The following is a 128,167-nucleotide window of genomic DNA, read 5'->3' on the forward strand; positions in this document are numbered from 1 at the left end:
TTATATGAGATATGGGGGACATGGTAGTTTGAAGTAGAGTAGGTAGAGGGTTTGTATGAGATATGGGGGACATGGTAGTTTGAAGTAGAGTAGGTAGAGGGTTTGTATGAGATATGGGGGACATGGTAGTTTAAAGTGGAGTAGGTAGAAGTTTTATATGAGATATGGGGGACATGGTAGTTTGAAGTAGAGTAGGTAGAGGTTTTATATGAGATATGGGGGACATGGTAGTTTGAAGTAGAGTAGGTAGAAGTTTTATATGAGATGTAGCGGACATGGTAGTTTAAAGTAGAGTAGGTAGAAGTTTTATATGAGATGTAGCGGACATGGTAGTTTGAAGTAGAGTAGGTAGAAGTTTTATATGAGATGTAGCGGACATGGTAGTTTGAAGTAGAGTAGGTAGAGGGTTTATATGAGATGTAGCGGACATGGTAGTTTGAAGTAGAGTAGGTAGAGGTTTTATATGAGATATGGGGGACATGGTAGTTTGAAGTGGAGTAGGTAGAAGTTTTATATGAGATGTAGCGGACATGGTAGTTTGAAGTAGAGTAGGTAGAAGTTTTATATGAGATGTAGCGGACATGGTAGTTTAAAGTAGAGAAGGTAGAAGTTTTATATGAGATGTAGCGGACATGGTAGTTTGAAGTAGAGTAGGTAGAAGTTTTATATGAGATGTAGCGGACATGGTAGTTTGAAGTAGGTGAGGTAGAAGTTTTATATGAGATGTAGCGGACATGGTGGTTTGAAGTAGAGTAGGTAGAGGGTTTATATGAGATGTAGCGGACATGGTAGTTTGAAGTAGAGTAGGTAGAGGGTTTATATGAGATGTAACGAACATGGAAATTTGAAGTAGGTAAGGTAGATTGATTATATGAGATATATCGGACATGGTAGTTTGAAGCAGGTGAGGCGTATAGGGAGGTGAGGTAGATGGTTTATATGAGATGTAGCGGACATGGTAGTTTCAAGGAAGTAAGATATGGGGTTTATATGAGATTAGTGGACATGGTAGTTTGAAGTTGGGAAGGTAGAGGGTTTACATGTGATGTAGCGGACATTGGAGTTTGAAGAAGGTAAGATCGGGTTTTTTATAAGATGTAGCGGGCATGGTAGTTTGAAGTAGGCCAGGGAAAGGGTTTATATGAGATGTAGCGGACATGGTAGTTTGAAGTAGGTAAGGGAGAGGATTTACATGAGATGTAGTGAAGAATGGAGTTTGAAGTAGATAAGGTAGAGGATTGATATGAGATGTAGCGAAGATTGGACTTTGAAGTAGGTAAGGAAGAGCAGCAGTTATTGAAGTATGTAACGTAGAGGATTAATAAGAGATGTACGAAGATTGGAGTTTGAAGTAGGTAGGGTAGAGGGTTTATATGAGATGTAGCGGACATGGTACTTTGAAGAAAGTGAGGTAGAGGGTTTATATGAGAGGGGGCATGTTTGTTTGAAGTAAAGAAGGTGGAGCCTCTCTCTATATGAGAATTAGTGGACATTCGAATTTGAAGTAGGTAAAGTAGAGGGTTTATATGAGATGTAGCGGACATGGTAGTTTGAAATAGATAAAGTAGAGGGTTCATGTGAGATGCAGCGGGCCTTGTAGTTTGAAGTAGGTAAGGAAAGGGGTTTATATGAGATGTAGCGAAGATTGGAGTTTGAAGTAGGTAAGGTAAGGGTTTTATATGAAATGAAGCGGACATGGTAGTTTGAAACAGGTGAGGAAAGGGGTTAATATGAGATGTTGCGGACATGGTAGTTTGAAATAGATAACGTAGAGGGTTTATGTGAGATGTAGCGGTCCTTGTAGTTTGAAGTAGGTAAGGAAAGGGGTTTATATGAGATGTAGCGAAGATTGGAGTTTGAAGAAGGTAAGGTAAGGGTTTTATATGAGATGTAGCGGACATGGTAAATTGAAGTATGTAAGGTAAGGGGTTTATATGAGATGTAGCGGACAGGGTAGTTTGGAGCAAGTGAGGTAGAGGGTTTGAAGTAGGTAAGGTAAGGTGTGTATATGAGATGTAGCGTACATGGTAGTTTGGAGCAAGTGAGGTAGAGGGTTAATATGAGATGTTGCGGACATGGTAGTTTGAAATAGATAACGTAGAGGGTTTATGTGAGATGTAGCGGTCCTTGTAGTTTGAAGTAGGTAAGGAAAGGGGTTTATATGAGATGTAGCGAAGATTGGAGTTTGAAGTAGGTAAGGTAAGGGTTTTATATGAGATGTAGCGGACATGGTAAATTGAAGTATGTAAGGTAAGGGGTTTATATGAGATGTAGCGGACAGGGTAGTTTAAAGTAGGTAAGGTAAGGTGTGTATATGAGGTGAAGCGAAGATTGGAGTTTGAAGTAGGTAAGGTAAGGGTTGTATATGAAATGTAGCGGACATGGTAGTTTGAAGCAGGTGAGGTAGAGGGTTCATATGAGATGTAGCGTACATGGTAGTTTGGAGCAAGTGAGGTAGAGGGTTTGAAGTAGGTAAGGTAAGGTGTGTATATGAGGTGTAGCGGACATGGTAGTTTGAAGTATGTAAGGTAAGGGGTTTATATGAGATGTAGCGGACAGGGTAGTTTGGAGCAAGTGAGGTAGAGGGTTTGAAGTAGGTAAGGTAAGGTGTGTATATGAGATGTAGCGTACATGGTCGTTTGGAGCAAGTGAGGTAGAGGGTTTGAAGTAGGTAAGGTAAGGTGTGTATATGAGGTGTAGCGGACATGGTAGTTTGGAGCAAGTGAGGTAGAGGGTTTGAAGTAGGTAAGGTAAGGTGTGTATATGAGGTGTAGCGGACATGGTAGTTTCAAGGAGGTACATCTCATAAAACCCTGTACTTTACCTTCTTCAAACTACCATGTTCGCTACATCTCACGTCAACCCCCTATCTTACCTACTTCAAACTTCAATGTCCGCTACATCATGTGAACCGCATCAAGGGTGATGTCATGTGTGATTGTAACCGTTGAAAGTGGCCCGAAACTGAACTGAGTGAGTGAGTCAGTGAGTCAGTGAGTGAGTAAGTATAGTTTAACGCCGCTTTTAGCAATATTCCTGCAATCTCACGGCGGGAACACCAGAAATGGGCTTCACACATTGTACCCATGTCGGGTATCGAACCAGGGTTTTGGGCGTGACGAACGAACGCTTTAACCACTAGGCTACCCGACCGTCCCTGGTCTTAAAGCCGCTCTGAGCAGTATTCCAGTTTTATCACGGCGTGTCAGCTTACTGTGGGAGGAAAGACCGAAGTGATGCAGGTCTCAGACGCTTACCACTTTGGTGAAACCCACGAGTACGGGTGTGGTGCTGACAAATCTTGATTCAAACCGGGTCAAACCGGGATTCGAACCAACGATCATAGGTTTCTGGTGTGGCCAAGGGATGCAACTGGGCACAGCGAATTGCGGCACATTAAATTTGTTTGGACAATCCAGTGACTGGGACTAGACAATCCAGTGACTGACATCATCTGAATCGATCCATGCAATTGGGATACGATGACATGCATTATTCAAGTCAGCGAGTCTTTTACTGCGAGCATGGGTTACTGAAGACCTATTTTCTACCCGGATCTTCAAGGGTCGCGGTGCCACCCGTGCACACATTTCTAAGGATAATGTTCACTGCATGAATCAATGTGTTGATCAGCTGTACTGTTGAAAAGGAAAGTATCAAGTAAGCTCCCCTGGTCACAGTCATAAACAAAACACATTTTCATCAACTATTTTCTCATATTTTATTACACATTTAGATCAAGATGTTGACATTTTCGGTGTTTTGATGGATACCATCATGGGTCAGAAGCAGTAAGGTCCCACTTGAGATCCACTTCATGGACCATCTGACTCTAGCAGATAGGGCGTCTGCCAGAGAGCGGAAGATCGGTGGTTCGATGCCCCGACAGCGTCATACCAAAAGACGTTACCCTGTCTGGCGCTTTTGTTTAGGGGATATAACTAGAACTTTTCGGCTCGGAGTATAATATGTGTGAGTGGGGCATCCATGTTAAATTGCGGCATAGTAACTCAGTAGCCCCAACCCAGCGTTAATCCGGACAAGTACAATCACACCACACACTCCCAGATGCATGCACGTCTCGACACAAGTGCAACAATCATTTCACCTCACTAACACATTAACCATTTCATTGCCACGGGCCGTCTCGTGAGAATAGGGTTGAACCCGTCTTCTATTCGGCTTGCTTCTCACAATAATATCCCCGGAGCGCCACGGTTGAGTTATTCGGGCAGTTCCGACAAGCCATATGCCGCCCGGACCAGTACTGTTCTTTTGGACAACAGGTGCTTGGCAATCGATTCCGCCCATGATACCGGAACTGATCCTGAAACTGCTGATCCCTCCTTGACGGTATGTACGCACAGGTTCGCACAGCCACCTTGACTGGTACTGGCGTTGTTGGTTTCGGGACAGGGAGATCCTCATACCCGTTTACACGTATTTTGAAACGGGAGAAAATAGATGGGTGCAGGACCCTATCTCCTCCATCCACAAAACAGGAGTATTCTGTTTTGGGGCATACATCAGGGATCTTGTTGGTGTGGCAGGTTGTGTAGGGATTGTCGTAGCTCCGGTGCTGTCGGCAGTTCACTCCATGCCCGACCTTGTACTCGAACACCATGGGTCGTGATGGGTTGATGGTATACCTTGTGCCCCCCGGGACCAGTTCATTCTCACCATCGACCTCAACATGGACCCGGATGTCCCGACGGTAGCGGACCTCAGATGGCAAGTATACTTCGAAACCAGAAACATAGATCACGGCTGTCAGATCAGCTTTGGTAATCCACCCAGCTTTATACAACCACCTGCTGTTAGGAATTCTGAAGCTAATCTCTTGGCCTGAATATAATTTGGAAATACTCATGAATGCAGTGTCTCCGCGCCTTGTTTTCCTTCCGGAAACGGTCTGGAACTCGAGGCCTCTTGAAGAGCAAGGTGGTTCTTTGTATGCCAACAGAGTTGAAATGTCCGTTCCCGCATCTTTACATACATGGGGCCTAACACCCCCTGCCTTGTACTGCAGCTCGTCACAATACATCCTTATGACTTGAAGGACCATGATTCTGTAGCACACGTACGACATCCCCGACACCTGGCGGAGACTCTCCAAAACATCTTCATCTTGCCCATTACTTCCCGCTATTGCATCGTAATCAGCCACTATGCCATCAGCAGCCTTCATGGCTACTTGAGACTGGACGTTTTGAGCTAACACTTCAACCAGCTCATACTGTTTGTCATAGATAGATTCAAGCGTAGATACTAACTTTTCAATTTTCACTGCGGTTGTCCAGCATAGGCCACTTGAACCTATGAATCCTTTGGGTACTGCAGCCAGAGAGGTAGAGGAACCCTCGATGATCTTACATGCTTCTTCAAGAACCTTCTTAAAGTAAACAGCCATTTCTGTAACATCTGGTTTAGTAACTGCAGGTACGTAATCATTATACTTTTTCAAAAACCTGTCCTTAGCAGCCTCGAAGTCGTCCGGCTTTTTGTCTAGAGTTATTGATTCCATTATAGTTTTCATATCGCCAATAAATTCTTTATTTTTCGCAAACCCATTTCTGACGCGATTGATGTGCCCCCTAAGGGCATGTATGGCGATAACTAGCCTTGTAGCTGATCCTAGCGTTGCTACGGCATTCGCCAACTCAGCCGTCGCATCCATGACATCAGACACAGAAGAATCGGTCGCTGCCTTCAAGGGATTGCAACTTTCAGCCATAACTACGGCGAAATTAATAGTTTTCTCAGTCACTTCTAAGGCAGCAGATGTCATCATGAAACCAATTACTATCGAAATGTCTGAGTCTATATCAGGTGCTAGAGTTCTTGCTGATTGTGTCAGGTTATTTAACTGATGGAAAACTATCAAATCGGCCTTAGCTTTTGCGGCACTAAAACTGTGAATCTTTTTGAAGTATGTTTTTAGCTCATAAAATCGCTGGTTGATGACCTTGCTGAATTCATTCTTTAAGTCGTCTGCAACTGCCACCAGATTATACTCCTGGTCGCCTAGGAACTGAAGAACCCTCTCCATCTGTTTCTGTCTGAGGAACTCTCGAAGGTCAAGGTCGGTGTTCAACAAACGCACTTTGACGCCTTTACATGTCGCTGGTTGGCGAGACTTGATGTAGACTCTGGTTTGGTCAACTACTCTCCAGAACAAGCACATCTTCCCACTGTTACATATCTTGTCTGTGTTGAAGTATGGAAACATCGACATCAGAATCTCCAACTTCTCGTCTGCGCCATCATCAATGTACATTGCCACTGCTCTGATGATCTGTGTGATGACTGCTTGTTGATCTGTTGTGTTGTGAGGTTGTATGGCATTGACTCGACCATGGTATTTCCACTTGAGAAGGATTGAACTAAATGTCAGAGCATTGAAATAATGATTAACGTCTTCATTATCCCATCTCCCTATCTTTTCTTGATGTGCAATAAACCCCTTTGCACGTTCTATTAATTGTAAAACGTCTCTCAATAGACAGTCGGGCCCCTCGTGATCCGGGCTACATGATTTATTAGCCTCTGACTTCAGAACATCAAACGTCAGATTTCCTGAGAAAATCTGCCCAAGTATGCGTTGATATTTGTTTTTATCATGTATTCTCTGAACATTTGGAAGATAGTCATAGAGGCCGTTGATAAAGTTGGTGTCGTCACAGAACCGATGAATCTCAGGATGTAGCGTCATAAGACGACGGTACGTGTACTGGATCAAGTTGTCGACGCCGTCATCGTCACCTCTACGAGAGTTGGTCACCGGAAGTGTCTTTATGTCTTCCTTCAGTTTCTCAAATAGCGCCAAGCGCCGCAAGTAGACACACACCCCGTGGTTAGAGTTGTCTGCGTTCTGGCACATTTTCTTTGCGAACTCCATGGACTTATATATGGGAATGTACCCTCGTGATTGTAACTGTTCGAAAACAAGTTGGAAGTTCTTCTCTGCTGATTTGAGAAAGGTTGATGCCCTCGATGACGTGATGTTCCGGCACAGCAGGGTGTAGAAACCAACCTCTGAAACGCAAATGAGGGTTAGCTGGTTATTTTGTTTGTATGTTTGTTTGTTGTTTAACGCTACGCTCAGCAATATTTCAGCTATTTAACAGCGGTCTGTAAATAATCGCGCATTGACCATACAATCCAGAGATTGGCATTATGAGCATCGATCTACTCATTTGGGATGCGATGACATGCATCAACCAAGTCAGCGAGCTTGACCACCCGATCCCGTTAGTCGCCTCTTACGACAAACATGGGTTGCTGAAGACCTATTCAAAGTCAAAGTCAAAATTAGTTTATTTTTGTGTAGGCCTTTGGCCCATATAAAACAAATGCAGTGCCAATAATACAATGTGAAGCACATTGCATAGATTTTACGACTTCATGTCTTTGTTTATACGCATAATATACATAATATTGCGGTTTTTTTAATAATTCCTCCTGAGTTGTACACAATATGTTTTTGAATTTATGCATAGTTGGAAACTTCCAATACAATTCTGGCAAATAGACTTTACCCAGCTAAGTATAATGTTTACAGATCAATACGAAATGATATTCATCTTCAACAGACATATTGCTAAACAGGACACATACGTAAACGTGATTCAATAGATTGCCATCTACCCTCGTTCTCTCGCAAAGGTAAAACGTTACATCTTAATTTAATAAAAACACTGCGTACATGTATGCCATTGTAAATGCTCAAATATCTTTCAGGTTCAAACAATGTTTCATATTCTTTAAACATCATATATGGGGTCCTACTGTTGAGTGTTGACATCCAGTTTTGACGAAATTCATCTACAAGACACGTTTTAAGCACCACGATGAAAGCTACATTGTCCCCAACAGACTGGTTTAATACAAATCCCAAACCAGACGAAAATAAAATTCTAACCCGGATCTTCACGGGTCCCATCCAAGAATGACAGTCATGACCATGACCACCTGTATACCCTACCTTCGCAGACAGGCGCCGGCTTGTCGTATCTGCCATCCCTCAAACACGTGAAGGAGTTGTCCGCTAGCACCTCGTAGCCGGAGTCGCACACCACGCTGCACTTCTCCCCGTACCGCGCTCCCTGGTTGCACGTGGTCCGGCCGTGCCGGATGTCACCAATACTCAGGCACTGCGCACCTGGCCAAATAGAGGTGATATTTTAAAGGGAGTATGTTCCACGCTCTGGTGATATGTCCGACATAGGTATAGACGCTTTGATTAGTGTGGGGAATGTATTCATCCATATAATTTCTATACAGATTTGGTAATTTACAAACTACTATGTTGATCCTTGACAGGGACAAACAAGGGTGCACAGGGACACACACAGAAGGATGCACAGAAACACACACAAGGGTACACTGGAACACACAGGGATGCACTGGAACACACACAAGGATGCACAGAAACCCACACAAGGGTACACAGGGACACACACACACAAGGATGTACAGAAACACACATGGGTACACAGGGACACACACACAAGGATGCACAGAAACACACAAGGGTACACAGGGACACACACACACACACACACACACACACACACAAGGATGCACAGAAACACACACAAGGGTACACAGGGACACACACACAAGGATGAACAGAAACACACACAAGGGTACACAGGGACACACACTCAAGGATGAACAGAAACACATACAAGGGTCCATAGGGACACACACACAAGGATGAACAGAAAAACACACAAGGGTACACAGGGACACACACACAAGGATGCACAGAAACACACAAGGGTACACAGGGACACACACACACAAGGATGCACAGAAACACACAAGGGTACACAGGGACACACACTCAAGGATGAACAGAAACACATACAAGGGTCCATAGGGACACACACACAAGGATGAACAGAAACACACACAAGGGTACATAGGGACACACACACAAGGATGAACAGAAACACACACAAGGGTACACAGGGACACACACACAAGGATGAACAGAAACACACACAAGGGTACATAGGGACACACACACAAGGATGAACAGAAACACACACAAGGGTACACAGGGACACACACACAAGGATGCACAGAAACCCACACAAGGGTACACAGGGACACACACACACAAGGATGTACAGAAACACACATGGGTACACAGGGACACACACACAAGGATGCACAGAAACACACAAGGGTACACAGGGACACACACACACACACACACACACACAAGGATGCACAGAAACACACACAAGGGTACACAGGGACACACACACAAGGATGAACAGAAACACACACAAGGGTACACAGGGACACACACTCAAGGATGAACAGAAACACATACAAGGGTCCATAGGGACACACACACAAGGATGAACAGAAACACACACAAGGGTACACAGGGACACACACACAAGGATGCACAGAAACACACAAGGGTACACAGGGACACACACACAAGGATGCACAGAAACACACAAGGGTACACAGGGACACACACTCAAGGATGAACAGAAACACATACAAGGGTCCATAGGGACACACACACAAGGATGAACAGAAACACACACAAGGGTACATAGGGACACACACACAAGGATGAACAGAAACACACACAAGGGTACACAGGGACACACACACAAGGATGAACAGAAACACACACAAGGGTACATAGGGACACACACACAAGGATGAACAGAAACACATACAAGGGTCCATAGGGACACACACACAAGGATGCACAGAAACACACACAAGGATGCACAGAAACACACACAAGGGTACACAGGGACACACACACAAGGATGAACAGAAACACATACAAGGGTCCATAGGGACACACACACAAGGATGCACAGAAACACACACAAGGATGCACAGAAACACACACAAGGGTACACAGGGACACACACACACAAGGATGCACAGAAACACACACACAAGGATGCACAGGGACACACACAAGGATGCACAGAAACACACACAAGGGTACACAGGGACACACACACACAAGGATGCACAGAAACACACACAAGGATTCCCACGAATACACACAAGGGTACACAGGGACACACAAGGATGCATAGAAACACACACAAGGATTCCCACGAATACATACAAGGGTACATAGGGACACACACACAAGGATGCACAGAAACACACACGAGGATGCACAGAAACACACACAAGGGTACACAGGGACACACACACACACAAGGATGTACAGAAACACACACAAGGATGCACAGGGACACACACACAAGGATGCACAGAAACATACACAAGGATGCACAGAAACACACACAAGGGTACACAGGGACACACACACAAGGATGCACAGAAACAGAAACAAGGGTACACAGGGACACACACTCAAGGATGCACAGAAACACACACAAGGGTACACAGGGACACACACAAAAGGATGCACAGAAACACGCACATGGGAACACAGGGACACACACAAGGATGCCCACGAATACACACAAGGGTACACAAGGACACACACACACAAGGATGCACAGAAACACACACACAAGGATGCACAGAAACACACACAAGTATTCCCACGAATACACACACGGGTACACAGAAACACAAACTGAGGGTACACAGGGATACACGCAAGGATGCACAGGGACACACAAAAAGGTGCACAGGGATACACACACAATAATGCACAGGGACACTAAAGGGTGGACACACACAAGGATGCACAGAAACAGACACAAGGATGCACAGGGAGACACAAGGGTGGACACACACACAAGGATGCACAGAAACACAAACAAGAGTACACAGGGACACACATGGATGCACAGAAACACACACAAGGGTACACAGGGATACACACAAGGATGCACAGGGACACACAAAAAGGTGCACAGGGATACACACACAATAATGCACTAAAGGGACACTAAAGGGTGGACACACACAAGGATGCACAGAAACAGACACAAGGATGCACAGGGAGACACAAGGGTGGACACACACACAAGGATGCACAGGGAGACACACAAAGAAGCACTCGAATAAACAAAGGTTTACAGGAATACACGAAGGGGTACACAGGAACACACACAAGGATGCACAGGGACACACAAGGGCGGACAGGTAGACACGAAGATGGACAAGGAGACACAAGGGTGGACAAGAACACACAAGGATGCACAAGGACATGGAGACACATAGGGATGCACAGGGAGACACACAAGGGACAGATGGGGCCTGTGCGGTACACCTTACCTTCCACTGTGATGGTGAATGTACAGTGGTCACTCCTGCCCTCCTTGTCGGTCGCAGTGTACTTGACGATGTGGGTACCTACAGTCAGCATGGAACCTGGGCTCGGCGAGAACTTGGTCAACTTCGGACTGAAACGTTCGTGATGTTTGTCAAAAGTGAGCACCTTGATTAAAACCATGAAAAGATTTGGAAAATACCTGTCGACGCCCAGTTGACGGTACACATGTTCTGCAAATCCTGCAATCGATCGATTGCACCGCAGTCGCCATTTTGTTTATCAACCGTATGGCGATTTTGTTACGAGATTTTGATAGACTCATTAGTCCAGCCAAAATGTAACTCTAATACCAGCCTAGTTCGGCAAGGTTGGATACTGGATTTTATAGTAGGCCTGGGACGAGTCCAAATTTACTACCCAGGTACCCACCACCTTATTACCCTACCCTACCCGGGTACCCGCTGTAGATATTTAGAGATAGGTACAAATTGTCCGATTTCGAAAAGTTTGATCGTAGCCCTGGCAAAATAATACACGTGTAAAATGATCCGGTCATGCATACACTGAAGTTTACTGCATGAAGTTACATCTTTATTCAAACATATACAAGTCAGAAGGAATGGATGCGTTTTCAGAAAGAAATGGGAACATTAGTGACTTATAGTGTAACCATAGAGTTCAGATATTTTTTGTCATTAAACAATATATCACGCGACAAACAACGGGTATGGGTAGTCCCGTGGGTACCCGGGTCCTACTCAGGATCCACCCGACCCAAGTACCCGAGGTACCCGTCACATCCCTATTTAATAGTCAGTTAACTCCCTCACCTCGGGAAGATGCACATACTGCAGAGTTGCGTCCCTTAGTCATTCATTTTATTTGACTTTAATCCAATTTGGTGTTTACATGAGGATATTTACATGACTTTCCCCTGTTCGGGGTCGCTGGCGGTCGGTACTTCCCAGGTGACAGCGGCTGACCTTTGACCCGGCTTCACCAACGTAGTAAGCGACTGCGGGCAGTCGATGGATGGAGGGAGGTTCCCCACTGCAACAGACGCAGAGCGATAACTAGCACATGTGTAGTAGGCTCAAATCAAGCCCTTAATAAATCAGTCTGGGTGAAGGATCAAGGACGACTCCGAGGTTATGGTCAAGGAAGTAAGACCGAGGCAAGAGGGTATCGGCAATGTCTTCGATTTTGGAACAGTGGACGCTTGAAACACTAAGTTCCATCTGCTACTGAACTCATCAGGAAAAAGTAAAACTTTATACCCAGTCTTACTAGCAAGAAGTAAAACATCATACCAGGTATTACTAGCAAGAAGTAAAACCCCATTCCAGGTCTTAATAGCAAGAAGTAAAACCTCATACCAGGTCTTACCAGTAAAAGGTAAAACCTGATACCAGGTCTTACTAGCAAGAAGTAAAACCTGATACCAGGTCTTACTAGTAAAAGGTAAAACCTGATACCAGGTCTTACTAGCAAGAAGTAAAACCTGATACCAGGTCTTACCAGTAAAAAATAAAACCTGATACCAGGTCTTACCAGTAAAAAGTAAAACCTCCTTCCAGGTCTTACTAGTAAAAGGTAAAACCTGATACCAGGTCTTACTAGTAACAAGTAAAACCTTATACCAGGTCTTTCCAGTAAAAAGTAAAACCTCCTTCCAGGTTTTACCTGTAAAAAGTCAAACCTGATACCAGGTCTTACTAGTAAAAAGTAAAACCTCCCAAGAGATTATACCGTGATAAAAAAATACCTACTCTACATGTTTGCAGTGTTTAACTTCTGTTATTTATTGGCATACAGTTCTAGAGCTTTCAGGTGTTCATATGACCTACGTCCTAGCTGTACAGGTAATAGGTGATTACCGACATACATCATTATTTTGTAGACGGTTTGCAGATTTCGAATTAACATGTGCAGTCCGTCACTCTCACAATTCTCAAAGGATGTATAATTTTAACGTAAAAAGGGTCAGATCTCTGAAAGCAGATGTCACTATAATTGAACATTGTATGCTCTTGACATAACATATGTGCATGTGTAAAACTGACCTACTTCTGCTAGTCTACCCATCACCTTGTACCTGTGTAAAACTGACCCACTTCTGCTAGTCTACCCATCACCTGGTACCTGTGTAAAACTGACCTACTTCTGCTAGTCTACCCATCACCTGGTACCTGTGTAAAACTGATCCACTTCTGCTAGTCTACCCATCACCTGGTACCTGTGTCACACTGACCTACTCCTGCTAGTCTACCCATCACCTGGTACCTGTGTAAAACTGACCCACTCCTGCTAGTCTACCCATCACCTGGTACCTGTGTAAAACTGACCCACTTCTGCTAGTCTACCCATCACCTGGTACCTGTGTAAAACTGACCCACTTCTGCTAGTCTACCCATCACCTGGTACCTGTGTAAAACTGACCTACTCCTGCTAGTCTACCCATCACCTGGTACCTGTGTAAAACTGACCCACTTCTGCTTGTCTAACCATCACCTGGTACCTGTGTAAAACTGACCCACTTCTGCTAGTCTACCCACCACCTGGTACCTGTGTAAAACTGACCCACTTCTGCTTGTCTAACCATCACCTGGTACCTGTGTAAAACTGACCCACTTCTGCTAGTCTACCCATCACCTGGTACCTGTGTAAAACTTACCCACTTCTGCTAGTCTACCCATCACCTGGTACCTGTGTAAAACTGACCCACTTCTGCTAGTCTACCCATCACCTGGTACCTGTGTAAAACTGACCCACTTCTGCTAGTCTACCCATCACCTGGTACCTGTGTAAAACTGACCCACTTCTGCTAGTCTACCCATCACCTGGTACCTGTGTCAAACTGACCCACTTCTGCTAGTCTACCCATCACCTGGTATCTGTGTAAAACTGACCCACTTCTGCTAGTCTACCCATCACCTGGTATCTGTGTAAAACTGACCCACTTCTGCTAGTCTAACCATCACCTGGTACCTGTGTAAAACTGACCCACTTCTGCTAGTCTACCCATCACCTGGTACCTGTGTAAAACTGACTCACTTCTGCTAGTCTACCCATCACCTGGTACCTGTGTAAAACTAACCACTTCTGCTAGTCTACCCATCACCTGGTACCTGTGTAAAACTGACCCACTTCTGCTAGTCTACCCATCACCTGGTACCTGTGTAAAACTGACCTACTTCTGCTAGTCTACCCATCACCTGGTACCTGTGTAAAACTGACCCACTTCTGCTAGTCTACCCATCACCTGGTACCTGTGTAAAACTGACCTACTTCTGCTAGTCTAACCATCACCTGGTACCTGTGTAAAACTGACCCACTTCTGCTAGTCTACCCATCACCTGGTACCTGTGTAAAACTGACCCACTTCTGCTAGTCTACCCATCACCTGGTACCTGTGTCACACTGACCCACTTCTGCTAGTCTACCCATCACCTGGTACCTGTGTAAAACTGACCCACTTCTGCTAGTCTAACCATCACCTGGTACCTGTGTAAAACTGACCCACTTCTGCTAGTCTACCCATCACCTGGTACCTGTGTAAAACTGACCCACTTCTGCTAGTCTACCCATCACCTGGTACCTGTGTAAAACTGACCCACTTCTGCTAGTCTACCCATCACCTGGTACCTGTGTCACACTGACCCACTTCTGCTAGTCTACCCATCACCTGGTACCTGTGTCACACTGACCCACTTCTGCTAGTCTACCCATCACCTGGTACCTGTGTCACACTGACCCACTTCTGCTAGTCTACCCATCACCTGGTACCTGTGTCACACTGACCCACTTCTGCTAGTCTACCCATCACCTGGTACCTGTGTCACACTGACCTACTCCTGCTAGTCTACCCATCACCTGGTACCTGTGTCACACTGACCCACTTCTGCTAGTCTACCCATCACCTGGTACCTGTGTCACACTGACCCACTTCTGCTAGTCTACCCATCACCTGGTACCTGTGTCACACTGACCCACTTCTGCTAGTCTACCCATCACCTGGTACCTGTGTAAAACTGACCCACTTCTGCTAGTCTACCCATCACCTGGTACCTGTGTCAAACTGACCTACTCCTGCTAGTCTACCCATCACCTGGTACCTGTGTCACACTGACCTACTCCTGCTAGTCTACCCATCACCTGGTACCTGTGTCACACTGACCCACTTCTGCTAGTCTACCCATCACCTGGTACCTGTGTCACACTGACCCACTTCTGCTAGTCTACCCATCACCTGGTACCTGTGTCACACTGACCCACTTCTGCTAGTCTACCCATCACCTGGTACCTGTGTAAAACTGACCCACTTCTGCTAGTCTACCCATCACCTGGTACCTGTGTCACACTGACCTACTCCTGCTAGTCTACCCATCACCTGGTACCTGTGTCACACTGACCCACTTCTGCTAGTCTACCAATCACCTGGTACCTGTGTCACACTGACCCACTTCTGCTAGTCTACCCATCACCTGGTACCTGTGTCACACTGACCCACTTCTGCTAGTCTACCCATCACCTGGTACCTGTGTCACACTGACCCACTTCTGCTAGTCTACCCATCACCTGGTACCTGTGTAAAACTGACCTACTTCTGCTAGTCTACCCATCACCTGGTACCTGTGTCACACTGACCCACTTCTGCTAGTCTACCCATCACCTGGTACCTGTGTCACACTGACCTACTTCTGCTAGTCTACCCATCACCTGGTACCTGTGTAGAACTGACTCACTTCTGCTAGTCTACCCATCACCTGGTACCTGTGTAAAACTGACCTACTTCTGCTAGTCTACCCATCACCTGGTACCTGTGTCACACTGACCTACTTCTGCTAGTCTACCCACCACCTGGTACCTGTGTCACACTGACCCACTTCTGCTAGTCTACCCATCACCTGGTACCTGTGTCACACTGACCTACTTCTGCTAGTCTACCCATCACCTGGTACCTGTGTCACACTGACCTACTTCTGCTAGTCTACCCATCACCTGGTACCTGTGTCACACTGACCCACTTCTGCTAGTCTACCCATCACCTGGTACCTGTGTCACACTGACCCACTTCTGCTAGTCTACCCATCACCTGGTACCTGTGTAAAACTGACCTACTTCTGCTAGTCTACCCATCACCTGGTACCTGTGTAACACAGACCCACTTCTGCTAGTCTACCCATCACCTGGTACCTGTGTCACACTGACCCACTTCTGCTAGTCTACCCATCACCTGGTACCTGTGTCACACTGACCCACTTCTGCTAGTCTACCCATCACCTGGTACCTGTGTCACACTGACCCACTTCTGCTAGTCTACCCATCACCTGGTACCTGTGTCACACTGACCCACTTCTGCTAGTCTACCCATCACCTGGTACCTGTGTCACACTGACCTACTTCTGCTAGTCTACCCATCACCTGGTACCTGTGTCACACTGACCCACTTCTGCTAGTCTACCCATCACCTGGTACCTGTGTCACACTGACCCACTTCTGCTAGTCTACCCATCACCTGGTACCTGTGTCACACTGACCCACTTCTGCTAGTCTACCCATCACCTGGTACCTGTGTCACACTGACCCACTTCTGCTAGTCTACCCATCACCTGGTACCTGTGTAAAACTGACCCACTTCTGCTAGTCTACCCATCACCTGGTACCTGTGTCACACTGACCTACTCCTGCTAGTCTACCCATCACCTGGTACCTGTGTCACACTGACCCACTTCTGCTAGTCTACCCATCACCTGGTACCTGTGTCACACTGACCCACTTCTGCTAGTCTACCCATCACCTGGTACCTGTGTCACACTGACCCACTTCTGCTAGTCTACCCATCACCTGGTACCTGTGTCACACTGACCCACTCCTGCTAGTCTACCCATCACCTGGTACCTGTGTAAAACTGACCTACTTCTGCTAGTCTACCCATCACCTGGTACCTGTGTCACACTGACCCACTTCTGCTAGTCTACCCATCACCTGGTACCTGTGTCACACTGACCTACTTCTGCTAGTCTACCCATCACCTGGTACCTGTGTAGAACTGACTCACTTCTGCTAGTCTACCCATCACCTGGTACCTGTGTAAAACTGACCTACTTCTGCTAGTCTACCCATCACCTGGTACCTGTGTCACACTGACCTACTTCTGCTAGTCTACCCATCACCTGGTACCTGTGTCACACTGACCCACTTCTGCTAGTCTACCCATCACCTGGTACCTGTGTCACACTGACCTACTTCTGCTAGTCTACCCATCACCTGGTACCTGTGTCACACTGACCTACTTCTGCTAGTCTACCCATCACCTGGTACCTGTGTCACACTGACCCACTTCTGCTAGTCTACCCATCACCTGGTACCTGTGTCACACTGACCCACTTCTGCTAGTCTACCCATCACCTGGTACCTGTGTCACACTGACCCACTTCTGCTAGTCTACCCATCACCTGGTACCTGTGTCACACTGACCCACTTCTGCTAGTCTACCCATCACCTGGTACCTGTGTCACACTGACCTACTTCTGCTAGTCTACCCATCACCTGGTACCTGTGTCACACTGACCCACTCCTGCTAGTCTACCCATCACCTGGTACCTGTGTAAAACTGACCTACTTCTGCTAGTCTACCCATCACCTGGTACCTGTGTCACACTGACCCACTTCTGCTAGTCTACCCATCACCTGGTACCTGTGTCACACTGACCCACTTCTGCTAGTCTACCCATCACCTGGTACCTGTGTCACACTGACCCACTTCTGCTAGTCTACCCATCACCTGGTACCTGTGTCACACTGACCCACTTCTGCTAGTCTACCCATCACCTGGTACCTGTGTCACACTGACCCACTTCTGCTAGTCTACCCATCACCTGGTACCTGTGTCACACTGACCCACTTCTGCTAGTCTACCCATCACCTCGGACCGTCTGTTGTTCCGATCTTCTGCTGACTCCCGTTTTACCTGCGCGTGTGTAAAAAATATGTATTGCAGTCACCTAAACAAGATCTTATATTGCATATTGTTTTTAAAAAAATACCCATCACCTGGTACCTATAGAAAAATAGAATGGAAGACTTTTTGTTCATCGTAAGCCAAACGTCGAATCATTTAAAAACATGTTTTAGTCCAAATTATAATTAAGAAGTCTTGTCCGTGAGGAGATGCTGACAACATAATTACTGATAAACAAATCGCCTATTGTACAATGTCAGTGTGATGGCCACTCAGTGTTCAAGCGTTGAATGAAGAAAACATTCCCTCGAATCCCCTCAACACATTCATCAAACATTAGACAAACAGTCATTTGTTACATTTAACCACTTTCTAAATGGTATTGTGTGTTCATAACTAAATGTTGAAACGAAGTTCGTTATCCAGCATCGCGTTCGGTTACCCATCAAAATAAGATGTATCTAGCCTGAATGGGACTACATCATATTTCAAAACAGACTAGGTGTATCGATCGCCTAATTCACATCCTGAATTACAACCTTGATTAAAGAATAGCTCACCTGACACTCCCTGAATTACACCTTGATTAAAGAATAGCTCACCTGACACGTGGAGGAGACAGGCCAGGACTGCAGCCAGCAGAACATCCATGATGGCATCTGCAAACCCAGGTCAGTCCGAGGCTATATACATACGTGTATCGTAGTCTATCACTGGATTAAGGAACTTGACAATACGTGTTTCTGTGGCCAGTGATAACAGACCTACAATACGGAAACACCAATTATGACGTTGACGTAAGCGTGTGTTTACTAACACCTCAACAGCAATATTGTTGACATAGACTATCGTAAGCTGACAAGCGATTCTAAGAAATCCTTTATCTCAATTAAAGTTGCCGGAACAATGGCCCTGGTCTCCCGCCCTGTGTGTTTTTGTATGTGTGTGTTGATAGGGGGGGGGGGGGGGGGAAGGATGGGTGTGAGTTTGTGTTGATGGGGTGGGGGGGGGGGGGGATTGGGTGTGTGTGCGCGCGATATGGAGAGAGACTATATGCAATATATGCTGGACTGGCTGCCTTTGGTAAATGGATAACAGATTGCCTGTGAAATATGCTGGACTGTTTGTAACTGATGTGTACATGTAGATCTGATTGTGAGATATCGTGAACTCATAGGGACATATGTCTGGACGTGTTGGAGGACTCTGCTTCATTCCCTTTCATTGGGAAACAGGATGTCGCTGTACGGAGCTTGGCTAAGAACCAGGTCGTCTGTAATCGGTATCCTACGCCAGTTTTCCCAGTAATTCCTTTGCGATGAAACCAATTGCAGAACGACCTTTCGCGAACTTTGACCGACCAATGAAATGACTAACAAGAAGTCACCATTCGCCAATAAGAAAGCAACTCTCGCAGGTTTACGGCACTGGCGATTTCCATTCCAGACTTCGCTTTGAAAAACACTTTCCTAGTTTTCGATTCAAAATTTGAAAACTGAAAAAAGAAAATTCTGGGATGTCTTATAGATGGCCAAAGGTGTATGACAGTGCTTCCCAGGGTCTGTGGAAAGTCTCATCCGTTTTAAATGTTTATTCCATTAAAGCGAGAGATAGACAATAATTTTGACGGAAAACGTACACGCCGTAACTGTCGTTCTGAATACGGAATAAGGAATAACCTCTTCGAGGTTATATGATAAAAAACATATTCCGACAGACACTTTTCAGATCTGGTAAGCGGCGCTCTGATTGGTCGGATGACAGACCGTTCTGACGTGACCCGTAATGGGATGTCCTCAATCTTTGTGTAGATGTAGCGAGAACCGAGATTTAATTTTAATGAGATTGAGGTGAAACCTAATGGTACATTGGTGGTGTGACAGTACTGTTATAGTGCAAACCATTTCAATAGGCTTCTTTAAAGATTCATTTTTCTAAAATACCTAATTGTTTCGATATGTTTCTAAGCGTACCGAAATTATATCTCCTTCTTTAAAATTATTCAGCAAACACTGGAGGTATCTCATCTAATCATAAGCCCCTCCGGACAGGCCCCTTAGTCTCTGGCGCTATCTATAAATGTCACCTTTCACATCGCCAGGTCTAACGAATGTACAGGTCCGAGGGTCGCTGACCTTGCCCCACATGAGATGTGACGGACATGGTAGTTTGAAGTAGAGTAGGTAGATGGTTTATATGAGATGTAGCGGACATGGTAGTTTGAAGTAGTTGAAGTAGAGGGTTTATATGAGATGTAGCGGACATGGTAGTTTGAAGTAGAGTGGGTAGATGGTTTACATGAGATGTAACGGACATGGTAGTTTGAAGTTGGTGAGGTAGAGGGTTTACATGAGATGTAGCGGACATGGTAGTTTGAAGTAGAGTGGGTAGATGGTTTACATGAGATGTAGCGGACATGGTAGTTTGAAGTTGGTGAGGTAGAGGGTTTACATGAGATGTAGCGGACATGGTAGTTTGAAGTAGAGTGGGTAGATGGTTTACATGAGATGTAACGGACATGGTAGTTTGAAGTTGGTGAGGTAGAGGGTTTACATGTGATGTAGCGGACATGGTAGTTTGAAGTAGAGTGGGTAGATGGTTTATATGAGATGTGACGGACATGGTAGTTTGAAGTTGGTGAGGTAAATGGTTTATATGAGATGTGACGGACATGGTAGTTTGAAGTTGGTGAGGTAGAGGGTTTACATGAGATGTAGCGGACATGGTAGTTTGAAGTTGGTGAGGTAGATGGTTTACATGAGAAGTAGCGGACATGGTAGTTTGAAGTTGGTGAGGTAGATGGTTTACATGAGATGTAGCGGACATGGTAGTTTGAAGTAGAGTTGGTAGATGGTTTATATGAGATGTGACGGACATGGTAGTTTGAAGTTGGTGAGGTAGATGGTTTATTATGAGATGTAGCGGACATGGTAGTTTGAAGTTGGTGAGGTAGAGGGTTTACATGAGGTGTAGCGGACATGGTAGTTTGAAGTTGGTGAGGTAGATGGTTTACATGAGAAGTAGCGGACATGGTAGTTTGAAGTTGGTGAGGTAGATGGTTTACATGAGATGTAGCGGACATGGTAGTTTGAAGTAGAGTTGGTAGATGGTTTATATGAGATGTGACGGACATGGTAGTTTGAAGTTGGTGAGGTAGATGGTTTACATGAGATGTGACGGACATGGTAGTTTGAAGTTGGTGAGGTAGAGGGTTTATATGAGATGTAGCCGACATGGTAGTTTGAAATAGGAAAGGTAGGGGATTTATATGAGATGTAGTTTCAAGGAGATAGATCTCATGTAAACCCTGTACCTTGCCTACTTCAAACTCCAATGTCCGCTACATAATGTGAACCGCATCAAAGGTGATGTCATGTGTGATTGTAACCGTTGAAAGTGGCCCCAAACTGAGCTCCGTTATTTGCATATGTGATGACCGCCACGGAAAACGTGGTGGTGGCACGTGATCCTGTGCACAGCGCGCATGTCACAAATCAGGCGAAGTTAAACAACGTCGGTCCTTGGATAGGTGATCGTTATCCGCAGCTTGACTCCGGAGACTTTCTACTGAGTGAGTGAGTGAGTGAGTGAGTGAGTGAGTATGGTTTAACGCCGCTTTTAGTATTATTCAAACAATATCCCGGCGGGTGACACCAGAAATGGGCTTGTACATTGTATTCATGTGGGGAATAGAACCCGGGTCTTCGGTGTGATGAGCGAACACTTGGCTCCCCCACCGCCTCGAAGGCGTCTGTCACACATGTAGCATATACCGCAAGTGACTTTGTTCGAAATATGCCTGTGTTTACCCAGCCGTGAAAGGGTACCCGGTAGGGTGAGATGTTGTATGACTCTTCTAACATCTCACAGGAAGGCTGAGGTTCTGAGAAAGAATATCAGTTGCATTGATAATAATATTGGCGCTATCATTTGAGCATGCGTCAACGGATGGACTAATGGGCATTACAAATATCCATTTATTAATTATTATGATATCGTTTTAATCTGTTGGCTTTATCATGCCGAGAAACCGTCCCATTACATGTTGAAATGAATGATCCTTTCGTGTACAAACGACTAAAGTGATAGAAGCGTCCTGTAAATATCCCGTTATGTCGCTCAAACATGGTGACGGCGTTCTTGATTTAGGCTATATGCATACCATAAATTCGAGTCAATCGCGTTCGATTAAAAATCAAATTCCATCAAATCTCATGGATAATAACATACCTCCAAATGCAACAAAGTACCATATTTACAATCTGATTTCAATTATTTTTATTTACTAAGTATTTGTAAGTATAATGTTAAATTTTTAAGATATAATTAAATTACCCCGGGCAGAAACTGTGTAAACGGACGCCTTGAAAGAATAAAACGTTCGAGGTTCTGGGCCCACTTGCACAAAGCGATCTAAGCGCTAAGACTATCGTAAGCCTATGTTAAAGTATGGAAGTTACGATCATCTTAGAGCTAAGATCGCTTTGTGCAATTGGGCCCAGGTCTATAACGCAGTTAGAAACAAAACATTCGTTTTACCTTCCAGGATATAAGGAAGTAAAGTTTTAAAAAAATAACATCGCTAGTTATGGTTCATATTCTGTGAGTTTTACATTATTTCATCCAATGTACACCGTAATAACATTATATCTCCTTGATAAATATTACGTCAGTTTCCACATTTTGCATAGTTTTTGCATAACTGTTACAATCTAAATGATATTTCATAGGGCAACCCAAACTCAAATGGTGTCAATGAATTTATTGATAAAGTTGCCAATTATGTTTGGTGTTAATATGTTTTGTTTGTTGTTTAACGCCGCACTCAACAACATTCCATCCATATGTCATCATTGAGTTTAGACCAGACAATCCAGTGATCCAAGCCGTCAGGGTAACCAGCAACCAAACCCATTCTAATCCGGAATCTCAATTGGGATGCTTTTAATGGCCAGTCAGTGAGTTGGTTTTAAAGCCGCTCTGAACAGTATTCCAGTTATATCACGGTGTGTCAGCTTAATGTGGGAGGAAAGCCCGAAGTAATGTAGGTCTCAGACGCTTACCACTTTGGTGAAACCCACGAGCACAGGTGTGTTGCTGACAGACCTGAAATCATGATCGTGGTAAACCGGGATTCGAACCCACGATCAGACGCTTCTGGCAGCTATGCACATCAAATTGCGGCACATTAGGTTTGTTTGTTGTTTAACGCCTCACTCAGCAACATTCCAGCTTTTTGACGGCGATCAGTAAATAATTGAGTCTGGTCCAGACAATCCAGTGACTGGGATGAGATTTGATCCATGCAATTCGGATACGACGACATGCACCAATAAAGCGAGCCTGTCCACTCGATCCCATTAGTCGCCTTTTACGGCAAGCATGGGTAACTGAAGACCTATTTTCTACCCGGATCTTCAAGGGTCGCGGTGCCACCCGTGCACACATTTCTAAGGATAATGTTCACTGCATGAATCAATGTGTTGATCAGCTGTACTGTTGAAAAGGAAAGTATCAAGTAAGCTCCCCTAGTCACAGTCATAAACAAAACACATTTTCATCAACTATTTTCTCATATTTTATTACACATTTAGATCAAGATGTTGACATTTTTGGTGTTTTTATGGATACCATCATGGGTCAGAAGCAGTAAGGTCCCACTTGAGATCCACTTCATGGACCATCTGACTCTAGCAGAGAGCGGAAGATCGGTGGTTCGATGCTCTGGCAGCGTCATACCAAAAGACGTTACCCTCTCTGGCGCTTTTGTTTAAGGAATATAACAAGAACTTCTCGTCTCGGAGTATAATATGTGTGAGTGGGGCATCCATGTTAAATTGCGGCATAGTAACTCAGTAGCCCCAACCCGGCATTAATCCGGACAAGTACAATCACCCCACACACTCCCAGATGCATGCACGGCGCTATACAAGTGCAATAATCCTAAGGGCGAGGCTAAACACAATTTCACCTCCCTAGCACAATAACCATTTCATTGCCACGGGCCGTCTCGTGAGAATAGGGTTGAACCCGTCTCCTAATCGGCTTGCTTCTCACAATAATATCCCCGGAGCGCCACAGTAGAGTTATTCGGGCAGTTCCGACAAGCCATGTGCCGCCCGGACCAGTACTGTTCTTTTGGACAACAGGTGCTTGGCAATCGATTCCGCCCCTGATACCGGAACTGATCCTGAAACTGCTGATCACTCCTTGACGGTATGTACGCACAGGTTCGCACAGCCACCTTGACTGGTACTGGCGTTGTTGGTTTCGGGACAGGGAGATCCTCATACCCGTTTACACGTATTTTGAAACGGGAGAAAATAGATGGGTGCAGGACCCTATCTCCTCCATCCACAAAACAGGAGTATTCTGTTTTGGGGCATACATCAGGGATCTTGTTGGTGTGGCAGGTTGTGTAGGGGTTGTCATAGCCCCGGTGCTGTCGGCAGTTCACTCCATGCCCGACCTTGTACTCAAACACCATGGGTCGCGATGGGTTGATGGTATACCTCGTGCCCCCCGGGACCAGTTCATTCTCACCATCGACCTCAACATGGACCCGGATGTCCCGACGGTAGCGGACCTCAGATGGCAAGTATACTTCGAAACCAGAAACATAGATCACGGCTGTCAGATCGGCTTTGGTAATCCACCCAGCTTTATACAACCACCTGCTGTTAGGAATTCTGAAGCTAATCTCTTGGCCTGAATATAATTTGGAAATACTCATGAATGCAGTGTCTCTGCGCCTTGTTTTCCTTCCGGAAACGGTCTGGAACTCGAGGCCTCTTGAAGAGCAAGGTGGTTCTTTGTATGCCAACAGAGTTGAAATGTCCGTTCCCGCATCTTTACATACATGAGGCCTAACACCCCCTGCCTTGTACTGCAGCTCGTCACAATACATCCTTATGACTTGAAGGACCATGATTCTGTAGCACACGTACGACATCCCCGACACCTGGCGGAGACTCTCCAAAACATCTTCATCTTGGCCATTACTTCCTGCTATGGCGTCGTAATCAGCCACTATGCCATCAGCAGCCTTCATGGCCACTTGTGACTGGACGTTTTGAGCTAACACTTCAACCAGCTCATACTGTTTGTCATAGATAGATTCAAGCGTAGATACTAACTTTTCAATTTTCACTGCGGTTGTCCAGCATAGGCCACTTGAACCTATGAATGCTTTGGGTACTGCAGCCAGAGAGGTAGAGGTACCCTCAATGATCTTACATGCTTCTTCAAGAACCTTATTAAAATAAACAGCCATTTCTGTAACATCTGGTTTAGTAACTGCAGGTACGTAATCATTATACTTTTTCAAAAATCTGTCCTTAGCAGCCTCAAAGTCGTCCGGCTTTTTGTCTTGAGTTATTGATTCCATTATAGTTTTCATATCGCCAATAAATTCTTTATTTTTCGCAAACCCATTTCTGACGTGATTGATGTGCCCCCTAAGGGCATGTATGGCGATAACTAGCCTTGTAGCTGATCCTAGCGTTGCTAAGGCGTTCACCAACTCAGCCGTCGCATCCATGATATCAGACACAGAAGAATCGGTCGCTGCCTTCAAGGGATTGCAACTTTCAGCCATAACTACGGCGAAATTAATAGTTTTCTCAGTCACTTCTAAGGCAGCAGATGTCATCATGAAACCAATTACTATCGAAATGTCTGAGTCTATCTCAGGTGCTAGAGTTCTTGCTGATTGTGTCAGGTTATTTAACTGATGGAAAACTATCAAATCGGCCTTAGCTTTCGCAGCACTAAAACTGTGAATCTTTTTGAAGTATGTTTTTAGCTCATAAAATCGCTGGTTGATGACCTTGCTGAATTCATTCTTTAAGTCGTCTGCAACTGCCACCAAGTTATACTCCTGATCGCCTAGGAACTGGAGAACCCTCTCCATTTGTTTCTGTCTGAGGAACTCTCGAAGGTCAAGGTCGGTGTTCAACAAGAGCACTTTGACACCTTTTCCTGTCGCCGGTTGGCGAGACTTGATGTAGACTCTGGTTTGGTCAACTACTCTCCAGAACAAGCACATCTTCCCACTGTTACATATCTTGTCTGTGTTGAAGTATGGAAACATCGACATCAGAATCTCCAACTTCTCGTCTGCGCCATCATCAATGTACATTGCCACTGCTCTGATGATCTGTGTGATGACTGCTTGTTGATCTGTTGTGTTGTGAGGTTGTATGGCATTGACTCGACCATGGTATTTCCACTTGAGAAGGATTGAACTAAATGTCAGAGCATTGAAATAATGATTAACGTCTTCATCATCCCATCTCCCTATCTTTTCTTGATGTGCAATAAACCTCTTTGCACGTTCTATTAATTGTAAAACGTCTCTCAATAGACAGTCGGGCCCCTCATGATCCGGGCTACATACTTTATTAGCCTCTGACTTCAGAACATCAAACGTCAGATTTCCTGAGAAAATCTGCCCAAGTATGCGTTGATATTTGTTTTTATCATGTATTCTCTGAACATTTGGAAAGTCGTTGTAGAGGTCGTTGATAAAGTTGGTGTCGTCACAGAACCGATGAATCTCAGGATGTAGTGTCATAAGACGACGGTACGTGTACTGGATCAAATTGTTGTCGGCGTCGTCGCCTCTGCGAGAGTTGGTCACCGGAAGTGTCTTTATGTCTTCCTTCAGTTTCTCAAATAGCGCCAAGCGCCGCAAGTAGACACACACCCCATGGTTGGAGTTGTCTGCGTTCTGGCACATTTTCTTTGCGTACTCCGTGGACTTATATATGGGAATGTACCCTCGCGATTGTAACTGTTCGAAAACAAGTTGAAAGTTCTTCTCTGCTGATTTGAGAAAGGTTGATGCCCTCGATGACGTGATGTTCCGGCACAGCAGGGTGTAGAAACCAACCTCTGAAACGCAAATGAGGGTTAGCTGGTTGGTTTTTTGTTTGTTTGTTTGTTTGTTTGGATGTTTGTTGTTTCACGCCACGCTCAGCAATATCCCAGCTATATGGCGGCGGTCTGTAAATTATCGAGCATGGACCAGACAATCCAGTGATTGGCATTATGGACATCGTTCTACGCATTTGGGATACGATGACATGCATCAACCAAGTCAGCGAGCCTGACCACCCGATCCCGTTAGTCTCCTCTTACAACAAGCATGTCTCCCCACGTCCGACAAGCAGGGTTGCTGAAGACCTATTCTAACCCGGATCTTCACGGGTCCCATCCAAGACAACAGTCATGGCCATGACCACCTGTATACCCTACCTTCGCAGACAGGCGCCGGCTTGTCGTATCTGCCATCCCTCAAACACGTGAAGGAGTTGTCCGCTAGCACCTCGTAGCCGGAGTCGCACACCACGCTGCACTTCTCCCCGTACCGCGCTCCCTGGTTGCACGTGGTCCGGCCGTGCAGGATGTCACCAATACTCAGGCACTGCGCACCTGGCCGAATAGAGGTGACATTTTAAAGGGAGTATGTTCCACGCTCTGGTGATATGTCCGACATAGGTATAGACGTTGTGATTAGTGTGGGGAATGTATTCGTCCATATAATTTCTATACAGTTTTGGTAATTTACAAACTGCACATCATAAACCATCAAATGTTAAACGACTCAAATTGAATCAAACTTGTACGTGGGTGCACAGGGACACACATAAGGATGCACATGAACACATAAGGATGCACGGGGACACACAAAGGGATGCACAGGGAGACACAGGGATGCACAGGTGGACAAAAGGGCACACAGGTACACAGAAGGGTGCACAGGGACACACAGAAGGGTGGGCAAGGAGACACACAAAGGTACACAGGGACAGTCAAGGATGGACAGGGACACACAGGGGTGGACAGGCAGACAGGGGTCCACAGGGACTCACAAGGGTCCACAGGGAGACACAAGGGTCCACAGGGAGGCACAAGGGTCCACAGGGAGACACAAGGGTCCACAGGGACACACAAGGGTCCACAGGGAGACACAAGGGTCCATAGGGACTCACAAGGGTCCACAGGGAGGCACAAGGGTCCACAGGGAGACACAAGGGTCCACAGGGAGACACAAGGGTCCACAGGGAGACACAAGGGTCCACAGGGAGTCACAAGGGTCCACAGGGAGACACAAGGGTCCACAGGGAGACAGAAGGGTCCACAGGGAGACACAAGGGTGCACAGGGACACACAGAAGGGTGGGCAGGGAGACACACAAGGCTATACCGGGACACACACAAGGGTGGTCAGGGAGACACACAAGGATATACCGGGACACACACAAGGATATACCGGGACACACAAGGATATACAGGGACACACACAAGGGTGAGCAGGGAGACACACGAGGATATACCGGGACACACAAGGATATACCGGGACACACACAAGGGTGAGCAGGGAGACACACGAGGATATACCGGGACACACACAAGGGTGGGCAGGGAGACACACAAGGATATACCGGGACACACACAGGGATACACAGGGAGACACACAAGGATATACCGGGACACACACAAGGGTGGTCAGGGAGACACACAAGGATATACCGGGACACACACAAGGGTGGTCAGGGAGACACACAAGGATATACCGGGACACACACAAGGGTGGGCAGGGAGACACACAAGGATATACCGGGACACACACAAGGGTGGGCAGGGAGACACACAAGGATATACCGGGACACACAAGGATATACAGGGACACACACAAGGGTGGGCAGGGAGACACACAAGGATATACCGGGACACACACAAGCATGGGCAGGGAGACACACAAGGATATACCGGGACACACACAGGGATACACAGGGAGACACACAAGGATATACCGGGACACACACAAGGGTGGGCAGGGGGAGACACACAAGGATATACCGGGACACACACAAGGGTGGGCAGGGGGAGACACACAAGGATATGCCGGGACACACACAGGGATACACAGGGAGACACACAAGGATATACCGGGACACACACAAGGGTGGGCAGGGAGACACACAAGGATATACAGGGACACACACAGGGATACACAGGGAGACACAGAAGGATATACCGGGACACACACAGGGGTACACAGGGAGACACACAAAAGTGGGCAGGGAGATGCACAAGGATATACCGGGACACACAAAGGTGCACAGGGAGACACACAAGGGACAGATGGGGCCTGTGCGGTACACCTTACCTTCCACTGTGATGGTGAATGTACAGTGGTCACTCCTGCCCTCCTTGTCGGTCGCAGAGTACTTGACGATGTGGGTACCTACAGTCAGCATGGAACCTGGGCTCGGCGAGAACTTGGTCAACTTCGGACTGAAACGTTCGTGATGTTTGTCAAAAGTGAGCACCTTGATTAAAACCATGAAAAGATTTGGAAAATACCTGTCGACGCCCAGTTGACGGTACACATGTTCTGCAAATCCTGCAATCGATCGATTGCACCGCAGTCGCCATTTTGTTTATCAACCGTATGGCGATTTCGTTACGAGATTTTGATAGACTCATTAGTCCAGCCAAAATGTAACTCTAATACCAGCCTAGTTCGGCAAGGTTGGATACTGGATTTTATAGTAGGCCTGGGACGAGTCCAAATTTACTACCCAGGTACCCACCACCTTATTACCCTACCCTACCCGGGTACCCGCTGTAGATATTTAGAGATAGGTACAAATTGTCCGATTTCGAAAAGTTTGATCGTAGCCCTGGCAAAATAATACACGTGTAAAATGATCCGGTCATGCATACACTGAAGTTTACTGCATGAAGTTACATCTTTATTCAAACATATACAAGTCAGAAGGAATGGATGCGTTTTCAGAAAGAAATGGGAACATTAGTGACTTATAGTGTAACCATAGAGTTCAGATATTTTTTGTCATTAAACAATATATCACGCGACAAACAACGGGTATGGGTAGTCCCGTGGGTACCCGGGTCCTACTCAGGATCCACCCGACCCAAGTACCCGAGGTACCCGTCACATCCCTATTTAATAGTCAGTTAACTCCCTCACCTCGGGAAGATGCACATACTGCAGAGTTGCGTCCCTTAGTCATTCATTTTATTTGACTTTAATCCAATTTGGTGTTTACATGAGGATATTTACATGACTTTCCCCTGTTCGGGGTCGCTGGCGGTCGGTACTTCCCAGGTGACAGCGGCTGACCTTTGACCCGGCTTCACCAACGTAGTAAGCGACTGCGGGCAGTCGATGGATGGAGGGAGGTTCCCCACTGCAACAGACGCAGAGCGATAACTAGCACATGTGTAGTAGGCTCAAATCAAGCCCTTAATAAATCAGTCTGGGTGAAGGATCAAGGACGACTCCGAGGTTATGGTCAAGGAAGTAAGACCGAGGCAAGAGGGTATCGGCAATGTCTTCGATTTTGGAACAGTGGACGCTTGAAACACTAAGTTCCATCTGCTACTGAACTCATCAGGAAAAAGTAAAACTTTATACCCAGTCTTACTAGCAAGAAGTAAAACATCATACCAGGTATTACTAGCAAGAAGTAAAACCCCATTCCAGGTCTTAATAGCAAGAAGTAAAACCTCATACCAGGTCTTACCAGTAAAAGGTAAAACCTGATACCAGGTCTTACTAGCAAGAAGTAAAACCTGATACCAGGTCTTACTAGTAAAAGGTAAAACCTGATACCAGGTCTTACTAGCAAGAAGTAAAACCTGATACCAGGTCTTACCAGTAAAAAATAAAACCTGATACCAGGTCCTACCAGTAAAAAGTAAAACCTCCTTCCAGGTCTTACTAGTAAAAGGTAAAACCTGATACCAGGTCTTACTAGTAACAAGTAAAACCTTATACCAGGTCTTTCCAGTAAAAAGTAAAACCTCCTTCCAGGTTTTACCTGTAAAAAGTCAAACCTGATACCAGGTCTTACTAGTAAAAAGTAAAACCTCCCAAGAGATTATACCGTGATAAAAAAATACCTACTCTACATGTTTGCAGTGTTTAACTTCTGTTATTTATTGGCATACAGTTCTAGAGCTTTCAGGTGTTCATATGACCTACGTCCTAGCTGTACAGGTAATAGGTGATTACCGACATACATCATTATTTTGTAGACGGTTTGCAGATTTCGAATTAACATGTGCAGTCCGTCACTCTCACAATTCTCAAAGGATGTATAATTTTAACGTAAAAAGGGTCAGATCTCTGAAAGCAGATGTCACTATAATTGAACATTGTATGCTCTTGACATAACATATGTGCATGTGTAAAACTGACCCACTTCTGCTAGTCTACCCATCACCTTGTACCTGTGTAAAACTGACCCACTTCTGCTAGTCTACCCATCACCTGGTACCTGTGTAAAACTGACCTACTTCTGCTAGTCTACCCATCACCTGGTACCTGTGTAAAACTGATCCACTTCTGCTAGTCTACCCATCACCTCATACCTGTGTCACACTGACCTACTCCTGCTAGTCTACCCATCACCTGGTACCTGTGTAAAACTGACCCACTTCTGCTAGTCTACCCATCACCTGGTACCTGTGTAAAACTGACCCACTTCTGCTAGTCTACCCATCACCTGGTACCTGTGTAAAACTGACCCACTTCTGCTAGTCTACCCATCACCTGGTACCTGTGTAAAACTGACCTACTCCTGCTAGTCTACCCATCACCTGGTACCTGTGTAAAACTGACCCACTTCTGCTTGTCTAACCATCACCTGGTACCTTTGTAAAACTGACCCACTTCTGTTAGTCTACCCACCACCTGGTACCTGTGTAAAACTGACCCACTTCTGCTTGTCTAACCATCACCTGGTACCTGTGTAAAACTGACCCACTTCTGCTAGTCTACCCATCACCTGGTACCTGTGTAAAACTGACCCACTTCTGCTAGTCTACCCATCACCTGGTACCTGTGTAAAACTGACCCACTTCTGCTAGTCTACCCATCACCTGGTACCTGTGTAAAACTGACCCACTTCTGCTAGTCTACCCATCACCTGGTACCTGTGTCAAACTGACCCACTTCTGCTAGTCTACCCATCACCTGGTACCTGTGTCAAACTGACCCACTTCTGCTAGTCTACCCATCACCTGGTATCTGTGTAAAACTGACCCACTTCTGCTAGTCTACCCATCACCTGCTATCTGTGTAAAACTGACCCACTTCTGCTAGTCTAACCATCACCTGGTACCTGTGTAAAACTGACCCACTTCTGCTAGTCTACCCATCACCTGGTACCTGTGTAAAACTGACTCACTTCTGCTAGTCTACCCATCACCTGGTACCTGTGTAAAACTGACCCACTTCTGCTAGTCTACCCATCACCTGGTACCTGTGTAAAACTGACCCACTTCTGCTAGTCTACCCATCACCTGGTACCTGTGTCACACTGACCCACTTCTGCTAGTCTACCCATCACCTGGTACCTGTGTAAAACTGACCCACTTCTGCTAGTCTACCCATCACCTGGTACCTGTGTAAAACTGACCCACTTCTGCTAGTCTACCCATCACCTGGTACCTGTGTAAAACTGACCCACTTCTGCTAGTCTACCCATCACCTGGTACCTGTGTAAAACTGACCCACTTCTGCTAGTCTACCCATCACCTGGTACCTGTGTCACACTGACCTACTTCTGCTAGTCTACCCATCACCTGGTACCTGTGTCACACTGACCCACTTCTGCTAGTCTACCCATCACCTGGTACCTGTGTCACACTGACCCACTTCTGCTAGTCTACCCATCACCTGGTACCTGTGTCACACTGACCCACTTCTGCTAGTCTACCCATCACCTGGTACCTGTGTCACACTGACCTACTCCTGCTAGTCTACCCATCACCTGGTACCTGTGTCACACTGACCCACTTCTGCTAGTCTACCCATCACCTGGTACCTGTGTCACACTGACCCACTTCTGCTAGTCTACCCATCACCTGGTACCTGTGTCACACTGACCCACTTCTGCTAGTCTACCCATCACCTTTTACCTGTGTAAAACTGACCCACTTCTGCTAGTCTACCCATCACCTGGTACCTGTGTCAAACTGACCTACTCCTGCTAGTCTACCCATCACCTGGTACCTGTGTAAAACTGACCCACTTCTGCTAGTCTACCCATCACCTGGTACCTGTGTCACACTGACCCACTTCTGCTAGTCTACCCATCACCTGGTACCTGTGTCACACTGACCCACTTCTGCTAGTCTACCCATCACCTGGTACCTGTGTCACACTGACCCACTTCTGCTAGTCTACCCATCACCTGGTACCTGTGTCAAACTGACCCACTTCTGCTAGTCTACCCATCACCTGGTACCTGTGTCACACTGACCCACTTCTGCTAGTCTACCCATCACCTGGTACCTGTGTCACACTGACCCACTTCTGCTAGTCTACCCATCACCTGGTACCTGTGTCACACTGTCCCACTTCTGCTAGTCTACCCATCAACTGGTAGCTGTGTCACACTGACCCACTTCTGCTAGTCTACCCATCACCTGGTACCTGTGTCACACTGACCCACTTCTGCTAGTCTACCCATCACCTGGTACCTGTGTCAAACTGACCCACTTCTGCTAGTCTACCCATCACCTGGTACCTGTTTCAAACTGACCTACTCCTGCTAGTCTACCCATCACCTGGTACCTGTGTCACACTGACCCACTTCTGCTAGTCTACCCATCACCTGGTACCTGTGTCACACTGACCCACTTCTGCTAGTCTACCCATCACCTGGTACCTGTGTCACACTGACCCACTTCTGCTAGTCTACCCATCACCTGGTACCTGTGTCACACTGACCCACTTCTGCTAGTCTACCCATCACCTGGTACCTGTGTCAAACTGACCCACTTCTGCTAGTCTACCCATCACCTGGTACCTGTGTCACACTGACCCACTTCTGCTAGTCTACCCATCACCTGGTACCTGTGTCACACTGACCCACTTCTGCTAGTCTACCCATCACCTGGTACCTGTGTCACACTGACCCACTTCTGCTAGTCTACCCATCACCTGGTACCTGTGTCACACTGACTCACTTCTGCTAGTCTACCCATCACCTGGTACCTGTGTCACACTGACCCACTTCTGCTAGTCTACCCATCACCTGGTACCTGTGTCACACTGACCCACTTCTGCTAGTCTACCCATCACCTGGTACCTGTGTCACACTGACCCACTTCTGCTAGTCTACCCATCACCTGGTACCTGTGTCACACTGACCCACTTCTGCTAGTCTACCCATCACCTGGTACCTGTGTCAAACTGACCCACTTCTGCTAGTCTACCCATCACCTGGTACCTGTGTCACACTGACCCACTTCTGCTAGTCTACCCATCACCTGGTACCTGTGTCACACTGACCCACTTCTGCTAGTCTACCCATCACCTGGTACCTGTGTCACACTGACCCACTTCTGCTAGTCTACCCATCACCTGGTACCTGTGTCACACTGACCTACTTCTGCTAGTCTACCCATCACCTGGTACCTGTGTCAAACTGACCCACTTCTGCTAGTCTACCCATCACCTGGTACCTGTGTCAAACTGACCTACTCCTGCTAGTCTACCCATCACCTGGTACCTGTGTCACACTGACCTACTCCTGCTAGTCTACCCATCACCTGGTACCTGTGTCACACTGACCTACTCCTGCTAGTCTACCCATCACCTGGTACCTGTGTCACACTGACCCACTTCTGCTAGTCTACCCATCACCTGGTACCTGTGTCACACTGACCCACTCCTATTAGTCTACCCATCACCTGGTACCTGTGTCACACTGACCCACTTCTGCTAGTCTACCCATCACCTGGTACCTGTGTCACACTGACCCACTTCTGCTAGTCTACCCATCACCTGGTACCTGTGTCACACTGACCCACTTCTGCTAGTCTACCCATCACCTGGTACCTGTGTCACACTGACCCACTTCTGCTAGTCTACCCATCACCTGGTACCTGTGTCACACTGACCCACTTCTGCTAGTCTACCCATCACCTGGTACCTGTGTCACACTGACCCACTTCTGCTAGTCTACCCATCACCTGGTACCTGTGTCACACTGACCCACTTCTGCTAGTCTACCCATCACCTGGTACCTGTGTCACACTGACCCACTCCTGCTAGTCTACCCATCACCTGGTACCTGTGTCACACTGACCCACTTCTGCTAGTCTACCCATCACCTGGTACCTGTGTCACACTGACCCACTTCTGCTAGTCTACCCATCACCTGGTACCTGTGTCACACTGACCCACTTCTGCTAGTCTACCCATCACCTGGTACCTGTGTCACACTGACCCACTTCTGCTAGTCTACCCATCACCTGGTACCTGTGTCACACTGACCCACTTCTGCTAGTCTACCCATCACCTGGTACCTGTGTCACACTGACCCACTTCTGCTAGTCTACCCATCACCTGGTACCTGTGTCACACTGACCCACTTCTGCTAGTCTACCCATCACCTGGTACCTGTTTCACACTGACCTACTTCTGCTAGTATACCCATCACCTGGTACCTGTGTCACACTGACCCACTTCTGCTAGTCTACCCATCAATGGTACCTGTGTCACACTGACCTACTTCTGCTAGTCTACCCATCACCTGGTACCTGTGTCACACTGACCCACTTCTGCTAGTCTACCCATCACCTGGTACCTGTGTCACACTGACCTACTTCTGCTAGTCTACCCATCACCTGGTACCTGTGTCACACTGACCCACTTCTGCTAGTCTACCCATCACCTGGTACCTGTGTAAAACTGACCCACTTCTGCTAGTCTACCCATCACCTGGTACCTGTGTCACACTGACCCACTTCTGCTAGTCTACCCATCACCTGGTACCTGTGTCACACTGACCCACTTCTCCTAGTCTACCCATTACCTGGTACCTGTGTCACACTGACCTACTTCTGCTAGTCTACCCATCACCTGGTACCTGTGTCACACTGACCCACTTCTGCTAGTCTACCCATCACCTGGTACCTGTGTCACACTGACCTACTTCTGCTAGTCTACCCATCACCTGGTACCTGTGTCACACTGACCCACTTCTGCTAGTCTACCCATCACCTGGTACCTGTGTAAAACTGACCCACTTCTGCTAGTCTACCCATCACCTGGTACCTGTGTCACACTGACCCACTTCTGCTAGTCTACCCATCACCTGGTACCTGTGTCACACTGACCTACTTCTGCTAGTCTACCCATCACCTGGTACCTGTGTCACACTGACCCACTTCTGCTAGTCTACCCATCACCTGGTACCTGTGTCACACTGACCTACTCCTGCTAGTCTACCCATCACCTGGTACCTGTGTCACACTGACCCACTTCTGCTAGTCTACCCATCACCTGGTACCTGTGTCACACTGACCCACTTCTGCTAGTCTACCCATCACCTGGTACCTGTGTCACACTGACCCACTTCTGCTAGTCTACCCATCACCTGGTACCTGTGTCACACTGACCCACTTCTGCTAGTCTACCCATCACCTGGTACCTGTGTCACACTGACCCACTTCTGCTAGTCTACCCATCACCTGGTACCTGTGTCACACTGACCTACTTCTGCTAGTCTACCCATCACCTGGTACCTGTGTCAAACTGACCCACTTCTGCTAGTCTACCCATCACCTGGTACCTGTGTCAAACTGACCTACTCCTGCTAGTCTACCCATCACCTGGTACCTGTGTCACACTGACCTACTCCTGCTAGTCTACCCATCACCTGGTACCTGTGTCACACTGACCTACTCCTGCTAGTCTACCCATCACCTGGTACCTGTGTCACACTGACCCACTTCTGCTAGTCTACCCATCACCTGGTACCTGTGTCACACTGACCCACTCCTGCTAGTCTACCCATCACCTGGTACCTGTGTCACACTGACCCACTTCTGCTAGTCTACCCATCACCTGGTACCTGTGTCACACTGACCCACTTCTGCTAGTCTACCCATCACCTGGTACCTGTGTCACACTGACCCACTTCTGCTAGTCTACCCATCACCTGGTACCTGTGTCACACTGACCCACTTCTGCTAGTCTACCCATCACCTGGTACCTGTGTCACACTGACCCACTTCTGCTAGTCTACCCATCACCTGGTACCTGTGTCACACTGACCCACTTCTGCTAGTCTACCCATCACCTGGTACCTGTGTCACACTGACCCACTTCTGCTAGTCTACCCATCACCTGGTACCTGTGTCACACTGACCCACTCCTGCTAGTCTACCCATCACCTGGTACCTGTGTCACACTGACCCACTTCTGCTAGTCTACCCATCACCTGGTACCTGTGTCACACTGACCCACTTCTGCTAGTCTACCCATCACCTGGTACCTGTGTCACACTGACCCACTTCTGCTAGTCTACCCATCACCTGGTACCTGTGTCACACTGACCCACTTCTGCTAGTCTACCCATCACCTGGTACCTGTGTCACACTGACCCACTTCTGCTAGTCTACCCATCACCTGGTACCTGTGTCACACTGACCCACTTCTGCTAGTCTACCCATCACCTGGTACCTGTGTCACACTGACCCACTTCTGCTAGTCTACCCATCACCTGGTACCTGTTTCACACTGACCTACTTCTGCTAGTCTACCCATCACCTGGTACCTGTGTCACACTGACCCACTTCTGCTAGTCTACCCATCAATGGTACCTGTGTCACACTGACCTACTTCTGCTAGTCTACCCATCACCTGGTACCTGTGTCACACTGACCCACTTCTGCTAGTCTACCCATCAATGGTACCTGTGTCACACTGACCTACTTCTGCTAGTCTACCCATCACCTGGTACCTGTGTCACACTGACTCACTTCTGCTAGTCTACCCATCACCTGGTACCTGTGTCACACTGACCCACTTCTGCTAGTCTACCCATCACCTGGTACCTGTGTCACACTGACCCACTTCTGCTAGTCTACCCATCACCTGGTACCTGTGTCACACTGACCCACTTCTGCTAGTCTACCCATTACCTGGTACCTGTGTCACACTGACCTACTTCTGCTAGTCTACCCATCACCTGGTACCTGTGTCACACTGACCCACTTCTGCTAGTCTACCCATCACCTGGTACCTGTGTCACACTGACCTACTTCTGCTAGTCTACCCATCACCTGGTACCTGTGTCACACTGACCCACTTCTGCTAGTCTACCCATCACCTGGTACCTGTGTAAAACTGACCCACTTCTGCTAGTCTACCCATCACCTGGTACCTGTGTCACACTGACCCACTTCTGCTAGTCTACCAATCACCTGGTACCTGTGTCACACTGACCTACTTCTGCTAGTCTACCCATCACCTGGTACCTGTGTCACACTGACCCACTTCTGCTAGTCTACCCATCACCTGGTACCTGTGTCACACTGACCTACTCCTGCTAGTCTACCCATCACCTGGTACCTGTGTCACACTGACCCACTTCTGCTAGTCTACCCATCACCTGGTACCTGTGTCACACTGACCCACTTCTGCTAGTCTACCCATCACCTGGTACCTGTGTCACACTGACCCACTTCTGCTAGTCTACCCATCACCTGGTACCTGTGTCACACTGACCTACTCCTGCTAGTCTACCCATCACCTGGTACCTGTGTCACACTGACCCACTTCTGCTAGTCTACCCATCACCTGGTACCTGTGTCACACTGACCCACTTCTGCTAGTCTACCCATCACCTGGTACCTGTGTCACACTGACCTACTTCTGCTAGTCTACCCATCACCTGGTACCTGTGTCACACTGACCTACTTCTGCTAGTCTACCCATCACCTGGTACCTGTGTCACACTGACAAACTTCTGCTAGTCTACCCATCACCTGGTACCTGTGTCACACTGACCCACTTCTGCTAGTCTACCCATCACCTGGTACCTGTGTCACACTGACCCACTTCTGCTAGTCTACCCATCACCTGGTACCTGTGTCACACTGACCTACTTCTGCTAGTCTACCCATCACCTGGTACCTGTGTCACACTGACCTACTTCTGCTAGTCTACCCATCACCTGGTACCTGTGTAAAACTGACCCACTTCTGCTAGTCTACCCATCACCTGGTACCTGTGTCACACTGACCTACTTCTGCTAGTCTACCCATCACCTGGTACCTGTGTAAAACTGACCTACTCCTGCTAGTCTACCCATCACCTGGTACCTGTGTCACACTGACCCACTTCTGCTAGTCTACCCATCACCTGGTACCTGTGTCACACTGACCTACTTCTGCTAGTCTACCCATCACCTGGTACCTGTGTCACACTGACCCACTTCTGCTAGTCTACCCATCACCTGGTACCTGTGTCACACTGACCCACTTCTGCTAGTCTACCCATCACCTGGTACCTGTGTCACACTGACCTACTTCTGCTAGTCTACCCATCACCTGGTACCTGTGTCACACTGACCTACTTCTGCTAGTCTACCCATCACCTGGTACCTGTGTCACACTGACCCACTTCTGCTAGTCTACCCATCACCTGGTACCTGTGTCACACTGACCTACTTCTGCTAGTCTACCCATCACCTGGTACCTGTGTCACACTGACCTACTTCTGCTAGTCTACCCATCACCTGGTACCTGTGTAAAACTGACCTACTTCTGCTAGTCTACCCATCACCTGGTACCTGTGTCACACTGACCTACTTCTGCTAGTCTACCCATCACCTGGTACCTGTGTCACACTGACCCACTTCTGCTAGTCTACCCATCACCTGGTACCTGTGTAAAACTGACCTACTTCTGCTAGTCTACCCATCACCTGGTACCTGTGTCACACTGACCTACTTCTGCTAGTCTACCCATCACCTGGTACCTGTGTCACACTGACCTACTTCTGCTAGTCTACCCATCACCTGGTACCTGTGTCACACTGACCTACTTCTGCTAGTCTACCCATCACCTGGTACCTGTGTCACACTGACCCACTTCTGCTAGTCTACCCATCACCTGGTACCTGTGTAAAACTGACCTACTTCTGCTAGTCTACCCATCACCTGGTACCTGTGTCACACTGACCTACTTCTGCTAGTCTACCCATCACCTGGTACCTGTGTCACACTGACCTACTTCTGCTAGTCTACCCATCACCTGGTACCTGTGTCACACTGACCTACTTCTGCTAGTCTACCCATCACCTGGTACCTGTGTCACACTGACCCACTTCTGCTAGTCTACCCATCACCTGGTACCTGTGTAAAACTGACCTACTTCTGCTAGTCTACCCATCACCTGGTACCTGTGTCACACTGACCTACTTCTGCTAGTCTACCCATCACCTGGTACCTGTGTCACACTGACCTACTTCTGCTAGTCTACCCATCACCTGGTACCTGTGTCACACTGACCCACTTCTGCTAGTCTACCCATCACCTGGTACCTGTGTAAAACTGACCTACTTCTGCTAGTCTACCCATCACCTGGTACCTGTGTCACACTGACCTACTTCTGCTAGTCTACCCATCACCTGGTACCTGTGTCACACTGACCTACTTCTGCTAGTCTACCCATCACCTGGTACCTGTGTCACACTGACCTACTTCTGCTAGTCTACCCATCACCTGGTACCTGTGTCACACTGACCTACTTCTGCTAGTCTACCCATCACCTGGTACCTGTGTCACACTGACCCACTCCTGCTAGTCTACCCATCACCTGGTACCTGTGTCACACTGACCTACTTCTGCTAGTCTACCCATCACCTGGTACCTGTGTCACACTGACCCACTTCTGCTAGTCTACCCATCACCTGGTACCTGTGTCACACTGACCCACTTCTGCTAGTCTACCCATCACCTGGTACCTGTGTCACACTGACCCACTTCTGCTAGTCTACCCATCACCTGGTACCTGTGTCACACTGACCCACTTCTGCTAGTCTACCCATCACCTCGGACCGTCTGTTGTTCCGATCTTCTGCTGACTCCCGTTTTACCTGCGCGTGTGTAAAAAATATGTATTGCAGTCACCTAAAGAAGATCTTATATTGCATATTGTTTTTAAAAAAATAAGAAAGAGAAAAATAGAATGGAAGACTTTTTGTTCATCGTAAGCCAAACGTCGAATCATTTAAAAACATGTTTTAGTCCAAATTATTATTAAGAAGTCTTGTCCGTGAGGAGATGCTGACAACATAATTACTGATAAACAAATCGCCTATTGTACAATGTCAGTGTGATGGCCACTCAGTGTTCAAGCGTTGAATGAAGAAAACATTCCCTCGAATCCCCTCAACACATTCATCAAACATTAGACAAACAGTCATTTGTTACATTTAACCACTTTCTAAATGGTATTGTGTGTTCATAACTAAATGTTGAAACGAAGTTCGTTATCCAGCATCGCGTTCGGTTACCCATCAAAATAAGATGTATCTAGCCTGAATGGGACTACATCATATTTCAAAACAGACTAGGTGTATCGATCGCCTGATTCACATCCTGAATTACAACCTTGATTAAAGAATAGCTCACCTGACACTCCCTGAATTACACCTTGATTAAAGAATAGCTCACCTGACACGTGGAGGAGACAGGCCAGGACTGCAGCCAGCAGAACATCCATGATGGCATCTGCAAACCCAGGTCAGTCCGAGGCTATATACATACGTGTATCGTAGTCTATCACTGGATTAAGGAACTTGACAATACGTGTTTCTGTGGCCAGTGATAACAGACCTACAATACGGAAACACCAATTATGACGTTGACGTAAGCGTGTGTTTACTAACACCTCAACAGCAATATTGTTGACATAGACTATCGTAAGCTGACAAGCGATTCTAAGAAATCCTTTATCTCAATTAAAGTTGCCGGAACAATGGCCCTGGTCTCCCGCCCTGTGTGTTTTTGTATGTGTGTGTTGATAGGGGGGGGGGGGGGAAGGATGGGTGTGAGTTTGTGTTGATGGGGGGGGGGGGGGGGGGGGGGGATTGGGTGTGTGTGCGCGCGATATGGAGAGAGACTATATGCAATATATGCTGGACTGGCTGCCTTTGGTAAATGGATAACAGATTGCCTGTGAAATATGCTGGACTGTTTGTAACTGATGTGTACATGTAGATCTGATTGTGAGATATCGTGAACTCATAGGGACATATGTCTGGACGTGTTGGAGGACTCTGCTTCATTCCCTTTCATTGGGAAACAGGATGTCGCTGTACGGAGCTTGGCTAAGAACCAGGTCGTCTGTAATCGGTATCCTACGCCAGTTTTCCCAGTAATTCCTTTGCGATGAAACCAATTTCAGAACGACCTTTCGCGAACTTTGACCGACCAATGAAATGACTAACAAGAAGTCACCATTCGCCAATAAGAAAGCAACTCTCGCAGGTTTACGGCACTGGCGATTTCCATTCCAGACTTCGCTTTGAAAAACACTTTCCTAGTTTTCGATTCAAAATTTGAAAACTGAAAAAAGAAAATTCTGGGATGTCTTATAGATGGCCAAAGGTGTATGACAGTGCTTCCCAGGGTCTGTGGAAAGTCTCATCCGTTTTAAATGTTTATTCCATTAAAGCGAGAGATAGACAATAATTTTGACGGAAAACGTACACGCCGTAACTGTCGTTCTGAATACGGAATAAGGAATAACCTCTTCGAGGTTATATGATAAAAAACATATTCCGACAGACACTTTTCAGATCTGGTAAGCGGCGCTCTGATTGGTCGGATGACAGACCGTTCTGACGTGACCCGTAATGGGATGTCCTCAATCTTTGTGTAGATGTAGCGAGAACCGAGATTTAATTTTAATGAGATTGAGGTGAAACCTAATGGTACATTGGTGGTGTGACAGTACTGTTATAGTGCAAACCATTTCAATACGCTTCTTTAAAGATTCATTTTTCTAAAATACCTAATTGTTTCGATATGTTTCTAAGCGTACCGAAATTATATCTCCTTCTTTAAAATTATTCAGCAAACACTGGAGGTATCTCATCTAATCATAAGCCCCTCCGGACAGGCCCCTTAGTCTCTGGCGCTATCTATAAATGTCACCTTTCACATCGCCAGGTCTAACGAATGTACAGGTCCGAGGGTCGCTGACCTTGCCCCACATGAGATGTGACGGACATGGTAGTTTGAAGTAGAGTAGGTAGATGGTTTATATGAGATGTAGCGGACATGGTAGTTTGAAGTAGTTGAAGTAGAGGGTTTATATGAGATGTAGCGGACATGGTAGTTTGAAGTAGAGTGGGTAGATGGTTTACATGAGATGTAACGGACATGGTAGTTTGAAGTAGAGTGGGTAGATGGTTTACATGAGATGTAGCGGACATGGTAGTTTGAAGTTGGTGAGGTAGAGGGTTTACATGAGATGTAGCGGACATGGTAGTTTGAAGTAGAGTGGGTAGATGGTTTACATGAGATGTAGCGGACATGGTAGTTTGAAGTTGGTGAGGTAGAGGGTTTATATGAGATGTAGCGGACATGGTAGTTTGAAGTAGAGTGGGTAGATGGTTTACATGAGATGTAGCGGACATGGTAGTTTGAAGTTGGTGAGGTAGAGGGTTTACATGAGATGTAGCGGACATGGTAGTTTGAAGTAGAGTGGGTAGATGGTTTACATGAGATGTAACGGACATGGTAGTTTGAAGTTGGTGAGGTAGAGGGTTTACATGTGATGTAGCGGACATGGTAGTTTGAAGTAGAGTAGGTAGAGGGTTTATATGAGATGTAGCGGACATGGTAGTTTGAAGTTGGTGAGGTAAATGGTTTATATGAGATGTAGCGGACATGGTAGTTTGAAGTTGGTGAGGTAGAGGGTTTACATGAGATGTAGCGGACATGGTAGTTTGAAGTAGAGTTGGTAGATGGTTTATATGAGATGTGACGGACATGGTAGTTTGAAGTTGGTGAGGTAGATGGTTTACATGAGATGTAACGGACATGGTAGTTTGAAGTTGGTGAGGTAGAGGGTTTACATGAGATGTAGCGGACATGGTAGTTTGAAGTAGAGTGGGTAGATGGTTTACATGAGATGTAACGGACATGGTAGTTTGAAGTTGGTGAGGTAGAGGGTTTACATGAGATGTAGCGGACATGGTAGTTTGAAGTTGGTGAGGTAGATGGTTTATATGAGATGTAGCGGACATGGTAGTTTGAAGTTGGTGAGGTAGAGGGTTTACATGAGGTGTAGCGGACATGGTAGTTTGAAGTTGGTGAGGTAGATGGTTTACATGAGAAGTAGCGGACATGGTAGTTTGAAGTTGGTGAGGTAGATGGTTTACATGAGATGTAGCGGACATGGTAGTTTGAAGTAGAGTTGGTAGATGGTTTATATGAGATGTGACGGACATGGTAGTTTGAAGTTGGTGAGGTAGAGGGTTTACATGAGATGTGACGGACATGGTAGTTTGAAGTTGGTGAGGTAGAGGGTTTATATGAGATGTAGCCGACATGGTAGTTTGAAATAGGAAAGGTAGGGGATTTATATGAGATGTAGTTTCAAGGAGATAGATCTCATGTAAACCCTGTACCTTGCCTACTTCAAACTCCAATGTCCGCTACATAATGTGAACCGCATCAAAGGTGATGTCATGTGTGATTGTAACCGTTGAAAGTGGCCCCAAACTGAGCTCCGTTATTTGCATATGTGATGACCGCCACGGAAAACGTGGTGGTGGCACGTGATCCTGTGCACAGCGCGCATGTCACAAATCAGGCGAAGTTAAACAACGTCGGTCCTTGGATAGGTGATCGTTATCCGCAGCTTGACTCCGGAGACTTTCTACTGAGTGAGTGAGTGAGTGAGTGAGTGAGTGAGTGAGTGAGTGAGTGAGTGAGTGAGTGAGTGAGTGAGTGAGTGAGTGAGTGAGTATGGTTTAACGCCGCTTTTAGTATTATTCAAACAATATCCCGGCGGGTGACACCAGAAATGGGCTTGTACATTGTATTCATGTGGGGAATAGAACCCGGGTCTTCGGTGTGATGAGCGAACACTTGGCTCCCCCACCGCCTCGAAGGCGTCTGTCACACATGTAGCATATACCGCAAGTGACTTTGTTCGAAATATGCCTGTGTTTACCCAGCCGTGAAAGGGTACCCGGTAGGGTGAGATGTTGTATGACTCTTCTAACATCTCACAGGAAGGCTGAGGTTCTGAGAAAGAATATCAGTTGCATTGATAATAATATTGGCGCTATCATTTGAGCATGCGTCAACGGATGGACTAATGGGCATTACAAATATCCATTTATTAATTATTATGATATCGTTTTAATCTGTTGGCTTTATCATGCCGAGAAACCGTCCCATTACATGTTGAAATGAATGATCCTTTCGTGTACAAACGACTAAAGTGATAGAAGCGTCCTGTAAATATCCCGTTATGTCGCTCAAACATGGTGACGGCGTTCTTGATTTAGGCTATAGGCATACCATAAATTCGAGTCAATCGCGTTCGATTAAAAATCAAATTCCATCAAATCTCATGGATAATAACATACCTCCAAATGCAACAAAGTACCATATTTACAATCTGATTTCAATTATTTTTATTTACTAAGTATTTGTAAGTATAATGCTAAATTTTTAAGATATAATTAAATTACCCCGGGCAGAAACTGTGTAAACGGACGCCTTGAAAGAATAAAACGTTCGAGGTTCTGGGCCCACTTGCACAAAGCGATCTAAGCGCTGAGACTATCGTAAGCCTATGTTAAAGTATGGAAGTTACGATCATCTTAGAGCTAAGATCGCTTTGTGCAATTGGGCCCAGGTCTATAACGCAGTTAGAAACAAAACATTCGTTTTACCTTCCAGGATATAAGGAAGTAAAGTTTTAAAAAAATAACATCGCTAGTTATGGTTCATATTCTGTGAGTTTTACATTATTTCATCCAATGTACACCGTAATAACATTATATCTCCTTGATAAATATTACGTCAGTTTCCACATTTTGCATAGTTTTTGCATAACTGTTACAATCTAAATGATATTTCATAGGGCAACCCAAACTCAAATGGTGTCAATGAATTTATTGATAAAGTTGCCAATTATGTTTGGTGTTAATATGTTTTGTTTGTTGTTTAACGCCGCACTCAACAACATTCCATCCATATGTCATCATTGAGTTTAGACCAGACAATCCAGTGATCCAAGCCGTCAGGGTAACCAGCAACCAAACCCATTCTAATCCGGAATCTCAATTGGGATGCTTTTAATGGCCAGTCAGTGAGTTGGTTTTAAAGCCGCTCTGAACAGTATTCCAGTTATATCACGGTGTGTCAGCTTAATGTGGGAGGAAAGCCCGAAGTAATGTAGGTCTCAGACGCTTACCACTTTGGTGAAACCCACGAGCACAGGTGTGGTGCTGACAGACCTGAAATCATGATCGTGGTAAACCGGGATTCGAACCCACGATCACACGCTTCTGGCAGCTATGCACATCAAATTGCGGCACATTAGGTTTGTTTGTTGTTTAACGCCTCACTCAGCAACATTCCAGCTTTTTGACGGCGATCAGTAAATAATCGAGTCTGGTCCAGACAATCCAGTGACTGGGATGAGATTTGATCCATGCAATTCGGATACGACGACATGCACCAATAAAGCGAGCCTGTCCACTCGATCCCATTAGTCGCCTTTTACGGCAAGCATGGGTAACTGAAGACCTATTTTCTACCCGGATCTTCAAGGGTCGCGGTGCCACCCGTGCACACATTTCTAAGGATAATGTTCACTGCATGAATCAATGTGTTGATCAGCTGTACTGTTGAAAAGGAAAGTATCAAGTAAGCTCCCCTGGTCACAGTCATAAACAAAACACATTTTCATCAACTATTTTCTCATATTTTATTACACATTTAGATCAAGATGTTGACATTTTCGGTGTTTTGATGGATACCATCATAGGTCAGAAGCAGTAAGGCCCCACTTGAGATCCACTTCATGGACCATCTGACTCTAGCAGAGAGCGGAAGATCGGTGGTTCGATGCCCTGGTACCGTCATACCAAAAGACGTTACCCTCTCTGGCGCTTTTGTTTAAGGAATATAACAAGAACTTCTCGTCTCGGAGTATAATATGTGTGAGTGGGGCATCCATGTTAAATTGCGGCATAGTAACTCAGTAGCCCCAACCCGGCATTAATCCGGACAAGTACAATCACCCCACACACTCCCAGATGCATGCACGGCGCTATACAAGTGCAATAATCCTAAGGGCGAGGCTAAACCCAATTTCACCTCCCTAGCACAATAACCATTTCATTGCCACGGGCCGTCTCGTGAGAATAGGGTTGAACCCGTCTCCTAATCGGCTTGCTTCTCACAATAATATCCCCGGAGCGCCACGGTTGAGTTATTCGGGCAGTTCCGACAAGCCATGTGCCGCCCGGACCAGTACTGTTCTTCTGGACAACAGGTGCTTGGCAATCGATTCCGCCCCTGATACCGGAACTGATCCTGAAACTGCTGATCACTCCTTGACGGTATGTACGCACAGGTTCGCACAGCCACCTTGACTGGTACTGGCGTTGTTGGGTTCGGGCCAGGGAGATCCTCATACCCGTTTACACGTATTTTGAAACGGGAGAAAATAGATGGGTGCAGGACCCTATCTCCTCCATCCACAAAACAGGAGTATTCTGTTTTGGGGCATACATCAGGGATCTTGTTGGTGTGGCAGGTTGTGTAGGGGTTGTCATAGCCCCGGTGCTGTCGGCAGTTCACGCCATGCCCGACCTTGTACTCAAACACCATGGGTCGCGATGGGTTGATGGTATACCTCGTGCCCCCCGGGACCAGTTCATTCTCACCATCGACCTCAACATGGACCCGGATGTCCCGACGGTAGCGGACCTCAGATGGCAAGTATACTTCGAAACCAGAAACATAGATCACGGCTGTCAGATCGGCTTTGGTAATCCACCCAGCTTTATACAACCACCTGCTGTTAGGAATTTTGAAGCTAATCTCTTGGCCTGAATATAATTTGGAAATACTCATGTATGCAGTGTCTCCGCGCCTTGTTTTCCTTCCGGAAACGGTCTGGAACTCGAGGCCTCTTGAAGAGCAAGGTGGTTCTTTGTATGCCAACAGAGTTGAAATGTCCGTTCCCGCATCTTTACATACATGAGGCCTAACACCCCCTGCCTTGTACTGCAGCTCGTCACAATACATCCTTATGACTTGAAGGACCATGATTCTGTAGCACACGTACGACATCCCCGACACCTGGCGGAGACTCTCCAAAACATCTTCATCTTGGCCATTACTTCCTGCTATTGCGTCGTAATCAGCCACTATGCCATCAGCAGCCTTCATGGCCACTTGTGACTGGACGTTTTGAGCTAACACTTCAACCAGCTCATACTGTTTGTCATAGATAGATTCAAGCGTAGATACTAACTTTTCAATTTTCACTGCGGTTGTCCAGCATAGGCCACTTGAACCTATGAATGCTTTGGGTACTGCAGCCAGAGAGGTAGAGGTACCCTCAATGATCTTACATGCTTCTTCAAGAACCTTATTAAAATAAACAGCCATTTCTGTAACATCTGGTTTAGAAACTGCAGGTACGTAATCATTATACTTTTTCAAAAATCTGTCCTTAGCAGCCTCAAAGTCGTCCGGCTTTTTGTCTTGAGTTATTGATTCCATTATAGTTTTCATATCGCCAATAAATTCTTTATTTTTCGCAAACCCATTTCTGACGTGATTGATGTGCCCCCTAAGGGCATGTATGGCGATAACTAGCCTTGTAGCTGATCCTAGCGTTGCTAAGGCGTTCACCAACTCAGCCGTCGCATCCATGATATCAGACACAGAAGAATCGGTCGCTGCCTTCAAGGGATTGCAACTTTCAGCCATAACTACGGCGAAATTAATAGTTTTCTCAGTCACTTCTAAGGCAGCAGATGTCATCATGAAACCAATTACTATCGAAATGTCTGAGTCTATCTCAGGTGCTAGAGTTCTTGCTGATTGTGTCAGGTTATTTAACTGATGGAAAACTATCAAATCGGCCTTAGCTTTCGCAGCACTAAAACTGTGAATCTTTTTGAAGTATGTTTTTAGCTCATAAAATCGCTGGTTGATGACCTTGCTGAATTCATTCTTTAAGTCGTCTGCAACTGCCACCAAGTTATACTCCTGATCGCCTAGGAACTGGAGAACCCTCTCCATTTGTTTCTGTCTGAGGAACTCTCGAAGGTCAAGGTCGGTGTTCAACAAGAGCACTTTGACACCTTTTCCTGTCGCCGGTTGGCGAGACTTGATGTAGACTCTGGTTTGGTCAACTACTCTCCAGAACAAGCACATCTTCCCACTGTTACATATCTTGTCTGTGTTGAAGTATGGAAACATCGACATCAGAATCTCCAACTTCTCGTCTGCGCCATCATCAATGTACATGGCCACTGCTCTGATGATCTGTGTGATGACTGCTTGTTGATCTGTTGTGTTGTGAGGTTGTATGGCATTGACTCGACCATGGTATTTCCACTTGAGAAGGATTGAACTAAATGTCAGAGCATTGAAATAATGATTAACGTCTTCATCATCCCATCTCCCTATCTTTTCTTGATGTGCAATAAACCTCTTTGCACGTTCTATTAATTGTAAAACGTCTCTCAATAGACAGTCGGGCCCCTCATGATCCGGGCTACATACTTTATTAGCCTCTGACTTCAGAACATCAAACGTCAGATTTCCTGAGAAAATCTGCCCAAGTATGCGTTGATATTTGTTTTTATCATGTATTCTCTGAACATTTGGAAAGTCGTTGTAGAGGTCGTTGATAAAGTTGGTGTCGTCACAGAACCGATGAATCTCAGGATGTAGTGTCATTAGACGACGGTACGTGTACTGGATCAAATTGTTGTCGGCGTCGTCGCCTCTGCGAGAGTTGGTCACCGGAAGTGTCTTTATGTCTTCCTTCAGTTTCTCAAATAGCGCCAAGCGCCGCAAGTAGACACACACCCCATGGTTGGAGTTGTCTGCGTTCTGGCACATTTTCTTTGCGTACTCCGTGGACTTATATATGGGAATGTACCCTCGCGATTGTAACTGTTCGAAAACAAGTTGAAAGTTCTTCTCTGCTGATTTGAGAAAGGTTGATGCCCTCGATGACGTGATGTTCCGGCACAGCAGGGTGTAGAAACCAACCTCTGAAACGCAAATGAGGGTTAGCTGGTTGGTTTTTTGTTTGTTTGTTTGTTTGTTTGGATGTTTGTTGTTTCACGCCACGCTCAGCAATATCCCAGCTATATGGCGGCGGTCTGTAAATTATCGAGCATGGACCAGACAATCCAGTGATTGGCATTATGGACATCGTTCTACGCATTTGGGATACGATGACATGCATCAACCAAGTCAGCGAGCCTGACCACCCGATCCCGTTAGTCTCCTCTTACAACAAGCATGTCTCCCCACGTCCGACAAGCAGGGTTGCTGAAGACCTATTCTAACCCGGATCTTCACGGGTCCCATCCAAGACAACAGTCATGGCCATGACCACCTGTATACCCTACCTTCGCAGACAGGCGCCGGCTTGTCGTATCTGCCATCCCTCAAACACGTGAAGGAGTTGTCCGCTAGCACCTCGTAGCCGGAGTCGCACACCACGCTGCACTTCTCCCCGTACCGCGCTCCCTGGTTGCACGTGGTCCGGCCGTGCAGGATGTCACCAATACTCAGGCACTGCGCACCTGGCCGAATAGAGGTGACATTTTAAAGGGAGTATGTTCCACGCTCTGGTGATATGTCCGACATAGGTATAGACGTTGTGATTAGTGTGGGGAATGTATTCGTCCATATAATTTCTATACAGTTTTGGTAATTTACAAACTGCACATCATAAACCATCAAATGTTAAACGACTCAAATTGAATCAAACTTGTACGTGGGTGCACAGGGACACACATAAGGATGCACATGAACACATAAGGATGCACGGGGACACACAAAGGGATGCACAGGGAGACACAGGGATGCACAGGTGGACAAAAGGGCACACAGGTACACAGAAGGGTGCACAGGGACACACAGAAGGGTGGGCAAGGAGACACACAAAGGTACACAGGGACAGTCAAGGATGGACAGGGACACACAGGGGTGGACAGGCAGACAGGGGTCCACAGGGACTCACAAGGGTCCACAGGGAGACACAAGGGTCCACAGGGAGGCACAAGGGTCCACAGGGAGACACAAGGGTCCACAGGGACACACAAGGGTCCACAGGGAGACACAAGGGTCCATAGGGACTCACAAGGGTCCACAGGGAGGCACAAGGGTCCACAGGGAGACACAAGGGTCCACAGGGAGACACAAGGGTCCACAGGGAGACACAAGGGTCCACAGGGAGTCACAAGGGTCCACAGGGAGACACAAGGGTCCACAGGGACACACAAGGGTCCACGGGGAGACACAAGGGTCCATAGGGACTCACAAGGGTCCACAGGGAGGCACAAGGGTCCACAGGGAGACACAAGGGTCCACAGGGAGACACAAGGGTCCACAGGGAGACACAAGGGTCCACAGGGAGTCACAAGGGTCCACAGGGAGACACAAGGGTCCACAGGGAGACACAAGGGTCCACAGGGAGACACAAGGGTGCACAGGGACACACAGAAGGGTGGGCAGGGAGACACACAAGGCTATACCGGGACACACACAAGGGTGGTCAGGGAGACACACAAGGATATACCGGGACACACACAAGGATATACCGGGACACACAAGGATATACAGGGACACACACAAGGGTGAGCAGGGAGACACACAAGGATATACCGGGACACACACAAGGGTGGTCAGGGAGACACACAAGGATATACCGGGACACACACAAGGGTGGTCAGGGAGACACACAAGGATATACCGGGACACACACAAGGGTGGTCAGGGAGACACACAAGGATATACCGGGACACACACAAGGGTGGGCAGGGAGACACACAAGGATATACCGGGACACACACAAGGGTGGGCAGGGAGACACACAAGGATATACCGGGACACACAAGGATATACAGGGACACACACAAGGGTGGGCAGGGAGACACACAAGGATATACCGGGACACACACAAGCATGGGCAGGGAGACACACAAGGATATATCGGGACACACACAAGGGTGGGCAGGGGGAGACACACAAGGATATACCGGGACACACACAAGGGTGGGCAGGGGGAGACACACAAGGATATACCGGGACACACACAAGGGTGGGCAGGGGGAGACACACAAGGATATACCGGGACACACACAGGGATACACAGGGAGACACACAAGGATATACCGGGACACACACAAGGGTGGGCAGGGAGACACACAAGGATATATCGGGACACACACAAGGGTGGGCAGGGAGACACACAAGGATATGCCGGGACACACACAGGGATACACAGGGAGACACACAAGGATATACCGGGACACACACAAGGGTGGGCAGGGAGACACACAAGGATATACAGGGACACACACAAGGGTGCACAGGGAGACACAGAAGGATATACCGGGACACACACAGGGGTGGTCAGGGGGAGACACACAAGGATATACCGGGACACACACAAGGGTGGGCAGGGGGAGACACACAAGGATATACCGGGACACACACAGGGGTACACAGGGAGACACAGAAGGATATACCGGGACACACACAGGGGTGGTCAGGGAGACACACAAGGATATACCGGGACACACACAGGGGTACACAGGGAGACACACAAAAGTGGGCAGGGAGATGCACAAGGATATACCGGGACACACAAAGGTGCACAGGGAGACACACAAGGGACAGATGGGGCCTGTGCGGTACACCTTACCTTCCACTGTGATGGTGAATGTACAGTGGTCACTCCTGCCCTCCTTGTCGGTCGCAGAGTACTTGACGATGTGGGTACCTACAGTCAGCATGGAACCTGGGCTCGGCGAGAACTTGGTCAACTTCGGACTGAAACGTTCGTGATGTTTGTCAAAAGTGAGCACCTTGATTAAAACAATGAAAAGATTTGGAAAATAATTGTCGACGCCCAGTTGACGGTACACACGTTCTGCAAATCCTGTAATCGATCGATTGCACCGCAGTCGCCATTTTGTTCATCAACCCGATGGCGATTTCGTTTCGCGATTTTGTTTGGACAATGCACAGACTCGATAGTCCAGCCAAAATGTAACTCCATAATTACAGCAAGTTCGGCAAGGGTGGAAACTGTACTTTAATAATCAGTTAACTCCTGAACCTCGGGACGATGCACCTGCTGCAGAGTTGCGTCCCTTAGTAATGCATTTTATTTGACTTTAAACCAATTTGGTGTTTACATGAGGATATTTACATGACTTTCCCCTGTTCGGGGTCGCTGGCGGTCGGTACATTCCAGGTGACAGCGGCTGACCTTTGACCCGGCTTCACCAACGTAGTAAACGACTGCGGGCAGTCGATGGATGGAGGGAGGTTCCCCACTGCAACAGACGCAGAGCAATAACTAGCAAAGGTGTAGTAGGCTCAAGTCTAGCCCATAATAAATCACTCTGGGTGAGCATGACTCCAAGATTAATTGTCAAGGAAATAAGACCGAGGCAGGAGGGTATCGGCAATGTAAGACCGAAGAACTCAGTGGGAAAATAGTGGGTTACAAATCTTTACACGGTATGTGAGGTTGCAGGTTCGATTCCCGACATCCAAAATAAAAAGGTTTCATCTCTTGTCTTCGATTTTAGAACAGTGGAGGTTTGAAACACTAAGTCCAAATTCCATCTGCTACTCAAATCATCAGGCCTTACTTGGAAAAATTAAAACATCATACCAGGTCTTATTTGGAAAAAAGTATAACTTCATACCAGGTCTTACTATTAAAAGTAAAACATCATACCAGGTTTTACAATTAAAAAGTAAAACCTCATACCAGGTCTTACTAGGAAAAGGGTAAATCTCATACCAGGTCTCACTTAAGATCATAGATACAAATATGAAAGTTTGGACCTTGAAAGTCACATGTTTTCGTTGTACAAAGGCACTAAAAACAGTTCATTGTCATGTCACATAAGGCCACAATGTTGCACTGAACTCAGTATCTCGTGTGACCGCCCCGGGCAGCAACCACGGCTCTGCATCTCCTCGGCACTGATTGGATAATTGTACGAATTCTGTCCTTCGGAATTCTGCGCCATTCTGCTTGTAACGCGTTGGCAAGTTGTGGGAGTGTCTGCGGCGTGTTCTGACGTTGGCGTACACGTCGATCGAGTTCATAACAGAGGTGTTCGAATGGGTTGAGATCTGCAGATCCCGACGGCCAGTGCAAGACGTTCATGTTGGCATTATGCGGGTAGTCTCCTGTGAGATGAGATGTGTGTGGTGAAGTGTTGTCCTGTTGAAACAATTCCCTCTGGCGGTCAATGATTGGAAGAAGGTGAGGTTGAAGAATTTGATTCATGTAGCGATTTACTGTCAAATTTCCATGAACCACAACCAAATCAGACCTCATGGTGTAGGTTTTGCCCCCAAACACCATGACACTACCGCCACCGAAATTGTCGAAAACGCTCATATCGACGACGATAAACACGTTGTCTTCCATCTCGCCGGTGAAGAAGAAATCGTGATTCATCGGTAAACCACACTCGTCTCCAGTTTCTCGAATTCCAAGAGATGGGCGATAACTGGTCTTCTTGATCGGATTCCAGCCTCGCGAAGATGGTTCCTGACAGTCTGGTCTGATCTCCTCAAACCAGAGATGCGTCCTGCAGTCTCTGTAGCTGTGGCATTGCGATGTCGAAGGTGGGTGGAACAGTCGAATGTAGTGATCCTATGCAGGGGTGGTAACTCTTGGTCGGCCGTTTCTCGGACGGTCTGCAGTGGAATTGAACAGTGGCATGAAACAGAAAACTGCGATTCCCCTCTTTGGATACGTCCTGTGGCGATGTTCCGATCAGCAGCGCTGTGTCTCGGCATTTTCGAACTTGAAACATGTTGACAATTGAATGACAAATTGTTGGCTTATGCGTGCCTTTTCATAGCCACTATCACGAGTTAACGAATGCCATAACTTGCACGTGCATTTTGCTGTACTGTTTTCCTCCATGACATTGTTGAACAAGTGTGAAGATGTTTTAGACAATCGTAATACCATGACAGTGTAATAAACAGATTTGGGCAGATATTGTTAGACATGTGTTATTCCATCTATGTATTGTTAACGACAGGGTATATGGTGACGCAGAAGGGCAATGTACATAGTGTGGTCACCAGGTCTGTACTGTGAATGATTACGTTATCTGTTCTCCGAATCTTTTTCAATACATTAACATGTTCATGATTGGAGATCTTATAAAGTCCGATCAATTACCATTAGAATTCACATGTAAATTCCCAAACATGAAAAACCAAAATGATAAGCCAACATCTGGTTGCTATAAAAGAAAGGATTGTTTGGAATGAATCTCTTTGTGAAACGTTTTTGAACAGCCTGCAGGAAAGGATGGTGTCTTGTAATCAACTACTTTTGAGTAAACTGGATTTTAACATAGATGGGGCTATAGATGATTTCGTCCATGTTATCTTAGATTCTGCAGATTGTATGAGGAAAAGAAGTAGACTTATGCACTATCAACATACCAAGGCCCCATGAAGTGACGAATGTAAGATTGCTAAACGGGATGCTCGAAAAGCATTGGGAACATTTAGACGTTGATGTACTGATTCTAATAGAAATATTTACTGCAAAAAGAGAACTATAAATCCTGATGCAGTAAAAGTATATCTGACTTGTGTATATTTAGGCTAAAGAAAATGAGTGATACTATCCATTCTCCCTCTAAGTTTTGGAAACAAATAAGTTCATTTAAAAAGCAGACAAATAAAATGTTAATATCTCAAAGGCTGAGTGCCTTATAAATTTTATGAAAGTTTTTTTCAAATGACACTGTTTTCAACACTGACAGTGATGTCTTTGACGATGTTATTGATGTTTCCTCTTCATGTTATATTGATGTTGACAAACTTATTCTGGAATCACCCATATCACAGGTTGAAATTCTGGACGTTATAGTACATCTAAATGTGGAAATGCTGCTGGTCCTGACCATATTGTGGTTGAAATGATAACATGTTCCAAATTTGAGATGATGCCTTTTCTTCAAAAATGTTTCAATAAAATGTTTGACAGTGGTATATTCCCCAGAAGCTGGTCTTGTTCGGTAATTATTCCAATACACAAGAAAGGAGAGTTTAACAACTCAGACAATTATAGGGGAATATCCTTAATGAGTATTCTTGGAAAGATTTTTACATCTTTCCAGGATTACGAATTGGGCTAACATGCGTGATAAGATTCCCGAAACTCAAGCTGGTTTCAGAAAAAAGTACTCAACGTCAGATCATATATTCACATTATATGCAATAATCCAAAATTGTCTATCATGTCGTAAACACAAAGTATATGTAGCGTTTGTGGATTTTTAAAAAAAGCTTTTGACTCCGTTGATCGTTATAAACCATGGTACTGTTTAAGAACTACTTGTCTTCAGGGGAAAATATACTCTATATTAAAAGCTATGTATTCAAATATCAAATCATGTGTACGATGTGGTGACGATGTAACCGAGTTCTTGGACTGTCCTGTTGGACAGGATGTATTTTGAGTCCGATATTGTTCTCATTTTTATCAGAGAATTATATTATGAAATTATGGCTGAGGGTGAACATAGAATTCAAATGTTCCCAAATGTAAAAGAAATGTTGATGCTTCTTTTTGCCGATGATGTCATTTTAGTATCAGATTCTGTTGTTGGACTACAAAAACAACTTAACATTTTACACCAAAGAGTGGAAACTATCAGTTAACTATGATAAAACAAATATTGTCATTTTCAGAAGAGGGGGTCAGGTGTCACTGAATGAAAGATGGTTTTTCGATGGTAAATGTGTTTATGTTCTGAGCCATCATACATATCTTTGTGTAATGTTTACCCATAAAGTGAACTTCAAGAAAAGTGTATCGGAGTTATAACATCACGTGCAAAGAAGGCCTTAATCAATGTAATGTCTGTTTCGCAGAAAGTAGGAGCTTTTACACCGAATATATTTTAAAAATTAATTGATGCCCAAATCCAACCAATCCTGTTATATGGACCAGAAGTATGGGGATTTCAGCGATACGATTGTCTCGAAAAGCGACATCTTTTAGCCTGTAAAAAGATCTTATCCGTTGGTTCATCAACACTCAATTGTATGGTCTATGGCGAGTGTGGCAGATACCAGTTATACATCAACTCCCAAATTAGATGCTTGAAATACTGGTTTAATATTCTTGGAATGCATGCACGCCGAATCCCCAAACTTGCTTATAATATGCTTGTACATTTAGACGACATGGGCAAAGTAACATGGGCATCACATATTAGAAACCTTTTGTTTTCTCATGGTTACGGCTTTGTATGGTTAAACCAATTTTATTTACACAAGGGAAAATTCCAATATATTTAAAATATACAATTTTGTATTCATGGTATATCCAAAATATACAATTTTGTATATTTGGTATATCCAAAATTATACAATTTTGTATATATGGATATATTTCACCACTGCTTCACTCAGTTTCAGACATGGATTATCACAATATGTGGTTGATATTGAAAATATTATTAATAATACCGTACAGTATTATTGCATGTGACAATAATACTTTGAAACTATGTTCATTATGACAACTATATTTGGAATGTCAAGAAATAAGTGGCATTTATTTATGTTGACAGCATTTTACATAATAAAAAAATAGAACATTTGAGCAGACTTTTGTAACAGTTAGATATATAATACGTACTCCTACTGTTTACAAATAAGATGATCTATACATACAAGCAGGTCAGAGTAGTTTTAAACAATGACGGTAAAATAAATAAATGAATATCAAGAATAGCGGCAAATATGAATATACACAATTTAATATAAATGTTTCTGTTATGGCATGGTATGGTGATTCTAAAGCTAAAATATTGCTTGATATTGTTTGACAAAGAGTTGAATGCACTGTCCATCGTGATACTTCTACTGAAGTACATAAAAAAGGATGTTCGTTTAGTCAATTGACATGCGTTCATTGAGCCTAGCATGTCGAGCCAACAAATTATTGTATATATTTTTCACCCTTAGAATTTCTGTTTACTTTGTTTGCTGCGGGGTCCAGACGATTCCCCAAATGGGCAATTCCAAATACCACTGCGTAAAATATTGATGCCAATGTGGAGAAAATTATCAAATGGATGAAAGTAAGTAAAATTTAATCCAAAGAAAACAGAAACCATTCATTGTCAAGTTAAAGTCTGCCTTAGTGCAAAACATAATCTTAAAATGAAAGGATTTTTTATTTATGACTTTGGAAATAATATTTCAGTCAAATTGTTTATGGCATTCTTATGATGTCGTTATAGTTAAAAAGGTAAGCCCTATGATTAATTGCCTTAGAAGTCTTAAATACCTTTCTGGTGTCCCCTGCCGTGATCCATACTCACTCAAGCTAAATACCTCCTTTCACATAAATCGTTAGAAGTTATGTATAATCATATATGGTTTAAACATATTTATTTTCACAAAAGTGTGAAAATGGATTGGTAAACAAGCAAAGCGCTTATGTTAATACCACTCCATTACACATAGGACATATTACAATGAATACATAAATGAAGGTTAGATGTAACAAATAAATTGTACATGCCAAGCTAGATGTGTATATATAATAAATCTATTTGCAGTTTATTTTAAACAATCATTTAACTGAAAATCTGCAAGTTTTTGATATAAAGTATTGAATAGAATCTAATATTAGCATCTTCTCTTCCTTACTCAAATCCGAATTTCCGCATAACACTGTTTGTAAAGAATAACCATGTTGGTAAAAATACATTTCATTTCGAAGAGCATAGTAATTTGTACACACAAAAAAGAAGTGTAGAACATCTTCGGTAGGATATCCACAGGAACAAGTTTTTGTATCAAAGATATATCTATTATAGTTGATCTGCGTTAAGATCGCTGTAGCCAAGCCTGAGGCGACTGTGAATGATTTGGCATAATCTGCTTCCACAATTTAAATCCCAGTGTATACCATTATCTCCCTTTACGTGAAGCAAATTCTTAAATTGTCCCCGTTAGGTTTTCTGGTAACATATTCCAAAGTTGTGTTGTAGCTGGTATAAATGAATCTGCATAAGCTTTTGTTTTACACTTCACTGTTTGAAGATTATTTTTATCCCTTAAGTCATAGTTTGTGTTTTCCGAAACTGTATTAGGAATAAGCCTACAAAGATATTCTGGGGATAAATGGTTATTCACTTTGTAAAACATTACCAGTTTTAAATTGTATCTTCTGTCTTTTAATGACCTACAATTTGTTTCATTGTCAATCTTCTGATGACTCGTACCCCGGACGGCGCAACATATGGTTCTAAGAACATCTAAGTGTATTTTTTCCAATACGTTAGCCTGTTCATTAGTACAGTTGTCCCAAATATGACAACAAAAATAAAAAATTGGTGAAATAAATGATTTGTACATAGTTTCTAAGGTAGTTCGGGATAGACGATATTTGTAACTCCTTAAACAGTTAACCAGAGGACAACATTTCCTGACAATATCATCAATGTGCATTTTTCATGTACAATTACTTTGTAAAGTCATACCAAGGGGCCTATGACTTTGTACATCTTTGATTTCTGTGCCATTCATATATAAGTTAGGTTTGTGACTAGGGTTTACTTTACGGGTAAATTGAATAGATTCAGTTTTTTCGGGACTAAATTTAACTTGCCATCTAGCAGTCCATTCTGAAATTCTGTCCAAGTCATTATTGAGATCACGAGCCGCTTTATCAGGATCTTCTATGCTCGCATACAAAGATGTGTCATCAGCAAAAATTCTGATATTACTATGTATTCCTTCAACAATGTCATTGATATAGATAATAAACAATAACGGTCCTAGGACCGAGCCCTGTGGCACTCCTGCCAAGACAGCTTTTGGATCTGAGCTATAGCCAGTTATAACTACCTTTTGTTATCGATTTTCTAAGTAACTATCAAACCATCTCAATAAATTTCCACAAATACCATAATGGTGTAGCTTATAAATTATTCCTTTGTGCCAACCTTTATCAAAAGCTTTCCTCACGTCACAAAATACAGCTCTAACTTCCTTACCTTCATCTAAAGCCTTTGCAATAAAGTCATATAAATATGTCAACTGATTAGAGGTGGAGTCTCCCTGCGTGAATCCAGATCGTAGGTTAGTAAGCACATTATTATTCCTTAAATAGTTGTACACGTGTTTAAATATACATTTTTCAAATATCTTTGCTAAACAACTTGTGAGCGCAACCTGTCTGTAATTTGAACATTCATTCACACTGTTCTTCTTATGAATAGGAATGAAAAGAGCTTGTTTCCATAGTGATGGAAATATTGTTCGTATAAGACAGAAAATGAATAGTTTAGAAAGGATTGGGGCTAAACTGTTAGCTGTGTTTTTAAGTACTTTACTTCCAATACCAACAGGGCCAGTTGCCTTTATGGTGTCCACGGACAGTAGTATATCCCTAACTTCATCTTCCATCAAAATCATACTTACTAATGGATTTTCAACTTCATCTAATTCATCGGGTGGAAGATGCATATCAGAATTACATATGCGAGATTGGTCCACAAAGAAGTTATTGAGAATATTAGCAAAATCCATGGAATTATCATACAACCTATCCCCAAATATATACAATTGGGAGAAAGTTGTGTTTTGCAGTTTTAAGTTTACGAAATTCCTTTACTAAACGCCACCAAGTCTTTGTACCATGAGAACTATTTATTACAGTATCAATTTTAGATGCATGTGCCTTCTTTGCCTCACGGACATTGTCGACTACTTTATTTCTTAACAGCCTAAAATTTGCCCAATCAACTGGAGTATTACGTCTTTTAGCTTTCTTATGTTGGCGATTTCGTTTCCTTATTAAGGAACGTATTACATTATTGATCCACTGTGGATCCTTTGATCGTATGGTAACAATTCTATTAGGAATATGTTCATCACAAACTTTTATAATTCGAGATGTAAGTTCGTCAGTAATTGTGTTCACATCCCCCGATGTGAATAATATATCAGTATCAATATTCAGCATGACAGTATTTAAGCCATCTAGGTCTGCTATAGAATAATAGTACACTTAACGTTTGAAGGAATGACATTTAGGGATTATTTCTTTAATGGTTACAAATATTGGACAGTGGTCACTGCAAACGCATATATTGCCCAGTCCCAAAAGGTTTACACTTACCGACTATTTGTGGGGCGAAAATGGGGAACTTTATAGAGAAATTAACACAGCAAAAAAACCAAATATTTTACGAGATAGAAAAGATCTCTTCTGTTAGTGATTACTTTTAAAGAAATAGAACCAATTTACAGGCTTCAAGTTGTAGAACAGAATGCTATGCCAAGTCATTCCTTCCTGATACCATTAATAATTGGAATAGTCACCTGATATAGAGGATTATTAAACTTGGGCAATGTTACTAATATTCAGTTAAACCATGATACCAGATTTTGTCACATAATCCTTTATCGCCCCGGACTCGGTTGTAGTGATTTAAACTTCCATCGGCTTGAAAGACACATCTCAGATAACGCATCATGCATGCTCTTGTGGCTATCCCATATACTGCATTTTCTTCACATGCTCTAACTGCAATATTTTTAGAAAAGATTCGTCTTTCTATTTCAGTTTTAATTGAGTGCTTTATGGGAAACCTTTATCGAAGTGGGATCGGTTGTAGTGATTTAAACTTTCATCGGCTTGAAAGACATAGGAAACGTTCTGGTGGATTTGCACTAATGTAATAACATAAGAAATAATTCATATCATAAGATATGTATTAAGTATTAAATAGTTAATTAACTTTTCTTAATAATTGAATACCTTTCTATCAACCGCACCAAACTGTTCGCCACCTGTTTTTGTTCTGTTTTAATGTATATATGTATTATGTTTTATAATATGTATGTATACATATATATTATCAACACATATCAATAATACTTGATGTATATAATTTTGTTTCTGGAGCAGTTTTTACCAATCCCGATTCATTTACTGAATAAAAATATGTTAAAAGCATGAACAATTTCCTATTCACAGTAGGACATCTCCCCATCCCACTTTTTTGTTGTTGTAAGAATCACGAAAGTTGGTGGGGGACTTTTGGGATATGAGAGATGAATACAGACAGCCATGTTGTCTGAGTAGATCTGTAGATCTTAACAATCACCGGGTGTGACCATGTACACAGGATATCATTCGTGTTTCTGATTTTGACAATTACTCCATGAGCATACTGAGTATTGGTGCTTGGGGATATAAGATGTAACAGTTTGTTTTTAGAGGAGATTGATAATGGACTTTTAGTACCAGGTAGATATGATATCTATAGGATTTATTATCCTTTCTTTCTCTTTGTCAAAGGATTGTGGGTATATGTGTGGGTAATCCTCTCACGCTGATGGCACTCAACCAGTTCATGTATTCTACGTCAAAGAAGATCAGAACCCGTGTATCCTCAGGATACCAATAACAACGAAATGTAGAAATTAACAAACATGACCAACATTATTATTTCATGTTAATCTTTGTGCCATGCATATATGCAGCTATAGCTATATAAACATATGTATACCTTTTTCAGTTTGTGCGAAGTTGTGCATAAATACAGTTGACTCTTTCTTTAATCATGTCTTTTTCAGGGTATTTTTTGTACTTTCATCCCAAAACAAAAGTTTCACTTTTATCCTTAAAAGCGCAATAATATTCATGTCATGACCTTTTTAAAGTCATTTTTTTATTTAATATGAATAACGTAACAATCATGTTACTTTGATTTTATAAAGTTGTTTCAGACCCATGGACTGACTAGGTTCATTAAATGTCATAAAATTGCCGGGACATAATGTGGTGGCAAAACATCTAATTAACACCTGTCACAAAGGAACGGGCCATTTGGGTTTGTTACGCAAAATGTGTATTCACGAAACAACATTCAACAAACTATGTACTTAGTCCTGTGATGTTGGTGTCCTTTGGCATTAACGAAAATGTAAGTAGATACAACGCGGGCGGATTGATGCATTCGTACTTGGTATAAATAAATGAATTACAATTCGTTCTTATCCGTGTGCGAAATACGCATAATGTCGGAAAGCGCAAGTTAAATCCCCAATTACTGTCTTCGTTCTTAAATATAAATAAATCACAACTCGCCATTTATACTTGTATCACTGTGTAGATTCTTTTATGTTTTAATGATGTAAATCTCGTCACTTTTATTGTAAAATACGTCACTCAACTAGTTCCCGTACTTACTATTATTTTCATAAAAGATCTAAGATTACAAACAGTCAAAAACTGTTATCAAGATATATTGTACATAGCTTAAGAAATACATAATCTTTACATGGAAACTGCCATCTTGATGTACTATTCTGTATTGTATTACATTAGATATATGCTCCAGTACCGCCGCTGGTGGTTTAATTTATAAGAAATATACATAATTTGGTTTGCACCGAACCATGGGCATGCTAAATTATACAGCACCAACGAAGCTTTTCAAAGGAGAAATTAAGCAAACCGAATATTTATCAAATTTCTTATTGCCAGAACATATGCATGAACAACAAGTACTATAATCGGAAATATATTACATGTTATATACGCTTACAATGCTTATATCAAATATTTGTGTTCCAGCGAGTGAATGCCAAATAGACAAGGACCAAACCAGCTCTACAGACACAGACACTCTCAAAGGCAGCAAGGGACATTATACAGTTAGATGAAAATTGGTCTGTATCGCATCCGACACTGCTCGACTTGATAAAAATGACGGATAACTATAACATACATAACATACACCAATTTTAAAGGTATCTCCTCTGTTCTGATTATGTTATTTGAAAAGACTTTATGAAGCGTATTCTATCAAGCTATAATATGTAAGTTGTGATGCGTCTGACTGACTGACTGATATAGAAGATTTAACGTGCGCTTTCCGACTACAGCGTATTTCGCACACGGGCCTGGCCGGACCATTTAGTGTATTCCGAGAAGGGTGAAAGTGGTGTGTGCAACCCAAGAGGGGGCTTTTAGGGGTTGCTTATATTGATTTTTTGAAATTTTGAAATTTGGAATAAATGCCGAGGTGGGTGGAGGAGGGAACTAAGGGAGCCGGTTGAGGTAGGTGTTTGTATGTTTATTGGATTTTGGATTGGTAGATTAATTAATTTTTAGATGCGCTTAATTAGGTCTGTTTTGATTAGGAATACGCCTAGGGCCTTGAAGTTTTCTAGTTTATTTTGAGGGTTTAGTATTTCATCTAGAGTAGGAACCTTATTTAGATTGAGGGTGGTTTGTAGTGTGGTTCTGTGTGTTTGATAGTGGGAGCAGTGAATGAGTGCGTGTTCTGTGGTTTCGGGTTGTTTGCAGTGGGGGCAGTTGCCTGTGGTGTGTCTTTTAAGTTGTTTTAGGTGGTTATTTAGGTTAGTGTGTCCTGTTTGGAGTTTTGTAATTAATCTGTCAATTTTTTTAGAGGGGTGTAGGATTTTAGGTTTGGCTAGTGGTTTTCTGAGCACTTTTTTGATTTGGCTATTTGAGTTTCGATATTGATTATGCCATTTTTTGGTTATTTTTTGTTTGTTTACACTTTTAATTTCTGATTTTGAGATGGGTAGGTTTAGGCTTATTTCTGTAATTTTGAGAGATAATTTAGCTGCTTTATCGGCGCTTTCGTTGCCGTAAATTCCTACGTGGGCGGGGATCCACAAGAAGGTTATTTGTTTGCCTGCTTTTGTTAGGTCGTTGGAGCTTTTAAGTATTTGGTTTATTAATTTAGGTCGTTTTTTGGTATTTTTGTTTTGGAGGGCTTGTAGTCCACTAAGGGAGTCAGTGAGAATTAGGATTTTTTTGTTGTTTTTAGATTGTTGGTTATGCAGGGCTGAGGCCATGCCCATAAGTTCGGCCGTGAATATAGATTGGTTGTTAGGGAGTCGGTAAGATTGTGTGGATATAACTGGTTGTGTGGTATGGACTCCGAAGCCTGTGTGGTTGGAGATCGGGTCTGAAGATCCGTCAGTGTATATGTGACACCAATTTGGCCAATTTTCGTGTATGTATGCAAGTGTGGTGGTTTTAGCTATGTTTGGGTCGGTTTGTTTATTTATTTGGTTAGCTAGCGTTGTGTCTATTTGGGGTATTTTGAGTTTAGGGGTGAAGATATTTGATTTTTTGCAGTTTTGTTTAAGATTTTGAGTTTGGTGTTCATTGAGGTAGTTAGTTATTCTTTGGGATATTGGGGTGAGTAAGGGGTGTTTGCGAGCTAGAGCTTGGTTTCTTGGGCTAATGTTTTGATTAATTAGGTTTTGGATGAGAGGGTTTGTTTGGGACGCGGCCCAGAAATTAAGGCTTAGATGTTCCCTGCGTAGATTTAGTGGCATTTCTCCTGTAAGGGCCTGAAGTGAGGTGTAGGAGGTGCCATGTTGGGTGCGTGTAATTAGTTTGAGAGCCTGATATTGTATTGAGTCAAGTTTTTTAGAAAGAGAGTTGTTTAGGGTATTGTATATGGCACAGCCGTAGTCTAGTTTTGATCTAATTAGTGTTGTATATAGTGAGAGGAGGGTATCTTTGGAGGCTCCCCAGTTAGAGCCGGTGAGACATCTTAATGTGTTAAGGTCTTTGCTGCATCTAGTTTTTAGGTTTTGGACGTGAGCCTCCCAGGTGAGGTGTTGATCGAAAATAAGTCCTAAGAATTTTGTTTGTTTTTGGAATTTGATTGTTTGGTTGTTTAGCTGGAGGATTGGGTAGGCAGGTTTCATGTTTTTATGTTTGAATACTACTCCTGTTGTTTTATCTGAGTTAAGGGAGAAGCCCCATTTGTCTGCCCATTGTTGTATTTTATTTAGAGATTTTTGGATTAAGTTTTCTGCCATTTTAATGCTTTTAGTGCGGATCCATAGGGCTCCGTCATCCGCGAATTTTGAAGTGTTTAGTTTAGGGGATAAGCCCTCGAATAGATCATTTATCATTATATTGAAGAGGGTTGGGCTGAGGATGCTGCCCTGGGGAGTGCCATTTTCTAGGGGACACTGGTCCGATAGTGTATGGTCTATACCCACGGTAATTTTGCGATTGTTTAGGAAATCTTGGATGAAGTTTATTATTTGACCTTTTAGTCCTATTTTTTTTAGTTTTTGTGTGATGCGTCTCAGGCGTGGCAGGCTATATAATGCAGGCACGGTCCGTTATGTATCATTCAATCTTTAGTAATCTTTCTCACTTTCTTATTAAAGGCATAATGATGGATAATCTATTGTGTTGCAGTGTGGAATGTTCATGTATTGTGACTAAGGCTTATCCCTTACTTCCAGTTATTAACTGACATGTCTCGCTCACCAACAACTCACAAGGGATCAATCCTTGTTTCAACGCGAAGGGATACAGTATACTGCAGGTTAAATAGACATTAACTAATTGAGGGTTAAATGACATTGTTTACTTAGTGCTGTTTTAATACACTATTCAAGCTATAATACTGACACGTTGCTTTAGGGTATACCTACTCACACTCATGAGTTCCAAAGCGCACGTTAAATCTCCAATATAAGTAAGTAAGTTCCAAAGTGGGACAGGCCAATCGCAATTGCTGAGGCAGAAGGCAACATCTTAAACACTTACAGAAACAACAACAAAGGATTATCGGAATAAACTTGAATTTGATTTTCTTCCTTTGCTCATGAGCATATACATATAGATAGATATACATGGATATGCGTACGTTAATACGGAAGTACAAGGAAGCATTGAAGAAAGCTCAGTTTATGTCCTCAGAGGAAAGCAACTTTGACAGAGACGGCATCAAGATTTTTACAGAACGGCCAAAGAAATTTGAGTCGAGGGAACTTCAAATGGCGAAGAGGCTAGTTAATGAGGTCAACGCAAATAAGCTGGACAGTGATGCAGCTTTCCTTAAGGCGTGTCTGTTGACCACCTTCAACAACACATTCCATAATATGAAAAAGGATGTCATGGGACAACAGAGAGTATGGAATGCTATAGACTTTGAGTGTGGATGTGGAGCTTATATGTATGTATGAATGTTCGGATTTCAAGAACTAAATTACCAGGTTTAGAAATGTAATGTAATATATGTTGGTGGGTTAGTGACGGTGAATGTGTATATTTACGTAAGTGTGTGTTCGTGGTACTTCTATGGGTGTACATACACATGTATATGTGATGGTGTGTGAATATGTATTTCGTTCATTTTGTGGTAGATACTGGTTTGTAAATTTGTTAGGCGTTCATATGCTATCAACTTTGCTTTTTATATAAAAGATCCTCTACATATTTTACCGTGTCTCGCAAGCCAAGAAGGTTGGGTGCTTCAATAGTGACACATAAATAAACTATTCCTCTTCTTCGTTTTTGTTCATTTTCAAGATGCTGTGTATAACTTCCGAAACTGCTAACATATGTAATTTGTGAATTCTGATGGAACGATAATTTAATTTAGTAAATTTAGTAAACATTAAATCAATTATCTTCCCTCATGCAGAAAAGCAAGCATGGAATTCTCCGTTCGTTTTCGATAATTGGGTTTGCATAGAAGGGGCGATTAATAAAATACGAAACGAACCTATGTGTAATACCATGTTTTATGAACTTAGCGAAACCAAACAGTTGATACCAAACTGTTCACTCGTTTCCTAGAAATGGTACGGCACGGGGGATCATTTAGTATCCTATGTATGAAATGAGCGATACTGTTGTTCTCTCATCTATTTTAATCATACACAATATAGCTCATTTAATATCTTGAAGCAAATTAAAATAATAATCATGCCCTGTACAATAATGCTATAGGTCAAGTTACGCCTCAAATAGCAATACTATCATAACTGCTTTAGTTATATCTGACTATCGGTACAACTTTTCATGCTCTTCTTGAGGCATATCATGTGTATGTATGTGTATGAATGTATGTATGTGTGTATATGAATGTATGTATGTATATATGTATACATATATGTATTGTATATGTGTGTATGTATATGTATGTGTCTCAGTTATGCATGCTGTATTTATACTACAAGAAATGTACATCCATGCATTGTATTTTCACAGCAATTGACTAAACCTACTGTGTAACCTCTAATCCTGATGTACAACCCTTTGAAAGGAATAAAATATGTTCCCAAAAAATAAATTATTGAGCAAATATAAGAGTTCATTTTGTATGAGTAAAAGTATGAAGTTATCATTTTTTAACTTCAAATACTACGATGTGCTCACTGATACCGTCATTATGTTGACGGCCTGATTGTCAATAACTGTGAGTTACGATATGTTATATGATTGCTTTGTATAACATCGGGTCATGCATGCTGTTCACTTTCGTTGGTACTTGATTCTTCTTTGCGCAATAACCAGAGTATCTAACTGATTTATTATTTGTTTTAAATTTATGCAAGTTTTGTGCCTTGTGGAACTGTAGATGAAGAAACACAACAACAACAAAAACAATTCGCATTTACATAAGTAAAGAAAATATCAATTAAACCTGAATACGTCAATGTGTCAATTTCTTGTTCTAAAAAGTACAGGTATTAGTATTCATATTCCACTTAATAATTTGTATTTGTAACATTTTTTTATTTCTTGCATCGGTTGTACAATACATTTACAGTCGTAGTTTGTTGACTTTGCAAACGACATTAGGCTAAACCCCCAGACATTTTTTAAACATTGCATTTTTAGCAATTTCGGGCCGTTTGGACAATATTCATACCAACAAATGTAATAAATCAATGGCAAAAGTAAATAAATCAATATTAACAAAGATGGCGAATGCAGTAAAATTTCTAAGTTAAATCAGAACTTTTAAAAAATTGGGAATAGCTTCAGCGCACCCGGCTACCGGCCAGGTCTGGGAGCAATACAGCTACAAATGTATAATGCCTGACCCTTTTCCCACGTTGAAGCATATTGAGAAAAGCTTACATTGTACTTACTTACCTTTTGAAACACATAAGACATTAATTAAACATATATCCCCATGTTATGAGTTTTCGGATGCTGAATAAACATTCATAGTTTTTACATGAACAACTGTAAAACATCTCATTAACTTATAAAAGACAACGTTATCATAAAAACAAGCCATCATCGGAGTATTTACAATTTCTGTGTGACGCCGCACCCCTCGTCATAGTGCAAGTATTCGTGATAGAAAACGTATGATGTCCGGAAACTTAAGATCAGACAATAATAATATTGTGTTATGAATAATAATAAAGGCATGTTTCATGCTGAAAGCTCTGATCGAAAACAGGAAACACGATATTTTTCGGAGTATTTTCTTTTAAAACGTCGATTATATTTTTACGTAGAAGATGATTTTTCCGAGGACTACAGTTTTAAGAAACGTGATTTTCGCTTTCCGCGGAGATTTCACATTATAACAATGTATACCGTACAATTAAACCGTACAAACCAAATTCAACACTTTTAAGTAATAATGATATAGCTTTCTTCCTCTCTGTGCAATCCAATCTGTTGGCTAATCTGCTGTGCGCACGAGAACATATGTTACGGATCACATCGCGGCATATCCCGTACAAACCAGTCCAAGCTCAGCACAAATAACACTTTCAACACTTTCAAGTGATTATAATAAAGAAGTCACCGCCAATGCAATCACCTCCGACTGCTTATCCGCTCTGTGAATTTGACCATAAAGTCTACACACATACCAAGCACCGCGCCAGGAAAAGTACCAGACGCCTCAATCGCTTACCCGTCAATATCATTGCAAGGAGAGTAAGGACTCCCGTTAACAGTGAGGAGTACTAATTAAACATTCCAATAATGTTACACACCCTTAAAACACGTGATATTGCACATATAGAATAATCATACACGAATACATAACAATTATCTCCCTTTACTAATATATACAAAGAAAACCAATTTTGGATACATCATAATACAAAATTGTATATTTTTGTATATGTCATCATACCAAACTTGCATATGCTTTGGATATATCATCTTTCCAAAGCATATACAATCTTTTATATATGGACTTTTTTGCAGTCAAACAGTTGGTGATGTTAAACTCTTTTTGAAACAGTTTCGTGAACAATCTATAAATATGTTTCATCAGGAATGGCATTCTACACTATCGGTTCAAGGTATGACTTGTATAGAACCTTATTCAACCAGAAAAATACGTATCTACATTAACATCAACATATCATATATGTTAAAAATGCAATTTCCCTCAGAAACAAATGGTTAAACATGAGCATATATCCAAATATGTAAAATTACTTATTTGTAACTTTTCTGTATATAGGCCGGAGGCCCTACATGCAATAAAATTGACATTGCAAATCGACAATGACTGCGTTTTGAATATCCGGCCACCAACATTTTCCAATAACATATATCCAATTTATATACCGGAGTTTTTGTATAGTCAGGTTCAATGAACTACATACTACCTGTGCGTTTTTTATGAGTGTATTACATATTGTTTTAAATGAAAAAAAGAAAGAAAAATAGAATGGAAGACCTTTTGTTTGTCGAATCATTTAAAAGCATGTCCAAATACAGAAATCAAGCGTTGAATGAGCATGCCCTCGAATTCAATCAACACATTCACCAAACATTCGAGACACAGTCGTTTGTTACATTTAACCACTTTCTTAATGGTATTGTGTGTTCATAGCTAAATTTTGAAACGAAGTTCGTTATCCACCATCGGCAAAACCATTTCGATTAAAGCGCTCGGTTACACATCAAAATAAGAGGTATCTAACCCGATTGGGACTTCATCAAATTTCCAAACAGAGTAGGTGTATCGATCGCCTAATTCACTCCCTGAATTACACCTTGATAAAAGAATAGCTCACCTGACACTCCCTGAATTACACCTTGATAAAATAATAGCTCACCTGACACGTGGAGGAGACAGGCCAGGACAGCAGCCAGCAGAACTTCCATGATGGCATCTGCAAACCCAGGTCAGTCCGAGGCTATATACATACGTGCATCCAGGATCTGTCACTGGAGTAGGGAACTTGACACTACATGTATCTGTGGCCAGTGATAACAGGCCTACAATACGTAAACACCAATTATGACGTTGACGTAAGCATGTGTTTACTATTACATTAACAGCAACAGTGTTGACTTTTGACATAGACTGTCGTACGCTTATAACCGATTCCAAGAACTTTCTTTATCTCAAGGTTGCCGGAATAATGGCCCTGGTCTCCGGCCGTGTGTGTGTATGTTGGGGGGTGGGGGTGCGATATGGAGAGTTAATATTTGCAAGATATGCTGAACTGGTTGCCTGTGATAGATTGATAACAGGTTGCCTGTGAAATATCCTGGACTGTTTATTTCTGATATTTGCTTGACTGATTGTCTGTGATATGTGCTGTTTTGACTGCCTCTACTATATGCTGTACTGTTGTCTGTTATATATATTGATCTGATTGGAATATATCTGAACAGGTTGTGACATAGGACGATCTGTCTGGAAAGGAAGGACTCCACTTCCTTTCCTTTCCTTGGGAAACAGGATGTCGCTGTACGGAGCTTGACTAAGAAGAAGTCGCCATTAGCCAATAAGAAAGCAACTATCCCGAGGGTTTACGGCACAGGCGATTCCATTCCAGACTACGCTTTGAAAAACACTTTCCTAGTTTTCGATTCAAAATTGAACTGAAAAAAGAAAATTCTGGGATGTCTTATAGATGGCCAAAGGTGTATGACAGTGCTTCCCAGGGTCTATGGAAATCATCATCCATTTTAAATGTTTATTCCATTGAAGCGAAAGATAGACAATAATTTTGACGAAATTAGTCGTACACGCCGTAATTGTCGCTCGGAATACGGAATACGGAATACGGAATAACCTCTTCGAGGTTACATGATAACAATACATTCCAACCGACACTCTTCAGATCTGGTAAGCGGCGTTCGGATTGGTCGGATGACAGACCGTTCTGACGTGACCCGTAATGGGATATCCTCAATCTTTGTGTAGATGTAGCGAGAACTGAGATTTGATTTTAATGAGATTGGGGTGAATGTAACGGTAAATTGGTGGTGTTACAGTACTGTTATAGTGCAAACCATTTCAATACGCTTCTTTCAAGCTTCATTTATCTAAAATACCTAATTGTTTCGATATGTTTCCAAGCGTACCAAAGTTTTATCTCCTTTTTTTAAATTATACAGCAAACATTCGGCGAATCTCATCTAATCATAAGCCCCCTCCGGGCAGGACCCGTAGTCTCTGGCGCTATCTATAAATGTCACCTCCTCACGTCGCCTGATCTAACATACGAGGGGCGTTCAACAAGTTTTGCAACTTCAATATTGCAACTTCAAGATCAAGTTGCAGAAACTCTCTTGCACTTTTATTTTTCAATATAATCTCCATTCACCTCAATACACTTGTTCCATTTGTCCTTCAAACTTTTTACACCACTTTTATAGAAATCCGCAGATTGTCCTTCTAACCACGCCTCTATGGCAGCCTTTATGTCCTCGTCATCCTGGAAGCGTCTTCCACGTAGGGCATATTTCATTTGCCGGAACAGGAAATAGTCACTGGGGGCTAAGTATAGTCTGTAGGTTGGGTGAGTTAACTGTTCGAATCCACATTTACATGGCGAGCTGTGCAATTCACGACTTGTGAACCGGAGCGTTGTCATGCAAAAGCAGAATTACACGTGTTAACATCCAACGGCGTTTCTGGCGAACAGATTTTCATAATTCTTTCATTACATTAGCATAATACTGTCCATTGATTGTAGTTTTTGGTGGCATGTAATCAGTCAGTAATACTCGTAAGTCGCACTCGCATCTTCATTAATTAAAACAAATTCTAACGGTAGAAAATAAAGTTTATTATGCAAATTGTAAACATTTATGGCACATTCAGACATGTTATCAGCTCATTCAAACACATACAGCAAACATATATAGATATATCAAATATTTCTAGTAACATGCAGTAAACAACAGCAATGGACCACGTGACACAAGTCTGGTGCCCATGAACACACGGGTGTCACCACCACACGAACACTCAGTCTCTGACATAAAAATAGTTCCTTTTATGAACTTGTCTTTTATTATAAAATGATCCCAGATAATATCTTAATTTTCAGACCTGAGACTGAGGAAATCTAGACTTGCTGATTGTAGACTTGCTTGGGATCTTTCAGACATTCTAACACAAATACTTAATTTGTTATGACCCCATCAAATATGTTTTTATACATGCAACCATGCGTCTTGAGGGCCGTGAACCGGTTTACATGCAACCATGTGCCTTCAGGGCCGTGAACCGGTACACATGCAACCATGCGTCTTGAGGGCCGTGAACCGGTTCACATGCAACCATGTGTCTTGAGGGCCGTGAACCGGTTTACATGCAACCATGTGTCTTGAGGGCCGTGAACCGGTACACATGCAACCATGTGCCTTGAGGGCCGTGAACCGGTTTACATGCAACCATGTGTCTTGAGGGCCGTGAACCGGTACACATGCAACCATGTGCCTTCAGGGCCGTGAACCGGTTCACATGCAACCATGCGTCTTGAGGGCCGTGAACCGGTTTACATGCAACCATGTGTCTTGAGGGCCGTGGACCGGTACACATGCAACCATGTGCCTTCAGGGCCGTGAACCGGTTCACATGCAACCATGCGTCTTGAGGGCCGTGAACCGGTTTACATGCAACCATGTGCCTTGAGGGCCGTGAACCGGTATACATGCAACCATGTGCCTTGAGGGTTGTGAACCGGTACACATGCAACCATGTGCCTTGAGGGCCGTGAACCGGTATCCATGCAACCATCTAATTATATCTCTAGTCTCCCGATAAAAAGATGTACATTCAATACATCTGTTTTGTATATTTTGATTTCTTCTACAAAATTACAAAACCTACATGCACAAGTCTACTTTGCTTTCTTACGCGGCTGTCAATGTTGAATCATTGTGTACTTTGTTGCAACGGTACTGTTGATCAAACTGGGACTGCAGAGTCACATTTCACGTGATTCGACAAGGGAGACAATCGAGTACCTATTCCGGTCACCGTCCGGGTTCCACATCTGCGTTCACTACAACACACAAAGCATCTCGACTGCTATGGAACAACGAAGTCCTGAAGATGACAAGAATAACTCTCAGGATGCGGACTCTTCCTCACATATGACAATCTGTCTCAGTATATTCGACCTCATGAATGATTAATCTCTTAATCCCTGAATTGCCAGAAAATTATGAAACTCGTATGAAAATGAATGATGAGAACTAATTGACTTTGGTGAATATTTGCTTTGTAGGTTTTAATGGCCTTAACGCATGCACTTCCGGGTCAAATTCCTTATATGGGGATTAGACAGAGCTTCGCGTTGTAGTTAGGAAAAACATGACGGGTTTGAGACCCAAAAACTAACAAAACGTCGGATGTCGTTTTCTAGAACCCATGATAATTTGAAGTCATCACACTTTCTCGTCACATGTCTACATCAAGGCTCTTCATTGGTCCCTCCTACTTCGGCAGAACAGTAGCCTGCTTGAAGTGCTATCCCTCGGCGTGGCTTGTGTGTGAGTCAGCAGGGTTGGGTTTTTACGGCGCTTGAGGTATAGCAAACACATAGAACTCAAACAACATGAGCAATAATTGAAACACTTTGTCTTGTTGTTGTTTCGTCAGTCTTTATCTGACGGAATAGAACTGATTCCAGTAGGTCACAAACATATTACCACGCGGTCACATATTACCACTCTGCCACAGCTACGCTGTCAATGAACACCTCATTCTGGGGAAAATATTTAGGTACAGTTTGTGGACGGCACTTTGATTAGGTTCACTCTCCGAAAGGGTACTTGGTTCCTGTTCCGCTGCTGTAATCGTCATCCGGGTAGCTGAATAGTCCGTGCGAGGGTGGACCCCTCTCAGGATAAAGAAACCGGAAGTGACAATCAAGGCCTTGCACTCAGTGTTCGCCCGTCTGTCTCAATGTGAAGCTGGAAATGGAACAGGCAGAAGTAAACGTTTGTTGTTTAACGCCGTACTCAACAATATTTCAGCGATGTGACTGCGATCTGTAAATAATCGAATCTGGACGGGACAATCTAGTGATTGACATAATGAGGATCGATCTACGAAATTCGGATACGATGACGTACATCAACTACGTCAACCCGCCTGACCGCTCGATCCATTTAGTCGCCTCTTACAATAAGAATGGATTGCTGAAGATAATTCTGACCCGGACACAGATTAATGAGGGTCACACACATGCGTATCGTTACGGACCCGCTCTTAACACGGTTGCTTAGAAACATAAATAGACGTAGAGGCACTGAGCTGGGTAACCTTTAAACTATATATATATATATATATATATATATATATATATATATATATATATATATATATATTGTGCAATTTGCATATTAACTAGGTATTCAACATTATGTTTACTGGCTCAAAGCACCATTATATAAGTATATGTACTTAAGGAATAACCACCGCCGTCATATAGCTGGAATATTGCTGAGTGCGGCGCTAAACAACAAACAGAATAACCAACGAGCTGTGACGAACTACGGATTACCAGTCCTGAAGGAACAACTGAAGTTTAGGCGAGCGCCTTACAGCACTCATGCACGAGGGACAGATGACACGTAATTCCGAGTTTTGTATAGGTAATTCTATATATTACTCGTTGACAGTTGAATAGAGAAAATAAAGAAAAAAAGGCATGAATGTCAACACTTCACTGTAAGTAGCCCATTGTTCAGATGACGTAATGTCATCAATTTATGACGCCAGGGACAATGGGTGACGTCATATCGTATGTTTTTCAACAATGAAGCACTGTGACATCATATGGCACCAACTGACCGATAATCATTGAGTATGGCCAAAATGCACATTTGCAATTATCGGAATTATTACACACGCTCATTCTACCCTTATGGGTGGTAATATATCAAACGCTATGGTGGTCAATGAGCACTCTGTTTTCTGTACAAGTCTGAACAATCACTGGACAGCTTCCTATCAAGGAAGAAACAAGGACAACTTACGCCAAACGTTTTGTTCTCAAATGCCGTTTCCCGCGCCTCCCGTTGTCTGCTGCGTCTCCACAAACAACACGTGATCAGCACGATGGCGACAGCGCAGACGACAACCACGGCAGAGACAACCAAAGGCACGAGTAGGTTCTCCGACTTGACTGTAACAGAGGAGACCAAAGAGCTGATGATCAACTCGTCTAAACAGAAAATGATCTGGTATTGAATAACTATTGGCAGTAAGACTTAAAGAGCTAGTGATATACAAAGGTAATTGACTCTTACCCCTTTGGTCAAACCAAGAATCCTGGTTGGAAACCACGATCATAGCATTCTGGCAACACTATGGGGAGCAAGTCGGCACAGACGTCCGGCGCCGTATGCGACTGAGCTTCTAGTCATTTGGGGAGTGATATTATAAGCTACAGCAGGATCACGAGGGGTACATGGGATTATATGTCCCGAGTTGTTTTTTTCCCCTGAGCCGGAGGCTCGAGTAGGAACACAAACTCCATGTACACCGACTGATCCTGCTGCAACGAATTTATCTTACTGACATGTTTTAATATGACATTGTAAAATACTTAAACAAATTCAAAATTGATAGAAAACTGCTGTTCGATTGAGCTGAGGTTAGCTTGGGCTTCGTCTCGTGACTTCCATTGACGCGCAAAAAGAGTGCGCTTTTCGCTTTGAAGGGGTATAAAGCGCTTAGTGGCACAAAACAAACCTCTCCCCGTCAGCATCCCCCCTCTCACTGAATCTGATACTCTTTAGCCATGACCTTATCAGTTGTTCCCATGTTCCAGTGAAGCAGGCAGGGGCAAGCTGGTCAGTGTTTGTTTAAATTAGGGCACCGATAGCATGGGTCAGCATGACCTCTAGGATTGAAACATAACACTCCAAGACAAAAGAGTGAAACTGCAGTGACCAAACCAACTTTTGAAAAAAAGGTTTGGAGGTAACAAGTAATAAAGCATCTATTCACTGGAAACTGTCATCCCTTAACCACTATTTGAATTATGTTTAGAACAGAACAGAGCTTTATTACGCCCAAGGCTACAAAAAGTAGCATGTTGAGGTTTAACAGGAGATGCGACGTATAATAGTGATGGCAACTTTAATAATTATTTAAATGTAGCCATTACTATTTTACAATATTTTGATAATTTTTATAAGAAGATATTATTTTTACAATGAAACATCTGTTGAAGTTTAAACATAGATGGATGTACAATAAGAGTCTTTGGTATGTATAATTGTCTTACTTCTTTAAAATATTCACATCTAAAAATATAATGATATTCATCCGCAATGTCTTGGCTTTTACAAACAGTACACTTTCTATCTAAAAAAGGGGTGTGATTCCATCTTCCACATTCAATCGGTAAATAATGGCAAGAAGTTCTGAAAAGTAGTAGTGATATGTACACTCGTTTTGGTAAATTGCACAGATATGTTTCTTTAATGACTTTATAAAATTTTCCTTTACTTGAATTTGTGACATCAGAATTCCACCATTCAATATGGTATATTTATATATAGCGGGTTTAAGCCCGATTAGGCAATTCATTAATAATGATGGTAAATTTGGGTTTGGCTCATACTTAGGTATATTAGTAGACTAACGCTTAGTCTATGAAAATATACAATTTTAATAGAAACCAATGACTCCAATAAATTATTTATTTGTTTGTTGTTTAACGCCACTCTCAGCAATATTCCAGCTATATGACGGCGGTCTGTTAATAATCGCGTCTAGACCAGACAATCCAGTGATTGACATCATGAGCATCGATCCACGTAATTGCGATCTAGCCTGACCACCTGATCCCGTTAGTCACTTCTTACCCAAATAAATTGAAAAAGAGCCACACTAAGAAGAGAGATTCAGCTCTTGGAAAATTTTAGACTTGCTCTAGTTAGGGCTACAGCATAACAGTAAGGGAAAGGCGGAAATAAAACTAATATGGTTCGGGTTCTCGGAGGCAGATAAGTGTTTTAGTAGTATTCTGTTTAACTTGCTCTTTCAGTGAAAAATTTAAAAAAAGGATTCATACCTGAAGCAATCTCATTAAAATAAGATCTTAGTTTTCGCTACCGCTTAACAAAGATCTGAGGACATCCCATTACACGTCACGTCAGAACGACCTTTCGCGAATTTTGACCGACCAATGAAATGACTGACAAGAAATCGACATTAGCCAATCAGAAGGCAGCTTTCTCGAGCTTTACGACACTAGTTTCAAACTCGCGACTACGCTTCGAAACATAATTTGACGTATTCTCGATTAAAATAATTAAAACTGATAAGAATAACATTCTGGAATGGCTTTTGGATGACCTAGATTGTATGGATATGATCATAAAACCCGTAACTGTCGTTCGGAATACCCCGTGTTAAATATTTCGTGGTTGCATGATTAGAAAACACATTCCGACTGTCACTTTCATCATCTGGTAAGCGACGGTCTGACTGGTTGGATGAAAGGTCGTTCTGACGTGACCCGTAATGGGATGTCCTCAGATCATTGTTTAGCATAGCGAGAACTAAGATCTGATTTTAATGAGATTGTACCTGAAGCAAATTTACAATATGTTCGCCACTACAAATAATGTTTAAAACTGTTTGACTGCCGCTTCAGATGATTAAATGGAGATATATGCCTCAATAATTTCCTCAAAATCCAGCGTTTAAATGTTAAATGGTACCTAAAACCTTTTTGAGAATAATATGATGGGTAAAATCAGATCTTAGTTCTCGCTATCGCTAAACAAAGTTTGTTTAGCGGCAGCGAGAAATCAGATCTGATTTTAATGAGATTGGTCAGAGTGGTACACGAAGCTTGTGAGTACCATTTGTCAAACTTCAATTTTTGTTGAAGCTTTGATGGATGAGTGGGTTAGATCGCTGATTTAGTGTGCTGGCGATTAGGTGCCTCACTCTGAGACCGTGGTTTCGAATCCCAGTTGGGAAAAAAAGTACTAGGATTTGCACCTTACAGAGAGAGATTTTTCCCAAATATGATATTTGTTACACTGTACTTATTTATGTTTGAAATACTCTTTACCATCAAAATTAGAAGAAATAGGGGGGACTATGGTATTTATATGTAAGGAAAACCAAGATGAAACTATTCCTATATAGTTTGTTTTAACTGAACTTCTCACATCTACATGAATGTCACCAGAAGACCATGTGCAAAAATTGTAGTACTGTGCAGTGACATGATGTCCATAGCACCTGCAGGTTTATAAACAGGCTTATAACTCTTTAAAGGTATTTCTTCTTATGTCAAATGTTGAATCCAGTTTTTTATGTATTGTTTCTGCTTCATGTAAAAATACGAATTTATAAGGTTCAGCTACAAGTTGACCATTATCTTTTTTTAATCTGCAGAACATTTAAATGTTTAGAAAGTAGTTTAAAATAACCAATATCAATATTTGAAAAGCAGAACATTATTTTCTGGACACACACACTCACGCACGCACGCGTGTTTTTGTTGTTGTTTGTTTGTTTTTTTGGGTTTTTTTTGTTTGTTTTTGTTTGGGTTTTGTTTTTGGGGGGGTGGGGGGGGGGGGGGGGGGGGGGGTTGTTGGAAAGCAGCTGTTCCTCACTTTGAGGATTTCAGAGACCCTTGTACCTCCTCTAAGTGAAAGGATTTATTCTGCATATCTGCCTATTCACGTTCAGCCTGACTTGCTCGTAGCGGGGTTTAAGAGATTTATTCCCCCGCTGAGAAATTTATTCCCCTCAAAGGCGGGATACACGGCTAATTACCCTACCTCCATGTCAGAATGATAAGGTCTGATTGGCCCACGTGATCTTGATACAGTACTTTATCCTACCTCCATGCCAGAATGATAACATCTGATTCGCCCACGTGATCTTGATAAAATACTTTATCATACCTCTATGTCAGAGTGATGAGATCTGATTGGCCCACGTGATCTTGATAAGAACTGTACATGCAATATGTATGTATATTTTGATGCATGAATAAAGCGTTTGGAAATAATGTTGTGACATTTGAAATAACTTTCAACGCGCAAATAACAGACTACCTTGTGCCATGGTGACGAAATGTATGGATGCCGTTTCCGCCAGAGTGTTGTTGTTGAAGAAGAGGATGATCTGGGCCATGTAGGCCGTTGACTGCGACAACTCCGATATAGTCACAGAGGTCTTGGAAGGGTTGAGACGCACCACCCTCATCCCCGACCCAACCCCTGGGTTTGCCAGGGCCGACCCCCCGCTCCGCATGTATCGCACCTCCATGGCTACCACGTTCTTCAAGATGGCGTCCGCCAACTTCACCCATCTGATGACTACGGTAGTCACACCAACGCCGACTTCTTGCAACTGTAGGTTGATTCTCATAGTGACGCCTGCATTAAACGTTACGATAAAAGTTGTAGATTCATTGAAAGAAGGAACACACAATAAACACGGCATAGTTACAGAGTTACACCTCTCACCAAACAATTTTTGCAATTCTCCTCTCTATTCTAGGGCACCAGTGAGTTAAATATCAATTCCAAAAACTTTTCAGTAGTGAGGTGAGGTGAAATTGTGTTTAACGTCGCGTCCAAGATTATTGCACTTATATAGCGACGTGCATGCACGTGTGTGTGTGTGTGTGTGTGTGGCTGCTTGTCCGGTCTGATGCCGATTTATAGTGCTAGCTCAGTGAGATACCATGCCGCAGTTTAACATGAATACCCCACTCAGACACAGTATACTGACTCCGAGCCGACCAGTCCTTGGTTTAGCCCCTTAATGTCGAACGCCAGACAGGGTAACAACAAGTACCATCTTATAACGTCTTTTGGTATGACGCGGCCGGGGATCGAACCCAGGACCTTCCGCTCTCCGGGCGGATGCTCTACCACTAGACCACGGAGGCGGCACTTGTAGTAGTAATAGTAGTCGTGGTAGTAGTAGTAGTAGTAGTGGTGGTGGTAATAGTAGTCGTGGTAGTGGTGGTGGTAGTAGTAGTAGTAGCTGTAGTAGTAGTATAAGTGGTAATAGTAGTCATGGTAATGGTAGTAGTAGTAGTAGTAGTAGTCGGAGTAGTAGTAGTATCAGCAGTGTAGTGTAGTGGTGGTGGTAGAAGCAGTGGTAATAGTAGTGGTGGTAGTGGTGTTGATAGTAGTCGTGGAAGTGGTAGTAGTAGAGTAGTAGTAGTAGTAGTAGTTGTGGTAGTAGTAGAGTAATAGTAGTAGTAGTACTAGTAGTAGTAGTAGTAGTAGTAGTAGTTGCAGTTGTAGTAGTGTAGTGTAGTGTAGTGTAGTGGTGGTGGTGGTTGTAGTAGTCGTATAAAAATAGTATAGTAGTGGTAGTTATAGTAGTAGTAGTAGTAGTAGTAGAAGTAGAAGTAGTTGTAGTATAATTTGTAGTAGTAGTAGTAGAAGTAGTTGTAGTATAATTAGTAGTAGTAGCAGTAGTAGTAGTAGTAGTAGTAGTAGTAGTAGTAGTAGTAGTTGTAGTATAATGAGTAGTAGTATTGGTAGAAGTGGTAGTGGTTGTGGTAGTAAAAGTAGTAGTAGTAGTAGTAGTAGTAGTAGTAGTTGCAGTTGTAGTAGTGTAGTGTAGTGGTGGTGGTGGTTGTAGTAGTCGTATAGTAATAGTATAGTAGTGGTAGTTATAGTAGTAGTAGTAGTAGTAGTAGAAGTAGTTGTAGTATAATTAGTAGTAGTAGCAGTAGTAGTAGTAGCAGTAGTAGTAGTAGTAGTAGTAGTAGAAGTAGTTGTAGTATAATTAGTAGTAGTAGCAGTAGTAGAAGTAGTAGTAGTGGTAGTAGTAGTAGTAGTAGCAGCAGTAGTAGTGGTTGTGGTAGTAAAAGTAGTAGTAGTAGTAGTAGTGGTAGTAGTAGTAGTAGTAGTGGTAGTAGTAGTAGTAACAGCAGCAGTGGTAGTGGTAGAAGTGGTAGTGGTTGTGGTAGTAAAAGTAGTAGTCATAGTAGTAGTAGTGGTAGTAGTAGTGGTAGTTGTAGTAGTAGTTGTAGTAGTAGTAGTAGTAGTAGTAGTAGTAGTTGTAGTAGTTGTAGTAGTAATAGTAGTAGTAGTAGTAGGAGTAGTAGTAGTGGTAGTAGTAGTAGTGGTATTAGTAGTAGTAGTAGTAGTTGTAGTAGTAGTGGTAGTAGTAGTAGTAGTAGTGGTAGTAGTAGTAGTAGTAGTAGCAGTGGTAGTTGTATGTGTGTTATGATGTCTAGATATAAGTGTTTACGTACTCTTAAATGGCTTTGTTTCAAATCTGATTGGAGTGAGTCGAACACGGTTGTTGTCCACGATGTTGGTGAGGATGACCAGCCTGGCCCTGTAGCCGCGGGCCGCTTGGAGCCTGGTCAGCTCGTGGCTCGTCACGCTGGGGTCAAGTGGGTCAGTTTGGTTCCAGAGTATCATGTCCTCCACCTCCTCCTCCCTGTATTCTATCTGCAGCCCAGTCACGTACGGCGTCCTCGACGTCCTCAAGCTCTTCCACGCCAACACCGCCGAGTTGGACGACGCTGACACGTTGAGAGGGACATCCAGAGTGGTTGGTGGTGTTGACGACGCTACGCCTTCCACTGAAACATGGATCTGACACTTTGAGGAACATGTTTTGTAACCAAGCAACAAAGGTGTGTTGGTTAAGGGAGATAACTCTGCAAGAGATGCGGTCTGTTCTTGAAGACAGTTATATGGCAATCGAAGCAACGGTGCTTAGAAACGACAGGGTGTATAAATCACATGACATTATAATATCGCCACTTTACATGTTTTTGCATTCGGAATTCCCCAATCATATTTTTTTTCAAAATAATCGTATCGGAGTTAAAGATGGGATTTTAATGAGATTGGTGATTATGTCATACGGAATTGACGAGACGAGTGAGTGAGTGAGTGAGTGAGTGAGTGAGTTTGGTTTTACGCCGCTTTTAGCAATATTCCAGCAATATCACGGCGGGGGACAACAGAAATGGGCTTCATACACTGTATCCATGTCGGGATTCGAACCCAGGTCTTCGGCGTGACGAGCGAACGCTTTAACCACTAGGCTACCCGACCGCCCCACGAGACAAGTGCCAGAGTCCTTGTGACACAAGGGGGTGGTCGGGTAGCCTAGTGGTTAAAGCGTTCGCTCGTCACGCCGAAGACCCGGGTTCGATTCCCGACATGGGTACAATGTGTGAAGCCCATTTCTGGTGTCCCCCGCCGTGATATTGCTGGAATATTGCTAAAAGCGGCGTAAAACCATACTCACTCACTCACTCACTCACTGTATCCATGTCGGGATTCGAACCCAGGTCTTCGGCGTGACGAGCGAACGCTTTAACCACTAGGCTACCCGACCGCCCCACGAGACAAGTGCCAGAGTCCTTGTGACACAAGGGGGTGGTCGGGTAGCCTAGTGGTTAAAGCGTTCGCTCGTCACGCCGAAGACCTGGGCTCGGTTCCCGACATGGGTTCAATGTGTGAAGCCCATTTCTGGTGTCTCCCGTTGTGATATTGCTGGAATATTGCTAAAAGAGGCGTAAAACCATACTCACTCACTCTATCGTGACAAAAGTGACATAAATTCGTAAGAAAGTTTCGTAAAATCTGTATGGTCTACACATGAGTGTGATGATAGGATGGAACGTCATCAAAACTGCCATGATGTCACACCAACAGTGACGTTTACGTTTCGTCAACAATGGTGTCTTCTTCGTCTGTACTGATAATAATTCCTTACCTCAAATCAAACTTATGCGTTATTCTCCAAATAGTAGAAGAAGAAAAAATATTGTGCGATAAAATTGCATAAAAAGTATTTCTCACAGTTACAATAAATTTTACTTTTCCACAACGGTCCGTTAATTACCTACCACAGACATTGTTGTCAAAGATGAAGCCAAGTCCACAGTTGCCGGTAGGTGGCGTCACCGTCACAGCGCCCCCTGTCGTAAAGACCGACTCGGCAACTGTCACAGTGGAGTCGGTGGAGTTGAAGACGCCCACGAGAGACGCCGTCAGCAGCACCAACCTCTGTTTTGTCTCCTCCACAGAACTGGAACTGCATGTCGTGATGAGGTCAGTAAGAAGCTTGTAGCATCATTCAAACACTGTAATTGCATCAAATCCATTGCGGGCTCCATATAACACACTCATGTGAGTAATCGATCCCCGTCTTCGGATTGTTTGTTTGTTTGTTTGTTGCTTAACGCCGCACTCAGCAATATTCCAGCTATATGACGGCGGTTTGTAAAAAATCGAGTCTGGACCAAACAATTGTGTGATTGACAATATGAGCATCGATCTACGTAGTTTCGGTACGATGACATGCATTATCCATGTCAGCGAGCCTGACAAGTCGATCCTCTTACGACAAGCATAGTCGCCCTGCCTTCGGATTGACGAACGAACAACTAGGCTACTCTACCATCCCCGTTACGATTACTGTTCATGGTGACTTGTCACATGCCCTGAAGCGGCTTACTTTGTTTGTTTTTCTAAGTTGTTATTTTTTGTTTTGTGTTTTTTCCCCATTGCAGTAGGCATATATACACAGGGTATTCAAAGTAACAAGAGCTTTGAGTCTTAAGTTATAACCCTCCGGGCCATTTCCTTTTTAAGCTATATCCTTGTTTCCGAAACGTTTCCAAGTTTATTCCTTGGATAATCTATATATTGATTATGTATGTTACATTCAGTGTTCAAAATCAGTCAATGTGTAAAATAACTGAAATTTTCACTTAGGCAATCGACAAAGTACCAATATATTTGTCATTTTATAATTATTTTCCCGTCAGATTGACTAAAACTTACTATCCAAATGCCTTATAAGCGTCACAATAGACTAATTATTCGTGGATTAAAAGCAACAACAGAAACAATTGAAAAATGACTGAAGACAGTAATAATATATTCATATTTCCACAGAAATCTTCGTCAGGGACAGTAATCAAACTTTAAATTGTCAGCACCATACCCATGCTCATGGGTTTCACCAAAGTGGTAAACGTTAAAGACCGCCATCACCCCGGGTTATTCTCCCAAGTTAAGAAAGTACGAACACATGAATTGCACTGGTTTCCAGTCCGTCAAAGGATCCAATATAAAATACTTGTTTTAATATTCAAGGCTTTCAACAACTCAGCTCCAGCAAATCGGTCCGATCTTGTATAGAAGTACCAGAAGACATCTTCCCGAGGCAAAGGAGTTAACTGACTATAAAAGTACAGTTTCCACCCTTGCCGAACTAGGCTGGAATTTCTGGGCTCGATCGTAGCGCCACCAGTGGTTATTACGAGTTATGTCCCTTCTAAGCCTCTCCTATTGACCAATCAGATTCCGCCTATTGTGTCACTTGCATTTGTTTAAAAAAATGGCGGCGCCTAGTCAAGACGATCTGATCAATAATCAAGATCTATTTTGTGATAAAACGGGTCTTACAGCGCAAAGTGCACCAAATCACGTGCGCACCTTGATAAAAACACACGAAAAGAGTTGGAAAATGTCTGCTGACGCCGAGTTGGCGGTTCAGATGTTTTGTAAATCCTGCAATCGACCGAAATCTGCACGACAGTTTACGAACCGGATTTCGATTTCCTTACGCGATTTTGATAGGACTATGCATGGACTCGTTAGTCCAGCTAAAATATAACTCCATAATACCATCATAGTTCGGCAAGGGTGGAAACTTGACTTTTAAAGTCAGTTAACTCACTTGCCTATGGGGCGGTCGGGTAACCTAGTGGTTAAAGCGTTCGCTCGTCAACGCCGAAGACCCGGGTTCGATTCCCGACATGGGTACAATGTGTGAAGCCCATTACTGGTTTCCTCGGCCGTGCTATTGCTGGAATATTGCTAGACTCGGCGTAAAATCAACCTCACGCACTCACTTACTTGCCTATGGAAGACATTTGGCGATCTTCATTCCTAGCTGCATGACCATCCTTTAGGTGAGTGAGTGAGTGAGTTGGGTTTAACGCCGCTTTTAACAATATTCCAGTTATATAGCGGCGTGTCAGCTTAATGTCGGAGGAAAGCCCAAAGTGATGCAGGTCTCAGACGTTTACCACTTCGGCGAAACCCACGAGCACAGGTACGGTGCTGACAAACCTAGCCGATGAAACATAATCGGGGCGAACCGGGATTCGAACCCACAATCATAGGTTTCTGGCGTGCCCAAGGAACGCAACTCTGCACAGCGAATCGCGGAGCCTTAGACGACTGGGCCACCCATCCTTTAGGTGTCCCACTTGGTGTAAGATCAGCCATAGAACTATATGTACTTTCAAATTGAAGAAACGTCGTTTCAACGAAGCCTTGAACGTGTCCACATTAGTGCCTTTCAGGTGTGTTCAGACTTTACCGCGCTTTTGAGTTGTATGTAACTGGATCTTAGCACTATATAAACCCATATATAAATAAGCTGACACTCCGTGATATAGCTGGAGTGCTGGAGCGCTGTTATAAGCGGCTTTAAACCCAACTCACTCACTCACTCACTCACACAATCATTACAATAATACTATTATTAATTACCTTGTATTCAATGTTATGTGGATGTCAACCCTGATGTTCTCTACCTCCCGGCGCCTTCTGTCGATAGTATTTGACATCGGACAGGTCATGGATACCTTCACATCCTCGCATTCAGACTTCGGCGGTCCCTCCCCGGAATCACAGACCGACTGAGACTGGAGGAGTTTGAGAATGGCCTGTTTGAACTGTGACTGAAAGGTGTCTGGTTTACCATCGCAGTGTCCTCGATATTCCACACTAATGGTCACTGACATCGTCTCAACAGCCTTTGTTCCTGAAACATTTGGATTGAGCCTTTAGTACAGATATCATTGATACTGCAAGTCCTACACAAAGAAATCACTGCATTTGTAACAGAGCGTCTGGGTTTAAGGAATAAGATGTACATGTATCAATAGGAATTATTCCACAGAGGCAACAACATATAACACGGCGGGAAAACGTATGTACGTTTTCGAGGATTCGAACCCCGTTCTTCTGCGCGACCAGCATCCACGCTAACCACGGGTTTTCCGTCCATACACCGAATTAGTGACGTTAAGCATTATCATGACAGCAATTAACAACGGCGGACACCAAGAATAGGCTTCATGGCTATGACTGGAATCCAAACCAGAATGTCTGTGAGGCGAGCGGGCACGCCAACCGCCAATCCCTGAACCTTTTGTCAGTGCAAGTGTACTTACTGGGTGAGCACATCCACACGGGGCAGCAGTGGTCCGCCAGGCGCTCAAGTCTACATCCGGGTCGTGGGGTACTTCCGGTCTCTTCACAAAGCGGGCTGCACGTCACGTTCCCTTCCTCACAAAGACACTTTCTTTCACAGTTCTCCCTAATCTGCTCGCCATTGCTCAGGATCAGGTTCTTGTAATGACAGCCCCCCTCTATAAAAGGAAATGTAAGAATGCGAAAATGTCCTCGCGTTTAATTGTTTTGCCTGTGTTCTCTTTCGCAAGATGGGCAACATGGACGGATACAGCTTTTTTTTAAAAGGGGGTGGGGGTGCACAATTAAGATCTATTTACTGTCTTTGGTGGTAATTTATACAGAAATAAAGATTTTTTTCAAAATGAAAAGGGGGGGTGTGCGCGCGCGCGCACACACACACACACACACACACACACACACACACACACATTTGAATTATGTTGACTTAAAATGTACCATATGAGTTTATAGCAAATATAAATGGTTTGTATCGGTTTGTATCGCCACAATAAGTGAGCCATTTAAATGAATTTACAAGTACTCTTTATTTGCATTCTATTCATCTTCCCGAGACAAGGGGGTTTACTGACAATAAAAGTCCAGTTTCCACCCTTGCCGAACCAGGCTGAAATTCCGTAGTTACATTTTGGCTGGATTCACGAGTCTCTGCATTGTCCAATCAAAGACGCGGGACGAACTAGACATCCGGTTCGTAAACAACGAATGGATTTTAACGTGCAAATTTTGGTCGACTGCAGGATTTGTAAAGCATGTGTACCGCCAACTGGAGGTCGACAGATATTTTGCATATCTTTTTATGTTTGTAATCAAGTTGATCAAGTGATTGGATGCACTTAGCGAGGTAAAGCCCGTTTTATTACAATATAGATCTTGATTTTTTACTGGGCGCCACAAATACAAGTGATATGAGAGGTGGATTCTGATTGGTCAATAGGATGGACACATAAGGGGCATCACTCGTAATAGCCACTGGTGGCGCTACGATCGAGCCTGGAAATCCAACCTAGTTCATCCTAGTTCGGAAGATGCAATCAATTTTCGACTTTGCCCTTTGAATCAAGTCACATATAGAGCGTGAAATGTATAAGGAAATGTGTCCGACGTGTTACATCTGAGAGATATGCGGATATGTGTCTGGGGGGCGTTCAAATCTAATAAAACAGTCGGATCTCATACACAATTAATTCTTCTCTAACATGAGTTGTCTACCTTCTGGGTAGCACCGCCAGATGGGGCAGCAGTCACCACGTGACCGAGTCAGCACTGGTTTGGGACAGGATTTGGACCGTACCATGAGAACCTCCTCGCTGTGGCATGTTGTGGGACATGGGGACGATGCATCTGTCGTCCAATGTAAAAATAAATAATGTTAAAAAATTGCAATTGTTACTTGTTATAATAATTTGTTCATGGTATATTGAGTTAGTGAGTATCGTCTCAAGCCGCTCTTAGCAAATATTCCAGCAATACCACGGCGAGGGACACCAAAAATGAATTTCAGACACAATCGAACACAGGTCTTCGGCGTGACGAGCTAACACTTTAACCGCTAGGCTACCAAATCGACCCTTAGTATATTGAACACAGTAGGACTAGAGATGATTTTTTTCACAAAAGACATCGTCATATCAAGGTATAAACAGCTTATCTTGTTTTTTGATAATAATAATTTACCTTCGGCAAGCGTTCGAACAGCCAGGGCGCCTGCATACTGGGGAGGTTGTGACGTCACTCCTACGCTGTCGTCATGGAAACCAGAATTGATGACCAGAACTTTGAGATAGTAGGTGGTGTTTGCCTCCATCCCCGAGACCGTCACGTACACCCGCTGCCCGACGCGAATGGCGCCCGTCGTCTGCAGCAAGTGAGTCGGGGAGGGTACCGGTTCATCCTCGCTGTGCACGCGCCGGGGGTCAAAGGTTCTCCTCTGCCACGTGCTGGTGTCGTTGCTCGTGGCGTTGTCGTCACTGGAGTACTGGAGCTGATATTTGGTGCGCGTGTACCCCTCAGTTTCAACTTCATCGGCCCCCTCAACGGCTTCGTCTTCCATAAAACTCAAGGTCACCGAATGAGGGCTGTACGATGTCCCAAACAAATTCTTGATTACACTGACGAGGTCTGAAACATTAACAAAGGACAGTTTAATACACAAGACACAGTCAATGGGAGGAGTGAGTATTGTTTTACGCCGCGTCTAGCAATATTCCAGCAATATCACGGCGGGGGACACCAGAAATGGGTTTCACACATTGAACCCAAGACGGGAATCGAACCCGGGTCTTCGGCGTGACGAGCTAACGCTTTAAACACTAGGCTCCTCGACCGCCCCTCAATGGGAGGAAAAGACAAATAATCATTATTGATGTTGAAAACATGTCACCAAATGATTTAGTGTTTTTACATAGTACTCAAAAGAAGTTAAAGTACACCCTTTTTCATATGATTATTGTTAATCTGTTACGGTTGGGGGTGGGGGTTGCAATTTGTGCCGTAAAATCCAACTCCTTCACTATCGACCGCTGATCGCCTCGAAATTGCCCTTTACATTGAGTGAGTGAGTGAGTGAGTGAGTGAGTGAGTATGGTTTTACGCCGCTTTTAGCAATATTCCAGCAATATCACGGCAGGGGACACCACAAATGGCCCTTTACATTGAGCCGCGTTATAACTGTATTAGAGCTAATCACGCTACATTCCAGATAAATAGTAAATATTGCAACGTTTTCGACATGTCGGGTGGATATAAAAGAAGTTTTTGTGGGGTAATTGACGACCTTAGTAACCTGTGAAGTTACGGGGTAGAATTGATCTTTAGCAAACCATTCTTGTCGTAAGAGGCGACTAATGGGATCGGTGGTCATCAACACTTGGTTGATGCAAATTCGAGGATCGATGTTCATGGTGCCACACACTGGATTGTCTGGCCTAGACACGATTATTTACAGACCGCCGTCATACAGAGATCGCGGTAAACAACAAACAAACAAACAAACTATCAAACACGACCATGATTAACTAAAAAATATACAATAGATGATTTTTTTTTAAAAATATGTTAATTAAGGATTAACTAAAGTATTTCGATGTACCTCTATTGGTGGTGACGAGAGAATTATTCACGACAATACTGAGGTACCACTGTGTGTTCTGACGTCACAAACACCTTACCTTGATCCGGGTTCTCACACCACAGCGTGTCGCAGCAGCCATCTTTGCGGATGTGTGGGTGAGGACAGAAGATGTTGGGGGGAGGGACCACCACAGTGCGGCACTGCTTGGGGGTGCAGAGGACGGTGCTGTTGTCGGTGCACACACACAGCTCACACTTGGCGTTGGTGAGGTAGCTGCCCTGAGTGTACGCCTCTCTCTCGTAGTAGCACTCACCCTCTGGAACAGCATGACATGGCCATAGCAGGACTTCCCAATAACGCAATGGTATATAACATATCGTCGCCTGAAAACCAGAATGGTGTAACTCCCACTACTGTAGTATTGAGAAAATGGTTGTTGAAGTTCTGAAGTGCTGTAATTTAATAACCCATAACTTGAATTTTACCAAAAATGGTTTTGAGGCGACGATATAAGTGAGTGAGTTAGGTTAAACGGTACTTTTAGCAGTATTCCAGTTATATCGCGGCGTGTCAGCTTCATGTGGGAGGAAAGCCCGAAGTGATGCAAGTCTCAGGCGTTTACCACATCGGTGAAACCCACGAGCACAGATATGGTGCTGACAAACCTAGAAACATAATCGGGGCGAACTTGGATTCAAAACCCACAATCATAGGTTTCTGGCGTGCCCAAGGGACGCAACTCTGCACAGCAAATCGCGGCGCCTTAGACGACTGGGCCACCCGTGCCCGCGCGACGATATAACATACTATATGGAATAGGGTAACAGTTTTACTCAAGTGTGAGCAAGGTAGTTTTCTTTGAACTCTGCAGTACTGCGTTCAATTGCCCGGTACAGGCCAGACGGTGACTGACAGCTTGTGATTAATTGTTATACTTGCAGATGAAACGCTATTCTGAGATGCGTAAAAAATCAATTAAAAGCTTACTTAAAAGCATAGGGACTATACATTTATTCATCACTTTATCAAGTCTCTGTAACAAATGTAACTTTGCATGTTGGAATATCCTAAAGAATTAATAATTGTATTAACATTATTAGAAATAATCTCCATCTCCATGTTCGTTATGAAATAATAATCAAACTTTCATTTGTAATAACCTGAAGGTTATAAGAATGGAAATGACAATGTAAATTATATTACTAATCCTGAAGTAGTCCCTTACACTTAACTTTCAATGACGAAGCTTTTCAACATATTAAATGCGCCTTATTTGAAAGTTCCTGCTTTTGATTTCACCAACACACAATATTCATCACGATAACTACTTCTACACTTCTTCAAGACACTTTTTATTGTAAAACGTAAAATCTGTCCTTTTAAAAACCAGAAGTATTTAAACCAAATTATCTCCCTTGTTGGCCCGATGCAGATGATGATGGCCACAATTACTACCCTTTGCCTGTCAGACCCGTGGCATAGACAGCGTCTCTTGGCCTTCCTTCACAAATTAAGCCATGATATACTGTTCAACGATGCTGAACCGACTCACTCTCTCACTCACTCAGGAGGAAGCCAAACCCACTTTGACCTGTATCCCAAATACCATCTATTTTTTCACCCTGAGTCTTATTGCTTACCCCTGAATCCCGAATAACGCAAATCCCAAAAGAATTGAGAAAAGGGTGCGATTTCAAGTAAAATAACTGAATAAAAAAACCATATATAAATAATAAAGGAATGTTTTATATTTACCATTATTAATATATAAAAGGTTAGGTCTGCGAACCAAATACGATTCTATTTGCGTCCCGTGTACCGCACTGCTGAGTCCCGAATACCATCTTAATATACTTCAGAAAAGGGGACTGGCAGCCTCACTCTGAGCCTAAACTAAATTATCCCCTTGGCTGCCCGGATGCTGCTACTGCAACTGATCTCCACAACTGTTATCCTTAAACAGTCACTAGCAAGTTCACTGCGTCCTTTTTCTTCACAAATTAAGTTGACATAATATACTATTCAAAGGTGCTCGCTCCCTCCCTCCCTCACTCACTCAGACACTGTAGCATGCTTATCTGACGCTGAGATGATAACGTCTGTCCGAGAGCGGTACACTGTGGTTCGAATCCCTGGCCGCATCGCACCAAAAGACGTTTATGGCATTTGCTGTTAGTGTTAGTCTATAAAACAGGCTTACGTCCGGTTAGTACAGATAGCCTCACAAACGTCGCCCCAGAAATAATCTTGAACAGGACAGGACCATTTCACCTCACACCTCACCTCAAACTGTACGCAGTTATGTCGTGAATTTAAGAAATTTTACTCCAAATCATAAACTTTGAACTGCCTTTCATCAGCAGCTGACTTCTCTCTACGGTGTTCATGCTAGTATTTCCTGACCTTGACATTTCACTTAGTCTTATCGTACCTGGGGGTAAGCACTCAATGACGTCACAGCAGCTGCCCGGGGGTTTGGTTAGATGTGGCCTGGGGCAGTTCTCCGGCCTGGTCGGCTCTTCACACAGGTCGTGGCACGCGACATGACCCTCCTCGCAGTTACAGGTTTGGCACGTGCTCTCCCTCCGCCACATCGCGCCGTTGCTGTAGACCTCGCCGCCATCCTCGCAGGTGTAGTTGCCTGAATATTCCAAACAGAACGGTTTTGGTGGCACTGCTAGGTCACAACGCTTCATGCCGTATTTCCTGGATTAAACACCTGGGCGTACCATTCCTTCAGACACTCGTTAATCACCATGGTAATAATGGGGAGAATTCCGTGCATAAAAGGTAACCGGCGTTTAATCGAGGCCTGGTGTTTATTAGAGGAAATACGGTGTCTAACGACTGTAACTAAATATAAGACTTGATATGAAGCAGTAGCTGTTGAACTGAGGTTCAAACATAGCTTATATACCCGGTTGATTGGCCCTACGGCACATGATGCCAAACTATAACTTAGTATGTTGCATTAAAGCACAATATGTGACACTATAACTCAGTATGTTACATTAAGGCACACTATGTTACACTATTACTCAGTATGTTACATTAAGGCACACTATGTTACACTATAACTCAGTATGTTACATTAAGGCACACTATGTTACACTATAACTCAGTATGTTACATTAAGGCACACTATGTTACACTATAACTCAGTATGTTACATTAAGGCACACTATGTTACACTATAACTCAGTATGTTACATTAAGGCACACTATGTTACACTATAACTCAGTATGTTACATTAAGGCACACTATGTTACACTATAACTCAGTATGTTACATTAAGGCACACTATGTTACACTATAACTTAGTATGTTGCATTAAAGCACAATATGTGACACTATAACTCAGTATGTTACATTAAGGCACACTATGTTACACTATTACTCAGTATGTTACATTAAGGCACACTATGTTACACTATAACTCAGTATGTTACATTAAGGCACACTATGTTACACTATAACTCAGTATGTTACATTAAGGCACACTATGTTACACTATAACTCAGTATGTTACATTAAGGCACACTATGTTACACTATAACTCAGTATGTTACATTAAGGCACACTATGTTACACTATAACTCAGTATGTTACATTAAGGCACACTATGTTACACTATTACTCAGTATGTTACATTAAGGCACACTATGTTACACTATAACTCAGTATGTTACATTAAGGCACACTATGTTACACTATAACTCAGTATGTTACATTAAGGCACACTATGTTACACTATAACTCAGTATGTTACATTAAGGCACACTATGTTACACTATAACTTAGTATGTTGCATTAAAGCACAATATGTGACACTATAACTCAGTATGTTACATTAAGGCACACTGTGTTACACTATTACTCAGTATGTTACATTAAGGCACACTATGTTACACTATAACTCAGTATGTTACATTAAGGCACACTATGTTACACTATTACTCAGTATGTTACATTAAGGCACACTATGTTACACTATAACTCAGTATGTTACATTAAGGCACACTATGTTACACTATAACTCAGTATGTTACATTAAGGCACACTATGTTACACTATAACTCAGTATGTTACATTAAGGCACACTGTGTTACACTATAACTCAGTATGTTACATTAAGGCACACTATGTTACACTATAACTCAGTATGTTACATTAAGGCACACTGTGTTACACTATAACTCAGTATGTTACATTAAGGCACACTATGTTACACTATAACTCAGTATGTTACACTATATGGAATAGAACCCAGAACCGCACGTCACATACCGCATCTCCACTCGGGGCAGCACTGCCCTTCCACTGGGATCTCCTGGGGGTCGGGACAGGATGCTCCCTCCGGTCTCTCACAAGACTCAGGGTAATCACACAGAACTGTACCGTTATCGCACGTGCATTCTAAACATCCTGCCTCGAATGTATCCCCGTGTTCATAGTTTCTTCCGGTGCCGTTATACACACAATCCGCTGAAGGCAAGATCCTGGATATTTATTTGTGTAACCTCACACGTACTTTTATAACAATAAGTTTTCTTCTTCTTTTTTAAAACGACAAAGCAACGTTACGAAATGTGTGATTGGAGATTGATTATAATTTTATATGGAGATTAGATATTTTTCAGCTTTCACAGATACTTTTTTTAAAGGTCTGAAGCATAATTATCTTTCAAGACATTTCGGGCACAATATTTATTTATAAAGTCCCCACCCCAACCCCTATCTCCACCCCCATCCCGGGATCGGGTGGTCAGCCTCACTGACTTGGTTGATGCATGTCATCGTATCCAAATTGCGTAGATCGAAAATAAAGATGTTAATGACTGTCATACAGCTGGAATATTGCTGAGTGTGGCGTTACAAACAACATTCGGACATGATATAACAATTTATACACCAAGCCACGACCACAAATACAGCGTCATCTGTCTGTAGGCGACAAAACGTCATCCTCACCCATCACTGGTGCACACACCACCGTCACACTGCAGCAAGACCCCTCCTCCTCCGCCTCCACCAGCCGGCACCGTGTGGGGTCGGGCAGTGTGGGCTCCTCACAGATGGGGGTGCAGTCGAAATGTCCGTTGGGTAAGCATGTGCAGTTGTCCTCACAGTCGTGGCTAAACGTCCGGCCTACTTCATAGTGAACGCCGTTATTAACACAGAAATCAACCGCTGGAAGAAAAGGAGATTTTTATAAAGACATAAAAAAATATTTAGATATATTCCGGTATATATATTATAACGGCTCTTCGGATGTAATGAAAACTTTAACTTACATTGTAGTCCTAGGCGACGCATAACAGTAGTATTTGTGGCGTCATAATGCCTTTGATGTAATAGTGACAATAGAGGGAGAAGTAAAACGTAGTCCTAGGCGACAGCATGAATACATTATGATGTGAGTGCGCAACACACTCCGGCGCAGTGGTGTGCATATATATATAAAGATATATATATATACATATTAACCGCTCTCAGAAATACAGATAATGTTAATAAAGGTCTGGTCCGGTTTCCGCAAAGCGATCGTACAGCCAAGGTGATCGTAACTCCAATAATTTCACAAACTTACAATTTCTGGAGCCGGCAAAGAGGCCTGATGGTAACATCGTTCGCTCACATCGCCGAAGACGATGTTAGATTCTCTTTATGGAAATATAATGTATTAAGTCCGCATTGCTGGAGCATTGATAGAACACCAACTCCGTTCTAGAACAACGTTAGTGGATTCAAGCCCTTAATAGTACTAAACAACACTTAAGATGTAATGACGGATTTCATTTGTTTAAACTATATACCTCGTGTGTCTATCTGTTATAGCTGTATTGAAAGTGGATGGTAAGTATACATACGCCGAGTCTGGAACACGATGACCTCGGTGATGTTGGTCAGCGGGTCGATCCCCACCCCAATACGCATGAAGTACTGCGTCCCAGGGACCAGAGTGGTCAGTTCGTACCGTGGACTCGACCCGATCTGGAAACATGATATGTATATACACATCCAACACATGAGATAAGCGTGTTAGTTTGATCTGAGAAAAGCGGCGTTAAAACCAACTCACTCACTCACTTTAATATGAGGTGAAAGCCCCAAATATGCGGCTGCTCGTAGATAGGCGTATGTGCAGGCGGACCAAGGATCATTATAGATACGAATCTGGGATTCGAACCCGCGATTAGCGGATCTTGGCGTATCTGCACAGCGACTTCCGCCTCCTTAGAGCTGGGCTACCCTGCCTTCTGAGGTACACGTGAAACCTATGAGCTGTTTTTATGATCGAACCCCTGAAGATCCGGGTAAGAATAGGTCTTCAGCAACCCATGCTTGTCCCAAGAGGCAACTAACGGGATCGGGTGGTCAGACTCGCTGACTTGGTTAATGCATGTCATCGTATCCCAATTACGTTGATCGATGCTCATGATGTCAATCACTTGATAGTCTGGTCCATATTCGATTATTTACAAACCGCCGTCACATCGTCATTTAGCTGGATTATTGCTGAATAACAAACAACAAAAGAGACTACCAATACAAATGCAGCTGTAGATCTATCGAACGATAAGACATTGGACACTCGAAGCATGTGAGGGGAGGTGAAATTGGATTTAACGTCGCGTCCAAGATTATTGCACTTATATAGCGACGTGCATGCACGTGTGTGTGTGTGGCTACTTGTACTAGTCCAGACTGCTAGCCCACTGAGATACCATGCTGCAGTTTAACATGAATACCCCACTCAGACACAGTATACTGACTCTGAGCCGACCAGTCCTTGTTTTAGCCCCTGCCGAGCGCGAGACAGGGTAACAACAAGTACCATCTATTAACGTCTTTTGGTATGACGCGGCCGGGGATCGAACCCCGGGCGGACGCTCTACCACTAGACCACGGAGGCGGTCTCGAAGCATGTACCCGCCATATCCCCGACAGGTGCATCTGCGATTCTCACCCAGTATTGTCGCCAGTCTGTTAGATTGGGCTTGTATGAGCCTGAGGTCATTAGAAGTTTGTACTCCAAGTCGTCGGGGTTGAAGTCGTTCCATGTCAACGTAGCTGTTTTGTTCGTGACGTCGCTGACAGCCAGGGAGTAGGAGCCTGCGGGGTAGATAACATGTCATTGGAGCATTGCTGATGTACTTGGGGTCAATATAAATAACAAATATATCTCACTAACACCTCACTCACTAAGAAATGTTTTGGTTTGGTTTGGTTTGTTGTTTTACGCCGCACTCAGCAATATTCCAGCTATATGACGGCGGTCTGTGAACAATCGAGTCTGGACTCAGAAAATCCAGTGATTTACATCATGAACATCGATCCGTGCAATTGGGATCGATGACATGCATCAACCAAGTCAGCGAGCCTGATCACCCGATCCCGTTAGTCGCCTCTTACAGGCATAGTCGCCTTTTACGGCAAGAATGGGTTGCTGAAGACCTATTCTACCCCGGATCTTCATGGGGACAAAGTAATGTAAACCGTCAAGGCCAGAGAATAATCGAAACAGGTCCGCTCCATTTGGCGTAAATTGCTTTTAATTGAAGTTCATGATATTGAATATATGACGGTTGGTTTGGTGGAAAGGCAAGCTCATATTTCACATATTATATATTTTACTTAGGTGGTGATTCTTTGTATAATGTACACATCACGATAAAATTTACAATATCAGCCTTGGTGATAGAGGCATGAACGTGAAGAAAAATAAAAAAAAGAAAGTCATAAACGCCCTGAACCGTCACCTATTTCACGTTCGGACTTTGCAGGGGCATGTTATTTCAGGAGCCCGAAGTGGCATTATATGATTTGTATAAAAGATTCACATTTGTATAAGATGGTTATAACAAAAATATATTTACGAAACAATACGAGCAGGCTTTGTATGAAATGGTATTGTTTCGCAGTGGAAAGAAAATAAATGCTAAATTTCGCAAAGTAAATGACGTTGTTCTTGAACTACACAACCGACAACCATCCATAACCACTTCTTTAGTCCTGACATATTTCGGTTTTTGATTGCTTCTCATGGTCACTATTATTATTATTATTATTATTATTATTATTATTATTATTATTATTATTATTATTATTAATGCTGAAGCTTCACACGACGATTACTATATTAGGAATGGACTCCTTTCCACGTCTGTCTATACTATATCCGGGGTAAACAAGCTGTATATATGAAATTTAGAAGATAGACTGTAAAATGTCATGGTAGTTCAAATACAAATATCTTTATACTGCGAGAAAGAGTCTTCAACCATCAAAATAGGTAGCTGTGCTAGCATAACTCCGGTGTGTCTTGAAAACCCTCATCCAATGGACCCCGTAGGTTATTTGGTGCAGGGTATAATGGATTTAGGGTACGTTTCCTTTACAAGCGTGAGATCACCCACATACACGCCTTAGCAGAGTGCAATTGCATTTCATTAATATAAAGTTCCGAAGCAGGATGTATAAGATTTCTCTAAACTAATACAGCGTGACATCACGCCCGGGCTGTGATGTCGACGGTGATCGCAGAGTGCTTAACAAGTCCTCTCACGTTAAAACGTATCACATTTATACATTAACGCATGACAAAGCAGTTTGGGGTTCACATTTTCGAAAGGATTTGTAAAAGAAAATTTCATTATGACGATGATCGTATTTAAAAAATTAATTATTTTTTTGGATATATCATTTACAATCCGTACCATTTTATTGACCTTCTTCAGTATGAGTGAGTGCGTGAGTTACTATGAATTTACGCCGCTATTAGCAATATTCCAGCAATACCACGGCGGGGGACACCAGAAATGGCCTTCGTACATTGTACCCATGTCGGGAATCGAACCCAGGTCTTCGGCGTGACGAGCGAACGCGTTAACCACTAGGCTACCCGACAGCCCATACTTCAGTATGAGCTACGTTGTGTTCGTATTGCATTTTATTTAGTCAAGATCACTTTTCTCTTATTTCATTTGATTTTAAACCCATATTACTTATAAACAAATATACCTCACTTTCATCGACACCACCCCCCCCCCCCCCCCCCACCACCACGAAAGAAGTTGTTGTCCATAAATTGTGTCCTCTTTGTCATCCGTCAACTTGTAAGTAATGCCTATCAAACAAGAAATAGCACATGCCTTCTTAAACATTAACATAGTAGAATAAAGTGAAAAAAGACCTAAGATATATCCATATGCAGAACAGTCAAAGTGAAGCAAACGATAAGAAAATGCCTTAATTTACAACAACAAAAATCAGCCTAGTATGATAACATTTGTTTGTTTGTGGTCAAATCAAATTTTCAAATGAATACTTTCTTTTGCGCGACATATCTTTCGTCAGAAATGAAGTATATAGCTTTGTTGTGTGGTAAACAGAAATTAGGTATATACTTTGATATCAAGAATCATCTACACGAGGGTCACGTCTTTGGCAATATTGTGGGAAACGTGATAGTCACGAGAAGTAGCGAAACTAGTGAATCCAATTCCAATATGGATTCCTCACAATCCAGGCCGAGGTTAACCCATAGGGCCGTGAAGAGCCGAATGTTTCCCAACCATTTTCTAGCAGTCTATACCCAGTATGGATACTATAAGAAGCAAATGATCAGCATAAATGATATACATTTGTAGTTTACTTTATTTAATGCTTAAAGCCAATCAAGTAATTATTATTTTACATCAGTTTTAAAGGAATAAACATGTAGGAATATGGTTTTCAAATTATTTATTATAAAGCATTTGGAGCAGTACAACAAAGGCTAACATGAGTCCCAGAAATATATTTCTGTGTAAGGAACCCTTGCGTTTTTAATAACGAAAACAATACCATGAGGGATTCCTGTAAAACGTCGCAATGAAACGCACTTCTAAAAATACGAAATCTGTAACTACAGTGAACTACGGTTATAACGAACTCAAAGGGACGACTCATTTTGTTCGTTTAAACCGTAGTTCGTTATAAGCATATATTCAGCATATGGCAAGAACCAAAAACAGTTCCTTATATCCGTCTGTTCGTTATAAGCGTGTCCGTTATAGTTTACTGTATGTTAGCATGCAAAATGATTTTACACCAGTTCTAAGTTTTAAACATCACATCCAAAATATTAGCCGACAGAGCAAGTCACAGTTTTCGTTCATTTCAACATATATTAGATCGAACGTGTCTGTCTCCTTCACGCAGTACAGTAGCCGTGTTATATATCGGCTCCAGATTTGTCAAGGTGTAAGATGGCATGGTTAACGACGTCTGGACCGGGAGGCACAGCTACCCTCCTCAACCCAACACACAGCCATTCCGTGCCCACGGACCATGCCTAATCTCTGCATATCTTACATGAACGATTTCTCTGTAAAAGGATTAGCCCCTCGTATAATGTTTCACGGGAGCATTTGAAAGAGTTACCAGTAGTTTGTCTCTGAAGGCTCAGTCAGACCCATCCTGACAGAGATTAATGACAAGCTACACGCATTTGCTGGGTGGGATATCTTAATTTGACGCTTGGCTGATCTCGCCACAGGAGGTGTGTCCCATGAGGCTTAGACAGGAAGCTCCAAACATCACACTTTATAAATCTTCTTCGAGTCTTCGGGGGAGAGGCCGGATAAGACGCATGTGTGGAGTTTGTGATATGGCACAAATGCTGCTGTTATTGTCAGTTAGGGACGGGTCATGAAAAAATGACACAGCGAAGGATGGGGGGTCGCCAAACTGTATCACAACTGTAAGTGGGACCGTGAAAACATGACACGGTTCAACGGTATGCAAGACAACAGTCTTGCTTGACAACGGTGTGAGGATCTATACCGAAACGTCGCCTTTACAGTATTAAAGAATCTGTTATCCAGAAATCGTGTCTACTTTGTCATGTGCTATTTCATGAATAATTTTAAAATATAATTAATATATAATTTATAGAAATAAGATGGTAAACGAATCATAACATACCTTCATGGCAAAGTTCGTACGCTTCGCGTTAAGGTAAAGTGTTACACATGATCGCGGAGAGCGAGTGAATGTACCTTAACGCCGCACTTTACAGCTGTTCGCGGCAACGACAAAATGAAAATGCAAGTTAGCCGACGTGTACATGTACCGTTAGATATCAGAGTACGTCATGTTTTCAAACAAAACAACGTATCCTAATGACTGAGTTATGGGCATCAGCTTATCAATTTACGTTGCTTTCTACGAGGCTAGTCTTATGATGTAAACAAACAAGATGGCGTGCTCGGAACACCATGCGTGTCTTTAGACGCCTGCCGTAGCGCTGGAATGTTTGTAGGAAGCGGCCTGTTTGTGTGTTGATCGCATACTTTACGGGCATCCGCACGCCCGACCACACCGGTAGAATCAATGACAGATAGTGGGAAGGCACACAGATTGCCTCTCGTTAGCTGCTTCCTCGCGGACAAGTCAAATTTAATGTACACCGCTGATTGTTGGGATCCAGGGGAAATATCTAATGAAAGAACTTGTAAAGATTATCAGAGGACAGGTACCATCCACTTCTTCATCAATTATACTGGTATGGCCGGAATATAAACGAGTAATTTGAAACTATATCAGTTTTTATTGTAGTCCGACATCGTACGGACATGACAACTGTTTCGTGGAATATGGATATATCTATGTAACCACACTGTGCAATTTGTATTTGAAGCGTAGTCAAACTATTAACGTTCGAGACTGACCATTTATTATAAGGGCGCCGAAGACCCAGGTTCGATTTCCCATATGGGTATGTGGGAAGCCCATTTCTGATACACGAATGGGCAACTGGTCGTTTACGGAAAGGCCCATAGCTATGTATGTCTTGGTGGTCTCCTTACATGGAAGATTCCGGGGCGGGTATAAAATACATCACGCATGAAGAGATTGAGAGTAACGGACAGGCAACCCATGAAGATCCGGGATAGATTAGGTCTTCAGCAACCCATGCTTGCCGTAAAAGGAGACTATGCTTGTCGTAAGAGGCGACTAACGGGATCGGGTGGTCAGACTCGCTGACCTGTTTGATGCATACTAGTTCCAATTGCATGGATCGAAGCTCATGATGTCAATCACTGGAATTAATCTTTAGCAAACCATTCTTGTCGTAAGAGGCCACTAATGGGATTGTTGGTCAGGCACACTAACTTGGTTGATGCAATTGCGTAGATCGATGTTCATGGTGTCAATCACTGGATTGTCTGGTTCAGACTCGATTATTTACCGACCGCCGTCATATAGCTGGAATATTGCTGAATGCGGCATTAAACAACAACCAACCAACCAACCAAACGGACAGGCGTGGAAGCGTTACGTTTACATAAAATATGAGTTAACCGGAAGTCTCTACATAAGGACAACCATACTTTAACAATCTTTAAAGAAACCATGTCTTTCTGCCTTTGAAAAAAACCGTTTGTTATTGCAAAATGTTTGAGTTAAGTGTGTAAGACCTGATGCAACTCGACACCTCTGATGAGACGGCTGTTTTGGTCCATCTTCTCGCTCCATGATGGCTGGAACAGCTCCGCCGTTAGCAGTTACTATGTCAGTGTTGGAGCGGTTGTAAGGACATAAACTGTAAGCTGGTCGAGTCAGCGTGACACACAGAGAGCTAGCGATTTCCTCATATACATATGAACTTTCCATCGCAGTCTACCTGATGCGGGTGTTAGATAACAGATTGGGGAGACTGAGCGTGGGGTATGCAGGCCATCTGGTGTCAGGGAGACAGCTGGTTCCGGTGACGCTGTTGCAAGATAAACTTCTTCTCGTCTTTCTGTACATGCACCGATTTAACATGCACAGGAACAAAAACTCGACGGACTGTTTAATACAGTTGCAGCGAAGTGTGTTAGTTCTGGAGCCAATGCGTATTCGTCTTCAGAACTTATGGTTTGGTTCCGTCCACCGTCGGTCAATTTTTGAACCTTAATGCAATACGAGAGATGACCCACGCGATGCCACTTGATATTGTTTATATGTGAGATAAAAAACATTTTTTTATTATTTTTTATTTTCTATTTTTGGGGGGAGGGTGGGGGGGGGGGGGGGGGGACTTTAATGCCCGTATAGCGTGCGAGGATGAATGTATTGATAATACAAACATAGATCGCCTGCCAGACCTACCCAGTGATAAAACTTCAGTCATATGGTAAGTAATTATGGAAAATGCTTTCTTGATATAGCCACATGGTGTAAATAAATAATATTAGACGGGCGAACTATTGTTGACAGACTTGGCAATTTTACATGGCACACATATAATGGTCATAATTGTTGATTACGCACTAGTCACAGAAAGAATCTACCCAAATGTTTCATATTTCAACATAAAACCATCAGCATGGTTATCAGATCACTGCCAGCTATCCCTTACACTTTCTGTTACCACAGATCAACTCACCCAAAATGAACAAAAACATTAATAAGACCACAAATGTAACCTTTACTAAATACAGGTGTAAAGCCGCTGGCACTCCAACAGTCACACATGTGTTGAAAATGCTACTTCTAACTTAAATAATCACACTGCCTTACACAACTTTATGTTAACTTCCCGTCCTAAAGATGGTTCTGAATGTAAAACGCTCGTTGATGCCTTCTCTGATATATTACAAACCCTCAACAAATTGTCAACAAACAAAAATAAATCAAATGTACCAATAGCCAGTGGTAAAATGATGAATGTAAAGAGGCAAAACGTAATATGGAATAGAAATATCAATAAAGAAAGCAATATATCAATTAGAAATAGGGCTCTTTTAGCCCAAAAAGAATACAAGATGTTACTCAGAAGAAATATATAAACAAAATCACCTAGAAACTCTGTCAAAAAAGGAACTAAAAACATTCAGGAAACTATTAAATAAACTTAGAACCTCATCCAAGAAGGAATCTGTTTATCCTGATCCTGAGGAGCTAACAAACCACTTCAGGAATATTTACAACACTAAAACAAAAACACCTTCCCCGGATCCTCTACTAAATTCTTGAAGACATACAAAAAAGTGACAGTCTTAATAAACCAATAACAGCTAGTGAAATTCTCACTTGTATAAAACAATCCCAACAAACAAAAGCCCAGGCGAAGATACCATAAGTAATGAACTTTTAAAATCAATATCTTGTTCATTGAATGACCAGTTGGTTAAACTGTTTAATGATGTATTAAATAGTGGTCACTTCCCACAGAGCTTAGACTAACATATAGTCTCTGAAATGAACATATCGTACAGAAAAAACAGTTGTTCAGTTATCTTAATAAAAATATGATAAAAAGGGAGCCCAGTGATTCTCTTCATTTTCAGATACTGCAGTAATCTAGACTTGCCAAACATTATAGACTTGCATGGGCTGTAGTTGATATATTTGTATCAGGGTCTGTAAGACAGACTACACCAGAGCTGGGCAACCTCGGTTATCACCGTATTACATAAGAGGGGTGATAAGACTGACCCTAACAAGTACAGGGGTATTGCACTAAGCAGGTGCCTAGGTATGCTATTCTGCAAGAATAATTGACCACATGGACAAGAATTAATTACAAGACCACTGTCAGTCTGGATTTAGAAAGGGCTACCGAACATCAGATAATGTATTTGTTCTTAAAACATTAATAGATTCTACAAAAAGTAAAAAGATAAAAATATACACTTGCTTTGTAGATTTTCAAAAGGTCTTTGATTCAGTGATAGATCGCTACTCCTAACAAAGGTATTATCAAAAAAAATTTCAGGAAACCTATTTAAAATAATATCATCACTATACAGTGATATCTCCTGAAAGTGAAACCTACCAGGGCATTTCACAATCCTTTAAATCCAACATTGGGGTACGACAAGGATGCATTTTGTCTCCCACATTATTTAATATATTCCTCAATGACCTTCCACATTATATCAAATCGGATAGCAATAATATATAGAGGATATTTAATGTGTTTTCTCAAATACCACTTTTATCTCATCGAGTGAAGTGGGGAGATTCTAATATTTTCACGAGTGACGCAGTCAATAAATACCAATAGCTCTTGCTTGCAAACTATTTAAAATATTAGTCGAGCCAGTAATTTTTTATAATAGTGAAATCTGGGGTATAGAATCAATCCTCCTGAACAACTTTATTCATATATCCCCGAGAAACTGCAGCTCAGATTTTGTAAATCCATGTTAGTGTCAGCAAAACAACACACAACTTGGCAAGCCGAGCAGAACTAGGACTCTACCCTCTTATATACACAGTACTAATAAAAATAGCAAATTCCTATCACCACGTTGGTTCTTCCATAAACACAATATTTCAGAACGCTTTTGCATATTTGGTGAATAAACGATTAAGATGGGTTTTACCGGCTCAATCTATTCTTAGGAAAACACAATTTGAGTACTTCTTCAAGGAATCTCTTCAAGATGTAAATACAACTAGAGGCACATGAAACAAACTTAGGACATACAGGATAGTTAATAATTAAACAAAATTGGAACCCTATCTCAGTCACTGTAAAATAAGAATATTTCGAGTGCACTTACACTAAGAGTAAGTAACCATAAATTAGATATTGAACTTGGAAGATATACAAAGCCACCAACCCCACCACATCAGAGGCTATGCTCCACATTTTCAACCATTGATAATGAAAAACACTTCATACTTCACTGTACCAAACACTCAGATCTCAGACGTTTACCACTTCAGTGAAACCCATGAGCACGGGTATGGTGCTGAAAAACCTAGAAACATAATCGGGGCTAACCGGGATTCGAACCCACAGTCATAGATTTCTGGCGTGCCCAAGGGACACAACTATGCACAGCGAATTGCGGCGCCTTAGATGACTGGGCCACCCGTGCCCCCTCTCAATAGTAGTAGCACCTTCTAGAGTAGGAGCACATTGTAGTAGCACCCTCTAAAGTAGTAGCAAATGATAGTAGCAATTTCTATAGTAGTAGCATATTGTAGTAGCACCCTCTAGAGTAGGAGCATATTGTAGTAGCACCCTCTAAAGTAGTTGCAAATGATAGTAGCAATTTCTATAGTAGTACCATATGGTAGTAGCACCCTCTAGAGTAGTAGCATATTGTAGTAGCACTTTCTATAGTAGTAGCATGTGGTAGTAGCACTTTCTATAGTAGTAGCATATGGTAGTAGCACTCTCTGTAGTAGTAGCATATGGTAGTAGCACTTTCTATAGTAGTAGCATATGGTAGTAGCACCCTCTAGAGTAGTAGCATTGTGTAGTAGCACTTTCTATAGTAGTAGCATATGGTTGTAGCACTTTCTATAGTAGAAGCAACGGTAGTAGCACTTTCTATAGTAGTAGCATATGGTAGTAGCTCCATCTATTGCAGTAGCATATTGTAGTAGCTCCATCTATCGCAGTAGCATATGGTAATAGCACTTTCTATGGCAGTAGCATTTTGTAGTAGCACTTTCTATAGAAGTAGCAAATAGTAGTAGCACTTTCTATAGTAGTAGCAAATGGTAGTAGCACTTTCTATAGTAGTAGCATATGGTAGTAGCTCCATCTATGGCAGAAGCATATTGTAGTAACAAGATACTTTCGAGTTCATGCAGACTGAACATGTTAAGAAATGTGCACACATAAACTCGTCTTGAATGACAAAGATGGACGTGGCAGCAGGATCCGGAAGGAGTCTTGTTTATTTGGAAGAGATCTTTATTGTATGTGACTCATCCCCGGTGCCAGACGCCAGGAAACGGGGCGTCTGGAGATGGATATTGAGTAGAACATGGGGAAACAAATTACTCACGTCACAGGTTTTAAACAGCAGTTGGAGCGTCATGCACGTGCGGACGAAAAAACACTTAAACACGAAAAAAATGATCGACTCATCACGGCAATGGTAAGGTTGCTCTGACACAGGATGTGATGGGACAGCTGAGTGCCGCCTATATTAAAGTGCCGCAATATAACAGTAATATCAGGCGACAGACACCAGAAGAAATAGAGGTATGGAACCGGAGCTCTCACTAGGCGACCACGCCACATAGCCGCGCCATTAACAATCTTCTTCCATGCTACAGTGTCAGTTCCAGATGGTTCACACGAATGCCAGTCATTTGTGCCTTCACACATTTTTACCCATTAGGGAATGGAACTCGGGCCTGTGGTGTGACGACCGAACGCTGAACTACAAACTGAACGGTACCCTACCGCTCCCTCAAAGATCTGAGATCACGGGCATATATACATACGATACGTTAAGGGATTATAGCATCTGTATTCCACCCGTTGTGAAAGTTCCAAGCTACAGGAAGACACGTGCACTATCGTTCAGGAGTTGGCGTGTAGGAGTTGAGTATGGACATGGCGTGAAGGAGTTCAGTATGGACATGGCGTGTAGGAGTTCAGTATGGACATGGCGTGTAGGGGTTGAGTATGGACATGGCTTGTAGGATTTAAGTATGGACATGGCGTGTAGGGGTTGAGTATGGACATGGCTTGTAGGAGTTGAGTATGGACATGGCGTGTAGGGGTTGAGTATGGACATGGCTTGTAGGAGTTGAGTATGGACATGGCGTTTATGGGTTCAGTATGGACATTGTGTGTAGGGGTTCAATATGGACATGGCTTGTAGGGGTTGAGTATGGACATGGCGTGCAGGGGTTGAGTATGGACATGGCGTGTAGGGGTTCAATGTGGACATGGCGTGTATGAGTTGAGTATGGACATGGCGTGAAGGAGTTCAATATGGACATGGCGTGCAGGGGTTCAATATCGACATGCCGTGCAGGGGTTCAATATAGAAATGCCGTGTAGGAGTTCAATATAGACATGGCGTGAAGGCGTTGAGAATGGACATGGCGTGTAGGGGTTCAATATGGACATGGCGTGTAGGAGCTGAGAATGGACATAGCGTGTAGATCAGAATGGACATGGCGTGTAGGAGATCAGTATGGACACGGCGTGCTGTGGGAGGACTCCGCTCACCCAGACCAACATCTACGCCAACGTCTGGCTACATCAACGTCTGGCTACATCAACGGCTGTTTTCAACTGTTGGGGGTCCGCAGCCTGCATATCTCGCTCAACAAACATTTTTCGCGCCATAATGTTGAGTGATTTGTGTTTTCTCTTTTTTGTATGCTTGATTTTCTTGGTGTATTTTCTCACACCAGCCTGCGATTGTTGGGCGAGTCGGACCATGTCCTTCGACCGTGGCACCTAATCAACAGGAGCTCTACACGCGATAACAGCAGATCGTGAGATCCAGTCCGACGCCCTGATATTCGGGAACTAAAAACAACGACACAAATGCCCCACGGGCTAACCTAAATCGTTGGCAAATTGAACTTTGTGACATAACACAAACACATGAGACTGAGTTCGACAAACATGGCCGGCTGCAGTTCACAGCAGAAACCACCGACAATTAAAATATTGTGTTAAAAAGAGAAAACATTGCTTTTAAATGTTAGAATAAGTAATTTTTGCCAAGTGGACGAGACATTCCTCGAAAATCAATGAAGGGCAATATCTGGCTGTAAACGTCAAAGACAGGACTCTGGGAATGTCGGCACAATGAAGGTCCTGAGTGAACTATGTTGTTATTGGTGTTGTGTTTGTGACGCGGTTGTTGAAAGACGGCAGCTTCTGAGATTTCAGTAATATGAAGTTATGTGTGGATACGCATAATGTATCCTTAAAATGAAACGTGCATCCTTTCGGTTATATTACTTCAGCAACTCATATATACTAAACCGCAAAAGAAACGTCACCCCAAGTAACATTGCATGAAAAGTTGTCATTTAAATATTTGGGTAATTTTTGTCAAAGTTTCTAAAAATTAACATAAAAACCGATCGCTCAAACGCATCACGGCAACGGCCATGGTAACCCGATGCACGTTAGTTCCGTGCAAATTGAAATGCACATGCGGTCCCTCATTTCTTGCCCTATAAAAATCCGCCAAGATTGGATAATATTCATTTGTTATCGAATTGCTACCACATGCCAAGATTGACAAGAAATCAGCGACACCAAGCCCTTGGGTGATTGCAAGCTGGACCAACCGTTCGGCAAGTAGCCAATGCATTTCAAGTCCACGTCGTGAAGACCACATACAGGCTCCAGCCACGGTGCCAGACCACCAACACTACAGATGACCGACCACGTAGTGGAAGATCAAGATCGCTTTGTTACTGCTGCGGAAACTGCTCGACAGACCATGGGGACATACCAGCGACACATTAGTGTGGACATCGTGCATCGACGATTGACGAGCAGAAACCTCCACTGTCACAGGCCACACCGAGAACCCATTCTGACACCACGTCATCGGCGGGACCGTCTTCCGTGGGCAAACACAGCACCAGCATTGGTGCCACCAGCAGTCGAGAAGAGTCCTCTTCTCAGACGAGAGCTGTTACTGTATCTCAACAGCAGATGGCAGAGAGAGAGTATGGCGACGCCGTGGAAAACGTTATTCAGATGCGTGGGGTGGTCCGAGCATCGTGGTGTGGGGTGGAATTGGTGTTGCACAGAGAGTCGGCCCTGTCGTCTTCCAGAACATCGGTCCAGGGAGAGGCAATGGTGTCACAGCGGCTCGGTACATTGATCAAGTCTTGAGTACACGCCATACCTCATTTGGTACGTCGCCGCAACCACGAGTTTCAGCATGATAACGCCCGTGCCCACACTGCGGGAGGATTTTTTCGGTCCCGATTTAAAGCACATTGAGCACTTGTGGGACGAGATTCAAAGACGGCTGAATGACGTCCGACCAAGGCCGACAACTGCAGCTGAACTTCGTCAGGCTTTCCTCAAAGTGTGGGCTCAAGTGCCTATAGCCTTCATCAACCGCTTCATTTATTCCATGTATCGACGTTCATCAATGCATCAATGCAAATGGCGGACACACGAGATACTGACTTGTGATGGCATTTTCTCAGAGACTGTGTTGTGTTTCACTGTAAGAACATTTGACACTTTAATTTCAACCTTGATGATCAGTTTTGCCAAGTTTCATCTTTTTAATATCTCTCAAAGCATGTTTACAGTGTTTGGACAGATAAGGTTTCTCATATATCTATGCATGGTGATGTTTCTTTTGCGGTTCAGTATATTTATCTTGACTGTGTGATAAGAGCAGGCCACCAATACCTAGAATGACATTTAGTCCCGAAAATAAAAATCCATATGGAGCCCAGAACAATCCTTAATTGCGTCGGGCAGTTACGATTTGCCAAATCATTCTACACTTGAGTTGGACTCCTTTTTATATTTTTCTTTTTGGTCTGGGAGACTGATACCATCACATATCACACATCACACCTGATTCATGCTTGAGAAAGATTAAAATGCGGAAGGTTTGTCGCAGATGGTTTGAGATGTCGTTTAATTATTTGATGATTTTTAAGTCAATAATTAAAAGGCTGCGATCCTTGCATCGTCTAATATCAATTTTCATTTAAAATATCTCAACAAAACAGTTTCATCGAATGACGCCTGACAGAGTCCTAACACCGCAATGATTTCATCCATGACACTGCTGTAGGAATTGGCAAACGCTGCAAAGCCGAAGAAAAGTGTGCATAAATATCCTAATACAATATATGCTTTAATGAATATGGCGATATGTATCTCCGTGTACCATATCTCCGTTCTATTGTGATTTATGATATAATACAATGAAACATCGAGGATGGGTACTAACTTGAGTATGTCGTCACTTACCATTCCAAATCATCTTCACATTACTATACGTTATTTTATTTTTGTTATTTGTGGTTTTCTCCGCCCAAATTACGATCTACTAATCAGTCGCCATGTTTATCCGCCGCTAAAGTCAATCAGAACATCCGATAGCTGGGATTCGACATATTGATGTTAATTTGGTTTAGAATGAAAGCCTGGACGACCCTTAACCCATAATACCGGCCAGATGTCTGCCATACATGTACTCTTCCTCCGCCGATAGAACTCAGGGAGGTGCATGTTTGCTGTCGTCTGCCAGCGGTCTCCATGGTTACATAACTATCGTCTGCTTGACGCAGTTTGACCAGCACCCGAACCTGGGTCCGAGGCCAAGCAACCCACACTCGCTGACAGTAAACAACATTGCTCAGATTAAAACTGACATGTTTACAAATCCCCCGAGAAAGAACACCAGGCAGTGTACAGTCACACAGAGGACTTCTGTATAACATCTCCATACAAGCCTATAAAGGATTACGTCAGTCCACTGCCTTAAAGCCGGACCAGTGACTGATAGGTGAAATGTCAGTAAACCGGATAATTTATACATACTTTTAAAAAGATATTTGTTTCCGTAAAACAGTTATTATCATATATTTATAAGATACGGAATACTGAGATTATTACGTTAAGATCGGAGTAAAAGGTATCATGTGAAAAAGTTGGTATTTTTAAAATATCTTTTCATGTTAAATTGGAGAGCTTATTACATTGTATGATGTCATTCTGTCCTGTACATGGCAACGAACGTGTCTTCTGTCCCTGGATCCAACATTAATAACATCTGTCAACAATTAAAATAAGTTTTAACTTTGCTCTTTCCCCCCTTCAATTAGTAAGGCCGTGTTGTCGGTATATGTACATAGGGTGATGTTGGTAAAATCACGTGACGGTGATTCACGTGGTAGACCCACAATGCCCCGTGCGGGAAACATCCTGGAGTCAGTTCTTTAATAGCCCGATAATGATGTAAATGGCATATCTGACATGTTTCACATCGCAAATGGCGCCTTCGCCAACATAGACGAACGCTGACGAAATAAAATATTGACTCATTGACAAAATGAAAAAAATCTTTGAATATTTAAAAAAAGTAAAATGAATGGAACTATATATTTTATCATTTCAATAGAAATATCAATGAAAGCATGTGATACCTCACTGGCAGAGGCTGGAAAAATAGGTCAGTGATGACTTAAATATATCGACAGTCACTATGATAGACGGAAAAATTATTCTCATGGGCAGCGTTTGCAGTGCATGACCAGATTGGGTTGAAACAGATGATTTGTATGTTCCCAACGTATATGTAAGTTCACGCCCTGGTATACATGGCACTGTCTATATTGTAGATCAGCACATATAATCACTTGACATCGAGGAGAAAGACGCGTCCCGCTAAGCTCATTACCAATACGGAACTCACGTCCGCTGGATATGCTGACATCATCTCAGATAAAGCATAGCCTCTGCGGCTGTTTTTAAATTCGGGGGATAAATTTACATTTCGGAAGCTAAATTTGCTCCCCTGTGTTGCTACATACCAAAATTCCTAAGACAGAATTAAGGCGGAAATGTATTTACGTTTTCCACTTTGAAAGAGACTTTTGACGAAGTTAACACATGTGATTTGAAAATAACCTTATTTATAACTTCAATTCAGGATAAAGGTATAAAAAATATAAAAGTTGTATTCTACACAGATTTTTAATGGAATTATTTCGCTCGGAGCTAGGCACGTTACTGTCAATTTACATAGAAGAAAAAACTCGTCAAATATCCTTCTTCTGCAAGCGTTCAATCGCGTTTGATATCTGACCTATTTTCCCTTCTCACCACGAGGAGCCTCTCATAACACCTTTCTATTGCTTCATGTATTGGGGTATAGGCGGATGAATACCCGGTAAATATACCCGTATACACCAGCCGGGCTTCGCGTCCTCTGTAGTCGGGTACACAATACACCGCGATTCATAACACCCGCTTGCACCAAGGGGACCTTACCCTTCAACAAATAAAGAAAAACCTGACTGTAAAAATCCCGCTTTACACTGTTATTGGATGGTGGAGAATTTTCTGTTTTTATATACTTTAGTTTCACCAGGGGCCATTTATAGAATGATCTCTGGTTTTACATGTTTAGTTTTATTTTACACTGTTTCTAGTTTACATTACGTTTGATCTCCGTGCCGAGTGACTAAGTAATGGTTCTGTATTATTAATCGATACTTCATCGATTTTCAAAATATTTTTTCGCAAATTGAGCTTTGTATTTCTTTCCAGTCATGTCTACTTTACAGTTGAGTTCGAGGTTGGGTGAGTGAGTGAGTAAAACTTCTCATCGGCGCTATCACAGCTATACAGCGACTTCTATGACATGCAGTTAATCAACAAATTACAATCTACCAACTTGACCATAGTTTCTAAATAGTTCAAACAAAATATTGTTTTATTCTACATAACTGTATCCTAGTTAACATTAAAAAAATAGAAAGAATGTTTTCGTTTTTTTAAATAATTATTTTTATACGTTGAAACCCTGAACATGATATGGATTATATATTCGAATATTATTTGGTTTCTTCATTCCATGAGTCCGGGGCTAACGCAAAGTTAGAGTACATGTGTCAATCATGAATACAAACCGAAACGTAATATTCTACTATTTTACATTTATTGTAAATAAATACTAAATGCTTGACACAGGTAAACATTGCATGTCTACATAGACGTGTAGAAATTACCTCGACAAATCCCATGGGTAGCTCCTTGGGTGTCGCCTAGACATTCGTATCCAAGATCACTGTCACACTCAGATCCCGGGGGGTCCTCTTCTCCCTCAACGTACCCACACGTCTCCCCTAGCATGCGCTGGCAGCACCCCCGGGCATCACGCGGCCTGTCAGCCCTACAGGGGTCGAGCGATGTACAGTTTCTTCCCAGTGCCTCGCCTACAACGGCGAGTATCACCAGTAGATACCAAGACGAAGCTACCCCCGACATCCGTGTAAAGTTTCTGAGAGGAATCACATTGATGAACATGTAGCCGATGTAGTCTTCAGGGTAGGTGTAGCCGTGTTGTCGTTCTCCACCCGACGTCCAACTCAGCTGACTCACAATAAATATACTCGGGGCCCCTCAGCGTACACAAGCTTGTGCCTGTACTCAATACATGAGCTCTGAACACCATTGGGTGTATGGATACGAGAATGAAAAGTGATACCCATTGAAGACGTTGAGATATTTATAGCCCGCCAGGCTGCCGAAGCGGTTCGTTCCTCTACACGCTCATCAGGGTAACGGGTGTGGTGGTGGCTACGTCGTCTCAGACGTTGTCGCTCACAATAAAAGTGTTGTCGCTGCCTTCAAACCTTCGTCAGTGTAAGCGTCGTTTCAGCATATTGCTAGCCATTCAGTCGTGCCTTCGGCTTGCCCGGACATTTGCTCTCAATATTTGCCCAACAACTCAAGGAAAACAATTCACAGAAAGCGTCAAACTTGAGATTCTCAAAGTGTGATTTCGCGTGAAATGACTAAACATTCTAGGAAAATTTACATTCTGATTTCCCACCGGTCCGTTGTGTAGTATTCAGGGTTATCCGACTGACCAGTCATCATTTGTATTGTCCGATCGCCTCTGTGGAACCAAACATGCAGACAATTGTTTATCTCAAAATATTCCCAGCTGTGTGTTAATGCGGGTTAAATCTCACCGATATTCCAGACTTCCAGGTAAAAAGAAGTCTCTTTGTAAAAAGTCCTCTTGTGTTCTAGCTATTGACTTCCAAACTCCTCACAACACTTTCACAACCTCGCATCATCTGGTTTCAACATATCCGCGTTCTGGTGTAGACCTTCGTACACGCCTGACGCGATCTTCAACCCTGTATGGAGTACACAACACATGTAAAGACGTTTTGTTTTTGCTAAGATGTTCTATTGTTACATGCCAGCTGTAGGCTAATGCTGCAGCAGTGTCTTGGAGCACGCTACATCGGGAATGTCAACGATCTAATCTTACTTCCTTCTTTAAATAATCCGTATTTATTTTTTATTCCAATCGTTAAAAAATACACGTTTCCCTTCCACTGTGTGAATTTAAATAGATTGGATTGTTTTCTATTACTACGTGATGTTCTCAAAAAATAAATAATTAAAACTTGAATTAACACTGTTTCTCTAAGACCAAACATGTGCTCAACACCTTGTCATTTACGCCATAACGTTAGCTGTAACAATCAGTATAGAGATTATCCCATAAGAATATGTATAATGGACGGGTGCTGTTCATGAAGAATAATCCAATAATGTAATGAGTGAGTGAGTTAGTTTGGTTTTACGCCGCTTTTAGCAATATTCATCAATATCACGGCGGGGGACACCAGAAATGGACTTCACACATTGTACCCATGAAGGGAATCGAACCCGGGTCTTCGGCGTGACGAGCGAACGCTTTAACCACTAGGCTACCCGCCCCAATAACGTAATGACATTTCATAAGGGACAAAAGTTTTTCTTGAGACGAATTTCTACATTCATAGAGTTTCGGTTTTGAAAACGAACACAAACATTATATACCACTTTCTTTCATAAATTTCAGCATTTTAGTTTCTTTAACGATCCTTTGTATGCTGTTCGTGTTTCTTTTGTCGGTGAGTATATATGACAAGTTTACCTACATATTATGATATGTTTCATGATAAAGCCCACGTTGTAATGTCGTACACGTTGTGATGTCAACGCGTCAAGTGGTCTGCTTCCCGGGGCCGTCATGAAGAAGTGAGTAGGTAATAAAGGATATCATTGTTATCTATCGCGCTAAGCCCACGCAGTTGCTGGGTCTGTATCTCCAAACAGCAAGACGTCCCCATGATGTGACCGCGCGCACCTGTTGGGCCACCCACTACCTGCATCTAATTAGCCCCCTACAGGTAACCCTTGTTCCATGCACACTGGGGCTTTCATGGCACCATTTGGTCGTATTTACAATTCACCTGCAGTTCATGTGACTTTATTGACCGTGTATTTACACTGTTTTATCGGTTTTAAGAATATGAACCATTACATGGTTTAAAGAGCTATCTGTTTAGTGATTGCCTCATCTATTCAGCTTGTGAGATAGGACAAATAAATGTGTGGGCAGTTCTGGTTTATCAGTTCCGATAACAGTATGGTCTGTCTATTTTCAGGAGGTCCGGGGGCCATGGGTGGCCCAGTCGCCTAAGGCGCCGCGATTCGCTGTGCAGAGTTGCGTTCCTAGGGCACGCCAGGAACCTATTACTGTGGGTTCGAATCCCGGTTCGCCCCGATTATGTTTCTAGGTTTGTCAACATCATACCCGTGCTCGTGGGTTTCACCGAAGTGGTAAACGTCTGAGACCTGCATCACTCCGGGCTTTCCTCCCACATTAAGCTGACACGTCGCGATATAACTGGAATACTGTTAAAAGCGGCGTTAAACTCAACTCACTAACTCAGGAGGTCCAGTCGCCCCTGTGGTGACGTAACGCGTCAGGATCCGCTGTTGGTTTTAGGCCACAGACACACACGCACACGCACACGCACACGCACACGCACACACAACTCAGCATTTTAAACTAATACAATCAAACAATAATTCCTTTAACACGTACAAGTTCATTGTGTACTGTGTTGTATCTTCGCTCAAAAAAGAAGGTTTGATTGTGTATTGTGCAATATCTTGACACTACAGAAGAAAGTTTGATTGTGCATTGTGCAGTATCTTGACACGACAGAAGAAGGTTTGATTGTGCATTGTGCAATATCTTGACACTACAGAAGAAGGTTTGATTGTGTATTGTGCAGTACCTTGGCACAACAGAAGAAGGTTTGATTGTGCATTGTGCAGTACCTTGACACTACAGAAGAAGGTTTGATTGTGTATTGTGCAATATCTTGACTCGACAGAAGAAGGTTTGATTGTGCATTGTGCAGTACCTTGACACTACAGAAGAAGGTTTGATTGTGCATTGTGCAGTACCTTGACACTACAGAAGAAGGTTTGATTGTGTATTGTGCAGTATCTTGACACGACAGAAGAAGGTTTGATTGTGCATTGTGCAGTACCTTGACACGACAGAAGAAGGTTTGATTGTGCATTGTGCAGTATCTTGACACGACAGAAGAAGGTTTGATTGTGTATTGTGAAGTATCTTGACACGACAGAAGAAGGTTTGATTGTGCAATGTGCAGTATCTTGACAGAACAGAAGGTTTGATTGCATATTGTGTTTTATCATGACGTCATTGGTGTACTGCGGTGGTGTTTATGGGTAGATGTACACATGGGTGTACCGTGGCGGTGTATATGGGTAGATGTACACATGGGTGTACCGTGGTGGTGTATATGGGTAGATGTACACATGGGTGTACTGTGGTGGTGTATAGGGGTAGATGTACACATGGGTGTACCGTGGTGGTGTATATGGGTAGATGTACACATGGGTTTACTTGGGTGGTGTATATGGGTAGATGTACACATGGGTGTACCGTGGCGGTGTATATGGGTAGATGTACACATGGGTGTACCGTGGTGGTGTATATGGGTAGATGTACACATGGGTGTACTGTGGTGGTTTATAGGGGTAGATGTACACATGGGTGTACCGTGGTGGTGCATATGGGTAGATGTACACATGGGTATACTGTGGTGGTGTATATGGGTAGATGTACACATGGGTGTACTGTGGTGGTGTATATGGGTAGATGTACACATGGGTGTACTGTGGTGGTGCATATGGGTAGATGTACATATGGGTGTACTGTGGTGGGGTATATGGGTAGATGTACACATGGGTGTACTGTGGTGGTGTATATTGGTAGATGTACACATGGGTGTACTGTGGTGGTGTATATGGGTAGATGTACACATGGGTGTACTGTGGTGATATATATGGGTAGATGTACGTACTGTGGTGGTGTATATTGGTAGATGTACACATGGGTGTACTGTGGTGGTGTATATTGGTAGATGTACACATGGGTGTACCGTGGTGGTGCATATGGGTAGATGTACACATGGGTTGTACAGAACAGCTCCGGGTGCACCGTCCGAAGTCCGTTCATGGTGACCTCCACCCTGCTATTGCAGTAATATTGCTAACAGCAACATCAAACACCGCTTTACGGAACATATTCTAACAGGCCAATCGATCACATATACTCTTACTAAATTAATCTCTACTATATATAAATGACGTTTTGTTTGTTTGTTCAATGCCTAATGCCATGTTCTTCAAAACAAAGGTAAGTATTTGTGCACCGGAAACATACGTTCAGCTGTCAGTGACCATATTCCTATCTCACGGAACAACAGCAAGGGTAAAGGAGATATATTTGCTGACACGTACAGGAACAATATCTACAAGTAATACAAAATACTTTTATGAATATGTGAGAAAAATATAGAGAGGTAACCTCCAGATAATCTATACCCTGTTATCCGTTTTATTCTCTTTCGGTGGATATTAATACATTCGGAGCACATCAATGACGAGAAAAGAAAAAAGCTTTGGATTTATCAATTAAAAATTAAAACAGTTTCTGAAAGCAGAAACTGTCGATTCAAGTTTGACGGGACAGTGGGGAGAAGGAAATACACATGAGCACTTGTCAGGGTCACGGGGTCAAGGTCATACACAATCTTGCACTGAAAACACTCCTGAGTAGACCAGTGGTTGCGTCTTTGCGTTTCACAATACAGACTTATAGATACTGCCATATAATGTCTACAATATACAATACTGCCATAACGAAACATGGTTATGCTTCAGTTACCTCCTGGTGTAGGCTCACATTGTCTTCTATCATGACATGCACCCAGAACATCTAACTGTGTAGATGCATCTTTATACTACAAGCAAATAGTCTAAACACGTTGATTAAAACATGATTTATCAACCCATGCATCAACGAGAGACTCATATTACAAAGAGGAACTGTAGTGTAGGCCGATCAGTATTGACTGAACAGAATACAGATGACTGTAAGTCCTTGTCCCAAGGAGAAGCTGCAATAACCGACCTCTTTCATAAACTGTCATCTTTCATGCTGAGAGCATACCCCACAAGGGTATCTCATCGGGTTTATTTGACTAGTGGGTTGACGCTGGCCATACATTAGTAAGCATACATCGCTTGATGGAGTCGTTCAATTGACAAAGGCCGACTGGCATTCACCCATAAGCTAATTGGCACGACAAGGAGCTCTGCTGGAACCCGTGCCATTACATTTCGAGTTGGTATTGCTGAGTACGCAACGATTACTCCAGTGATATCCCGTTATAAGGACAGGACAGACTGTATTGACAGTACTGCTGGCTACGGTGTGAAAACCACGTGTCAAGGATTAAAATTTCTTGTTTTCCTTGTCGGGTAGCTAGGGTTTCTTTCCGTACTAGCGCGATAGGTTACTGATCTATAAAAAGCGTTATGATTTGAATGCTATCGTGTCTTGACTCAATGGTTAGGGATAGATAGCATCAGATATTGTGACAAACATAATGTACATACGTCATATGAAGGTTTGCTTACTAAAAATGCCGCGTCATGGCATCCAAATAATAGCAATGCGATCATATGAGGCTGGTTAAACACATAACCTCTGTTCGCAGTTTTCTCACGGTGGAGGACTGATAAATGCAAATATCGATTCTGCACGTGACTATTCATTCAGCACAACCCTTTTAGCTTTGTTATTTGTTTGGGCCAATCTCGCCTTATCACGATATTGGTACGACGAAACCTCCTCACCCCCAACTCCATGAGGCACCCTACCTTACGTCGTAACTTTAAGGCCGAGACCATATGACCATGTAACTCATAATCATATTAATAAACTCGGCCTCGTCTGCGAGTTTGTTAGTGTAGAATGTTACTTGCAGAGGCCTGTGTCCTCACAGAAGCCTTACTGGCACTGGCTACGATGATCGTGAGCCTGTATTAAAGTATGGGAGTTACGATAACCTTAGCGCTACGATGATTGTGAGCCTGTGTTAAGGCATGGGAGTTACGATCACCTTAGCGCTACGATGATCGTGACCCTATGTTAAAGTATGGGAGTTACGATAACCTTAGCGCTACGATGATTGTGAGCCTGTGTTAAGGCATGGGAGTTACGATCACCTTAGCTCTACGATGATCGTAAGCCTATGTTAAAGTATGGGAGTTACGATCACCTTAGCGCTACGATGATCGCGATCCTATGTTAAAGTATGGGAGTTACGATCACCTTAGCGCTACCAAATTCGTGATCCTATGTTAAAGTATGGGAGCTACGATCACCTTACTGCTGAGATCGCTTTGTTGGACCGGGTCTGCTGTAGACACGCATCTTGTCTCGAATTACCGATAACCTGATTTTTGCAATAGTCCTATGGGTTTAGAGTTAACTATATATGACTAAAATTGCCAACATAAAATGCCTCTACCCAACCTCATTTTCCACACTAATTTCACCGGGATGCTGAAGTCATTAAACAAATGACTTTAATTTGTTTTAGCTTTTGTGGAGGTGTGCATAGTGTGTAAATCCCCGTTTATAATCCCATACGTTTAAAAGTTCATAAAAGTAAATGCATATTGAAGTCAATTCATATAAATAAATATGTCAACAAAAAACTTATTTAATCATTAACACAAAATACAACAATACGAAATCAGTGACATCACAACAATGCAACACAAGCCCCGCCCATTCTATTATAAGCCAATCAGGAAGCAGTATTCCGATAGTAAGACACATATACGCAAAAACAATTGCTTGGTAAACCAAACTAATGCCACGGAATCGCTTGCAATTTATTTATATATAGTTTTATTCTAGATACAGCGTTAATAGAGTTCGCTTTATCTCCTACGAGATGCCGAGTTAAGGGATTTCGACTTAAGCAGGTTTCACTGCAGTCTCCGTATGTTTCCTAGGTCCACACAGTTGGCGAAGGTCAAAGGTCCTATATCTCCAAAACAACCAGATCAATATGACACAAATATGGATGTCCTCTACGGGGCAAGCACGGCAGCAGCACGATCATCTCCACAGCTTGATTGTTCCTACTTTTTGGAATGTCTCATTTGACTTTGCACATATCGTGAGTTGACACTGCTTCTGTGATGTTGGCAGTCATAAGACCGGCTACAACAACGTTAAAGTTTGTCAACATGCAAATCCAGGCTGTTTGCCCGCGAATCAGCTGGGCGAGAAGAAACGCCCAGTCTATGTGCCTTCTCACATGTCGTGGCACTGACGGATACTACTCCTTGTATGCGCTACGTCGACGGTTGTCGCTCAATGCTTTGGTCAGATTACCTTAATCAGCATCACACAAACTCAGGATCGAGGAGAATTTCTGGAACACTACAACTTTGTATTCCGCCATTTTTCTGTATTTTTAAGGCACGGTTAAGGTGTCAGAAGTGTCATCCTAGATCTAACGCCGGGGCTCGCACTTCTGGACAGTGACAGATCCGGTCCGAAATTTGTATTCAGCTTCGTACTACTTTGAATAAAAGACAAAGGAAATCAATAGGAATGCGAAATAATACCTGATGCATGTTCCCGCTGACTTGCGTTGTCTGCCCGTCTGACACACGTGGAAGAGGGGGGATTCTACTCAGGCCTAGATATCTGAGAACAGAACTGTTGACATCGTACGATAGACATTCAGAATAAAAGTGTGTAATAAATTATTAGTGCCTAATTTACAAATGGATTAAATCACATTACAACCATGAATTCGGAAAATTCACGATTCTGATAGGTCAGATCAGAGGTTTCAAATCACAAAACCTATGATTGAAACAGCATTAATGAGGCGCTTTCGGTTCCAAATTCAATTATAGCGATTAAATATAAGGGTAACCCAGCTATATACTGAAAATACAGGACGTTTAATTCGTTTTTATTAAGTTGACGATACGATGCTGATATTGTTCGTTTAGTTATTGCTGTGCTATCAGGAATAGATGGCGGGCATGGTGTTCCACGAGGAATACAAAGAGGACAAAATGTTCCAGAGGAATACAAAAGGGACAAGGTGTTCCAGGGGAATACAAAAAGGACACGATGTTCCAAGGGAATACAAAGGGGACATGGTGTTCCAGGGGAATACGAAGAGGATACGATGTTCCAAGGGAATCCGAAGATGACACGATGTTCAAAAGAAATACGAAGAGGACACGATGTCCCACGAGGAATACAAAGGAGACATGGTGTTCCACGCGAATACAAAGGGGACACGATGTTCCAGGGGAATACAAAGGGGACACGATGTTCCAGGGGAATACAAAGAGGACACGATGTTCCAGGGGAATACAAAGGGGACACGATGTTCCAGGGGAATACGAAGAGGACACGATGTTCCAGGGGAATACGAAGAGGACATGGTGTTCCAAGGGCATACAAAGGGGACATAATGTTTTAGGGGAATACAAAGGGACACGATGTTCCAGGGGAATACAAAGGGGACACGATGTTCCAGGGGAATACAAAGGGGACACGATGTTACAGGGGAATACAAAGGAGACACGATGTTCAAAGGAAATACAAAGGGGACATGATGTTCCTGAGGAATACAAAGGAGACACGATGTTCCAGGGGAATACAAAGGAGACACCATGTTCAAGGGAAATACAAAGGGGGCATGATGTTCCTGAGGAATACAAAGGAGACACGATGTTCCAAGGGAATACAAAGGAGACACGATGTTCCAGGGGAATACAAAGGGGACATGGTGTTCCAGGGGAATACAAAGGGGACACGATGTTCGGGGGGAATACAAAGGGGACACGATGTTCCAGGGGAATACAAAGGGGACACGATGTTACAGGGGAATACAAAGGGGACACGATGTTCCAGGGGAATACAAAGGGGACACGATGTTCCAGGGGGAATACAAAGGGGACAAGGTGTTCGGGGGGAATACAAAGGGGACACGATGTTCGGGGGGAATACAAAGGGGACACGATGTTCCAGGGGAATACAAAGGGGACACGATGTTCCAGGGAAATACAAAGGGGACAAGGTGTTCGGGGGGAATACAAAGGGGACACGATGTTCCAGGGGAATACAAAGGGGACACGATGTTACAGGGGAATACAAAGGGGACACGATGTTCCAGGGGGAATACAGTGGGGACACGATGTTCCAGGGGAATACAAAGGGGACACGGTGTTCCAGGGGAATACAAAGGGGACACGATGTTCCAGGGGAATACAAAGGGGACACGATGTTCCAGGGGGAATACAAAGGGGACACGATGTTCCAGGGGAATACAAAGGGGACACGATGTTGCAGGGGAATACAAAGGGGACACGATGTTCCAGGGGAATACAAAGGGGACACGATGTTCCAAGGGAATACAAAGGGGACACTATGTTCCAGGGGAATACAAAGGGTACACGATGTTCGGGGGGAATACAAAGGGGACATGGTGTTCGGGGGGAATACAAAGGAGACACTATGTTCCAAGGGAATACAAAGGGGACACGGTGTTCCAGGGGAATACAATGGGGACACGATGTTCCAGGGGAATACAAAGGGGACACGGTGTTCCAGGGGAATACAATGGGGACACGATGTTCCAAGGGAATACAAAGGGGACACTATGTTTCAGGGGAATACAAAGGGGACACGATGTTCCAGGGGAATACAAAGGGGACACGATGTTCCAGGGGGAATACAAGGGGACACGATGTTCCAGGGGAATGCAAAGGGGACAAGGTGTTCGGGGGGAATACAAAGGGGACACGATGTTCCATGGGGAATACAAAGGGGACAAGGTGTTCCAGGGGGAATACAAAGGGGACACGATGTTCCAGGGGAATACAAAGGGGACACGGTGTTCCAGGGGAATACAAAGGGGACACGATGTTCCAGGGGAATACAAAGGGGACACGATGTTCGGGGGGAATACAAAGGGGACACGATGTTCCAGGGGAATACAAAGGGGACACGATGTTCCAGGGGAATACAAAGGAGACACGATGTTCAAAAGAAATACGAAGAGGACACGATGTCCCACGAGGAATACAAAGGAGACATGGTGTTCCAGGGGAATACAAAGGGGACACGATGTTCCAGGGGAATACAAAGGGGACACGATGTTCCAGGGGAATACAATGGGGACACTATGTCCCACGAAGAATACAAATGGGACACGATGTTCCAGGGGAATACAATGGGGACACGATGTTTTAGGGGAATACAAAGGGGACACGATGTTCCAGGGGAATACAATGGGGACACGATGTTCCAGGTGAATACAATGGGGACACTATGTCCCACGAAGAATACAAAGGGGACACGATGTTGCAGGGGAATACAATGGGGACACGATGTTCAAGGTGAATACAATGGGGACACGATGTTCCAGGGGAATACAATGGGGACACTATGTCCCACGAAGAATACAAATGGGACACGATGTTACACGGAATTCTCTCCACACATTGTCCCTCCTTGTAGCACTGCTTTCGGATAACTGGTTCCACTTATAACTTATATTTTGAAGTGGGTTAAGTCATTGCGTGATGTTGTCATTAGTACAATGCACAAACTGAAAAAGTCGAAACATAATTCGATTAAACCAATTCTGTCCGAACCAGTTGTCATCCAAAGTCCTGCCCTACATGAAAAGTTGTTCCCACTGACAAAGCTTCAAATAACGTAACCATTATATGTTATCACTACAATAATTGTCTGATAAAAAGACTCTAAGATTTCAATATCACAGAGCACTACTCAGGTGAAGTTAAGCAACGTCGGTCTCGGAGAGTAGTTGGATGGGTGACCACGTTGAGCTTGACTCCTGAGAGTTTCTAGGGCTTCGGCCCTGCCCAACACTGAAGCACATGTACCACATGTGGTGTCTCCTTAGGCAAGTGATTTTGTTCGAAATGGTTCACCCAGCAGTGAGTGGGTACCCGGTAGGATGTGATGCTGTTAACCTTCTAGCGTCTCACGGGCAGCTTCGGTTGTATACTCCCCAGGGAGCTGAGAATGAAAATCGAGTGCTCACAGATCCATTGACCGGGGTAATAATAGAGTAGTGCTACGAGCATCCACTTGGTGAATGGAATCTGGCGCATTATAAATGCACTTATTATTATCATTATTATTATTATTATTATGTCGAGCAATATTCCAGAAGCTCCAACCTTTGGTGTCTACTTTTCACTTTTGAGGTAGATGCCCTCTCTATAAAAACAATTCAAAGAACGTCATACGTTTACAGCAAGGATTCAAGGCCTCAGTAAGGCTTTAAAAAACTGTTATGGTAGATATATGGACTTTCACTTCAAAACCAAACTCCGTCGCGATGTGACGTGAACGTGACCCGTCAGATTATATCAGAGGAGCAGTATAGAGAAGTGTGGTATTGTCGAGAGTCACATCAATGTACTACCAACACAATACGATTTCCCCCAACATCATGGAGGCGGGGTCATTTTGTGGTATTAGGCGGCAACCCACAAAACGTCAGTAAATACAACGGACATAACACGAATGGAAACAAAGGAGAATGAGTCCGTCGTGTTTGCTGTGGTCACGTGAGTTCCAGCTCCCTGTTGTTATGGCAGTGTTGGGACACTAGCCTGACCCTTTACAACGAATGTCCCATAACCCCCTTACATTTCACGGCAGATTTCACACAACACCTTAAGGTGGGGCTGCCAGATAACACCTGCATAAAGGTGGTCACGCGGTAAACCACTCCGATGGACGCTGTCCACTTAGCAAGGCAACACGTGCCCGCTGGTTTAAATGGCGTTGTTTACTTCTATTAAAATGTCAACAAGAAACTTCGCAGAACTTACAACAAGCTCTGTCATACATGTTTGACCCGCCCTGTACAAAGCCTGTGTGAATGTGGTCGAGGCAAATAAACAGTGACGAGTCCCTTGAACGTCGACAAGTTAATGACAACGATTTGTAAGTAGAGAGAGTAAAAAGCACATTCTGAGGGAGATTCAGTGCCAGTGTTCCCGTTCGTGTCTTATTATCTCAAAAGAGCATATTAACGTGTTCCTCTTCCATGTATACACACGTTTCATGGTTGCTAAAATTAAACAAACAAGAAATGGTTATTCGATGGTGATGTATTTGATATGGGTACATATCATAGTTGAGTTTTGGACTTTCATTTTGCAGTGTTTCGGCGACTGTTTTTAGCCTAGTAACGTTTTGATAACGTTTGAATTTTTTGGGGTAACTTCAGTTTTCACGTGTATGCTTTTGCCCGGCAGTTTATATTCATACAGGACATTAAAACGTTAGTAGGCTTGTAAACAAGAAACATTGAATTGAATAGTTGGTTATTATGTTCATATACGGTAACAGCGCCATCTACTTGTAGCGCGGGGTTACGGGTGGCCCAGTCGTCTAAGGCGCCGCGATTCGCTGTGCAGAGTTGCGTTCCTTGGGCACGCCAGAAACCTATGATTGTGGGTTCGAATCCCGGTTCTCCCCAATTATGTTTCTAGGTTTGTCAGCACCATACCCGTGCTCGTGGGTTTCACCGAAGTGGTAAACGTCTGGGACCTGCATCAGTTCGGGCTTTCCTCCCACAATAAGCTAACACGCCGTGATATAACCGGAATAATGTTAAAAGCGGCGTTAAACCTAACTCACTCACTCACTACTTATAGTGCAGCCCATGAAGGTCCGAGTTAGAATTGGTCTTCAGTAACCCATGCTTTTCGGAAGAGACGACTAACGGGATCAGGTGGTCAGGCTCGGTTGACGTACGTCATCGTATCCATCATGCGTAGATCGATGCTCATGTTGTCAATCAATGGATTGTCTGGTCCTGACTCGATTACTTACAGGCCGCAGTCATGTGGCTGGAATAATGCTTTATGGCGCATATTGTGGTATTTGTGAGTCGACTTGTAAATGTTTGAGTTCACATATAAAACTAGACTCGATCAGTCTCCATTTAATTTATATCACATAAATGATATCTTAAATTACCGTAATTCAAAACATTAAAACAAATTAAAAAGTGTGCACAAAATGTTGTCAAATAAAAATGGATGATATTTATGCATTTGTATCACACCCAGGGGGAGAATGGATAAAACACAAAACTCGAATTTTGTTAATCAGGTTTTTTTTAAAATTCGTATCGGAAAGGGGCACTGATTCGAGTCAAATATACAACTATAGATGGCGTGATCAGCGTGGTCAGCGTGGTCAGCGTGGTCAGCATCCCTTCACTGGACACTGACGTGAGTGGATGTTGGTATTCCACTCAATCTGCAATAATAGGGCGATACATATGCCGGGATAATGGAAGGTCGGGAGGTCGATCATTGGGCGCGATACCAAAAGATGGTACTTGTTGTTACCCTGCCTGGCGCTCGGCACGAGGGGGTAAGACAAGGACTGGTCGGCTCGGAGGCAATATACTGAGTCTGAATGGGGTATCCATGTTAAACTGCGGCATGGTATCTCAGTGGGGTAGCACTATAAAACTGGCATTAGTGGACTAGTACAAGCAGCCACACACACATACAAACACGCGTATGTGCACCTCCACATCTAAATGCAATAATCATGAACGCGAAGTTAAGCCCTATTTAACTCCACATCACTATATCAAGACTACCTGGACATAATGTAACCTGGATTAGACAATCCAGTGATTGACAGGATGTACCACAGGGCCACGTAACTAAACTTAATGTCGAGCTCACAAACTTCGGCCTCGTGTGCGA

The 128,167-nt window shown here is 43.3% G+C and overlaps 4 protein-coding genes across 4 annotated transcripts; all 4 read right to left on the bottom strand.

The window, feature by feature from the left end:
- Positions 1 to 4,112: 4,112 nt before the first annotated feature.
- On the bottom strand, positions 4,113 to 18,880 carry LOC139443929 (uncharacterized). The gene is made up of 5 exons (XM_071224817.1): positions 18,815 to 18,880; positions 12,172 to 12,298; positions 11,251 to 11,378; positions 7,985 to 8,161; positions 4,113 to 7,035 (listed from the first exon to the last, which is right to left on the bottom strand). Exons 1-5 carry the CDS (start codon positions 18,861 to 18,863, stop codon positions 4,175 to 4,177), a joined length of 3,342 nt encoding a protein of 1,113 aa, XP_071080918.1. The 5' UTR covers positions 18,864 to 18,880; the 3' UTR covers positions 4,113 to 4,174.
- A 4,949-nt stretch (positions 18,881 to 23,829) lies between these two features.
- On the bottom strand, positions 23,830 to 41,796 carry LOC139442251 (uncharacterized). The gene is made up of 5 exons (XM_071223039.1): positions 41,731 to 41,796; positions 30,309 to 30,435; positions 29,388 to 29,515; positions 27,471 to 27,647; positions 23,830 to 27,107 (listed from the first exon to the last, which is right to left on the bottom strand). The coding sequence occupies exons 1-5, from the start codon at positions 41,777 to 41,779 to the stop codon at positions 24,250 to 24,252; spliced, it is 3,339 nt and encodes a 1,112-aa protein (XP_071079140.1). The 5' UTR covers positions 41,780 to 41,796; the 3' UTR covers positions 23,830 to 24,249.
- Positions 41,797 to 46,989: 5,193 nt separating this feature from the next.
- LOC139442208 (uncharacterized) lies at positions 46,990 to 71,314 on the bottom strand. Its single transcript, XM_071222993.1, has 5 exons — positions 71,224 to 71,314; positions 53,507 to 53,633; positions 52,997 to 53,124; positions 50,694 to 50,870; positions 46,990 to 50,330 (listed from the first exon to the last, which is right to left on the bottom strand). Exons 1-5 carry the CDS (start codon positions 71,270 to 71,272, stop codon positions 47,473 to 47,475), a joined length of 3,339 nt encoding a protein of 1,112 aa, XP_071079094.1. The 5' UTR covers positions 71,273 to 71,314; the 3' UTR covers positions 46,990 to 47,472.
- A 1,871-nt stretch (positions 71,315 to 73,185) lies between these two features.
- Positions 73,186 to 114,971, bottom strand: LOC139442736 (uncharacterized). Its single transcript, XM_071223618.1, has 16 exons — positions 114,178 to 114,971; positions 97,670 to 97,815; positions 96,570 to 96,693; positions 95,671 to 95,889; positions 94,987 to 95,184; positions 93,130 to 93,339; positions 90,796 to 91,014; positions 89,303 to 89,746; positions 88,838 to 88,969; positions 87,586 to 87,783; positions 86,900 to 87,173; positions 84,238 to 84,425; positions 82,621 to 82,956; positions 80,453 to 80,776; positions 76,397 to 76,545; positions 73,186 to 75,328 (listed from the first exon to the last, which is right to left on the bottom strand). The coding sequence occupies exons 1-16, from the start codon at positions 114,473 to 114,475 to the stop codon at positions 75,284 to 75,286; spliced, it is 3,504 nt and encodes a 1,167-aa protein (XP_071079719.1). The 5' UTR covers positions 114,476 to 114,971; the 3' UTR covers positions 73,186 to 75,283.
- Between the last annotated feature and the right edge of the window lie 13,196 nt (positions 114,972 to 128,167).

Source organism: Haliotis cracherodii, unplaced genomic scaffold, assembly GCF_022045235.1.
Source record: "Haliotis cracherodii isolate W230 unplaced genomic scaffold, xgHalCrac1.p SCAF_5, whole genome shotgun sequence".
Lineage (NCBI taxonomy): Eukaryota > Metazoa > Mollusca > Gastropoda > Lepetellida > Haliotidae > Haliotis > Haliotis cracherodii.

Coding starts and splice junctions, on each gene's coding strand:
- LOC139443929 (XM_071224817.1), bottom strand. CDS start 18,863: ATGGATGTTCTGCTGGCTGCAGTCCTGGCCTGTCTCCTCCACGTGTCA. Junction 8,162..11,250: donor ATTCACCATCACAGTGGAAG/GTAAGGTGTACC, acceptor CTATTTGGCCAG/GTGCGCAGTGCCTGAGTATT. Junction 7,036..7,984: donor GCCGGCGCCTGTCTGCGAAG/GTAGGGTATACA, acceptor TTTGCGTTTCAG/AGGTTGGTTTCTACACCCTG.
- LOC139442251 (XM_071223039.1), bottom strand. CDS start 41,779: ATGGATGTTCTGCTGGCTGCAGTCCTGGCCTGTCTCCTCCACGTGTCA. Junction 29,516..30,308: donor CCCGAACAGGGGAAAGTCAT/GTAAATATCCTC, acceptor CGAACGTTTCAG/TCCGAAGTTGACCAAGTTCT. Junction 27,108..27,470: donor GCCGGCGCCTGTCTGCGAAG/GTAGGGTATACA, acceptor TTTGCGTTTCAG/AGGTTGGTTTCTACACCCTG.
- LOC139442208 (XM_071222993.1), bottom strand. CDS start 71,272: ATGGAAGTTCTGCTGGCTGCTGTCCTGGCCTGTCTCCTCCACGTGTCA. Junction 53,125..53,506: donor CCCGAACAGGGGAAAGTCAT/GTAAATATCCTC, acceptor CGAACGTTTCAG/TCCGAAGTTGACCAAGTTCT. Junction 50,331..50,693: donor GCCGGCGCCTGTCTGCGAAG/GTAGGGTATACA, acceptor TTTGCGTTTCAG/AGGTTGGTTTCTACACCCTG.
- LOC139442736 (XM_071223618.1), bottom strand. CDS start 114,475: ATGTTCATCAATGTGATTCCTCTCAGAAACTTTACACGGATGTCGGGG. Junction 95,185..95,670: donor GGTGTGTGCACCAGTGATGG/GTGAGGATGACG, acceptor TCTTGCCTTCAG/CGGATTGTGTGTATAACGGC. Junction 82,957..84,237: donor CTTTGACAACAATGTCTGTG/GTAGGTAATTAA, acceptor TCCATGTTTCAG/TGGAAGGCGTAGCGTCGTCA.